Genomic DNA, 128,008 nt, shown 5'->3' on the forward strand with positions numbered 1-128,008 from the left:
TAAAAATTCTCTAGACATCATTCATACAATCATAGATACAATTAACTCACAATTAAACATGTTTGACACAACAAGGAGGTGTAATTCACAGTAGAACAAGAAATGAGTGGATTAAGATACCCCTACCTCAAAATGAGCAAAATCCCTAGAAATGGGTTCTTAAATTCGAGCTCCCAAAGAGGACCAAAAGCTAGAATTTTTGGTACTAACACGTAGAGCTCGTCGTTTTGCCTCAAACGGCACCTAAATCCGCCAAGTAACGAAGAAGAAATCTTGCCTCAAAGATTGGGTTGAAAAAGAAAAGAAAATTAAATAGAAAATTGAGAGAGAGAGATAGATATGGGGAGAGAGAAAGAATGAGAAACCAAAAATGGTCTCTAGCCACTTAAGGCTTAGTGGTGGGACCCACCAAAAATTCCTTCCTTTTCTCTTTTTCTTTTTCTTTTTAATTTACAAACATTACATTCTCCCCAACTTTAAAAGATTTCGTTCCCGAAATCAAAACATACCTGGAGAAGAAAACAACTCTGGATACTTGGAGTGAACCTCCTGCTCGAGCTCCCAAGTAGCCTCCTCGACTCCGTGGTGTCTCCAAAGGACTTTCACCATTGGTATCGTCTTGTTCCTCAACACCTTTTGTTGTGTGTCAAGAATCTGAACTGGTCCTTCCTCGTAGGAAACATCCTCATCAATGTCTACATCAACCCAACTCAAAATGTGAGATGGATCTGGCTTGTACTTCTATAACATCGATAAATGGAAAACATTGTGGACCCTATCCAACTGTGGTGGCAAAGCAAGTCTGTAGGCAACTTCTCCTACACGGTCCAAAATCTCAAACGGTCCGATAAATCGTGGCGACAACTTGCCACTTTTCCCGAATCTCATCAATCCTTTCTGTGGAGAAACCCGTAGAAAGACATGGTCTTCCACCTCAAAGGATAACGACCATCTCAGCTTATCCGCATAACTCTTCTGTCGACTCTGAGCTGTAAGTAACCTCTGTCTTATCAACTTAATCTTCTCAGTAGTCTCGAGTACAATGTCAGGTCATAAGGCGGCTGTCTCGCCTACCTCAGTCCAACAAACAGGAGACCTACAAAGTCTACCATACAACGCCTCAAATGGAGTCATCTGAATGCTCGCCTGATAACTGTTGTTGTAAGCAAATTCAATAAGTGGAAGGTGATCCTCCCAACTACCACCCAAATTAAGCACACAAGCCCGAAACATATCCTCCAAAATCTGGATAGTACGCTCTGACTGACCGTCAGTCTGTGGATGGAATGCCATACTCAGATGCGACGCTGAGCCAAACGCTGCTTGAAGTCCTTCCCAGCACTACGAAGTGAACTTAGCATCCCTATCTGACACAATGGTTACAGGAACTCCATGTAACCTTACAATCTCCTTCACATAAAGAACACCAAGCTTTTCTGTATCATCTGTTGCCTTAATAGGCAAAAAGTGAGCCATCTTGGTCAATCTGTCAATGATGACCCATACGGACTCATTGCCCCTTCGTGACCTTGGAAGACCTGTCACAAAATCCATAGCAATATGTTCTCATTTCCATTGTGCTACAGGTAATGGTTGCAATAAACCGGCTGGTTTTTGATGCTCAACTTTCAACTGCTGACAGGTAAGACATCTAGCCACAAACTGTGCAACATCTTTCTTCATCCCGTTCCACCAATAATGACATCCCAAATTATGATACATCTTGGTACCACCTGGATGAACTGCAAAGCGGGAAGTGTGAAACTCCCGTAAGACATCCTCACGACAAACCATAGGAACCACCAACAAACTCGTGAACCGTAGACCCCCATCTATATACAAGGCCCAATCTTTCACTGTCTCACCACTAGAGATCAAAGCGTGAATGACATCTAAATCCGGGTCCTGTCTCTGTGACTCAATCACCCGTACAACAAGAGTAGGCTGAGCCACAAGACTAAAAAAGAATGCTGGCTCACTGTCAATATCGTCATCAAAACAATACAATCCCATCTCTGCCAAATCCTTAAGCATCTTCCACTTCTGAATAGCCAAACAGGCCAAAGTTCCACGAGATTTTCGGCTTAAGGCATCTGCTACCACATTTGCCTTGCCAGGATGATACTGCAAGTCAAAATTATAATCTTCCAAGAATTCAACCCATCTTCTCTGTCTATTGTTCAAGTCCTTTTGGGAGAAAAGGTACTTGAGACTTTTATGATCCGAGTGCACCTCGAATCTTTCACCATACAAGTAGTGTCTCCAACACTTCAAAGCAAACACAACTGCCGCCAACTCCAAATCATGTATAGGGTAGTTATACTCGTGAGTCTTCAACTGTCGAGACCCATAAGCCACTACTTTACCATCCTGCATCAACACACACCCTAAACCATCACATGAAACATCACAGTAGATCACATAACCCAAGCCACGCTCAGGTATCACCAACACTGGAACCGTAGTCAATCTTGTCTTCAATTCCTAGAAAGATGACTCACAGGCTTCATTCCATGCAAACTTAATCTCTTTCCGGGTTAAACGGGTCATAGACGCTGCTAAACGGGAGAAATCTTTCACAAATCTCCGGTAGTAACCCGCTAGACCAAGAAAACTACAGATCTCAAACACATTCTTAGGTTGCTCCCAATTCAAAACAGCTTCAATCTTTAATGGATCAACTAACACTCCGCCTTCTGAAACAACATGTCCCAAAAACTTCACCTCTTGTAGCCAAAACTCACATTTCTCATATTTAGCATACAACCGGTGCTCCCGCAAAATCTGTAAAACAATACTTAAATGGATCTCGTGCTCTTCCCGAGATCGCGAATACACAAGAATGTCATCCACGAAAACTACCACAAACTGGTCCAAGTAATCGTGAAAGACTCGGTTCATTAAGTCTATGAATGCCGCTGGAGTATTAGTCAAGCCAAAAGGCATAACAAGGAACTCATAGTGTCCATACCGTGTACGGAATGCTGTCTTCGAGATATCCTCATCCCTAACCCGCAACTGATAATAGCCAGACCTCAAGTCAATCTTGGAGAAACAACTGGCTCCCCTCAACTGATCAAATAAATCATCTATCCTTGGCAAATGATACTTGTTCTTGATGGTGGTGCGATTTAACTTCCGATAATCGATGCACAACCTCAAAGAACCATCTTTCTTCTTAGCAAACACGACCGGTGTGCCCCATGGTGACACACTCGGTCGGATGAAACCCTCCATCCTCAAATCATCAAGCTGCCTCTTTAATTCTTCCAATTCAACTGGTGCTATACGATACGGTACCATAGAAATCGGCGCGGTACCTGGCATTAACTCAATAGAGAACTTTACTTCTCGGTGTGGAGGCAACTCTGTCAAATCTTTCGAAAACGCGTCAAAAAAATCACGAACAACTACAAGATAATATTCTTCCACAACATCATCCTCTTCGGCTATAAGGCTAGCCAAAAAGTAATCACCATGACTCCGTCCACGAATTCCATAAAACGATGAAATGTGGGAATCACTCCGATCTCCCACAAAAAAGAAACAGTCTCCCTCAGGAGTATAAGCTGTAACCCTTCCTCTGTAACAGTCGATCGTGGCATGAAAGGAAGCTAACCAATCCATCTCGAGAATGACATCAAAGCTAGTCATCTCCAGGAGGATAAGGTCAAACACAAAAGTCCGCCCGGCTATCACAATGGAACAGTCCCTTACGACTCGGCTCAAAGACACTGAAACTCCAACTGGCGTATCAACACACAATGCCCGATCCATAAAACTGACCTCTAACCCCGATGCAAGTGCAAATGATGATGAAATAAAAAAATGAGATACACCAGAGTCAAACAAAACATGAGCCCAAGAACCAAAATATACCTCGGAGAACTGAAGATCCAGGAGATGCATCAGTCGGTGCAAGGGCAAAGACACGCCCCTGCGGTGCCTGTGGTTGTGAACTACTAATCTGAACACCAGACTGTTGTACCGACATAGTAAGAGTATCCCTCCTAGCTGGTCGTGAACCCTGAGAAGACAAGGTAGGCTGTGGTGGTGGCGGTGGTGGTCTGAAACCTGATTGAACCGTAGCCGACTGTAATGGCCTCTGCCGTGACCCTCTGCCACTAGTGGTGCCTGCTCCTTGACTCGGATAGTCCCGAATCAAATGGCCCTGCTGGCCACACCCATAACAAGCCTTCGGAGCTGAAGAAACTGAAGTCAATCTCATGGGACAACTGGACTTGTAATGCCCAGGCTGCTGACATTGATAACAAACAACTCTACCCTTGTCAGATCCAACTGGCATAGGAGTGGTAGGAACAGATCATGTAGATTGTTGCCCCTGAAACTGAAATGAACCACCCTTGTTCTTCTTCTAAGAAGATCTTTTTGAGGATGGCCCTGCACCCCTCTTCTGCTTCCATTGTTCTCTTCTCGCATCCTTATCTCTGTTATCCACTTCTAACATTAAAGCCCTTTCTACTGCTTCAGAATATACCTTGATGAACTGTGTCGTGATCAACGGCCTCATCCGATCATTAAGACTAGAAATAAACTTCCGAGTCTTGTTAACTTCATCTCTCACCATTTATGGAGTAAAGCGAGAAAGTGAAGTGAACCTGTTCTCATATTCTGCCACTGATATGCTCCCTTGAATAAGATTATGAAACTGGTCTTGTAACTCCCATCTTTTGGAAAGCGGAAAGTACTTTTCATAAAACAATTCCTTAAACTCGTCCCAACTCATCTCATCCACCTTGTACCGGCTTGTAATCGACTTCCACTATAATTTGGCATCCTTAGCAAACTTATAAGTAGCTAGGATGATTTTCAAATGATCCTCCGTCACATCCATTGAAATCAATTAAGTTTCAACTTGCTCCATGTAGTCATCTGCTATCATTGGATCCACACCGCCCTCAAACATAACCGGCATCAGCTGAGAAAACCCCTTAATAATCTTGAGACGCTTCTGAGCTGGCGTCTCCTCAACTTGAACTATAGGTTGTGGTGCCAACTACGACTGAGCAGCAATCGTTACCCTCACGACATTTTGCAACAAACGATTCAACTCCAATGTCACAGAACCTTCACCCACTTCGACAGGTGCTTCAACATTATCCCTCCTTGTGGGAACAACTCTCGGGGGAATCAAGTCCCTAAGAAGTGTCTCCTCATCATTTAGCTCCTCTGGATTGGAGCTGGAGCTCTCGCCAACATCACCCCTAGTTGGTCTAGGGCCAACTTCCCTGATTTCCTCACGCCATGACATCGTTCTATAAAACAAAGGAAACAATTCAATAACGATAACACTAAGGTCCAACCGTGAATAACCCAACGCAAAAAGATACTATACAAACATTTAGCATGAAATACTATGCAATGAACACATTAATATAGGCATATAAGCACATAAGCACGTAAGCAAGTAAGCAGTTAAGCATGCCTTTTCACATAGCAAAACACTTTTCCAAACAAAGAAATATCAATGCAAATGACTTCCCCCAGACAACCCTAGGTAAGCCTCTACCTGTCATCCTAATGGTATTCGAACCATCGCTCTGATACCAAATTTGTAACGACCCTAGCTGATGCCAAAATTTTAAAAAAAATTCGGCATAATATCCCCTAAAAATGGGCCTTCAACAACCTGTCACAATACACAAAACACATAATATCATCTAGCATCCCATTCATCCGTTCATTATACCTCAACATAGTTCCTCTCATGGTGGAACATCCACACACCAATTAATCTAAATTATTATAATTACAGTCCCAAAATACATAGTTAAAATTTAAAGTCCCTGTCTTACAACGTTACGTGATACAATTGCATGGAAACATATACCATAATTCCTTTAGTTTCATTTACATTAAACAAAAGATAAGTTTGTTCTTAAGTTTCAAGGCCATGAATATTAACTTAGTTACATCCCCACAACTATGAATATACATAAAATGGTAAAAACACAAAATAGCAAACAACCTTCTAACAACTTTCAAGCTTGAGGTGGATTGTCGTCCACTAGTTCATTTCCAAGACCTGAAAAAAATAATATAAATAGTAGGGTGAACATAAAGCTCAGTAGGTGACACTTAAGACACAATTCTTGTGTCCTTGTGAATCTAAACAAAGCATGGGCCAATGGGAAATAGGGATCATGCAATATAGGGAATTAAAACAATATGCACGTCAATTCCAATTATAAACCATGCAGTGCAACGAAATGCAATGCATGTTAATGTCACTCCCCATTTTCATTCACAAAACCATCACTTTCAAATGTTAATAAAGCCCTCCCTTTGGAAACCCCGCCGCGATACGAAAGGAGGATTGGCTATCGTCCTTAGACTTTTGGTAACCCCGCAGCGTCATCAAGGGACCCGAATAGCTCAACCACGCTAGGGCGACTCCCTAGTCCCCTCTAGGCTATATTAACCTCCGGCCCGTTGGTAACCCCGCAGCGACCGGGTTTATCAAAACTATTTGACAAAACTCTTCTTCCAAAATTTCCCTCATTTTCATTTCAAGACAAATTCTCCCATTTCATGCATCCCAATAACATGTGCATGGATGTATATATAATCTTAATATTATGACAATGGGAAATTTGGCACAATCTAAATAAACATGTTTTCATTAGTCATTTTCAACATGTTAACACATAGTGGGCATGATAAAACAACATCTAAACATACTTTACACATGAAACAAGTTGTGATACCCCTCGGATCCGAGACACGGGTTAATCAAGCCCAAAGCCGAGGGAAATATCAAACAATTAATATGTAATACGAACACAGATGACAAAATGAATTTGATAAATAAAGTTTAAGCTGAAAGAAAACTAAATGTAAAAAAAACCTTTAATATTAAATATACTTAAATCCCAATAATCCAAAACCTCCATAAGTTAACAACTCGGGAATCCATCTCCAGTGGACCCCTAAAACCAAACTGAAATGAAAGTAAACTGAAGATAAAATCCAAATCAAATATCTGGAAAGAAGTCCTATATCATTGGTAGAATGGAAGATCTTCTCTGCCCAGCACGAACAAGCTCAAACCTAGAACTGAAGTACACCTGGAAAATAGGAGTGGGTCAGGCCCACGAACAAGTTCTAACCTACTACAATCCAAACCAACTCAACAATAACTATATATATATATATATATATATATATATATATATATATATATATATACTAAGGGACATTCACTGGACTACAATAGGGGTCTCAACCTAAATAGAAGGCAACATGCGAAAACGCACCTAAAGGTGGGCATGAGTACCTAGACCTAACAGGGTACACCTCAATCTACTATAGCCAGCTACGCATCCACTGCATATACGCACCCTAACCAACGAGTCTGAGACTCAGGCTCCTCTCGTGGTACCATAAACATATATTTAAAATCCGTTCATAACAATCCATAATAAAATCTAGTAAGTCGTTCAACTTATTCAACTGCACAGACTTAACATAGATAAACAGTAATCCAGCTAGTCATTCAGCTTATGCAGCTTCTTTGACGTAGCCTAAATATAAGTAGGATTTATTTTTAATCCATTCCCTTATTCCGTATAGGTAGGATATAGCAATTTTGAGCCAAATCCAAATCTAGTATGTCACCGTCCCATACCGGTGCATACAATCCAATCCATCCGGCTGTTAATAGAATAAATAAAAATATAACTATCAACCAATCCATACATTCCACAATTGACTATAAAACATTAAGTACAAATATCAATTGTTCCATATTAAGCATGATAAAATAATTGTCAATTAACAAGCTTAATCCATACTACTCTGAAAGGTCCACTAATTGATATTACAGGTTATAAATATAAACCAATTAATTCTATAAATGTTCACAGGTTTATTTTTAGTAATTCTGGAACATGACTAACTGCAAATCATCACTAAGAATTTTAATAACAAAGCTTAAACATCTTGCAGTTCCTCCCATCCAAACTGTAAACCAACTTAGGGCCAAATAAGCATACTAAACCATTTAAATCCACACGCTTATTTTATAACATTGGGATAGGTTTAACTGAGAATTTTATTGCTAAGAATTGCTATTCTAAGTGTTAAGCAATTCTGCATCCTTTCATGACAAAAACACAGTAAACTGATTAATTAGGCATTGTCCACTGTCGCACTAAAACAAGGTTGTTTTATTTTGCATAAATCTTCTCTCAAGGATTTTAATCAAGCTTAGACCACCATTAAACACCTCAGTATAACCTCCAATAGAAACTGAAAATCTCAAAATCTGAGTTCCGTAGCCAAACCAATCGCAGAAAACTTAAAACTGGAAGCCGGTTGAAGAGCCTGCTCTTTCAAAAGAAAGAGCCTGCTCCCTTTTTACTTGGAGCCGGCTCTCCTTGTCTTGGAGGCAGCTCCAAGACCCCTTAGAGCCGGCTCCATGTTCCCATGGAGCCTCCTCTTTGCTCCAAAGAGCCTGCTCTTTGAAATCTTGAGCCGTCTCTTCTCTGTTCTTCATCCCTTCCACATCCGGTGTGTTTCTGTTGATCTGAATTCCATTCCTAAGGTACTTAGATGATTAAACTAGGTTCCAAGTTAATCCATAGTTCACTAAATTCTTTGTTCAATTTCCAAACTCAACTAACAAATGGATTTTGCAAAAAGAATTTAATACGAGCAGTTGAAGCATTCCAGAGCATCGACTGTTGTAGCAAATCAAACTTGCAACCTAAATTACTTCTAGTGCTTCCCAACATGTTATAGAACTAATTAAAAATCATTACTCATCAGTTTACATGAATTAAACAGAGGTTTCACAAGGAAGAATTAAAATAAACAGTACACACGTTTCAACTACAATCAGTTTTAAAACCACAGAGGTACAAGAAATCCAGTTTAATTTTAATCCTTAACAGTTCCCTGGAGTTGTGTTAGACATGCAAAGAACATGAGGCAATGGGAAGGAGTGAAGATTAGAACTTGTCTTTGAGACTTTTGTTTCAAAATCTCTTCGTCGTCTTCTACGGTTCCGGCAATTCCTACTGCAAAATTCCTCCTTTGTTCTCTCTTCGCCTCCATAGGCGTGTATAGGTTTTACTTTTCTTCAAACCCTAAGCAGACTTATCTTATATATTTATAGGCAACCAAAAACCTAAGTCCAATTATATCCAAAGTCTGAAACTCGGCCCATAAACACAACCTAGTTTATAAACCCTGTCGGCTCACTAAATTAAACCTAAACAGAACTAAAACCCTAACCACACTTTTATACCTAGTCATTAATTAAAACATTTAATTATTAATTCAATTAAAGAAACAATAAAATTCCAAGTTAACGTAAAACAGAAAATAAAATAAAATTTAATAACTAATTAATTAATTCACAAACCACCACTAAATAAATAAAAACTAATTAATTAATTCACAAACCACCACGAAATAAAGAAAAACAAATAAAGTCACACTTAATCAACAAATTCACAACTAAATAAATAAAAACACAATTTAAATAATTAAATAAATTCCAGAACTATCCTTGTTAAATTAGGGGTATTACACAAGTCATAATCAAGCTTTTGAAAATTCTCTAGACATCATTCATACAATCATAGATACAATTAACTCCCAATTAAACATGTTTGACACAATAAGGAGGTGTAATTCACAATAGAACAAGAAAAGAGTGGATTAAGATGCCTGTAACGTTTTTGATTTTCGGCATTTTTCATTTTTCCGGAGATACTGTCGCCGCAAGGGCATTTTCGTCTTTTCACGTCTTGCGTGCAGGGATTGTAGTAGAGCCCAATTGCATTTGTGCATTTTAATTTATATGGGTTAAGTGGTATTTATATGTGGTGCATTTATGTGTATGAGGTGTAAAATGAAAGTAAAAGAAAAAGGGAAAAGAAAATAAAATTGGTGGAACCCACCATTAACCACATAAGTGGTCTAGAAACCCATTTTTGGCTTTCTCACTTTCTCTCTCCCGTAACCCTCCCTTCCTCTCTTCTCTTCTTCATTTTTCTTTTTCATTTTTGTACCAAACTTTAAGTTTGGATTCCTCTCTCATTACTTAGAGATTTTGGGTGCCGTTTGAGGCAAATCGGAGAGCACGACGAGCTCTATGTGTGTGTACCAACAATTTCAGTTTTGGTGCCTCCTTGTGCATTCGAATTTGGAGACCATTTTAAGGGTTTTGTGCAATCTAGAGGTAGGGGTTCTCAATCCACGAAGTTCTTGCGCTTTAGTGAATTAATCTACTTGAATTGTGCCTTAGCATGCTTAGTTGCTTTGATTTTAGTTTAAAATGACTTAATTGAGGATATGTGAATTTGTATGAATATGTGTTAACTTGATTGTATATAGAAGCATGCTATATGTTGAGTTTTGTGTTCATTGTGTTGTTAATATACTATAAATGATGTATGAAGGACATGCCTAAGTGTTGAATTTATAATTCTATTATGCTATTTCTATTGTGTAAAAGCATATTGTAGCTTCCTTAGATATTTTTATAAATTGTGTTAGCTAATTAAATTTGAGCTAATTGTGAGATGATGAACATTGGCATGACATAAATGCATTTATGCATTTACATTGGACAAGAAATGGGAAGAATTGATTTTGAAAAGAAAATGGGAAGTTTTAGGAAAGAATGTATTGATGAAAGTGTTTTGATAAAACCCGGTCGTTGCGGAGTCACCAATGGGCCGGTAGGTTAATGTAACCTAGAGGGAAATAGGGAGATTGGCCTAGCGTGGTTGAGCTATCTGGGCCTTCTCTCGGCGCTACAGAGTCACCAAAGGTCAGGGACAGTAGCCAATCCTTCTCTCGGCGCTGCGGAGTCACCAAAGGGGGTTACATTAACAGTTTGAAAGAGATGGTTTTGAGAAAAGAAAATGGGGAGTGACATTGGCATGCATTTGCATTCCATGGCATTGCATTGTTTGTATTAGAGTTTGGTTGGAACGTTGTATTACCCCGATATTGTATGATCCCCAGTCTCATTGACCTATTCTATGTTTGGATTCACGGGGACACAAGAGACGTGTCTTGAGTGTCACCTACTGAGCAAATTGCTCACCCCACTATATTATTATATTTTTTTCAGGTCATGGCACGGAAATGGTGGATGAAAATCCACCGCAAGCTTGACAATTGTTGGAAGATGACTTTTTTTGCTATTTTGTAACTAGCCATTACATGTATAATTATAGTTTTGGGAATGTAATTAAACTTGTATTCATGGCTATTGAGAAAATGTAATTAAGTTTTACTCACTCAAAATCAGTTTAAGTATTTAAGTAACGTGTGGTAATTTATGTTATTGATGGTTGTGGTGTTTTTGTTAGATGTTAAAATGTGGGTAAAATTACACGTGAGTGTAGTGGCGTGGGTGGTTGAATTACCAATGTTGTGTATTTGGGTTATCATTGGACAGTGAAAAAAAAAAAAAAAGAAAAAAAAAAAAAGAAGTGAGAGTTTCCTAGAACCGGTCGACGTGTGGCTTCCCATACGTCGACCGTTATCTTCACAGTGTGGGTCATTGTGGCTCACGTTGCAAACCAGTCGACGTATGGCTTCCCATACGTCGACCAGTATCATGTCCCAAACCAGTCAACGTATGGCTTCCCATACGTCGACTGGTATCCATTATAACTTACGTATACGTCGACCGGTACCTCAGCAGTGGGTTTTTCCACTGTTCATAACCCAAACCAGTCGACGTATAGTGTACATACGTCGACCGATTTTCGCCTTTTAATTAAACTCTATTTTAATTTCCCAAAATTACACTTTAGCACCCATTGATGTTGTAATAAAATAACCCAATAAAATGCAATAATTATGTTTTGACCACCGAAAGGACTATATTGCCCCGAACCTTATTTTAATTGTTATGTGATGCAAATAAATGACTATTACGTCCTTTAGGTCTAAATTTATTAAAATATGACAAATTACCATCTTGCCCTTTTTGGACCTTGATATTTAAATTTATTATGAAAAGACCGTTTTACCCTCGGATGATTTTGGGTCGGGTAAGGACCCATTTAATGATCCTGATCCATGAGGATTTGGGTTGTTACAGAATGGTATCAGAGCAATGGTTCGAAAACCTTAGGACGACGGGTGGAGGCCTATGTTGGATTGCATGGGAAGTTGTTTGTAATTGCATGTGAGATTATTTGTTACATGTTTAGATATTTGAAGGAGCATGCTAAATCATTTACTTGTCTATGTGTTACATGCTAAAGTGTTTAAATTTTTGAACAGCATGTCTACTTGTTTATTTGTTTAACTGTTTAATTGCCCACGTGTAAATTTGTTTGCGTGATCACATGTTTATATGTTATATGTGTGTAGCACAGATTTAAATGATCCACGTGTATGTGTTATGTTTTTAGTAGGTAATTGTTTAGCATACGCACTTTTGTGTTGTATTAATTCTGTGGGTTATCACCTATGATTGGGGTGGGTATCAGCATTGTGAGCAAGGATGATGTGAATAGCACAATCTTCTGAGTCCGGTTTGACCTGAATACGTTGTTCCATTGGGAGTCTTCTTCAGAGAGACTAGTAACGGTGAAAAGGTTTGATCTTAGGTGTCTTCCTGGACGGAAGTCCTCATTTTCTTGCACGGGTGAGGGTTTGTGTTGTGCTTCTTCGGTGTAACGAATGGACTCTTGGGATGGATTTTTATTTAGAAGTTCATTAATGTTTAAGATTGCAAATTTGTCTCTTAGGTTACCGTTTTGGGAGTAAAAGTTGGGGTTGATCTTGAGTTGGCGACGAGATGAGTAGGTTGCACCTTTTGTTATGATTCCCAGTGAAGGAGGCAGAAACTAAGTGTGATGTTATTTGGTGACCATAGAGTATTGGTCACAGATTGTGTTAAGCCAGGATGAGGAGTGACCTCTTGGGCTTGGTGGCCTGTTCTATTTGTTTTGTGGCCTTGTGGGCGGGTGTGTGTGAGCGTGTGCAGGTGGCACCAGAAGGCTACCACACTAAGCGAGCTACGGGCACACAACTCAGATGAAATCGATGTGGACATTCCATTGTGTTGGATAGTAATTGTATCGATTGGCTGGGTAATGATAGTATCGGGGGTGTAACAGTTGTATACCCTTTTGTTTGGTTGGATGGATCAGTTGTAGGTATGACTTGAGTATCCAGTTAGATACCAACGTGAGACCATTGTTTTGTAGTCATCGTCTATTATGGTTTATGTGATTAACCAATTAGCGTAGTGTTTGTTTTCCTCTTAGGTACTGTTTCTGTAATGTGCCACGTATGATTCTTTTTCTTGTAACAGGTTGTTGACTATAGTGTCAGGTATCATGAATGATGTGTGTTTTCATGTCGAGTTAGCGCCACTTCCGAAGGAGCGGTTGGTAGTGGAAACTTGTTGTTTCCAAGGGATTAGAGTTGTACAGTTATCTTTGGAAGGATGATCATGAGGTGTTGAAACTTGAGGTTCTTGTATTGAAAAGTAAGTCAATTTAGGGGTGATCCTAATATTCAGGAAGAAAGTAGTGATTGATTGCATTTTTGATGGTTCTAAGGAGACAGTTGGCTGTTGAGCATTTTAGATTCTTATGCTCATTTTGTTTGAGGATTTGTTGGCATGGCATTGACGTGTGGATAATCCTTTCTGGTGATAAATAGTGGTTGTTATGGGGAGCAGTGAGCGTTATGCTTATTCTTTGTCTACAATGATATTATCTCGAGGATGTTTGGAAAAAATATATATATATTTTAGCAGTGACTTGATAGTTTGATGGGATAATAGGTTTGAACGGTTGTTGGAATGAGTGACAGTGGAGGTGTTATGATGTCATGGTGTGATAGTGTACATACGTCGACCGGTTTCTGCCTTTTAATTAAACTTTATTTTAATTTCCCAAAATTACACTTTGGCACCCATTGATGTTATAAGTAATTATTTTATGACCCAATAAAATGCAATAATTATGTTTTGACCACCGAAAGGACTATATTGCCCCAAACCTTATTTTAATTATTACGTGATGCAAGTAAATGACTATTACGTCCTTTAGATCTAAATTTATTGAAATATGGCAAATTACCATCTTACCTTTTTTGGACCTTGATATTTAAATTTAATGTGAAAAGACCGTTTTACCCTCGGATGATTTTGGGTCGGGTAAGGACCCGTTTAATGATCCTGATCCATGAGGATTTGGGTCATTACAATGCCTCTACCTCAAAATGAGCAAAATCCCTAAAAATGGGTTCTTAAATTCGAGCTCCCAAAAAGGACCAAAAGCTGAAATTTTTGGTACTAGCACGTAGAGCTTGTCGTGCTCGTCGTTTTGCCTCAAACGGCACCTAAATCCGCCAAATAACGAAGAAGAAATCTTGCCTCAAAGATTGGGTTGAAAAAGAAAAGAAAATTAAATAGAAAATTGAGAGAGAGAGATAGATACGGGAAGAGAGAAAGAATGAGAGACCAAAAATGGTCTCTAGCACTTAAGGCTTAGTGGTGGGACCCACCAAAAATTCTTTTCTTTTCTCTTTTTCTTTTTCTTTTTCTTTTTAATTTACAGACATTACAAAATCCATCTAATATCTAATTATTTGAAAATTCTAAAAAATTTAGACTAGCAATTAGTTTTTTTTTTTTTTTTTTCAAATAATTAATCTAATTTTCAAATGGATAAAATTTTATTCAAATTATTTCAATAAGAAATCACAATATTTTAGGAAATTTTTTAATAGAATTTAAAATTTTTGTATATTAAAAATGATTTTCCTAAATCTACAAAATATTTTTGGAATTAAGCTTTAATTAAATTAATTATCATTTAAATTTACATCATAATATTTATTAATTAAGTAAAACATAAATGAACGTGGTTTTTCTTTATTTACCGAAAAAAAATAAATGAAGGTAGGAAAAAAAAAAAAAAAAAAAAAGGATTTATATAAATTTTAGAGTAGAAACTACAACGGCAAAACTTTAATTGTATTTAGTAATAGTGTATGTGAAAAATTGGGAGGTTAAAGGATTTCAATTGTAGAATTATTGATCCTATAATAATAATAATAATAATGGACTTATTAGTCTTTTCTAAAAATAAAAAATAAATAAGACTTCGGATTAATCTTTCCTATTTTCTATTCCAAGCATAGAAATTCTCTCCTCAAATAATGTAAAACTATACATTGAACACACGTATTTGGAAAGAAATAAAAATCTAATTGATTTCATTTGTGCTGAGTGAAAACTCATTAGGAAACAACCAGTTAAAGCGCTATAACGCATATATATATATATATATATATATATATATATATACACACGCGCATATATATATTCTTGATCCTAATCATTCCAGTCAGTTTTATTAGTGTTGGATCATGGAACAGAATTAGGAAACTAAAGTTAGTATGATATTTGCGGCAATACAGACATATGTTTATTCTTCGTTCTTAAGTCTTAAGCCTAAATCTCTCACATACCGTTCTCTTTCTCTTTCATCACCCAAACCCAATTACTATTTTCCAGGTCTCTTTCTTTAATCTTGTTTCTTCTTCAAACAATGGCGAAACAGTTCTTTATGGCTCCTAGTAGTCTATTCGATTTCTCTCCGACCACAAACATAACATCATCACTAGTTGTAGGCTTCAAAGATGATGAAAGAAGTGCGAAACAATTCTTTAAAGCAGATAGTCTTTTTTCTCCGGTGAAAAACACAGCATCATCACTAGTTGCAAACTCGAAAGATCAAGAAAATAGTGCGAATCGGTTCGCTCTTAGTCTTTTCTCTCCGGCGAAAAACACAGCAGTTGGAGACTCGAAAGATGAAGAAAACAGCGGGGTTTCATTGGAAAAGACGAAAGTATTAATGGAGTCCAGTAGTACTACTAGTGGCATCCCACAACCAAGAACCATGGAAGGACGTTGCATAACAAGAAAACATGAAGAAAAGGTTTCAAAACCATCTTCCATTATTATCATCAAGAAAAGGAAGATGATGGGTGATAATAACCCATGTTGTTCTCTGGCTCCCAAACCCAAACAACAGAAGATTGTTTATACCAATGAAGGAGAAGAAGAAGAAGAAGAAGAAGATATCACAAGGTTGAGGCTGTATGAAGAACCCTGGAAAATCAAGAAGATGATGGGTGATAATAACCCATGTTGCTCTTTGGCTCCCAAACCCAAACAACAGAAGATTGTTTATACCAGTGAAGGAGAAGAAGAAGAAGAAGAAGAGACAAAATTGAGGCTGTATGAAGAACCTTGGAAAATCAAGAAGATACTAACAAAAAGTGATGTGAATACTTCATGTAGGCTCTTGTTATCTCAAGAATCAATCCACAAACATATAATCCCTCTGTTCAGCGCTAAACAAGCCACAGATTGTGGGACTGTAAATGGCACAAAGCTTAAGGTTTTTGACTTCGACACAAGGACTGAACATGAGTTGACGCTCAAGAGATGGAAGACAGACAGCTATGTGATTACCAGTAGCTGGATCAAAGAGTTCAAAAACAGGAGGAAGTTGCAGATGGGTGATGAGGTTGGCCTTTTCTGGAATCCATACCTTTCAAGACTCTATTTTTCCCTTCTCAAAAAGGCAGCTGCCTAGTCATATGTGAATGCTTCATTGTAACATGCATGACTTTAAATGTATCATGGCTTGAATGGTTTTATTATATGTTAAATGAATATGATTAATAATATATAAGTCTTGAAAAGCTAGTATTCCACATCATTTTGTATATTTTGCCTTCTACAAATAAAACCAAGCACTTAATAATAAACTAATAGAGATATGTTGTTTTAGATCATTTTAGAAGCAACAACAAAGTCCATTATTTTGCTAAACTTCTCTAAAACACACTGTTGATGTACAAATGTGGACAAAAATTCTGTTTTGGGCAATTGCCGTATCTAGAATGAATAGAAAATGGCATATTCTTGCCTTTTTCGTGCATGAAATCTATGGATTTCAAAGCCTTGAAATCTCCAATAAAGCTAGCATTCTAAGGCATATATGGAGAAATCATGATGGATCGAACCAGAGCATATGGGCTGTTTGGTGTAGAACATACCTTGTTAAGGCTAGAAGCTTATGGGACATCAAAGCTCCAAAGCAGTCATCTTGGTGTTGGAAGAAATTGCTCCAGCCACTTTGCCAGGCATCAAACAATGTCTCGGCACATTTGATCGAAAGGCTGTCTCTTACCTCCATGGCCAAATGCATTCCCATTAATATGCGTATCAGAACCAGAGAGCCACTGACACTTGCTCTTTGAGTGGCAATTCACATCCCCAAACTCGCAAAATCTCCAATCGAAATGTGGATTCTTCATTTGCCCTGCAAACTGGTCATCACTAAATCAAATGGAGCTCCCATTATTGGAAGGAAAAAGGCATCAGAAACACAGTCTGCAAACTAACCTTATCTTTATGTGTGTATCAACTATGGATGGAAAGGAATTCAAGGGTTTCCAGAGAGCTGCTTCTTCAACCCACAACTATTGGCCCTCTTATTGGCCCAATAGCACTAGATTGGGATCTTCCACCTTCAAACATTCTGTCTCCTTCTGAAAATAGCACATTGGGGTGCTGAGCTTGGGCTATATTTTTGTTTTCATTTCATTGTCACTTTGTCTACTAATCCCATCCCTTCAAATCATCTCATCAAACTAAAGAGCTCCCAATGCATCTTTTGGAAGACCATTCAATGCATATCCTGAAATTATGAAATTCCAATAAACCAAATTCCATTTAGGCATTTCATCAAAAACACAGCGGGCTGATTTCAAATACCCAACTTTGGAGTAGATGTATATCATCAGTGAATCCGCAACAATGACATTGTGATCAAACCCGGAATTTATTATCTGGGTATGGACTATTTTGCCTTAAGTGAGAGCAGCACAGGCCTTAAGCACATACGAATATTTGTGAAATGATCAGGTTTTGCGTTGGAAAGCTGAAGATCTAAGTATTTTGCGATGAAGGCCAATGCTGGACAGTTGGTTAAGCTTGTCATTTTTAGTAAATAAATATGTGTTTCAAAAATAATTGTGAATAAGGATTAAGTTAAAGAGAATTGCCCTGTATGAATGCTTGATTAGTCTGGACAGGTTGTTGTGTTTAAATATCCAAGAATACTTTGTTTGCTCTAATCAAACATTAGCTCTTTCAATGGTCAGATTAATTTTTCCTTCTAAAATTCAAGTCAGATCAACAAATTCTCAATAGAAGAAAACTCTAGTCGGATTAACAAATTCTCAACAGAAGAATTGACATGTTTGCATATCTTCCTTCTTTTTTCTTTTCTGAAAATCGAATTCAATTTTGTGAATGACTGTCCTTGCAAATTCTGAGTTTTTGCTGGGTCAATTTCTAAGTGGTTAAGACAGGGAGAAGATAAATGCACTCCCTTACTAATTAATTACATTTCTTTTCTCCTTTTTTTTTTTTTTTAACTTAGATAACAAACTTAAGATAATTAAATATATGATGTAATAGTACACAAACTCTTAAATATCTATAAATTCAAAGTTCTTTTTATTTTTATTTTTTATGACAAATTAGAGAGAAGAGGTTAAAGAACAGACTAACTATATCAATTAAACCACTTAATAATGTCCATATTGTGTATATCATTTAGTTATCTCGTACTAACATTTTGGTCACTGAGTCCAAACTTATATGTAGACAAAGTGGAATATTTTTTTTTTTTTTTTTTTTTTTTTTTTTTTATAAAAAAATTCAAGTAAAATATATATATATTTTTGATATCTCAAATCTATGAAAAAGGTTATATCTTCACTTGTATATTTCATATCACAAGTTGCCTTTTATTTGTTTGCAAGTAAAATATTTTTGCCAGAAAAAATATATAGGTTTGGTTTGTTTTGCTTATCCTTTTTCAAAAAACTCAATTGATCATTTTTTAGTTATTTAACATTTTCTTGTCAAATAATTATTAATATTCGAATATAAATAATTAGACTAAATGGATAGATAAGATAGAGATTGGATAATTAATGACAAAAGATATTTTTCAGTAAAAAATGCTGTGATCATTGATTTCTGAACTTATATATCTACAAAAAATAATAAAAAATAAAAATTGATATGTCAAATTTATGAAAAAGTTATATCACCTAGCATATTTCATTGAGTTCTAAACTTATATCTAAACAAAAAGGGCAAAAAAAAATATTCATATCTCAAATTTATGAAAAAGTTCACTGGTATTTTTCGTATCAGAAGTGTTTTTTTTTTTTCTTTTTTTGGTTAAAATCGTATCAGAAGTTACTTTTTGTACTAAATACAAATACAATGACACATTTAATTAATGGGTTGGGCTGGATTGTTTAAGGACCTTACCGGCCTGTTTTGAACCACAGAGCTAGATGGCACAAGTATTTTCTTTAAAAAAAATTTACCACAATTATTTATTATTTATTTTATTTTTACACAAAAGAATATAAGTTCTATAACTAATAAAGTCCTCCGTTTGAAAGCTTTTTTCATTTTTTTTCTAAAACATTGAACTTTCCATTTATAGTCTTAACAAATTAGATTTAAATTTTGTAATTATAATTTCTATCCAAAATTTGATATGTAAGCTAAAATTTTCTATTTGACTATTTTAACATGTCTAAATTTTATGTATCAATAATTTTTTTCGATTTACTTAGAGGCAAAAAGTAATTTTTTATTTTTTTTCAAAGGCAAGAATGTTAGTGATTAGAAAGGAGGGGAAGGATGCAAAACTCGAGCACAGACTCCCGGATCCAGGAGCAATAACCCAACCACTTGGATAATATGGTATTTGTAGAAGGAAAAAAAAAACATGTATTGGCAATTGGATTTTTTTTTAAATCAAAATTCAAATTTTTTTTTTTTTTCTCTCTTTCGAAAGGACAAAATGTTATTCAAGTTGTTTGAATAAAAAGGAATTATAATATTTTATGAATTATTTTAACAGAATTTGAAATTTTCACTATTAAAAATGATTGTCAAAAAATCTACAAAATACTTTTTGAATTGACCTTTAATTAAATTAATTACAATTATAATTTTTAATATAATATATTTTTTATCCCTGAATTACTATCTATTAATTAACTAATAAACATAAACAAAAGAGCATTCTATATCAATGTTACAATTGAAACTATAATGGCAAAACTTTACTTTTATTTGGTAAGTACAAACGAAAAATTGAGTACGTAGTTTAAAATTTAGTATTTGTTGTCCTAAGAAAAAATTATAGGACTTATTTGTCTTTTAAAAGAAAAGTAAGGCTTTGCGGTAATTTTTCTTATTTTCTAGCTATTACATGCATAGAAAATTTCTCCTCAAGTCACGTAAAACTATAACATTAATATACATAATTGGAAAGAAATAACAACTTAAACATCAAACTGAATTAGGAAACCCAAGCGAGAGGATTTCAGTGCTGGAGTACAAGACTGATTTAGGAAACAAGCAGGAAAATACATATTCTTCAGTTTGATTAGTGTTGGATCGTAGAACTGATTTAGGAATCCTAAAGAAAGTATGATCTTTGCGCTAGAGGGCGTGTGTGTATATATAACCATATGCACGTCTATGTATTCTGCGTTCCTCTGATCATTCCAAGATGGCAGTTCTAATTAATCTCTCACATAACATCCCCTATTATCTTTCATCACCCAAACCCTAGTAATATTTTTCAAGTCACTTTCGTTATTCTTGTTTCTGGTTCAAACAATTAATGGCAGAACAGTTTTTTGTTGCTCGTGGTCTTTTCTTTTCGTCCAGAAACATACCATCCTCATCACTGGCGGCAGACTTGGAAGATGAAGAAAATAGGGCAACACAGTTCTCTGTTGAACGTAGTTTTTTCTCTCGGGCCAATAGCACAGCATCAACAGAGTTCTTTAATTTTGATAATCTTTTCTCTCCTGTAAAAAATACAGAATCATCAGTAGTTGCAGAGTCGAAAAATGAAGAAAATAATGGGGTTTCATTGGAACTATCGTTGTGGCTTCATGTTGATCCTAAGATGAAAGCACTGGAATCCAGTACTAGTAGTTTCATGATCCCACAACCAAGAAACATACAAGCTAGCATAGCAAGAAAACCTGAAAAGGTTTCAACCAAATTGAAACCATCTTCTATTGTTACTTTCAAGAAAATGAAGATGATGGGTGATAAACCACCAAGTTGCTCTTTGGCTACTAAAGCCAAAGAACAGAAGATTGTTTGTACCCGTGAAGAAGAAGAAGAGACGACAAGATTGAGGTTATATAATGACAGGTGGAAAATCAAGAAGATATTGACAAAAAGTGACGTGAATGGTTTATGTAGGCTCCTGATACCAAAAGAATTAATGAACAAACAGGTAATCCCTCTTTTCAACCCTCAACAAGTTAGTGATTGTGGGAGTGGGATAGGCATAAGGGTTAAGGTTTTCGATTTTGACACAAGGACTGAGCATGAGTTGACTCTCAAGACATGGAAGACAGATAGCTATTTGCTAACCAGTAACTGGAACAAAGAGTTCACCAACAGGAGGAACTTGGAGATGGGTGATGAGATTGGCCTTTTCTGGAATTCACAAACTTCACAACTTTATTTTAGCCTTCTCAAAAAGGCTAATAGCTAGCCATATCTGAATGTTTGAATGAAACGTGACTTAGGTTGTAAGTTTGGAATTGAACATTTAGTTATTTGAATGGTTTTTATGTGGTCAATTTTATTTGCTGCTAAATGTGTAATTTGGTATGAATGATTTTATTATATATATATGTTTTATGAATATGATTGATAGCATATCAGTTTTGAAAAGTTTTTAGTGTTTTTTTTATTGGTATGTTAATGCATGGTTATTAATTATCATAGAAAATTCCTAATTATATAAAAAATAATTGAATCCGGATATATCCCTCAAATGGAGGGATCCTGTGCCTTGGTCCTGTAGTGTACAATTAGTGACTCGAGGTGTTTCCTGTCACTATCCTGACCAATTACAGAATTTAATTTCACAAGAACTGGAAAAACATCTTAAAGACTTGCAGATGAAATTTCCCAATTTTCAGAACAAGAAAAGCTTAGATCTAGTGTCAACCAAAGATATATTGACACATTTATTCCATTAAATTTTCCAGAAGAAAGTAAAGGAACGAAAAAATTATGCAAGATGTGTTGCAAGTAGGAACAAACAGATTAAGCTAAAGAGCCACTTAGTTTCACATACTTGATGAAACTTTTGAGGTCTTCCTTAATGACAACTGGGATCTGGCTTGCACCTTCTTCTGTGGGGGCTTGGGAAGTTTGGTTGGTAAATTCGTCCTGCAATCAACCAATCAAAAGAACAGACAGACTATTTGATCATAGCAGTGTATCATGCAGCAAAATTAAGTGTCAGATCCGGCCTTCCTAATCAAAAACAAGCACACACACAAATGCAAATCCACAAAACATAAGTGCGTAGTCTTCTTGTCACTGTGTCAAAACTGAGAAGCTTCGACCAAAATATCTAATACAGAAGACAACTGATTATTAAACCTAAAAAAGGAAGATTGACGAGTAGATTCCATTTAATTGTCACACTTGGAACAGAGGGCCTCTAGTCCATTCCACAAATGAGTGGGGAACACTTGAGTTCCGTAGTCCAGTCAAAGCAAATAAAACAGAGAATATATAACAGCAGCACTCTACTGTACAGAGAATTTTCAAATTTTCTATACAGTAGGTAACGTCAACTATGTGTTATCTCACCAAGGATTGTAACCTAGTGGTATCTCCTCAACCTCCCAAAATTGATGGTTCAAGTCTTCGTGTGGACAAATGGTGTATGAGTTTCTTGCCAAGAAGGAAAACAAAAACTATACGTTTTCTCATTTTGATTCAGCTATAGAATTGCTTGATTGTTTTGAATGGAGAAACTGGACTGAATCTACAGCCTAAATAGCTAATTGATGATGTGATCAGAAGTGAACCGCCATCTCTGTATGGCTTAAAATTAGCTCTCCTTTTCACCCATGGTTTCCACTGCCGGATTTTCATGCCCTTTCATAAGTTGAACATGTTCCTTTGAAAGGCAAGGGGCCACAGGCAGGCTTGCTGCTGAATTTTGATCCTATGGTCTGCTTTGAGGGTCGGCCTGAGAAAGCCGCCATTGCTTCCTCGTGTTTACATCATCCAAACAAAGATGGTATTGGTAGTTATATGTACTGAAGCTCTATATAGAAATTGTGATGGTGTAGCAGAACAGAGAAAATCATATAGGTCGTTTTGTGCCTTGACATGAAAAACAAGGAATCACTTAGAATTTTAGATTATTTCTACTCTCATTCAAGAAATCAGGTACTGTGTGTCCTGACATTCATTTTTTTGTTAAGTACAACTTACAAAGTCTAATGGCTTGATTACTGTGTGCGCGCTTGTGTTTTCCCTTCAAGTGGTTTTTAGATTACAAGGATATATTTGATGGAAAGACTTAGAAGAGGACTATAAACAATGACCAGTAATAGGTGGGAGGCATGCCAGCTAAATGGTTTGACTTGTATAGATTCCTTCAAATATCAAAGAAGTTCATATCCATTTGACCATGAAAATGCAAAGATTTAGAGTCATGGCAATAATTTGGCAAATAATTAACTACATATGCAGAATACAATTTAATATGCATGGGCAGACTTTTACTCTATAGCGTGAGAGAGAGAGAGGGCCGGAGAGGAATACCAGTGGAGGAAAAAGGTTCACAATTGGCATCAAGTCTCTCAAACCACCAATAGTCAGTAAGGCTTAAAAGCCTTAAATCAGGGGCAAGCAAAGCTAGAACAAATTTGAGTTTACAAACCAGTTGCAGCCTACATCAAAGGAGGATGAAGAATATTTTAAAGAATAGTTTGTTTTGTCATCATCTCTCTGCAACCATGTGCTGCTGCATCAGATAAGCATATTATAGGAATGGAGAAGTTTCAATTTTTCATGCTGCAGTAACAGCAGCACTAGGAGATAATAGCAATTTTTCATTTAGTTTGCAACATACTACATTTTCCACTGTTAGTTTGCAACATATTACATTTTCATCAGAACTGAGAAGGTTTAGGAAATGAGAAACTCACCTCTCTGCGCTCTCCACTGTTTGTTTTGCAGTTTCAGGGAAAAGAGTATACTCCACAATACTGTCATTGAACCATCAAATTTTATTCCCATTAAAAGACCACCATCAGATATGTGACTTAATCGCTCTTTAGAATCTGCAAGTCCAAATCCAATGAGCTCAATGCATGCCTGTCTTCAGAACCAAGTCTCCAGCTTGCTTGGCGAAGCTGAAATGGTGAATTACTTATCGGGCTTCTAATCTTGTGGACATCATCCCATCAATCCTTGCTTGCATAAGTATTTAATAGTAACCTGCTGTTTTTGGATCCAAATCAACCGCACTCTCCTCTGCTGATTTCCCTATGTCTTTCCATGTGCCTTACAAGCACCAAAGAAGGCACCCCAAATGCTGATGTTTGGTTCCATAGGCATTTCCTTGATGAACTGAAAGGCTTCATTGATGAAGCCTGCTCTTCCAATAAGATCAACCATAGTCACAAAGTGCTCCATCTTTGGTTCAATGCCAAACTGTCCAACCATATAATCAAAGAACCATTCCGGTGTGACTACAAGAAGGAAACACACACCATCAGGATCTATGCCTTTCTTCAACATCCTGAAGAAACTCATCAAAGCAGCTTCTCCATGTCGATCATGCATTCCCAAGCCATGAATGCAATCATCTGGAACCCCATTCAATGCATATTCTGAAATATTAGTGTTTTCATCAAAAACACAACTTTAGAGTCAATCATTGAATTCGGGACAACAACATTGAGTTTATCCGGAAAGTTTCAACCTAATAGCTCCCATTCATTAGATGTGCCTATGAGAATCTATATGACTCCCAGTTTCACTATCCACTGGATTGAGATTTGGCTCCTCATTCAATTGAAACTTTCGCTATGTATAAAAGACTACTAGTGTTTTCATCCCTTTTCAATATGAGTTCTTGGTATGTTTGGGTCGATTGATGTGTTTAAATTTTGAAAAATATTACAGTAGTAAACTTTTCTCTCTTTTCTATTTTTTTTTTCTTTTTAATAAAAGACTAATAAATCCTATAAATTTTTTATAGGACCAATAAGTATTAATTTTGAAATCTTCTCCATTTAAATTCTAAACCACTTAACTTTTCATTTATGCCCTTAACAAATTGGATTTATAATTTTGCAATTATAATTTCTTTTCTATTTGACTATTTAAACATGTCTAAAAATTTTCTATTGCCAATTGGATTTTTTTGTTTCATTTTATGGAAATAATTAGTCTATTTTTCAAAAGGATAAAATTTTATTTAAATTATTTCAATAAAAAGAAGTTATAATATATTATGAAATTGAATTCAAGGGGTTGACTCAAGTGAATAAAAACTTGGTCTTTCTTTTCTTCTCCTTCCATTTCTTTCCAAACAAAATGGGCCTCACGTCTGAATGCAACTTCTTCGATAAATGGGAGTAGCATGCTGGTTCTTTCCTGTATTTGTATGATATAATTGGACCCACATATATTCAGACCTCATGACCCATCTCTTATGATCCATCGAACCTCATATTTCAGGCCCAATCACCCAAACCCAACCAACTTACGAAGTATGAATTATTGCGTTCTTAAATACTGAAGGTTTCAAAATCCATCTAATTATTTGAAAATTCTAAAACATTTCTACTAGCAATTAGTTTTTTTTTTTTTTTAATCAAAATAATTAGTCTAATTTTCAAATGGATAAAATTTTATTCAAATTATTTCAATAAGAAATCATAATATTTTACGAAATTTTTAAATAGAATTTATAATTTTTGTATATAAAAAATATTGTCCTAAATCTACAAAATATATTTGGAATTGAGCTTTAATTAAATTAATTATCATTTAAATTAACATCATACTATTTATTAATTAACTAAACCATAAATGAACGTAGGAAAAATAAAAAGGATTCTATATCAATTTTAGAATGGAAACTATAATGGCAAAACTTTAATTATATTTAGCAAGAGTGTATGTGAAAAAGTAGGAGGTTAAAGGATTTCAAATGTAGAATTATTGATCCTATAATAATAATAAAAATAATAATGGCTTATTTGTCTTTTATAGAAATTTTTCCTATTTTATATTAGAAGCATGGAAATTCTCTCCTCAAATAATGTAAAACTATACATTAAACAGACGTACTTGGAAAGAAATAAAAATCTAGTTGATTTCATTTGTGCTGAGTGAAAACTGATTAGGAAACAACCAGTTAAAGCGCGTATAATATATATATATATACATATACACGCGCATATATATATTCTTGATTCTAATCATTCTAGTCAGTTTTACTAGTGTTGGATCATGGAACTGAATTAGGAAACCTAAAGTTAGTATGATATTTGTGGTAGAGGGCGTGTATATATATATACACATATAGACATAAGTTTATTCTTCGTTCTCAAGTCTTAAGCCTATATCTCTCACATACCATTCTCTTTCTCTTTCATCACCCAAACCCAATTACTATTTTCCAAGTCTCTTTCTTTAATCTTGTTTCTTCTTCAAACAATGGCGAAACTGTTCTCTATTGCTCCTAGTAGTGATTTCTCTCCTACCACAAACATAACATCATCACTAGTTGTAGGCTTCAAAGACGAAGAAAAAAGTGCGAAACAATTCTTTAAAGCAGATAGTCTTTTTGCTCCGGTGAAAAACACAGCATCGTCACTAGTAGCAAACTCGAAAGATCAAGAAAATGGTGCGAAGTGGTTAACTCTTAGTCTTTTCACTCCGGCGAAAAACACAGCAGTTGGAGACTCGAAAGATGAAGAAAACAGCGGGGTTTCACTGGAAAAGATGAAAGTATTAACGGAGTCCAGTAGAACTACTAGTTGCATCCCACAACCAAGAACCATGGAAGGACGTTGCATAACAAGAAAACCTGCAGAAAAGGTTTCAACCCAATTGATGAAACCATCTTCCATTATCATCATCAAGAAAAGGAAGATGATGGGTGATAATATCCCATGTTGCTCTCTGGCTCCCAAACCCAAACAACCGAAGATTGTTTATACCAATGAAGGAGAAGAAGAAGAAGAGATTACAAGGTTGAGGCTGTATGAAGAACCCTGGAAAATCAAGAAGATGATGGGTGAGAATAACCCATGTTGCTCTTTGGCTCCCAAACCCAAAAAACAGAAGATTGTTTATACCAGTGAAGGAGAAGAAGAAGAGATGACAAAATTGAGGCTGTATGAAGAACCTTGGAAAATCAAGAAGATACTAACAAAAAGTGATGTGAATACTTCATGTAGGCTCTTGTTATCACAAGAATCAATCCACAAACATATAATCCCTCTGTTTAGCGCAAAACAAGCCACAGATTGTGGGACTGTAGATGGCACAAAGCTTAAGGTTTTTGACTTCGACACAAGGACTGAACATGAATTGACGCTCAAGAGATGGAAGACAGACAGCTATTTGCTTACCAGTAACTGGATCAAAGAGTTCAAAAACAGGAGGAAGTTGCAGATGGGTGACGAGGTTGGCCTTTTCTGGAATCCATACCTTTCAAGACTCTATTTTTCCCTACTCAAAAAGGCTGCCTAGTCATATGTGAATGCTTCATTGTAACATGGCTCTGCTATTAAATTTGTAATGACTTGAATTGTTTTATTATATGTTTTATGAATATGATTAATAATAAATCAGTCTTGAAAAGCTTTTATTGTTTTTTTATTGGTATGTTGATGTAATTATGTTGGGACCCCGGCGCCGCGGGGGGAATTACAGAAAGCAATGTAACAGGTTTTACAAGGAAACTCTCTTAATTAGGGAAAACCTTGGGTCTTGGCTTTACCCAATGCAAACATCCACTAGTTGTAAGTAACCTGTTACACACTCAGCTGTCTCATTCTCTGCACACACCCTTGTATCAGAAGTAGACACTAGCTTTCACACACTTCACTTCACACACTAGCTCAACAAAGTGTATATACACACTCCCCCTGTCCTAGGCAACCCTGCCAGGACCAAACAAGCTATCTAAGCTCACCAAATATATTATAGCAAATGTAAAACAGTAATCACAAGTCCTTTCTTCAGTTGAAATAAGGCTGACAACTCAGAATGTCAAATTACCACTTCATAACATCAGTTTTCAGCATTTAAATCTTGAGGGGTAAAATGGAAATTTCCTCACGAGATTCATGCAATAGCATCATACACAGTCTTCATTCACTGTGGCACTCATGTTCATAACTTTTAATCACTGAAGTATAGCATGAGAAAAACAAACAGAACCAAGACAACCCTTGTTTTAGCAAAAACACTGTTTAGGACTTAGGGTTGTATACTGAAAATTGCAATAGACCACTATTCTATTACAAAACCAACTTCAACATACTAGATTCATCAAAATACACTTGCTAGCAGATTAAAATCTTATAATATAGCAAGGCATAACCAATCAGTGCTTGAATCCAAGAAGAAATCAGTAAATTAAGACAAACAGATGAGCTCACTGTCCATTTTTTATTTCAGCATGATTTCAACAATAACTCAGTACTGAGCAAGTGTATAAAGGTGATTTATACCTGTGTCAACTCTCAGAATAGACCTCAGCACCTTGTAACTAAAATCCAATTCTCAGTTCAGCCCTTGCAGCAGTGAAAAATAACAGCAGCAACATCTTCTCTGCTATAACAATCACATAGCTCGAATCAGTGGGTTTTTCTGACTTGAATCATCACCAAAAACTTTAGAAAAACTTGTTCAATCAAGGCTCTCGAGATAATTCAAGCTGCAGCTCAATGTCACTACTCATTCATAAGGCTTAAACCCTAAAAATGACTATAACAGCATATATATATGGAATCACAAAGTGCACAGAACTTCATATAACCCACAGAATACACCTGTCACCTCAAGCCAATCATTGGTAAGGCATAATGCAGATATTTTCAAGAGCAAGAACCAGTAACAGAAGGCCACCTCAGCAATTTTGTCTCTATGCACACTGAAATTGACACATACACACAACAATGCTACATACTCTATTCAGCTCAAGACTTAACCTCCAAGAAATGCAATATTCTTGCATATTCACTTACTTTAGGACCACTGAAACGTGTCACACTAATGAGCATAGTAAGAAATGACCAAAATACCCTTGCAACAGATTTTTAACTTCTCAGCTAAGAAAAATCCTGAAACTGTATAAATGACAATGCTGATTCAATCAGGTCAATCCAGTGCAATGCAGTATCCTAAACATACGTGTATATGTTGAATACAACTGAGAAATGATAATGCTACCCCTGGAATCTCTTGTGACAATTTTTATGAACTGAATCCATACACTATTTAGTAATTTCAGCAAGAACATGTAAACACACTGTGATGAAAACATTAAGGCAAATATGAAGGATAAGTCTGATGAGAAAATGACCACATTACCCTTGAGACATATTTCAAGCTTCATTGATAATGAAAAACCCCTTTGAAGCCACTGCTACTGTGATGTTTCTGATTTTTCAGCATTTTCATTTTTTCAATAATTCATGAAGACAAGGGTGTTTCTGTCTTTTCGCATGTTGTGTTCGGGATTGTGGTTGGGTCCATTTGCATTGTGCATTTTAAATTATGTGGATTAAGTAGTATTTGCATGTGGTGCACTTGTGTGTGTGGTGTAAGAATTGAAGTAAAAGAAAAAGGGAAAAGAAAAGAAAATCTGGTAGGGCCCACCACTCACACTTGAAATGGTCTTGAGACCATACTTCTTTGCTCCACACATTCTCTTTCCCGTAGCTTCTCTCCCTCTCTCATTTTCCGTTTCTTTTTCTTTCCACTTGAAAAGCAATCTTTGAGCTTTGATTATTCTCTCAATTCTTGGCGGATTAAGGTACCGTTTGAGGCAAAACGTCGAGCACATCGAGCTCTACGCATCCATACCTGAAATTCCAGATTTGGTGCCCTCTTGGAGTTCGAATTTGAGGACCCATTTCAAGGGTTTTGTCCATTTTTGAGGTAGGGGCCCTTAATCCACTTCCTTCTTGTTCCATTGTGAGTTATATCTCCTTTATGTGATAAACATGCTTAATTTGAGAGTTAATTATTTCAATGTTGTGTAATTGATGTCTAGAGAAATTCATGATTTTGATTATGATTTGTTCTATGTGAAAAGCATGTTGTGGTGATAGTTTTGTTGTGTTTAATGTGTTGATGACTCAATTGATGATGTTGAATATGATATATACTTAGTTGTGAAGTAATTATGAAATGTAAAACTTCTACATGCCATAATATTGTAAGCTTGAGACACATATACATGTACATGCCATTGGGTTGCATGAAATGGGAGAAATCAGTTTTTGAAATGAAAATGGGAATTTTGGGAGAAGAGTTTTTGTGAAATGGTTTTGATAAACCCGGTCGCTACGGGGTTACCAATGGGCCGGAGGTTAATATAGCCTAGAGGGGTTTAGGGAGTCGCCCTAGCGTGGTTGAGCTAGCTGGGCCCTATAATGACGCCGCGGGGTTACCAAGGGTCAAGGACACTAACCAATCCTCCTCTCGTGTCGCGGCGGGGTTACCAAAAGGCAGGCTGTATTAACAGTTGGAAAGTATGGTTTTGAGAAATGAAAAATGGGGAGTGACATATCATGCATTGCATTGCATTGTTTACACTTGGAATTGACATTGAAGTTGTTTTAACCCTACATTGCATGATCCCCATTTCCCATTGGCCTATGCTTTGATTGGATTCACAAGGACACATGATGTGTGTCTTAAGTGTCACCTACTGAGCATATAGCTCACCCTACTATATATTATTTTTTTCAGGTCTTGGAAAAGAACCGGCGGATGCCAATCCACCTCAAAATTGAAAGTTATGATTTTTTTTGCTATCTTGTATTTAGCTATTTCATGTGTAATTATAGTTTTGGGAATGTAATTAAGTTTGTGAATGATTCTTGAGAAAATGTAATTAAGTATTACTCACTCAAAATCAGTTTAGTGTATTTTAGTGACGTGTGGTAAATTACATTAATAACGTGGTTGTTGTACTCGAATTTATTGTTGAAATGTATTAATTTTTCACGTAAGTGTTGTGACGTGGGTGGTTGAACGATTAGAAGTGGGTGTATTGGGGTTACACAGGACAGTGGAAAGTGGGAGTGAAGATTTTCATGAACCGGTCGACGTATAACCTAAACCGGTAGACCGGTATCTTCACAGTATATGTTTGAGTTGTTGACGTCCCAAACCAGTCAACCGGTATCCTGATCCCAAACCAGTCGACCGGTATCCCAAACAGTCAACCGGTATCATGGCAGTGGGTTTTCCCACTGTTCATAACCCAAACCAATCGACGTATAAGGAGTATACGTCAACCAGTTATGCCTTTTCATGTAATTGCCAATTTAAGTTCTTAAATTACACTTGGCACCCAATTGATGTTGCAAGTAATTACATTATGACCCAATTAAATGCCATAATTATTTTTTTGCCCCAAAAAGACTATTTTGCCTCGAACCTTATTTTATTTACTATGTGATTCAAGTTAAGGACTATTATAACCTTGAGTCTCAATTTATGGATTCATGGCAAATTACCAATTTGCCCTTTTTGGACCTTGTTATTTAATTTTGAAGTGAAATGACCGTTTTACCCTTGGATGATTTTGGGTCAGGTAAGGACCCGCTTAATGATCCGGATCCATGAGGATTTGGGTCGTTACAGAATGGTATCAGAGCAAGGCTTTGAAAACCTTTGGGACGACGGGTAGAGGCCTACATAGAGTTGTGTGGGGTGTTGTTTACGTGATTCCTTGTTACGTGTTTATTTATTTGAACAAGTATGTTTAATTGTCTATGTGCTTATGTGTCTAAATGTTACGTTAAAGTGTTTCTTGTATAGTTGTGCATGCTAAGTGTTGGTACGTCATCATTTTATGTTGAGTCGTCCACGGTGGACTTTAGCGTCATGTTTTTGAACCGTTCTCTCGTTTTATAGCACGATGTCACGACGTGAAGAGTTAAGGGAAGTTAGCCCTAGGCCAACAAGGGGTGACGTTGGTGAGAGCTCTAGCTCCAATCCGGCGAAGCTAAACGATGAGGACACGCTTCTTAGGGACTTGATTCCCCCAAGAGTTGTTCCCCCGAGGAGAGATAATATTGAAGCACCCGTAGAAGTGGGTGAAGGTTCTGTGGCACTGGAGTTTAATTGTTTGTTGCAAAATGTCGTGAGGGCAACGATTGCTGCTCAGTCGCAGTCGACACCACAACCTACAATTTAAGTTGAGGAGACGCCAGCTCAGAAGCGTCTCAAGATTATTAAACATTTTTCTCAGTTGATGCCAGTTATGTTCGAGGGCGGTGCGGATCCAATGGTAGCAGATGACTACCTGGATCAGGTTGAGACTCAGTTGACCTCAATGGATGTGACGGAGGATCATTTGAAGATCATCTTAGCTACTTACAAGTTTGCTAAAGATGCCAAGGTTTGCTGGAAGTCAGTCACTAACCAATATAAGGTGGAGGAGATGAGTTGGGACAGGTTCAAAGAACTGTTTTATGAGAAGTATTTTTCACTTTCTAAAAGATGGGAGTTACAAGACCAGTTTCATAACCTTATTCAAGGGAGCATGTCAGTGGCGGAATATGAGAACAAGTTTACTTCACTCTCCCGTTTTGCTCTAGAAATGGTGAGAGATGAAGCTTACAAGACTCGGAAGTTTGTTTCTGGTCTTAATGATCGGATGAGGCCATTCATCACGACTCAGTTCATTAAAGTGTACTCGGAACCAGTAGAAAGGGCATTAATGTTGGAGGCCGATAATAAAGAGAATGATGCAAGAAGAGAGCAGTTGAAGCAAAAGAGAGGTGTAGGGCCATCATCGGAGGGATTTCCTTGGAAAAGTAGCAAGAGTGGTTCATTTCAGTTTCAAGGGCAGCGATCTGCACAATCTGCTCCTACTACTCCTATGCCAACTGGATCTGACAGGAGTGGAGTTGTTTGTTATCAATGTCAGCAACCTGGGCACTACAAGTCTAGTTGTCCCATGAGATCGTCTTCAGTTTCTTCAGTTCCAAGGACTTGTTATGGGTGTGGCCAGCAGGGTCACTTGATTCGGGCTGTCCTAGTCAAGGAGCAGGTACTGGTAGTGGCAGAGGGTCACGACAGAGGCCGTCACAGTCGGCAATAGTTCAGTCAGGTTTCAGACCACCGCCACCACTTCAGCCTGCTATGTCTTCTCAGGGTTCTCGTCCATCTAGGAGGGATACTCCTACTGTGTCGGCACAGCAGTCTGGTGTTCAGATTGGTGGTTCTCAAGCACAGGCACAGCAGGGACGTGTCTTTGCACTTACACCGACTGATCCATCTCCTGGACCGTCAGTTCTCCGAGGTATATTTCTAGTGTTTGGTTCTTAGGCCCGTATTTTGTTTGACTCTGGTGCATCTCACTCTTTCATTTCATCATCATTTGCACTTGCATCGGGGTTAGAGGTTAGTTTCTTGGATAGGGCGTTGTGTGTTGATACGCCGGTGTTGTGCGAGATTGTCCCATTATGATAGTTGGACGGACGTTTGTGTTTGACCTTATCCTCCTGGAGATGCCTAACTTTGATGTCATTCTCGGGATGGATTGGTTAGCCTTCTTTCATACTACAATTGATTGTTTTAGAGGAAGAGTTACGGTTTGCACTCCTGAGGGAGATTGTTTCTTTTTCATGGGAGATCGGAGTGATTCCCAGCCTTCATCATTGTATGGAATTCGTGGATGGAGTCGTGGTGATTACTTCTTGGCTAGTCTTTTAGCCGAAGAGGAGGATGTTGTGGGAGAAAGTTATCCGGCGGTTGTTCGTGATTTTCTGGATGTGTTTCCGGAGGATTTGACAGAGTTGCCTTTACACCGGGAAGTGGAGTTCACTATTGATTTGATGCCTGGTACCACGCCGATTTCCATGGCACTGTATCGCATGGCACCAGTTGAATTGGAAGAGTTGAAGAAGCAGCTTGATGATTTGAAGATGAAAGGTTTCATCCGACCGAGTGTGTCACCATGGGGCGCACCGGTCTTGTTCGCTAAGAAGAAAGATGGTTCTTTGAGGTTGTGCATTGATTACCGGAAGTTGAATCATGCCACCATCAAGAACAAGTATCCTTTGCCAAGGATAGACGATTTGTTTGATCAGTTGAAAGGAGCCAGTTGTTTCTCGAAGATTGATTTAAGATCTGGCTACTATCAGTTGAGGGTTAGGAATGAAGATATCCCAAAGATAACATTCCGTACACGGTATGGACACTATGAGTTCCTTGTTATGCCTTTTGGCTTGACTAATGCACCAGCGGCATTCATGGACTTGATGAACCGCGTCTTTCACGATTACTTGGACCAGTTTATGGTAGTCTTCATGGATGACATTCTTGTGTATTCACAGACTCGGGAAGAGCACGAGGTCCATTTGAGTATTGTTTTGCAGATTTTGCGGGAGCACCGATTGTATGCCAAATATGAGAAGTGTGAGTTTTGGCTACAAGAGGTGAAGTTCTTAAGGCACGTTGTTTCAGAAGGTGGAGTGTCCGTTGATCCATCGAAGATTGAAGCAGTTTTGACTTGGGAGCAACTCAAGAATGTGTTTGAGATCCGCAGTTTTCTTGGTCTAGCGGGTTACTACCGGAGATTTGTGAAAGATTTCTCCTATTTGGCAGTGTGTATAACCCGTTTAACCCGGAAAGGGATCAAGTTTACGTGGAATGAAGCTTGTGAGTCATCTTTTCAGGAATTGAAGACAAGATTGACTACAACTCCAGTGTTGGTGATACCTGAGCGTGGCTTGGGTTATGTGATTTATTGTGATGCTTCACGTGATGGCTTGGAATGTGTGTTGATGTAAGATGGTAGAGTAGTGGCTTATAGGTCTCAGCAGTTAAAGACTCATGAGTACAACTACCCTACTCATGATTTAGAGTTGGCGGCAGTGGTGTTTGCTCTGAAGTGTTGGAGACACTACTTGTATGGTGAACGATTCGAGGTGTTCTCGGATCTCAAGAGCCTCAAGTACCTTTTCTCCCAAAAGGACTTGAACAATAGACAGAGACGATGGGTCGAATACTTGGAAGATTACAACTTTGATTTGCAGTATCATCCGGGTAAGGCAAATGTTGTAGCTGATGCCTTAAGTCGGAAATCTCGAGGCACTTTAGCCGGTCTGGCTATTCGGAAGTGGAAGATGCTTGAAAGTTTGGCGGAGATGGGATTGTGTTGTTTGGATGAGGATGATTGCAATGGGTCGGCATTCTTGTTTAGTCTTGTGGCTCAGCCTACTCTTGTCGGACGAGTGATTGAGTCACAGAGACAGGATCCAAATTTGGATGTCATTCACGCTTTGATCTCTAGTGGTGAGACAGTGAAGGATTGGACCTTACATGCAGATGGGGGTCTACAGTTTAAAGATTTGTTGGTTGTCCCCACGGTTTGTCGTGAAGATGTTCTTCGGGAGTTTCACACTTCCCGCTTTGCAGTTCATCCAGGTGGTACAAAAATGTATCACAGTTTGAGACGTCGGTATTGGTGGAACGGGATGAAGAAAGATATTGCGCAGTTTGTAGCTAAGTGCCTTACCTGTGAACAGGTGAAGGCCGAGCATCAGAGACCGGCAGGGTTGTTGCAACCATTGCCTGTAGCACAATGAAAATGGGAACAGATTGCAATGGATTTTGTGACAGGTCTTCCTAGGTCACGAAGAGGCGACGAGGCCGTTTGGGTCATCATTGACAGATTAACCAAGATGGCTCACTTTTTGCCTATTAAGGTAACAGATGATGCAGAGGCACTTGGCGTTCTTTACGTGAAGGAGATTGTAAGGTTACATAGAGTTCCAGTAACCATTGTTTCAGACAGGGATACTAAGTTCACTTCGAAGTTCTGGGAAGGACTTCAAACAACGTTTGGTTCAGCATTAAATCTTAGCACGGCATTCCATCCACAGACAGACGGCCAGTCGGAGCGTACTATCCAGATCTTGGAGGATATGCTCCGGGCATGTGTGATTGACTTGGGTGGCAGTTGGGAAGATCACCTGCCGCTTATTGAGTTTGCCTACAACAACAATTATCAGGCGAGCATAGAGATGGCTCCATTTGAGGCATTGTATGGCAGACCTTGAAGGTCTCCAGTTTGTTGGACTGAGGTAGGTGAGACAGCTGCCTTAGGACCTAACATTGTACTCGAGACTACCGAGAAGATCAAATTAATCAGACAGAGGTTGCTCACAGCTCAGAGTCGACAAAAGAACTATGCAGACAAAAGAAGACGACCGCTAGCTTTTGAAGTGGGAGACCATGTTTTTCTGAGGGTTTCTCCATGGAAGGGTTTGATGAGGTTTGGGAAAAGTGGCAAGTTATTGCCACGATTCATTGGACTATTTGAGATCTTGGACCGTATAGGAGAGGTTGCTTATAGACTCGCTTTACCACCGCAGATGGACAAGGTTCATAATGTTTTTCATGTGTCGATGCTACGGAAGTATGAACCGGATCCATCTCACATTTTGGATTGGGTCGATGTGGACATTGATGAAGATATCTCCTATCAAGAGGGACCAGCGCAGATTCTTGACACACGGCAGAAGGTGTTAAGGGATAAAATGATGCAGTTAGTGAAAGTTCTTTGGAGGCACCACGAAGTCGAGGAGGCTACTTGGGAGCTTGAACAGCAGGTTCACTCCAAGTATCCAGAGTTTTCTCTTCCCCAAGTACGGCTTGATTTCGGGGACGAAATCCTTTTAAGTTGGGGAGATTGTGATGTTTCTGATTTTTCAGCATTTTCATTTTTCCAATAATTCGTGGAGACAAAGGTGTTTCTGTCTTTTCGCATGTTGTGTTCGGGATTGTGGTTGGGTCCATTTGCATTGTGCATTTTAAATTATGTGGATTAAGTAGTATTTGCATGTGGTGCACTTGTGTGTGTGGTGTAAGAATTGAAGTAAAAGAAAAAGGGAAAAGAAAAGAAAATCTGGTAGGGCCCACCACTCACACTTGAAATGGTCTTGAGACCATACTTCTTTGCTCCACACATTCTCCCTCCCGTAGCTTCTCTCCCTCTCTCATTTTCCGTTTCTTTTTCTTTCCACTTGAAAAACAATCTTTGAGCTTTGATTATTCTCTCAATTCTTGGTGGATTAAGGTACCGTTTGAGGCAAAACGTCGAGCACATCGAGCTCTACGCATCCATACCTGAAATTCCAAATTTGGTGCCCTCTTGGAGTTCGAATTTGAGGACCCATTTCAAGGGTTTTGTCCATTTTCGAGGTAGGGGCCCTTAATCCACTTCCTTCTTGTTCCATTGTGAATTATATCTCCTTTATGTGATAAACATGCTTAATTTGAGAGTTAATTGTTTCAATGTTGTGTAATTGATGTCTAGAGAAATTCATGATTTTGATTATGATTTGTTCTATGTGAAAAGCATGTTGTGGTGATAGTTTTGTTGTGTTTAATGTGTTGATGACTCAATTGATGATGTTGAATATGATATATGCTTAGTTGTGAAGTAATTATGAAATGTAAAACTTCTACATGCCATAATATTGTAAGCTTGAGACACATATACATGTACATGCCATTGGGTTGCATGAAATGGGAGAAATCAGTTTTTGAAATGAAAACGGGAATTTTGGGAGAAGAGTTTTTGTGAAATGATTTTGATAAACCCGGTAGCTGCGGGGTTACCAACGGGCCGGAGGTTAATATAGCCTAGAGGGGTTTAGGGAGTCGCCCTAGCGTGGTTGAGCTAGCTGGGCCCCATAATGACGCCGCGGGGTTACCAAGAGTCAAGGACACTAGCCAATCCTCCTCTCGTGTCGCGGCGGGGTTACCAAAAGGCAGGCTGTATTAACAGTTGGAAAGTATGGTTTTGAGAAATGAAAAATGGGGAGTGACATATCATGCATTGCATTGCATTATTTACACTTGGAATTGACATTGAAGTTGTTTTAACCCTACATTGCATGATCCCCATTTCCCATTGGCCTATGCTTTGATTGGATTCACAAGGACACAAGATGTGTGTCTTAAGTGTCACCTACTGAGCATATAGCTCACCCTACTATATATTATTTTTTTCAGGTCTTGGAAAAGAACCGGCGGATACCAATCCACCTCAAAATTGAAAGTTGTTAGAAGATGATTTTTTTTGCTATCTTGTATTTAGCTATTTCATGTGTAATTATAGTTTTGGGAATGTAATTAAGTTTGTGAATGATTCTTGAGAAAATGTAATTAAGTATTACTCACTCAAAATCAGTTTAGTGTATTTTAGTGATGTGTGGTAAATTACGTTAATAACGTGGTTGTTGTACTCGAATTTATTGTTGAAATGTATTAATTTTGCACGTAAGTGTTGGGACGTGGGTGGTTGAACGATCAGAAGTGGGTGTATTGGGGTTACACAGGACAGTGGAAAGTGGGAGTGAAGATTTTCATGAACCGGTCGACGTATAACCCAAACCGGTATCTTCACAGTATATGTTTGAGTTGTAAACGTCCCAAACCAGTCGACCGGTATCCCAAACCAGTCGACCGGTATCATGGCAGTGGGTTTTCCCACTGTTCATAACCCAAACCAGTCGACGTATAAGGAGTATACCTCGACCGGTTCTGCCTTTTCATGTAATTGCCAATTTAAGTTCTTAAATTACACTTGGCACCCAATTGATGTTGCAAGTAATTACATTATGACCCAATTAAATGCCATAATTATTTTTTTGCCCCAAAAAGACTATTTTGCCCCGAACCTTATTTTATTTACTATGTGATTCAAGTTAAGGACTATTATACCCTTGAGTCTCAATTTATGGATTCATGGCAAATTACCAATTTGCACTTTTTGGACCTTGTTATTTAATTTTGACGTGAAATGACCGTTTTACCCTTGGATGATTTTGGGTCGGGTAAGGACCCGTTTAATGATCCGGATTCATGAGGATTTGGGTCGTTACAGCTACACATGTTTTTGACATTAAAGAGGCAAGCCAATGCTTAAGGAACTTTAGGACCAACAAATTATTACAGCAACTTCCTAAAAATTGATAGTGAGTACTGATCAGAGCAGTATGGAGGCAAGAAGCAACTTCCTAAAAATTATCACACCAGCTCTGGTGATAGTCTTCCATGGAGTAATACCAAGCCATTTGCTTCTTTTAGTGATTAGGACTAATTAATAATAAGTGATACATTAATATGGCAGCTTGGATAATAATAAGTGATACATTAATTATTAAATATGGCAGCTTGGATAGGGATTATTCGCTCCAAGCAGTTCATAATTTCTTCATGTACTCCCACAATTCTAAAATAATATATAGTCCCTTCTACATAGATTTTACGAAGGGAATATATATTTAGTGACATCTCAAAAGGTTGAGATCGAGGAGCAATTGTTTTAGAATGGAGGGAGTAATTATAAAGCAAGTTTAGAACTAAAAAATCTGGAATTTGTACAATTACCATTCCAAAATCTGCCACTTATAAATTCCACATCAATTTGTATATTTTTGCCTTCTAACAATAAAACCAAGCACTCAATAATATAAAAGAAATAAATTCTTCTACATGATAGATACCTCTCAAGACTCTATTTTTCCCTTCTCAAAAAGGCTGCCTAGTCGATCATATGTGAATGCTTCATTGTAACATGACTTTAAATGTATCATGGCTTGAATGGTTTTATTATATGTTTAATGAATATGATTAATAATATATCAGTCTTGAAAAGCTTTTAGTATTCCACATCATTTTGTATATTTTGCCTTCGATCTAGCAATAAAACCAATTAAGCACTTAATAATATACTAGTAGAGAGACAAGTTCTTTTAGATAATTTTAGAAGCTACAACAAAGTCCATTCTTTTGCTAAACTTGTCTAAAACACACTGTTAGATGTACAAATGTGGAAAAAATTCTATTTTCGGCAATTGCTGTATCTAGAATGAATAGAAAATGGCATATTCTTGCCTTTTTCGTGCATGAAATCTATGGATTAATTCAAAGCCTTGAAATCTCCAATAAAGCTAGCATTCTAAGGCATATATGGAGAAATCACGATGGATCAAACCAGAGCATATGGGTTGTTTGGTGTAGAACATACCTTTAAGGCTAGAAGCTTATGGGGCATCAAAGCTCCAAAGCAGTCATCTTGGTGTTGGAAGAAATTGCTCCAGTTGAGGTGTCTTGCCAGGCCTCTCTCTGACCAGGAAAAAGATTGGCGACAGCAGAGGCACATTAATCTTCTGGACTGACATCTGGTTTGGGACTCTTTCAACAATATTCCCAAACACAAAAGTATCCTGTGCCTGGCCATCAAACAATGTCTCGGCAAAGGCTGTCTCCTACCTCCATTGGCCAAATGCATTCCCATTAATATGCGTATCAGAACCAGAGAGCCACTGACACTGGTTTTTTGAGTGGCAATTCACGTCCCCAATCTCGCAAAATCTCCAATCGAAATGTGGATTCTTCATTTGCACTGCAAACTGGTCATCACTAAATCAAATGGAGCTCCCATTATTGGAAGGAAAAAGGCATCAGAAACAGAGTCCATCTCCTTCTGAAAATAGCACATTGGGGTGCTGAATTTGGGCTACATTTTTGTTTTTTTGTCACTTCATCTAATCCCATCGCTTTAAATCTCATCAAACTACAGACCTCCAATGAATCTTTTGGAAGACCATTCAATGCATATCCTGAAACTATGCAATTCCAAGAAACCAAATTCCATTTAGGCATTTCATCAAAAACACAGCGGGCTCATTTCAAACACCCAACTTTAAAATACATGTCTATCAATGAACTGTTGGTTAATTTTCACTGCTTTCAATGAAGGAATGTTGCTTCTCACTTTCACTATGCATACACTGCTCTTATCTTTTATCTTTTTGTTTTTTTAAACTTTGAATGCTTGATTAGTCTGGACAGGTTGTTGTGTTTAAATATCCAAGAATACTTTGTTTGCTCTAATCAAACATTAGCTCTTTCAATGGCTACATCTTGCAAGTCAAGTCAGATCAACAAATTCTCAATAGAAGAAAACTCAAGTCGGATTAACAAATTCTCAACAGAAGAATTGACATGTTTTTCTTTTCTGAAAATCGAATTCAATTTTGTGAATGACTGTCCTTACAAATTCTGAGTTTTTGCTGGGTATAAATCAATTTCAAAGTGGTTGAAACAGGGAGAAGATAACTGTACTCTCCTGCTAGCTAAATACATTTCTTGCTTTTTTTCGTTTTCTTTTTCTTTTCTTTTCTTTTCTTTTTTCTTTTTTTTGTTTTTTTTTTTTTTGGTCTTTTTCTAACTTAAATAACAAATTTAAGATAATTAAATTTATGATTTCTAACTTGAATAACAAACTTAAGATAATTAAAAATATAAGGTGAATTGTAAAAAAATCTCCCTGACTTCCAACCTTTACCCAAAAAAAACACCTCTTATAAATTATTTTTTAAAAAAAACACTCCTCAAACATCATGAGGGGTATTTTAACTGGCAATTTAAAGAAATATGTTTTGGACGAAAATACCCTTAAGCAGTCAATTGGTCACCACCCCCGTAAATGTGCGTCTTTACCACGTAGTCTTCTCCAAGCTCTCTTCACCCAAACAATAATAACTAAAAATAAAACCAATCACACAGCACACCTCCTTTTGAGTCGTTCCAAAGATCAAACCATCCTCTCAGAACACCCCGATCCCCATAAACCCTTCTCTTCCCTCCTCCCATCCTCTCTCTCTCCTCAAAATTCTCTCTCTAGAAACCTTGTCTTATGGTTTTGATAGCATTTCTGGATATGGCAGTTTCAAGTGCGTTTGCAGGGGCCAAGCTCGAGACTCTCCTCCTCGGCAACACTTCCTCAACGAGGTCATCGCCGTCTCAAAATGGGGTGTTCTGCAAACCCACTCGGACCAGAAGAACCCTAATTCAAAGAGGGTGGGCTTCTTTCAACCCCACTGTCAGGTCTGAGGTTGCTTCTGATGTATCGCTTCAGACCTCTGACAAGATCGACACCAACACGGCTTCTTCTTCCAGCCTCTTTGCTCTCGAACAACTCAAAACCTCCGCTGCTGATCGTATGTCCGAATTTCTCTCTATTTTTTTTTTTTTTCTTAGTGTCTATATATTTTGTAATTCTATTCAATTGTGGTAATGGGTTTTGAATTTTTTTGGAAATGGAATGTGCATTCCCCTTCAATTTTTTTGTTTTATTTTACCTGACTGTTTGATTGATTTTTATTTCTAGTTTTTTCGTTAACTGATTTAGTTCATTGAGTTTTCATAATTTAGATCAGTGTATCAGAAAATTTGCAAGCACCAACAAAGATATGAATGAATATCATAGCTTTACATAATTTTTATGGGTTCCAGCAATTGGTTTGGGTGTGATTTTTTATTCTATGATTTGACACTAATTTCAAAGGCCACTGGTTTCAAATTATTTGGTCCAGAGTAGTTCATCAACTTAATTGGCGAGGGTCGTTTCCGGGGACTGAAGATGGTTGGAGAAGACGACGTGGTAAAGACGTGCCTTGACGGTGGTGGTGACCAATCCCCCTTATGATAGTTGAGGGGGATTGTTTGCTAAAATAATTCTTAAAGGGAGTGTTTTTTGCTAACGGGTGAAAATTAAGGGGGCTTTTTGCAATTCGCTCTTAAATATATGATGCAATAGTACAAAGTTTGCTCTAAACAGTCTACAAATTGGAATTTTTTTTTTTTTTTTAATGATAAATTAGGGAAAGTGGCCCCATGGACACATTTGTTTGGAGAATTGATCGTTGTACCAAATTGACCATTATTGTGTATGGTATTCCCTATAATTTCTTTAGACACTATAAATGATAGTAACTGCTATCAGTTACCTTGTACTAATATTGTGGTTATTGGGCTCTAAACTTATATGTAGACAAAAGGGGGATTTTTATTTTATTTTTTAATATATCTCAAATTTATGAAAAGGTTATGCAACTTGTATATTTCATATAATAAGTTGCCTTTTGTACTAAATATGAATACATGCATACATTTTTCTTTCACAAATTAAAGGGAAAGGAATTCGAACACGGGCACACCCATACAGAGAACTGAACACTCTGTTAACTACATAATGTCATAATTCCAATTTTTATATACTATCCTAAACCTCCACCCACCAAATCCAAACAAAGATTACCTAGAAGAAATAAATTAGAACACGGTTGCGTTTGACCTAGTTAATGTAAACTCAACCCTAATCTCAAATGTCCAAGATATTTCAGCCCTGGGGTGTTTCCTAAGACCAGAGCTTGCCGGCACCAATATTTTTTTTTTAGATAAAACTACCACTAAATCCTACCTTTTCTTGCAATAAGTCCTATAAATCTTTCTTATGAAAAATAAATTTCACTTTTGAAATTTTTTTTCATTTAAGTTCTAGACCATTGAACTTTCCACTTATACCCTTAACAAATTAGATTTTGAGTTCTACAATTATTTGAATGATTTTATTATATGTTTTTATGAATATGATTGATAATAGATCGGCCTTGAAAAGTTTTTAGTATTTTTATTGGTATGTTAATGGATGGTTATTAGTTATCGAAGATATTTTTTTGCATATTTTTGCCTTCTTGCCAATAAAACCAAGTACTTAACAATATAACAGAGATGGGTCATTTTAAATGCGACAACAAAGTACATTCTTTGGCTAAAACTGCTCTAAAACAACTGTTGATGTACAAACGTGGACGAAATTGTAATACCCATCATACATAAATTGCACTATGATCTAAAACACATATAAATACAGAATGATGGTTCCAAATAACTCTCCTCTGAATGGAAGGTCACATACAGGGAAAAGGCAAGGAATGCCAGAACACAAAGTTACAACAAAAGCAGCATTGTGAGTTTCACCATCCAAGTTCCCATCTAACTACTGCCGTCGTTTGACGGGCCGGATTGAAGATGAGCTGCCAGCAGTGGGTTTTTTAGAACCTGCGAATCATTCGAACAAATGAAAAGAAAAAGAAAGATTAGAGATGATTAAACTAGTAATGATGAATTGATGCATGCAACAGTAGCAAATGCCACTTCAGAAAAATAGGGATGTGTTCCATTAATGACTCGAGGAAACAGTTAAAGTCTCCTTTGGCTGTAAAAAGTAACTACACAAGTATTATTTCATGTGTTTCTGTCATTATCCTAGCCAATTACAGATTTTGATTTCACAAGAACCAGAAAACAACTTAGACTTGCAGATGAATTTCCCAATTTCAGAAAATGAAAAACTTGGATCGAGTGTCAACCAAAGATATATTGACACATTTATTCAAACGAAAAAAGTATGCAAAATGTGTTGCAAGTAGAAACAAACAGATTAACCCAAAAAGCTACTTAGTTTCACATACTTGTTGAAACTTTCGAGGTCTTGCTTGACGACAACTGGGATCTGGCTTGCACCTTCTTCTGTGCGGGCTTGGGAAGTTTGGTTCGTAAATCCGGCCTGCAATCAACCAAACAAATCAAAGAACAGACTTAGATCTATTTAATCATAGCAGTTTATCATGCAGCAAAATAAAGTGACGGATCCAACTTTCCGAATAAAAGAAAATCATACAGACACACAAATGCAAAACTACAAAACCAAGAAGCTTTGACCAAAATTTCTAATACAATAGAAAACTGATTATTAACCCAAAAAAGGAAGATTGACGAGTAGGTTCCCTTCAATTATCATACTTGAGAACAGAGGGCCTCTAGGCCATTCCCCAAATGAGTGGGAAACACTTGAGTTTCATAATCCATTCAAAGCAAATAAAACAGAGAATAAAAAACTAGTATTTTATAGGAATGGAGAATTTTCAATTTTTCATGCTGCAGTAACAGCAGCACACATACTGTATTTTGGAGAAAATAGCAAATTTTCAGTGAGTTTGCAACAGATTACATATTGCATTAAAAATGCAAAGGTTGGATATCTGAAGTGTAACTATTCTTATTTTCTCTGTACATACCCAAAACAAAAGAAAATGACTGAAAAGCTCAAGTATATGAGAAGCTCACCTCTCTGCGTTCTCCACTGTTTGTTTTGCAGTTTCAGGGAAAAGAGTATACTCCACAATACTGTTCATTGAACCGTCAGTTTCTGTTCCCATTGAAAGACCACTATCAGATATGTCACTTAATCTCTCTTCAGAATCTGCAATCCCAAATCCAAGGAGTTCAATGTCTTCAGTGCAATTTTGAGCCCCATCTACTATATTAAGCCTTGATTCGATGTCCACTGGAAAACTTTGACCTCTATCTGCTACAGCAAGCCTCGATTGTCGAAAAAATTCCTTGTGGTGTCCAATGTCATCCACTGATTGCTGAGAGCCAGATTCAGAATGCTTATCACTGTACTCCGAACCATTGTCAGAAGCTGTCTTCTCAATAAGACCTGATTTCCCTCCTGACAGTTTTCGGTTTTGCTGTAGAGCCCCTATGGAATGTCTCCTTGGAGAAGTAGACCCATATCTTGGAGAGGTCAAGCTATGTCTGACTCCATTTACTCTATTTTTAACCAGCCGCAACTGCTCAATCTCCTCATCTTTCTTAGCAATTGCATCTTTTAAGGTTGCCACCTGCAAGATTAACAGAAAATCAGAAATAGAATTTGTTAGGACATTGAAACTGTTAAGAATTGTGTCTCAAATTCTATTCTAATTAGTTATTTATTTTAGAGTATTAATGTATTAGGTAATTTCTTGTTAGGCAGGTCTTGGGCTCCAAGGAATTGTAATCCTTGTTGGACTCTATAAATAGATACCAAGGTTATTTTTGAGAGTTATGAGGAGGGATGTAGCTTCATGAGGGAGTTTATGGGTAGAGGTGAGTTATGGGTATAGTAAAGTGAAGATGAGAGGGAGTCTCGTGGAGTATACAGAGAAGAACTGCGGCAAGAGTTTGTGTACATGGTCCTGTGTCGAAAATTCTCTACTATTGTAATATCTCTACATATTCACGGTGGATCTCTTCTCATCCGTGGACGTAGCTCAGGTTTTGGGTGAACCTTGTAAATCTTGTGCTTTGTGCGTGATTGCTCTATTCCGTCTTTCGTTGTATCTCCATGTTCGTTACACTTCCACTGTTCCCACCAGAAACAAATGTTGGCATGTTTCTTTGAGAAAATGGAGTTCACTAGGACGAATTAGGTTTTTGTGTCACTTGACTGACAGCTTCATCATTATTGCAAGATGATAGAAGGTGTTGCTAAATTCACAGTTGGGAAGACAATCTAGACTGCTTTAATTACATACGTTAGGTTCAAAATTGACTTAGAGGCCACAGGATTTAGGTTGGTTAATCATTAGATTAATTGGCTCGTACTTGGCATAGGTTGACCCATTAATTAAGAAAATTAAGATAATTTCATTAAATAAATAGTTTGGAAGTACAGTCGGAAATTGAGAATCAAGCAGCATAATTCGATCTATTAAGCTTATGTCCTACTCATAGAGCATTGACCAAAAGGTATGAACCAATACAACTAAAATTGAGGAGCGATCAAGTATATCAGTCGGATAGTTTCCAAATCCCAAGTGAACTCTGAACCTTCCAAATTCATTTTATCTTTTTATGTTTTTGCAAATAAACGCTTGGTTCAGTTTGAGAGACAATTTTAAAGAACCTTTAGTTTCTTGTAGGCATAGGCTAGATTAACCCACAATCTAACCAGTGTCTACCAACTTATCTCTTTACCTGGGATTGTTGCTCTATTCCAAATTACTACGTTAAACTATTTTCTTCAACTTCCTTCTTTGCACATGCTAGTCTAGAACAGTGCAAAAATCATCTCTCACTTTTTATTGCATGAGCACCAACAAAAAAAAAAAATTCTGCATTTAAATGAAGCTATGAGCTTTTTAATCAGTCACATCAATCAAATTCCATTTCATCCAGACAGATTAAACAACTTCATAGTTATACTCAAAGTTTATTCTTAGTTCCTTAATGTTTATTTTTAGTAATGTAATCTGTGAAACTGGTTGAACAGACACCATCAAGTAGTCAACTAAAGATAAATTGCTTCCTCAACTTTAGTCTCATAAGTTTTCACATGCATATATATTGGTTCGACATTTTAAAATTTGAAGCAACAACTGAAGTTTTTTGGCATGTTTAGGGCTTTAAAACTAGGATATAAGCAAACTGTAGACGATGTAGTAGACATTATTTTATATAACATTTTATTTGCATATTAAAAATTGATTTCAAAGTTTCAAGTGGTCTACAATTCCACAGCCACAGTTTTTTTTCTTTTCTTTTTATTTTTATAGGTAATTATGCTTACACATGCCCCCACTGGGGCTTGAACACTCAACCTCCCTTTTGAGGAGGTGAAGAACATACCATTTGAGCCAAGGCTTTGATCCTCCGTAGCCACATTCAACTTCAATTATATTTCACTGATGACCAATATATGATAGATTGAAATAAGTTTCTTCTATATCAGATTATTTATCAAGTGTTTCCAACCAAATATAACTGTTATATGTATACATAAATTACATACAATTTTACAAAGAAAATAAGTATGAATGTATTACTTCTATATGATTATTATGATATGCTTCACCAATTATCTCGCACGCACAACAATTTTAATAATTTATAATTTTCTGGGATTGCTTGCAAAATCACTCATGTAATATACATACAATGCATGTAACCCCCTCCCATTTGGAGAACACCCCCAGAATAAAGAATCAGTACAATTGACAACTTCAACAGATAATTTGAATTACATAAATACCCCGAAAAGACTAAATGGACATATGCAATACACTGACTCCCCATTTTTTTCCTGTATTAGAAACTCACACACCCACTTTGCCCCTGTGTGGACTTGAACACTCGACCTTCTACTTTGGTAGTTGAGGAAGTACCACTAGGCTACATCCCTTGGTGTTGACTCCCCATTTTCACGATCTATGTGTTTTATATATCATTTTCCCTCTCTCCACCCCCCCCCCCCCCCCCCCAAACACACACACACACACTCGGTAAGCACAATCAAATGCCCTTCCCAATCATCTCATGATAGAGCCTAAATGCCTTGTGCACCTCTCCTTCCTTGCAGTATCCACTTTTAAGTGAAAGAGAGCCTCTACCATACTCAATTTACCAAACTTGCAGTGCCCACTTGTCAGAGAATTGTAGGGAAATACTGTTTCTTGGTCATTTTCTTTTACAAAGAAAAAGAAATGTGACATCCCACTTTCCCCCTTTAGCATAATGAATCAATCAAAACAGAATATGTAACATCATTGGGGAACAAACCCTGTTTCTACATGCTTGTGAAAAGTGATTCAGCTTCCTCCAATTTGCCTTCTTTGCACAAAGAATTGATAAATGAACTGTAAACAGAAATTTGGAAATGCTCCAAGCTACTCCACCTTGGTACCAAATCATAAGCATCCACTACATTAGCCTTCTTCCTTAGGCCTCAGCTACTCAAAAAGACAGGAGACAACAGGCTCACTTGGAACAAACTCCATTCTGAAATTACGGTCTATATAAATCCTAAATACCATCCCATTCATTAATTCCTTTGCATAAGTCACAACGCTCAATTCACACCCACTCGACTCCATTCAAAGTATCATTTGCCTAGCCCTATAAAAAATCCTTTAATTCAAACAAACTTATAACCGTTTCAACGACCGAACTTGAAGAGAGAGAGAGACACGGGAGGGGGGAGTGGGGCAGAGAGAGCATTGAGGGGGAGATATTGGAGAGAGAGAAAGAGAGAGCTTGGAGGGAGAGAGGGGAAAGAGAAGTTATATATACACACACTAAATGGTCGTCATGCATTTCTGGAACAGGGTATTTTTGGGGTTTTACAACAAAAGGGAATCACTTGGGTGACCCACTTATAATTGTAATGACACAATGGTAACAGCTAAAGGATGGAAGGCATCCAAATGCAAATTTTCAAAAATAAAAAGGTAGTTATATATAATAAACGTAGTTTGGGGTGTTATATGCACAATATTTATATTACGGGAGTGTTTTTTGCATTTAATCGTAATTTTCAGTAATAATAGTGAACATGATCCATGAACTTGTAATATTCATAACATACTTGTGGATTTGAACACATCTGTGAAGGAAATTTACTGAGAATAAAAGTTAGAACTTAAAATAATATAAATGCGGGTTCCAGACCATTAAATTTGAACATGGAAAAGATAATAACACATACCTCTTCAATCAGCTCTCTTACACCCCTTCCCTCTTTGTTGCTACGTGCAGCACCTAGCTCAACACCAGAGACCCTTTCAGCAAACTTCAAGGTACTTATAGTTTCGTTGTAAGAATCTACATCAGGATTGAGCTGTACGAACATAAGGGTTTTTGCTTGGCCACCTATAATGTACACACGAATACGCAGAGAGGAAAAACAAGGATCAAGCAAATCTCTAAAAGAAAATGTTATCATTTTGTGTTAAACGAAAAAAACTTAAGAAGTGTGATCACAACAGAAACAGCAAATAGAGAAAATAAAAGGTACCCAAAGAGCTTTGCAGAACTTGAGTTAGTTTGCTATTTCTGTATGGAACATGAGGACTCTTGTGTGCTAAAGCAAAGATCACATCTCCGAGAGCCGACAACGATTTGTTAATATATTGTGCTTCCCGTAGCCTATCCCCTGTTGCTTCAGATCGATCAACTCTTTCACTGCCAGCAAGATCTACCAAGTGTAGACATCCTCGCAAAACAGCATTAGTCTCTAAATCCATGCCACGAACATGAACAGTGAGAATACTGCACCATATGACTAATGGGTCATACCTCAGAAACAACATTACAACAATGATCAAAGAGTAGCAAAATAAACCAAGTTAATAATATCAAAGAGAAACCTGTGGGATCGACTGCTTCTTTCATTCAGTGCAGTAGCACCGACAGCCCTATTCATTAACCCAATATTCATTAATTCCAAGACATCTTTGGTTGATTTAACAGGGTGCATGCTAGCATCAGGAACAGCTAACCCATTTGGTTGGGCAGTATTCCAAATCCCAAGTGTGTGCAAGTCAAAGGAAACAATATCTTTCAATACCAAAAACACGGTAGAAGGAAATAATAACTTATATCTAACTAAATGCAGAAAGAATAAGCAGCTTAGCACATATCATTCAGGGAAATAAGAATATGGGAGCAAGAATACCTGTATACCTTAGGAAAAAAATACAGGTAAAAAGAAAAATGAAAAATAACACAGAAGAAAGAAAGATGAAAATTTCATCCAAAAAAGAGAGAAAGGTGAAAATGATATTGATAAATATGAATTAGCCTGCAAAAGGTATCATTTAATCAAGTCATAAAGTTAACATCCCAACTGTCATAGCAGGGAAAAGGAAAACAGCAATATCAATAAAGTCAATAACATGGCCCCTACTGGGACAAGCTAGGGATCTAAGTGGGTAAGGTGTTTGGAGAAAAGGTGAAGCACTCAACTTGGGTCTAGGACGGGGCATGGTTAAGGATTTTTCCTTGTTCCAGCCTGATTATACAGTTGATGGATAATGATTACTCCGTGTGATTGCCATTAGTCGAGGATGTTAGGAGGAGTCGACTAGATACAATCTCGGATTTACTACTAGAATGCTAGAAACAATCTCAGTTGTATTAATAGAATGCACGTCAATATACAGCTATTTTACTAAACTCTCACTGATAGCTTTTCAAATACCTCAAATACTCTATCTTATATAAAACTCATTTAGGATTCTGTACAAATCCACTCCCATCCAAACCCCCACCACTCTCCCCCTCAAAAGAGTTTCAGAGCAGTTGTCAATGCTGATAACATGACTGTCCAAGCCATGTTGTTGCTGCCCCTATAGGTTACCATATCCCATCCTTCCATCCCAATCCCCCAGGTAGTGTGGTATACTGATATAAAAAGAAGAGAAAGGAACTCCGTTCATGACTAGCGCCACCCGCTCCTACTGGTATTACCGCTGATAAAAAGAAGGCCATTTAGGTTCACTTCGTTCACCCCAGACAATAAACCCTGAAACCCCCGCTGTGGGGGAAGGGAAATGCTCTAACAGTATGAAAGCAGGCTATACAATAACCGCCGTCTGCTATGCTCGCTATCTGAACCCACTTTAGAGATTAGGTTTTTGCATTTTTTTCCCTCTTGAACTATGAAATTATCAAACAATTCTAAAGGCTTCTTCACTTGTTATGCATGTATGTACTGTACTTTTGCCTGTATATCAAATATGTTTAGGAATATGTCAGTTCTCTCGATGATTTTTTTTTTTTTTTTTTTTTTTTTTTGCACACACGCATTCTGGGTGCTGATCATTAATTATGTTTGGTGGTGGAGGAAGTTGAGGAAAACAAAAGATAAGGGAAAAAGTAATGCTTAGTGGTGAGGTAAGTGCTTGAAGGTGGGGGTGAGGCTGCCATGGATTTAAAGAGTTTATTTGTGATCAGGGGATAGGATGAACATCTGAATTCTGAAACATATCATAGCTATTGGGTGGGGTCTGGGCAAGGGCAATTCTTGCCAGGGGAGTTGGGATGAGGGTGCTCCGTTTCATAATACCCAGTTACAATCCCTTATATGAGAGAAGTCCCCAAGAATAAAACAGTAAAATGTAAAAAAATCAAAGGAATAAAATTGAAGAAAGGATATCTTCTCTGAGAACTGTCACTGGAGAGTAAATCACGCACTTGTTCATTATATATCTCAACCATTTGAACACCAACTTCATATGTAGTGGAGCTTTTCCTGATCTGAGAGCTATGGAAAAGATCATTGAGAGCTCGATAGTTCACCCCCCAATCCTTTTTCAATGATACACTAGGCCCAGTCTGGGAGAAAACATAAAAATGTAGATATAATTTTCAAAAATGCTAATATATTTATCACATAAAATTACAGAGAATGACATCTACCATTGTATAAGTTTTCCCGGAACCAGTTTGACCATAAGCAAAGATGCAAACATTGTATCCATCAAGAACAGACCGGATTAATGGTTGAGTGTCTACAAATACATCCTCTGCCACCATATGATATAAACGAAATAAAAGTATTCAGAATTGTATTCCAAATAGAAGCAACTTCTCAAGCAGCAATCAAAAGTAAACTCATAGCATCAAAAAACAAATATCAAGTCAAAAATATTAAAACCTTGAGAGGCTGCTGGACCAAACACCTTGTTAAATTTGAATAGCCTATGGCTGTCTTTTCCTTGTTTTGAAAGATTTGCAACAATCAAGTCCCCATTCTCACCAATATATTCAATGGTTGTTGGCTTTCCACTTTGTCCCGGAAGGAATGGCCTTATTCGGCAGTAAACTCTAATATTTCCTACACAATAAAGAAAAAGAACAAGATGAGCTATAAGCGATATAACCTAAGCAACCAAGCAATATTGTGCTAATCATAGTACCTTTCAAATCCTGAACCTCATTGTATAATTTCCGATTTTCTGCAAGGACCTTATGGTAATTCTCAGCAGCATCTATTAGTCCCTTAAGCTTCAGCTCTGATCCCAAAAAAATGTATTCGTCATCAGAAAATGCCAAACCCATCAAAAGTAAACAAATTTCAACATTATTATTTATAAATAAAAATAAAAGAAGAAGAAGCCTGTTGTAAGCCAAAATTCCTACCCAAGTGATTAAATTCTTCGGAGTATATCCTCTGTGTCCTCAAAACCTCTTGCTTTATGGATTCAGAAGCCACCCTTAAATCCTAAGCAGTTTCATAAGTTCATGTCATAGACCAAGCATAAAAGAACACTGAAGTTAAAACATGAAAATTCTTCCAAACCTGTAGAGATCCAAATTGAAAATCTATAAAGCTCTTGTAGCTGAGCTCTTTATTTTTCCATCTCAGAGATTTAGATTCTGAAAATGCCTCAATTTCTTTCACCTCCTTCCTTGAATCAGTCAGAAGGCACTCAAATTCCGTTAACTTCTTCTCTAACTCAACTTTGGTTTCCGTAGCCTCTTTATCCAGTTGTATGCAATGGTTTTCGTATGTCCTTCTGGCTGATTCCAGCTCTTGCTTTAAAGCCAAAATCTGAGTCTCATACTGATCCTTCTCTTTCATTAACCTAAAAGCATCTTGCTCTTCAAGTTTCTTTTTCTCCTCAATTTTGGTCTTCTCAATCTGAAACAACGTTAACAACAAATAATAGCTGCAATAGCCCCGGGCACCCCGGTTATCGAAAAAAAAAAGAATTAGCTGCAACATAAGAAGTAGTATCTCATAAGCAACCAGTAGGTTATCTTTTTACTGCTATTATGTGGTAACAGTTACACCTATTAGAATAAGCAATTAATTAGCATAAAGCTAATAGCCCAATAACTAAAGGTATCGTCTAGGTTACATCATGAATCGATAGGATAGAGTTCATATGATGTCTTCTAAGTCCCCCACTGTATGTCCACTAGTTGTTAAGCAATTCTTTATAACAAGAATAGATGTTACCAAACAACAAGCGAGGAGACAAATGACTGCAGGACCGACTGATAATCAGCATAAAGACGCATAAAATAAGATTAATGTAGCAAAACCAAGACGTTTTGTTACAACTTGCAAGACACCAAAACAATGCACAATTTAAAGAAACACGGAGGACTAGCATTATTTGTTTATGGTGTGTCCTTTATGGTGATAAAACACGCATTCCACGATTTAAAACAATCAAATTTGGACAGTAAAATTGAATATATTATATAATGTGGAAAGTTCTCCCCTGAAGGCATTTGGAGAGTAGAGTTACTCCATGGTCCTCTACGGGCTTTTTAACTTTGGGGTTTGCCCCCTTTTGTGAGTCTTTGTACATTTGTGTGTACCTCATGTGTACATGACATGGGCTTTCTTCATTTGATTTAATAAAGTTAGCATTACTCGTCATATTTTTTACACAACATTAAATTAAGATGTTGTAAATACTACAAATGAATCCAAAACAATTCAAGTTCATTAAAGATCAAATGTGGCAAAACTAGATATTATCGTATGATAGAACATGATACAATAGAAGCCAGAAGCCAGTTCCTTGTTTTTTTTTTTTTTTTTTTTTTTTTTTTTTGGTGGGTGAGGTAAGGAATTTAGTTCATTTTGCTAAACCTTGATAAAGAAATTTATAAATGGACTTTGTTTTATATATGGGCCAGCACCATTGTTGACAGAATAGGCTAGCCCAGGTCCTTCTGGGGCCCAAATTGATTTTGCTAGCCCATGGTAGGCTCATTGTTAGCGCCAAGAGTCGGTCAAATATATATATATATTGGTCACGGTATAGGGCCTGTAGACCAGTCTAAGTTTACTATGAACAATGGTCATCCAACAATGAATATAATGAACTAATTCAAATTCTAAAGATAAATAATAAAAAAAAAAAAAGGAGAAAGAAAAGAAAAGAGAGGGAGAGAGAGAGGAGAAAAAGAAGAAGAAGAAAGAAAGATTATGTGTGATAATAGTTACTGAGCAGTGCACAGAGGATTATTAGAACATGGAACAAGAACATGCTATTCAAAATTGAGGATCAATAGCAAGAAACATGTTGCAATAATTCCGGAATTAGAAATCAGGCTCAAACATAAGAATTGCACCTTTATCTGCTGGAGCTGGTTCATAGATACCTGGAAAAAGTAAGACCAAATTTCATATCAAACGATTGAATAAGAAACTCCAGCAGAAGACTAGGTGAGGATCCATATCTATTAGTCAGAGTACCTCAATCTCTTCAGTAGCCCCAGCTGCAAGGGTTTCGAGTGCTCTTATTCTTGATTCATATTTCTCTTCACGAGCCTTACCAAGATTGTTTTGCTACAGAAATGTAAAGACATTCAGAAACTGTAAACAAGAGTTTGCTCCAGGAAATTAATTTAAAGTCATTTTACATTTTTAAAATTTGCTGCTTGAGCTGAAATCCGCTGCTCCATCTCTTGTACAACTTTTTTCAACAGGGATGCCACATGCTAAGCAAGAATTAATACATCAAATATAGTGCACACAATATCAGTAAAAAGAAGAAAAGAAAACAATGTATCAATGCATGTGTGCTTCAGTGATTTAGCATCCATGCTCTCTAAAAATGCATACACTAGATAAGTCCCCATTATTTCGTTCAATGCTGTCATCCAGGATCCTATTCACAATGCTGAAAAGTGACCGAGTCGAGGCATTCTGCGTAGAGTTTCTTAAAAGCATAAGAGCAAATCAAACCAAATGGCATAACATATCTAACTTAAAATTAATGAGCAAAGAGAACAAGCAGTACCTCTAAACTGTTTAGTTTCATCAATTCAGATATCTTAAAAGCAGGAAGATCAGCACAAAATCCTTGCTTCAATTGGAATATGTCATTGAACTTAAGAATTGAGGCAGCCAATGGTTCTGCAACAGGGTTTACAAAAAGATAAATTTAAAAGGAAAAAGAAATTTACTGGAAATATAAATATATGTGTGTAGATATGTAAAATTTGGGCAACTTAAGGGAACCTCACTTCCTCCTATTTGTATCTACTCTTAATTCATCAGAGATAGATACCCTAAAACAAAGACAAAGTAAAGGCATCTTATACTGACATAACCAGATAGCCACATATGCAACACTTAGTTCCAACCACTGGGAATTCGTTGTCTCACATCAGCATAAGTCATATATATGCAAAGCATTTGAAATTTTAAAGATCACAGGCCTGTTTACCAGAATCACCACAAGACAAGTATTATGAGCACTAATATAAAAGACTTAAAGAAGTGAATGTAGCATAATCATATCATATTGCACTTTTACTATTAATAAGCAAGGTTTTAAGATTTAATGTCAAACTTCAAAAAAAAAAAAGATGTCACTCAAAACGTGTGGTCACTCCAAAGTCCAAAGAGTTTGTGAAACTTACAATGTGATACAACTAAACGATTTCTAATCAGGTGAATCACGGATAACATGTAGCTTGTTTAAGCTAAGTACTTTATGAGAAACATCTCAAGCATAAACTTCTCTGAGCACCATTGATGTGAGAAAAACTCAAACAATTGCCCCATTTTGTATGTGTTGTGAATAGAGGAATGCAATTCATGATATTCTATTCTATGAATTGTCAATGAGATGATATATGGTCTACAAATTACACCTTTCTTTTACATGTCTTACAAATATACACTTAGGAACTCCTCGTGAAATAGCACTTCGCCAGTAATGGCTTAAAGTCGTCAATCGACCAGTTTGACTTCTTCTATCCGAACGATCTTTACTCCAGAGTCCAGACAACCATTTCTCAGTACCACTTATGGACCCCTTCATAGAATTTGGGATGAAATCCATCCAAGTTTAAGGTTGACACATGTTCAAGTTCTACCTCAACCAAGAATCAAGTTTTATACCTTCGATTGAGCCTTTAAAACTCTCTGTTTCTTCAGCAAAAACGCCATTTGAGACTCCATTAAAGCTGTTAGGTTCCCCATTTTCACTTGCATGCACTTCTGAGTGCAGATTCATAATGAGAACCTGCTAGACACTCCATTTCATTAGAACAAGTTCAGAAACAGTGATACGAGAAAACAATTCCCTGCCAGTTCTTTATTCCAGAGTTCAACTCAAAGGAAAAAGAGAGAAAAAAAATTACTAATTGCAGATATTGCCCCAGATATGCATAAATTTTGACAAGGATAAATGTTTCAGTAATAAAGCATAGTTAATCTCACAAGTCATAAGCATAAACATTATAGAACATGAAAAGCATCAAGTAATTCCTAGAAGTTAACTAGTTTCCTTATATAACATGAGTGTTGTGTGGGTGTTGGGTTGGTACATATCGGATTCCTAGCATTGATTCCATTGAATGCTCCCCCGCATTGTATCTGCAAAGCTAACGCCTTACTGAACAATGTTGAGAAGGCAAATATCAGGGTTCTTAATTTCAAATTTGATTGCTGAAGGCCTTCAAAAAAGGATCAATTTATGACACTCGTGTAGAAGAAACATGAAAATGCAAAAAAAAACCGGAAAATGCAAAAGTCTAAATCAAATTGATGATGTTACCAAGGCAAAAAAATTCGTAAAGAGAAAATTGATCAAAGCAAAAAAAAGGGAAAAATATTAGAGAGAGATTGTCAGACCAAAAAAGATATGGCCACACAGGGTGCTAGATAGCCAGAAGAATCCATTTACTTTGCAGCAATTAGTTAATATTTACAGCTTTGACTAGTTGAATAATATGCATGTCCTGCTGCTCATTTTGGAATCTCATACTCAAAAGAGCTTCACCTTGCTATTACATTCATGGCTTATATAGAAAAGTTCAAGGCACAAGATATCATATCATCTACATTTGGTATATCTTCCAACAGAAAATTAAAAAAAAAAAAAAATTAAAACTTCCACTCTTTTGAAGTATATATAAAATACTATTCAAGCATATTGTCCTAGAGCTGTAGTAGTTAAAAATAAATAAATATATAAGAGAAAAAAAAAAAAAAAATCTTTAATCGAACATAAAGATAGAAACTAAACTAATGAGTAAATTGAAAGGCAACAACCCAAACAACAAATTATTATAAGGCCTGAAATTTTGGCACTGCCAGACCAGTAAGAAAACACAACTATTCATCAAGCTTTGATTTTTTTTTTTTCCCCCGGAAATTCAACAAACTTTTATTTTTTATTTTTTATTTTTTTGAACATAAAGTATCAACAACTTAAGTAAAAAAAGGTATGTAAATTGTAATCTACAACTGAGAAGTAGCTGCATATACACTTGATAAAACTACGGAAGCAACAAGAACCAAAAGTTAGGTAAATTGGGAGTGCTCTCACCTCCAAAGCAAAATCGAAATATTGATAATTTGGAACTCAAGCCCCCTGACCATTGCAAATGAGCAACAACAATGGAAACGTTCAAAAAAAATCCAAAGGAAACAAAACCCTAGATTTACATATATGTGTGTATAATATTGGATAAGGTATAAGAAAGCAATGTAGGTAAAAGTACGAACCTTTGAACAACTCCAGAGGCTTGAGATCTCGATACAACAAAACTACGGAGATTGCAGATCTAGAAATGTGAAGAAATTCGAGGGTTTATGGGGGACTCAGATCGATCTATCAGAAACTTTTCAGACGCGAAAGTGGTGATGGTGATGAAATGCTTGTTTCTCGGGAAAGATTGGGAAAATGGAAAGGAAATAAAGGTAAATAAGGGTGTTTGGGTTCGTTGTTTCAAAACTAACCGTAACCGATTATGATTTTGCTTAATTTTGAGTTAATCTCTTCCTATTTTTGGATTCGTATTCCCGCGTCCCGCCTGCTGTTGTTTGTCTTATTATGATAATAGGGTGAAAGCATACATTTATGAATTCTTACCATTCAATATATATATATATATATATATATATATATATTCATTTATGAATTCTTCTTATTTTTTTCTTTTTTTGTGTTTGTTTTTTCTTTTTGTCTTGGAGGTGGTTTGTGGCTACAAATCAAATTGGAACAACGGAAATGTTATATAATGTAATTTGTATTTATTTTCTTTATTATTTAGCTTTTTAGGTGAATGGTTACGTATTATATTTTATACAATTTTAATAATATATATAACTGGCAGAAATGATTGTATCATTCTAGAAGTCAATGAAATTTACTTTGTTGGCTGAGAAGAGGAAAAGATTTAAACAGACATACACATCAATTAGGAATTCGTACATTTACTATTAATTTTGTTTTCTCCACTGTTTTTAATCATAAGAGAGGTATGGGATGGAGTATTGGGGATGGCTCTACTATGAATTGTTAGAAGGACAATTCACATCAGAGCCATAATCAATCGGTCCTTTCCAAATAAAATGGTGCCCCTTTTTCATCAATGGCTGGTTTAATTCTCCATGATGTACACAAATGAAATCTAGAGTTGGTTTGCCGAACCTTTAATCGACGTGACTGTTATTTCATTTTATAAATCCCTCGCAGTACAGCGGGAAGATTAGATTGCAAGATTTTGGGTGCATCAAATAATGGTCGTTTCTCAACGAAGAGTGCATATTACGTGGCAATTTCTCTTATGAACCAAAAATCTTTTACCTACCCCGAGGAAGGGAGTAGTTTTGATGCGGGGAAAGGTCTCATGTGGCGTAAGGTTTGGACAATCCGAGCTCTTAGGAAAACTCAATTATTTTTTATGCCAGAGCCTTCATGAGAGAATCTCAGCGAATGAGCTGCTAGATATCCGTGGGATGCCCGAGGTCTCATTCTGTCTATTTGTGCAGTTGAGGTGGAAACGGTTGACCACCTTCTGTGTACTTGTCCTTTCACATGCTTGGAAACGATGTCCTTTTCGACTGGATTTTTATGCGGAAACACTCATTTTGGCCTCCAAGGTCGGTTTCTTTATGTGATGGGCGAAAACTGAGGTTCGGTAAAGTGCATGGGTTCAGCAACGTTCATTTGTTGGACTATTTGGAAGTGTCGTAATGACTTGGTTTTTAATCGAAAGAGATGGGATTCGCATTAGGCTAGCCTGAAAGAGTTCCACGATTTTCAAGATTTACAGGCAGTTGATAATTATCCCAAGTTCTTGGCATCTCCATTGGTGTCTATTTTGCCATCTCCGTCGAGGTGGAAGGGCAGCCATCGGTTGTTTTAAACTTAATTTTGATGCTTCTTTTAACCTTTCCATAAGGTCTTGTGGAGGTGGCATGGTCCTACGTAATCATTTAGGCTTCCCCATTAAGATTGCTACAATGTTCTTTGAAAATGTTTGTAGCCCGTCTATGGCGGAGAGCTTGGTGTTGTGAGAGTCTTTGGTTTTGCTCAATCAATGAGGTTACCACAATGTGGCTATGGAAGGACATTGTCTTCTGGTTATGGAGTTGCATGTTTCGACGGATGCTTTGAAAGTGGTGTTCAATGACATTTGTGTTATACTTAAGTTGTGTTTGGGTTCCTCGTGAAGGAAATTCTATTGCTCATCCGTTGAGTAAAAATGCTTCTAAAATCAAATGTGGTGATTTAAAGTGGAGCATATAATCCTCAGTTATTAAAGGCTCTTCTCTCTCACTTTGTTTTGTCTCCTTTGGAATGTTAGTGTTTTATTTTCGAAAAAAAAAAAAAACATGATTCAATTCCCTCTTTCGTATTACTAAGTCGGAATTAGAAAGCACTCAGTCATTTTATTTTGTTTTCAAAATATTTGTTTTTGTGAATACTCGAGTATAACTAACAGCAATATTCACTATTTATTTATTTATTTATTTTTGGTTCAAATGGATCAATTTTCATCATGTCCTATTGAAGGAACTCTGCCCTTAATTTTCATCATATCCAATTGAAGGGCCTGTGCCCGAAATCCCAATCACATTATCTATTATCTTTAAAGAGGAAGGTTGATGATACTTCAAAGGTCCTACCAACAACATGTTGTGTTCAAAGGTCCTGCCACTAATAGGTTGCGGATAAATGAGTCAGTATTTTTGCACGTGTAACTTCAAATATATAAAAAGTAATAATAAGAAGGGTAAAGTGTAATAAATCTCCTAATTTTTACTCTATCTGTCTCTCAATCAATTTTTATAGTGTCCCTTTTGTTTAGAACTAAAATATATTTTTTTAGATTAAATATTATTTTATTTTTACTTTGTCGGTGTTTGACAAATGTTTACGTCAAAATTGAGGTAGAGTCCATCGGGTGGGACATATAAAATAACTTGTCAAAAATTGATGGATAAATTATTTTTGTTAAATTTTAATATTTTTTTTCTTCGTAAATATTTTATGACAACCGAACACCCGAAAATAAAAAAATATTTTCTGAAAAATATTTTACGTCTAAACAAACGGAGCCTCAATCCTCTAAATTATTTGATTTTTTGCAAAAAAACACCCGGTGTCACTATTCCGTTTGTTTTTTCAGATTAGACCCTGTAATTTGAAAATGACAATTGTATCCTTGTTACCATTAAAATATATAAGGGTAAAGTGCAAATAACTCCTAAACTATGTCCAAATTTACAAATAATCTCCCTGAACTATATTTTGTCATAACGTCCCATGAATTATCACATTTTTTGTTAAATGGTCATAATGTCATTTCTTATTGAATTACACTTGATACATTTTTTTCATAAAATATATACGAATTTTTTTTTAACAATAAGATAATCATTGTAGAAAATGGCTAAATTTGATAGAAGTTACAACACTGTATTTTTATTTTTTTCCTATTGTTATGATAAATTGATATAAATAATAAAATTAAGGTAAATTTAAAAAAGAAAATTTTAAGATAAATGGTCTAATTAATATTTTAGATAAGGAAAAGGATAATAAAGATAATTTAATAAGAAATGACTAATTTAATAATAGTGGATAAAATTATTTTTTGTGATGGGCATATCCTTAGTTACAATAAATCAGTAGTTTAAAGGAGTTGTTTGTAGTCTAGGATTTTGTTTTGGCAAAAGACAATAGTTAAGAGGTTTTTTGCAATCAAACAAGGGTCATGGGTAATTTGATGATCTAATATCTCTGGTGACGAGAAATTTTGATTTTGTTCTTAAATTACACTTTTTAAATAATTCAAGGGGCACTACTTTAGGTAGGTTGAGAGAGAGAGAGAGAGAGAAATCACCTAATAATAATAATCAATGTCCTCAGTAGTATATATATTTTTTGTAAATTTTTCATCACCTGTATCCAATTATTGCTTTTAAAAAAAATAAATAACTTCTATTTCAGTATTCGGGCCAATAATTGAACCCGGTTAAGGGCTCGGACTGTTTTCAAACATAAATCGGTCATAGAGTCACGATCAAATTCGCAGCCAACTGGTGTGACCTTAGAAGCACCACCTGAAAATGGAAGCACAAGAAGGAGGCGCACACAAAGCTCAAACAACAACAACGATCTCCTCAGACACCCTAATTTCAGATACTGAAACAAATCAGCAATCAACAACGCGTGACCAGAATTCTCAGGAAGATCAAGAAGAAGATAATGGAGCTGGTGAATCGAAACCCTCGAAATTTGGTCAGAAAGAGATTCTGGGAGCGCTCAAAGTGGTCGAGAGGGACTCCGTGGCGATTGCCGAGAGCTTCACCACTCTCTTCGCTTCTCTCCGTTTGGCCCTCTCTGAGGTCTCTCACTCTTCACTTCGATTTTTCTACTTCATATCTTCTTCAATTTAGTTGATTTGGTGTAATCATTTAATTTGTATTGTGGGTCTGTGTTTTTCTGAAAGAGAACATACAATCCCACATCAATGTTTTTTCTGGTATAAAAATGACCTTTGTTTGTTTCGTAGGAAAGTATTTTCTAGGGAAAAGGAGTATTTATTTTTGCTTTCATTTTATTTGACTACTATCTCTATTTGCAAATACCAGGGGATACACCTAAAATTTATGTTTTATTTTTTTGGAGAATTCTGTTGTCTGAATGTTTGACATTGTTGAAGTGACGATGGTGACGAATTAGATTATAGAGTAAAAAAATTAAAGCAACTGCTAGTGAGTAGTGAATTAACAAATTATATATACACACACACACACAGAGAGTAGTGGAGAACCTTGTTATCTTGGGGGAAGTGAATGTGGCAACATACCCATTTTGTTAAACATTATTAGGGGTTGTAGCCCGATCAAATTTAAGAAGATTTATCTCATTTCGAGAAACTATGAATCATATGACTTGGTCCTAATAGGATGTTTTTCTAAGATGAAGATGGGAATTTAATTTGTTATGATCGAGTTCTTTTACTTATTGATTTCTCTGGCTGATGAACATTGTAGGTTACTAGCAGTTCGGTTGATCATATGCATTGCTTCAGTGATGCAGCGGGGCGCCTTCAAGAATGTGGTAAGTGAAAGATTCCTGTGGACCATATCATGCTTTTTTTTTTTTCCCCCAGTAGACACAAACATGTTAAGGTAGTCATGATATGAATGTTAAATAAGGATGATTGGCTGAGAGCCATCTGTGTCTCATTTCCATCAATGATATTGGTCACCAATTTGGCAGTCCTTTTCAAGGCAAACAATATGAAACAAGATGTATTCCTTCTCAAGTTAGGAATAAGTGAAGAGCTACACCACATGGACTCAAGCATGGGTGCATTGCTAATTGTGACTCTGTGAGATTTGTTTTATCCTTGAATCATCGGGACATAGTGACACAACCACATTCTTTGAGCGTTTAATTTATTTACATCTTAGAGTAAATGAAAGAACCATGTAATAAAGCATGTCCAACATAGGTTAGTCATTCATGATATAATAGTAATGTGATTAATGTGTGTGTTGCAATATTGGATGTCATTTCAAAGTACTTATTCTTATTTTGGGAGCAAAACTGCCTTTTACTTTTGCTATCAAAATCAAGTAGTTTTTTCAAGATGCCAATCAAACAATATTCTACCTACTATGTCTTCTTCTCTTCTGTTGGGTGAAAGATTTGTTTTAGTTAAAGAGTCTGATAGTAGGTGTAGGACAAGTATCCTGTATCGACTCTATGCTTCTAATCAAAGTTTTCCAATTTGGTCAACTAGACTAAGGCCTTAATTAGAATGGCTTTACAAAAAAGCTCTGTAGAATAGACATGTTGTGTTACTTAAAACTCAAGATTAGGGGTGATATGACTTGTTAGGGGTGCTTCATCCAACTTTTATTTGAAGGGATTTAACACCGTTACTTATGATGTAGTTTCATACTTTCGTCCGACTTCTTTAATCTTAATCGATATTCTTAGATGTTCCAGTTTTTATATTATCTCCTTTGCCTTTTAGCACTAAATGATTATCCTTGTATATATATATAAATAAATAAATAAAACAACATATCAAATATATATATATAAAATAAAAAATAAATTAAAAAAAAAAAAACTAAATGATTGTTATTGACTTGAAGAGATGGAATATCCCTCAATCTTCACTTATCTGTGGTGTATTGCTTTCTTACCCAAAAATTAAAGAAATAAATAAATAATCCATTTATCTAAATTTTGAAAAATAGGTATCAGGCCTTAGCCTTTTACCTTTGGCCTCTTCTTTCAGCTTCAGAGGTTCCAAGGCCTTGTCTAATGTTTTCACCTTTTACTTATTGGTCTGTACTTAGCAAAAAAGAAAAACTTATGATAGTTACAATTTGCAATGCTGGAAGGGTAGTTTGTTTTATTTTTTTATATTAACAATAATTTATTTTCTTGATTTTTTTCCCTCTCTCATCGGACTGTACCCCCACACTCCCTCCAAAGAAACCCTTTTGATAATTTCTTCCTATAAATATCACATTACCAAATACTTATGGAGTTATTCCATGGATTTCTAAGTTGATTATAAAATTGATGTTCTGAAATTGTGTCCTTTTTTTCTTCTCACATTACAGCACTTGATGCAACGACAAAGGGAAATCGTTATATAAATTCGTGTCTCAGGTATATATTTTAATTTTAAACTTTGCTGTTATGAGAAACGCTTATTCATCTGACCTTTAAGTATTTCCATGTGTTTTTAAAGTTTATTTCAAAATAAAATGTGGTGCTCTGTTATAGTTGCATTTATGGGGAAATTACAGAAATAGAAGATAGAACTAAGGGGGCATTCTTATTTTTGTTAGTGTCTGCTAATTGTTTAATTTTGTGTATTTTATTTATCAATCTTTCCTGTTTTTATATAATTATTAATTTTGGCACGAAAATTTAATGGAAAGAAATTGATTTTTTAAATATAAATTTACTAAGATGATTGGATGAAAGAATCTTTAATAGTTATATATACTGTCCACAGCTATAGCTCAGAGGTGGACGAAGAAAATTTATAAAGGAGGTCAATTTGATACGAGAGAGAATGGGAAAAATCGACTAAGATGGTCTGGCCATTTGCAGTGAAGACTGATCACTCACTAGGGGCAACACATTGAGGGCCTAAATTAATATGGACTGAGATCAACAGGGGGAGATATGATGGCATGTGGGTTGGTTGAAGTTATGGCCTTACATAGAGCTGAATAGAGGAACTGGTTGAGGTTAATTTGAAATTAGAAAATTAGAAAAGGATGCTTTATGCATAGTAAAAACCTTTTTTTTTTTTTAACCCTGGACGGAGGAATAATCTGTTTCTGCTGTAGCTGGCCGTAGCAGATTCAGGGTTTCGGCTGTCCCAAATCATTCCAAATCATTTTGTTTGGCAGAGTTTGTATGCTAGAATGAGAGAATCCTTGAGATGATATTTATTATGTGTCATCATTTTTACCCATTTTCCCCAACAAGGCATCTTTTTTCTACTTTTATCTTCCAGTGCTCATTCTTATTTCTTGAATATATTTGCTTCAGATTGAACGAGGAAATGAAAGGCGTTGACAGTCTAGCCATGCAGCTGTATCCTTTTTATTATTCATGTTACACACACACACTCGCTTTTTGGGTATGTGTCTACTGTTTACAATCCTTATCATTTGAACAGCTAATATCATAAACTTAAATCTTAGAACCCTCCATACAGCTATTTTGATGAATTGGGCCTTTGTTTTGCTTCCTTGACGATTGTGAAGAAAGGTCTTGAGGAGGAATGTTGATACTCTGGATTCAGCTGTAAACAGACTCCTCCGTCTGCCATGATGATCTACTCGATATACTGTGGGTCGATAATGATGTTTAATAATTCAATGTTCTTCTGTACATGTTTTATGCTGATTTAACTTGGATATTCATTTAACGTTTGTTATGGGTGATACCATTACCTGTTGAACTGTCTGGCTTGGAACTAACAAGGGGATGTTTGACCTTTCTAGTTCAATGGTTATTTTGAGTTCTTTCTTACACTTGCTTGCTTCTTGTTCCACTTTAGCTGTGCTTGTGAATCATTTGCAGTATGGGTAAGGTGTTCTAAATATTCATCCATAATTTATTTATTTATTTATTTATTTTTCTTCTCAAAAGTAATACATAATCTTGGCCAAGAGATTCAAATATAGAAAAGAGTTGTGACTTATTGAAATGTGTCTTCAGGTAAAGGAACTAAGGAAGGCATAAGGAACCACAATATAGATAGATGATTTATTAATTTGGTAATTAATGTGAAAAGCACTGGTGTGAAGCCCGTGTGATTATATTTAGATTTCTGCACGTTTGTTTGAACTTTGGAACAAACACATGTATTTGCTATTTTTGCAGTAAAACATGTTTTTGTCCCTATTGATTACTGCATACGGTTGTTCTACCTATTCTCAGAGCCTTTAAACACATTAAATTTGAGAAAAACAATAGGTTTATGTTGTGAAAGCTACTACGTGTGATATATAAAGTAGATAAGTTGGTTGGCGAGGTTAATTATAGAAGAAGTAGGTAGATGATGAGCTTTAAAAATGAATCGCAACCCAAGTAATAATATTCTTAAGGTGCCAATTGCGTCTGTCTCACACACACAATCAAGCAGCTTGTCTGGATTCTAATACTCCAACAATAATAATAATAATAATAATAGATGTGGCTCAACGAATCCGACAGGTACATACCAACTATTAAACAAATACACACCCCTTCATTCCTAGGTCAGTCAATACCTTTAAGGAGACGCCAAAAATGATTTACGACAGCATCTAGAATTCTGTATCGAAAAACAAAAAAACATTATGTAGTATTTATTTAGCAAATAAGAATAAAAATATCATGGGGAGGGACCCACGTGACGGAATAGATTGAGTAGGAGTTCCATGAAACACATGATATAAAAATCATATAGGATGTTTGTGTGGCAAAGGCAATTTAAGTAAATTATTATTATACTACATGATTGCGCAATGGACCACGAAATTCAAATTAAAGTTTCTTTCGAGCAATGGACTACAAGTTACATACATTATGGTATTTTATCAAATCGTCTAAGTGGCGATAGTGATGGTGCCATCTGAACTAATGATCCTTCTTAGTTTCACTATTATATATAGTGTATATGTATATATATATAATTATAGAATAATTAATTAATTAAAAGTAATACTATTGTGAGTCTTCTCATAACAAGACATAATTTTTTTTATTTAATCACTAAATTAAGACCGTAGTAATGTTTCAAAATGTGTGAAAAGTCAAATAAATTATTTAATAAATTTTAAAATTCGTTAATCAAATTATGAAAGTTCACCCCGGTGGAATTAAAACGGAATTGTCGTGTAAAAAAATCCTAAGAAAAAAAAGTTAAATTAATGAGTTGGTATAGCAGACTACTTGAGAATATTTAAATTTACTGTCCACGTGGCAATTAAAGTAGAAGCCAGTGTTATATCAAAATCACCCAATTACATTAATAGTCAAATGAAACAGTGGGGATGAGTATGTTATATACGTAGTATAAGGTTAGTGTTAATTAGTAGAATTTAATTGTGACATTGAAATGACAGACTAAAAAACTAACTAGGGCTGTCTTTGTACCGTACTTAATCGGATGCAATCATGGAGATGGAAATTCAAATCCACTCAATCAAGCCTGTTCAAAAATATCAATGACAGTGATAAGATGTGAAACGTCATACATTTGGTCCCACTTGATCTCGTGCCTTCCAAGTGCTCCATCTTTTTCACGTAATCTAACCCCGTTAAATGGATTTCACGACTTCATGCACATTCATGCATTGTTTGTTTCGTATTTAATGTAACTACTCATTTTGACTTTAAGTAACCACACTTGTATTTTATTTTGTTTCATTAATTTTTCATATTAGCACAAGCTACAATCAACATATCAATCAATTCCAAGTCAGGCTTGCTCCATTATTAATGTTTAGAAAACGTGCTACCAAAATGACTAAAAATTCAATCGAGAGCTCAATGAATTTTTTTATAATTAATTTAGCTAGAAAAATACCAAATTTTGTAGAAAAGAGTTCAACTTAATGAAAATTAGTCAAATACTAACTTTCTAGCAAAAAAAAAAAAAAAAAAAAAAAAAGAGGTCCTAATTGATTAAAATAAAAGAAAAAAGGATTGACATTAAGTACAACACATTGGTTGAAAAAAACAAAATGAGTGATGAGATAAGTGGAGCCCACGAGCGACGTGTTTTGAAGATGACCTGTGATCCTCCATCAGCCGCCTTACATGTGTCATAGAGTGGCTTGACTGTTAAGTAGCCCCGAATATACCAAATGTTTAGGAATGAAAACAATAATTATTAATTATTAATTATATATACTAATGTAGTCCCCACCCTTAATTTTTTTTTTAAAAATATTTAAACATTCTCAGCTCAGTCGGCTACTTATTAGGACGGGTTCTCAGCCGTTAGCTGATAAAATACCAAACTAACCTTGTTCGGCGCCTATACTTCCGGGACATAATTAATCCCACTAAAGTAATAATTCTAGTCATGGGTACCCGTCCTTAATAGCATGCGTAGACTTTTTTGTTTTTTTTGTTTTGTTTTGTTTTTTTTTTTTTTTTTTTTTTTTTTTTTTTGGAGTATGCGTAGACTAGATGTTTTGATATCTGAATCAACGAAATAATTAGTCCCTTCACGAGGTTCTATTAAAAGATGTGAAAGTTGAAAAAAAAACCAAAAAAAAAAACAAAAACATGTGATTTGATTCTTTCTTTGTTTACATGTTATTAGGTAACTTTCAGCCACATTTTAGAACATTATACTCTCAACTTAAAAAAAATATTCATTTTAAAAAGTTGAAAACTTCAAGGGACATGTGGGTCATATATTGTCCTTCGAAAAATTATTAACTTGCCTTTTAAATTTTGAATATTTAAATTTTAAATTCTAATAATATATATGAAAAATGTAAAATATATTGTTTGTTGTGGAATAATTTACAAAACAAATACGAACATTTTCTTTTTGGGACAAAAAAAAATATATCATAAATATATATATATATATATATATATATATATATATATATATATTTTGAATGGTTATATCATAAATATATTGTAGGAGGAATTTTTTTACAATTTTGGAACAGCAACTAATTCTTCTTTGTAACTGTAATTACGAATCAATATTTAATGATTTTAATCTATGAGCTATCCGTAACGCTGTTACAATATTTTAAATTTTTTTCAAACTACAAATCTTATCTCTATATCTAAATTATTGTAAAAATAGAATTAGTCGGTGAGTCGTACGGTTGATGTGAATGGTGTCGTAGTGGCCACTAAGGCCTATAGTTTGGCTAGGATGTGCACCTGGACGGTTCACTAGCCTTTTGAAGATCCATCAATTCAAAAGGCAGAGTCCACAAACGAAAATTAATATATTCTAAAGGAGGGTCGAGCAAAATATTTGTACTATTTATTATTGTAATGTTTTGGTAGCAAGTTCATTACTTCGAAAGTGACTCTTTTTGGAGTTAGTCCATCACCCACTGGTATGATTTGATTAACGTTTGAATTATATAGAGTTTTTTTCTACATTGTAGGTTAGCATGATAGATAATATCAAAAAGTATTGTTTTATGAGAAAAATTAAAACTTTTACTGTTATATATATATATATATTTATCTATTTTAAACGCATGACGAATTGCACTTAGTTGTTTCACATCTTTGAGGCATTTATGGCGAGTTTTTTCACTTCTCCATACACACATATGAAATTAAAACAACAACAATAATAATGATGATATAAATACACACATATTTAACAAGAAAAGCCTTATTCATCATTTTTCCCTTTTGTAAATGACTTCTCGTTTAAATTGTATTGATATATGTTAGGGTTTCTAAAAAATCAAATATTTAAAATATTTTTTGACATTTACAATATTAAAAAGAAACACGAAAATAAGAGTGTTTTTAATTATAAAAAGAAGAGTGTGTAACAATAAATATATTGAATACGTAGTATAATCTAAGCGCAGCCTAGCTAGGGTTCAAGGCTGCGCTTAGATTATACTACGTATTCAATATATTTATTGTTGAAATTTGAGGGTGTTTGTTGGGTGTCTTTGCCTTTTGGTGCAATTACTAAAGTAACAACTTTTCTTCTTGAAACAATATATATATATATATATATAAAGGGTTTTGACAAGGTCAAAACGATGTTTGATTTATTGTTCTCCAAAAGTATTTTGAAAGTAAATGTTATGTGTTTTTCTTCTTTCTTGTTAATAGTATTAAAAATTGTGTTTATAGAATTTTTCTTTATTTTTAGAAAAATACATTTTGAGTAGGACAATACTTAAACTCTTATTGGTCAGAATGTCTACCATTATAACCGTGTGTACCAATAATTACCAAATCAGAGAAAATAATTAACCTACCATTTCTGATTTGATTAGTGAATATGTATCTAACATATTTGATTTGGTAATTAAAGAGTATGTGTTCATATATTATTGGTCCACGTCAATAATCAAGATGTAATATACTCTTCTTGGTGAACAACTAAATATTCACTTCACGATACATGTTTGGCTTTTAATAAATTGCGTCACTAATATAACAAAGAAGTCAAATTTAAATTAATTATTCCATCATTAAAGTTGGAAGAAATCTTAGTAGCTGGAGATGAAAGTGTGAATTTTCTCACCCACTCCTCCTAAATTCTTTTGCGTGCCATGAATTCAATGTTTAGTGCATACTCAAAAACTTAAATCCATTCTTACAATGTCTCTATCATAATTACTATCATAAGTTTTGCAGATAAAATTCTTTTGCGTGCCATGAATCCAATGTTTAGTTCATACTCAAAAACTTAAATCCATTCTTACAATGTCTCTATCATAATTATTATCATAAGTTTTGCAGTTAAAAGATAAATAAAAAAAACAAAAAAAAAACTATAATCTCACATTTTCATTCATTGAATCCACTACGTCTCTCAATTAGGTAATTTTTGGTGACACCAAATTACGAATTAAGTTTGACACTAATATTAACCGTGTGAATGATTGCAGACTGAGTCCTCATCGGCTGGCTTGACCGCCATTTCAAATCTCAAAGTTTCGATCAATCAAAATTCGTAACGGGTTAAATGTCTCGTAATCCGACCTAAAATTTAAATTATTAAATAAAGTTAACACTCAATTCATATGAGTCATGACACCCTTTATAAACAATTACTTTAATTTATTAATTTTAGTTATCTTTTTTTAAAAAAAGGGCAAAAAAAGAAAAAGACATTTCAGCCGAGTTGGATGGAAGCTAGTCGAGCCAAGAAGTCAGTGTTGATTCAGACACGAAAAGATGACGGTGACGCAGGTTCTTGGCAGTTATAATAGTTTTGGTGAAAAATTCCTTACACCGTCACAGGGCTTTACCTTGCGAAGGGACAAACATGGAAAGGGATATTCTGTAACCCTGTCGTATTATGATATTATTCACAACTTTTTTGGCAAACCCTTTCTGCAGTCCAATTATTTTACATCTTCCATTCCACACTTTCATCATGATATCATGCAATGTGATTATCGTGCTATATAGTACTATGATAGGAATAAAAGTGAGAAAAGAAAAAGAGAATCAAACACCTTCAGTGACACAGTGGTGTTATATTTATAAGGGAACAAATTTTAAAATTTGGAGAAAATGCATTAATTAAAAATAAAAGATTTATAAATTACTAAAATGAGATGCAAAATTTTTATAAAGATTTGGAATGTAATAATATTATAATAGCAATGACAATCATTTTTTATACTTAGAATCATGAATAATACAATAGATTATTATATTAATTAATGGACAAAATGAAGAAATACTAGTTATATTTTATGTGATACCAAAAAATAGTGTTGGGTATTAAAAAGAAACAAGAACACGAACACATATTGATGTAACTAGAATGAAAATATCGAGCCGGTTGATAACTCTAGAAAAGAGTAGTTCACATACAAGGTAAAAGACAATGAAATTGTTCAAAATTAACAAAATTATCGTAGAATGAAGTAATTTAAAATAATTTAAAAAAATTAGATGTAAGAAGAGACAAGACAAGTCATTTAATAAAGTATAATAGAAAAAAGAGAATTCTTGTTGTACATGAACAGCAATACACTTAAATCTGAAAAAAAAAAAAAAAAAAAAAAAAAAAAAAATCCACACACACACACAGCTAGTTGTGTTATCTCATGCATCTCTCTACAATCCCTTCCTTCTATTTGTTCCTTTCATCCAGTACCCTTTCCTTCCTATTTGCTGCATTATAAATATTATATATATATATATATATATATATATATATATATATTTCAATAGATATAATAACTAGTCTTGGATTCTTTGTTATTGGAGTATTTTCCAACAAACCACACCAATAAAGAACATTGGACGGCATTTAATGTCCACTACCCCTTGCTCTCTTTCTAAAACTCTGTGTCTATAAAACTCTCCTCTTCTTCACAGACAATTACCCTTTGGAGCTTCACTTATAACAACTCCTCGTTTTTGTTACTTTTTACTTTTCATTTCTTCTTTTATCGTGCAATAACAAATATATATATATTTTTTATTTTTCATTTCTTCTTTTCTCTTGCAATAACAATTACACACTTAAATACTTGCATGTATATAAATATATTATATAATAGTTCGTTAATTACTTGGATCCGGTGACTCATGAAGCATTAAGTTTAAAATTGGATTCCTAATTCTTTGAGACTACGCTCTCACAAGTATAAATAATTCTTTGGGAGCTCCTAGAATTAGTGAGATAAAACCCTCTATATCTCGGTTCCGAGAAAAATATATAATGCAGTTAAAAGAGCATAGGCAGATTTAATAAAGCAATCCCCACAAAAATCTATAAACTCTACCATGTTTGAAGGCTTTTCTCTTAAAAGAGACTTTAGTAGTACTGCACTTATCTGTTTCCCATTCAAAACTTTAAATCACCAATTAGCTGTTATTGTTTTTATTTTGATTTTGATTCCTTTCCTGGTGCAAAGAGATGTAGTATCAGTATTCACCTTCACGTAAAGGTGGTGTCTTTGATTTGATTGTAGGGCCAGAGTTTTGGACCAAAAAAAACCAAATGCACCTCAAAGAGAGAGAGAGAGCTCTATCATGTGGCCTTTTCAAAACAGAGCAAAATACAAAGAAATATTGTCAGTGTTCCCAACCTCCTCACTCCTCATTTATGAAACATGTCTTTCTTTATTTATTTGACATCAAAGCTCTGTCAAGTGAAATTCTCAACTCAACTCACAATATTATATATATATATATATTATATATAATATATATATGTTTTCGGGGGTGAGTTTGTGATTCTGTACACAACAGGAAATTGTTTATTACTTACTGGTCTACCAACAGTGCACTGATGGCCTTTAAACTTCGCAAGTATCATTATCAGTGTGCTTCTATTTCTCCTTTTCTTGCATTTGTAGCTACAGAAACTAGCTACCCAGGAACACCCTCTTGAATTGGTCACTTTGCTGAAGCTTTTAACTATATAAAATTTAAAAGGCAAGACCTCTGATTGGTTTAGAGCTGTGTTTGGTTGGTTCAAAGAACAAAAAAAAAAAAAAAGTTTTAGCAAAATAAACAGTGCTGCTGTCCTTAGAATCAATAATTCAAGTCAAAACACATGTTTTATTGGTTGTACCTTGGTTGTAATTTTAGCAAAATTGTGTACCTCAGGGTGGGTTCTGTGATCTGATTAAGTGGTGGAGTTTTCACATGCTTGGATATATATAGAGAGAGAGAAAGAGAGCTGAGGGAGAAATTGGTGGAATATGGCCACTGGGCACCAAAACCTAAAGGGAGTGCCAGAAAACCTAAGGAAGCAGCTAGCTATTGCTGTTAGAAGCATTCAGTGGAGCTATGCAATCTTCTGGTCTATTTCATCAAGACAACCAGGGTATTAAACATTCCATCTCTGCTCTTTTCGATTGTCTTTCTTCTCTTCTTCCATCAGGAGTTCTCTTTAGAATTTTGAAATACCATATATTTTCTTTTTTTGTCCTTGGTGAGAAGGGGGTATGGGTTGTTGCTAAATCCTTGTAATATAGGTTTGAATTCAAGAAAATAAGCCTGTTTTTTTCAAGGAAAATTATTTTGAAATGGAATTATTATTATTGTTTTTTCAATTTTTTAGGGGGTGAGGTTTAAGGGATTTCTGCTCATCTATGGAATCTAGTATAATGTGGTGACTGCACAATTGAAACTCGTATAATCCAGATCCAATTTTGATGTGTTGTTTGTTTAATCTGCTAAAGGGAATGCAATTGAGCTTCATGGGACTTTTTTTTTTTTTTTTTTTCTTTCTTTCTTTGAACTGTTCTTTGTTTTTGCATATTTTAGTTTTTTAATTGGTCTACTCGCCTACTATGCAAAGGAAAATTCTTTCAACTTAACAACTACCACTTTCTTGTTTTATAAACACATTTTTACCGATTGTGAATGGTTAATTACTTGTTAGGGTATTGGAATGGGGTGATGGGTACTACAACGGGGACATCAAGACAAGGAAAACAGTTCAAGCTATGGAATTCAATGCTGACCAACTGGGGTTGCAGAGGAGTGAGCAATTGAGAGAACTTTACGAATCTCTCGCCGCCGGTGAAACCAACACACAAGTTAGACGCCCTTCGGCTGCATTGTCCCCTGAAGATCTCACCGATACAGAGTGGTATTACCTGGTTTGCATGTCCTTCATGTTCAATATTGGCCAAGGGTAATTTTCCTCCTCATGCTTGCTTCCTCTTATTTCGTTCTTTTCAACTTCTTTCCTACTTACTCACCGTCCAAAGTAGAAGGTGTGAAGTTCCAAGTCCCCGGGGACATGGTTGTGTGAGTTTCTTGTTCGGATGATATATATAATAATAATAATAATAATAATAATAATAATTTTTTTTTTTTTTTTTTAAAGTTTTGGACATGGCCCAGATCTATGCTTTTATGGTCTTTCTGGTTTTCAGTAATCAAAGTGCGCATATGATGTGCAGAGCAGCACTGTCATGATTTTGCCATAACACTGAGGAATAAAAAATGTGAACTTTCTGGGAAAAAAAAAAGGTTATCTGCACTGTGATGGGTGTGCACTGTAAAAGGCCATTGCATGAAAATGATTGGAGCAAAAAACTTACCCCACTTTTTAAGTAGATCTGCATTCAAATTAACCATTTTGTTACCACCATATGGTGTAAGTTTTTTGCTCCTATCATTTTCATTGGTGATATTGCTGTGATGGTCAACGCTAATGTGTTACTTCTTGATATCTATAGTATATATTATCATCAATATTATATCTTATCATGATTTTTAGTTGAAAACTTAATGTTGAATTTTCTTTTACATTGTTCTTCAGGTTGCCAGGAAGGACATTGGCAAATGGAAAACCCATCTGGCTATGCAATGCTCAGTATGCAGATAGCAAAGTTTTCAGTCGCTCTCTGCTGGCAAAAGTAGGTTTTTCTCTTTCTTTCTTTCTTTCGTTTTTATTTTTTTTAAAAAAAATTCAAGTTTGAATCATTTTGAACTCGATTCAAGTTTATTGTCTTCATAATCTTCTACTCATAAAGACAATAAGAAAATGACTGCAAAAACTGAGTATTTCTTTCTGTTTTATTTCTGTTATAAAAAAAAACTGGGCGTCGCACCAACCATCTTCCTCAGAGTGCATCTATCCAGGTACTTCTTCTCATCTTTGACCCAAAATAAATTGCTCTAAAATGTCAGAATTAATATTGTTTTTGAAACAAATTTTCACAAAAATGTGCAAAGGAAGTAAACGTAATATTATTCCGATGTCAATTATACACTAAAATTCCAAGGTTAGGCTTTAAACATCAGCAAAACTATTACCTTAAGTTCACAGTATGTGATAAACAACGCCTAAGAAATCAGATTCACTGACACCCAACAACAAATTTACAATGAAATAAAGTAGAAAGAGTAATAATTTGGTTTTCAAATTACTAAATTATACCATTATGTATGTGTTTGTTTGTTTTTTCAAGAATTGTGTCGTATAAGACATGTCCTGTTTGGCCTTGCAGACTGTGGTATGCTTTCCATTTTTAGGGGGTGTGGTTGAGCTGGGGGTAACTGACCTGGTAAGTTTGTGTTCCGACTCAAGTTCAATCTTTTTAGAGTTTGATCCGGTTCATTTTATTCTTGACTGCGAGTCATATTTCTCTGTTTTAATTGTCTTTTGAAGGTTTTAGAGGACCCTAACCTTATTCAGTACATAAAAACTTCGTTCTTGGAGATTCCACACCCAATTGTTTCCAAAATACCTGATTACAATCCCAGAAATGACAGGGAACTTGTTTGTGCAAATCTTGATTATGATATCCTTGACACCAATCTTGATCCGGTTGACTGCGAAGAAGTAAAAGTTTGTTCTCCCAGTAACAATTCGAATGGGTTTTTGCTGAATCAACCGGCAGAAGAAGAATCACTTATGGTTGAAGGTTTAAGTGGGGGCGGCGCTTCTCAGGCAAAAAGCTGCCGATTGATGGATGAAGAAATTAGTAATTGTGTGTACAATTCTATGGATTCCAGTGACTGCATATCTCAAACCATTGCAAGTCCTTATAAGATTGTCTCAATTTCGAAAGGAGAGACAGTAAATGGTGGTGGCTCTTTGCCTAACCTTCAAGAGTATAACAAGGTGAGACTGACCTCATTAGATTTTCTAAATGAAAACATCCACTACCAAAGTGTTCTTTCAACCCTTCTGAAGAGCTCCCAACAATTGATTTTGGGACCATGTTTTCAAAATCGTAATAAAGAATCCAGCTTTATTAGTTGGAAGAAAGGATTGGTGGGTGGTCAGAAGCGTTCGTGTGGAACTCCACAAGGAATATTGAAGAAGGTACTCTTTGAAGTTGCTCGATTGCACGGTGGTTGCTTGGTTGAGTCTAGAGAAGGTAATGGCAGGAGAGATGAAGCACAGAGACCAGAGGTTGGTGAAACTGACAAAACCCATGTATTGTCAGAGAGGCGGCGAAGGGAAAAAATAAACGAAAGATTTTTGGTTCTTGGGTCATTGGTTCCTTCTGCTAGCAAGGTAGTTAAATCTATGTCTGCAATAGTTAAAAACTATTTGGCTGCTTCTTTTTCATTTTTTTTTCCCCATTGTGCAGGTTGATAAAGTTTCTGTACTTGACAACACAATAGAATATCTCAAGGAGCTCGAGAGAAGGGTGGAAGAGTTGGAATCTTGTAAAGAGGACGCGGAGTTAGAAGCAATAACAAGAAGGAAACCCCAAGACACTGCAGAGAGGACATGTGATAGCCATGGCAACAACAAAACTGATAACGGCAAAAAGCCCTTGATAAACAAGAGAAAAGCTTGTGACATTGACGAAGCTGGGCCTGAGATCAATCGTGTTCTCCTAAATGATAGTTCGACTGATAATGTAGCTGTCAGTATGGTTGAGGAGGATGTTCTGACTGAGATCAAGTGTCCCTGGAGGGAGTGTTTGTTGATCAAACTCGTGGATGCAATAAGCAACCTTCACCTAGATTCTCACTCGGTTCAATCTTCCAACATTGATGGTATTCTCACCATGACCATTAAATCTAAGGTACTTATTCAATCATCTACCTTTTAGCAATGCTATACAGAGTATTTCATATGAAACACTCCGATCAATGTGCATTTCAATTCAAAACTCTCATTTACATGTCATTGCAAGAAGCAAGATTACTATAGTTAATCTATGTTCAAGAATCGTTGACATCTAAAATTTGAGTACGGTTTCTGTTCCCGACTATCTTTAAGTCCTACCAACTCTTTTTAACTGTGATTCGTGTGCTTAAACTGCAGCAGTTCAAGAGACCAACGGCTGCATCAGCAGGGATGATCAGCCAGGCACTTCAAAGAGTTATTGACCAGTGTTAGAGATTATTCCTACACCGATAACGGCAGGTTGTTTGAGCTCTTTTAGATTTGATGTAATGTAAAATAGTGTAGTATTATGTTACACTGTTTAGATCTCTAATTTGTTGACACAAGTTCTTGGGGATTTCTCTCCCTATTAGAGCAGCCCAATAAACAAAATTTCTATAATATATATTTATATGTATGTATTAATTTACTTCCATGATTAGCATATGTTTTTATTGATGCATTTTAAAGCACTCGACGAAGATAATAACTTGTAAATGTCTGCAAACTAAAATGATTTTAAATATGAAAAAGACAGTGGTGGGTGAAATATGTGTCGGCTGTGTACAAAACATCTCTTCACAAAACTAGTTTATTTAAAATCAAGATAAGATTGGTAACATGTAAAGCCAATTTCTCTTTAGACAAAGTGAGGTTATTTCACTTTAGACAAAGTAAGAACATGTTTTTGGATTAGTCAAAAAGGGACAGAGAAAAACGTAATTTATTATTGTATAAACAAATATAGGCTGAAAACCTACCATAATCACCCAGTATTTGATTAATAATAAGGCCATTTTTCTTTTTTTCAGTTTGGCTAGTGATAAACTTAATAGATTAGGTTTGTCTCCCGACAATTCATGCATCCTTTTTTGGTGCAAATTATAGCTCGAATTGATAGAGTAACCACTTCTCTAGATTCAATTATTGATTGACAGTATGAGTTTTTCAGTAAAGGCTTTAATTCCGTCGAACTAAATCTACTCTAATTTCAATATTATAGTTCAATTCGATGCTCCTAAACACAAGATAAGAGAAGTTAATACAGACTCAAGTCAGTATATAAGACCTTCTACTCTGCTCAAATAATTTGATTTACGAACTTAATGTCTCCAATCTTAGTAGCCAAAAATCAACTTCAGGCATGTAGTTCCAGAAATGATAATAGTAAGAAAATGACTTTTCAAAGGGACTACTAACTAGTGACCAATAGATATTGATAAAATGGTTTCTTGTGAAATTCATGAACGTCTTTTGTTTTTTATTTTTTGGCACAAAGGCCTAAAGCAAGATGGCAGTACAGGGGCATAAAGTCAAGCCAAAAAGACATACAAATCTTGAAGCAAAGCAAATAAATGAAGAACAGGTTCCAGATTTGTGGAGAAAACAAAGCTCAACACTCTGCAAACGGAACCACCATGGGAGAACGCAGCAAACAGGAAAGACCGAAAGGTCTAGCCATTATCACGGCAACCGTTCCAAAGTTACAATTACAAGACGCTCCAACACCCAAGAAATCCCGCACAAGATCAAATTAAGGAGAAAAAGATTAAATTGAGACGGGAAAAACCAAAACCAACCTAGACCAGAAATCTAGTCGGAGAAAACAATAGATTTGCCCATATAATCCGAAAACGAACCGAACATAAATAGATCTAGTCGAAGAAAACAAAAAAGTGGTGTAAAAAAAACATCCATGGAGCACACTTATTGAAACACGCCGAGTTTATTATTACAATCACACTTATTGAAACACGCTGAATTTATTATTACAGTCGTGGGAAGCGGCCTTCATCTCTTCACTCTTGTGGAAGGGAGCACAGAGGCCGAGTGAAGAAGACGAAGCGATTAGAGAGAGAAAGTTAGAGAGGTGGGCGAGAAAGTTGGGGCAGCTCGGAAGGAAAATAAATTAATGAATGTCTATTGATCACTTTTCTTGCTTTACTAAAAACAATTTGAATGTCTATTGTTGACTTTTCTCTTGCATTCTAGTAGCATCGCTCTTATTAAAAACAAGACATTTGTTGTCTTAATAATCCAAGTCATCGTTATTGCTTCATGTTTTCTTTCACATATGCACAAGACTATGAATATGTTAGCTTATTGCCAAATTCATCTTCTCCCATTGTTCTTTGAATTTGTGCAGATTTGAAATTCTCTTTCCTTGATATGATTTTCCTTGCATGTCTTTTCCCGTGTGTTCAGTGTCATGCTTTCGGCGCAAGTTGTTTTAGGAAGAGAGTGTATTAGTGTAGAGAGAGAGAGAGAGAGAGAGAGAGAGAGAGAGAGAGAGGGGGTATGACAAGTGGAGTGGTTTTTTTGTGGGCCCTACAATGACTCTCTATGGGATGGTGTCTACTGATGGAGCGAGCTTGGAGAATAATCTACAAGTTTTTTTTCTTTGTTTAATTGCTTGCGACTATGTGTCTTGTATCTGTTGGGTTGTTTTCAAATTTTTTATTTTATTTTAATTTTAAATTAAATTAATAAAATAATAAATAAAGAATGAGATAGTTGAGTAGATAAAAAAAATAAAGTACCACATCGTTATTTGTTATTTTTTAACTTAAATGATACTCTACTTTTAAAAAATAGTAGATAAATAAATTTGTATGCTCACACCACTTATCCTTAATAAACTAAATCTTCTTCATTGTGGGACCCAGTTAAAAACAAAATCCTACCATAAATAAAGTATAATGATTATAATCTCCTTGACAGAAAAAAGACGGAAGGTTTTTATTCAAATAACCTTAACTTTTAAATGATTCTACTTTCTAAGGTGGGTATGGAAAAAATGTGGAACATATATCATCTTCAACGTATTCATGTCCATACAAACAACAATAATAATAGCACATAGAGACAAACAACAATTATAATAAAAAACACACAGAGAGTGACAGAAGTGGTGGTGGTGGAATTAAACCTAAAACAAGATCTATTTCCGAATCTCACCCACCCCAACTTTCTATCCAATAGGCTACGCTACTCTTGTCATTGTGCTCATCTGGAAATCAGAAACACACAACCACATAAATCGTATCTCTAAGAAAGTTAGAATAGACAAATACTTTTAATGATTTCTAAGATAATTGTTTGTTCCTTGGCAGCCAAACACAGCACAAATTTCTAATAAAATGTTAACCACAGTCAATTTTAAAAGCTTAAATAACACACTGCTCACCTAGGCCAATTCAGCACGTGGATCACTTTACCTACTGTAAAAGGTTAAGATGCTAGAGAAAGTGTAAGAGTAATTTAAGTCCTCTAACACATAATACCATTGATATATAAATAAACAGCAACAAAAAGAAAAAGAAAATAAATAACAACCAACAATTATACCCAAGTCCAACAGGTTGTGAAATTTTCAATGCTAGTCACCCATTTGAGGTTTTGTTCCTGCAAAATCATTCACAGTATAGCCGACTTTCTCGAATTTGCCTTCCTCATTATTCTCTCTGAACCTTAAATAATCTAAACAAACAAATGGCTTATAGGTCCTTGAATTTCCTTCTCCCACAACTTCATCCGGAGCTACAATCACCTTCTCATCCTCGAAGCACCAAAAGAAAGCCAACGAGAGCCGGTCTACAAATCGCTTCAGGACCACCCTGTGTTCGGAAGATCTTAATCGCCCATTGCTCCAAGCCTGCATCAAATCTCCGATATTAACTACTAGAGAACTCTCACACGGGTTTATGTCTATCCACTGCCCTCCCTTTGATCTCATTTGGAGTCCACCAACCTCGTCTTGATAGACAATGGTTATGCAACTCATATCAGTGTGCTTTCCAAGTCCTTCAACCTCTTCATGTTCAACAGTCTCTGGGGGGGAGTAGTTAACTATCCTCAAATACCCATGACAGTCGCTGAATTCAGATGCATAAACCTTCTCATAACCATCTCCCATACTCATTAAGATGAGCTCTATAATTCTCTTTGACAACTCCACCATCTTGTTTCCATATTCTTGCAATATCTCACTATGATAGTATAAAAAACGGAATACATGAACAAAAGAAACATCAAACTAATTATAAGAAGAGTGAAATATGTGCATGTGCATGTGCGAGCAGGCGTGTCAGAGAGAGAGGAACTAAAACAGTATTACCTAAATTCAGAATTCTGATGATCATAAAGTACCTCAGCAGAACTTCTAGCAGAGGCAAAAAAATCTGGTCCGGTCACTCGCAAGCTCTCAAAGAATGGAGAGGCTATAAAATGGGGAGTGTACGTTTTTAAGGATGACGAAGGACCAAGCTTGAGTTTAGAAGCTTGAGGAAATCTAAAAACACACTTTGAGAGTATGCAGACTTTGCTGAGAAGATCCTTCGAGACACCATGATTGATAATGTGGAAGAAGCCCCATTCTCGGCAGGCTTGAGAGAGGGACAATAGGAAAGATGGTTGAATTGGTTGAGATAAATCTAATATTGGCAGTTGAACAGAAATTTGGCGTTCGGACATTATTATATTGATGACTGTGATAGTTCCGGTTAAGTTGGAGTCTAGGTATAGGGGATTGTTCGGATATAGGTAGGGGTAAAGAGGAGGATGCTGTTTGGAGTTATAATCTGATATTTTTAACTTAGGTTCCTTGGTTCTACACTGGTCAGCAATTAGAATAGGTGCTTTCAACTCTTTAATTATTGATTGTCATTAAACATTAGAATAATAAGCACTATAAAAAGGAAGGAGATCCTAGCACCACCATAAATCTCACAGGATCGTAACATGGATACATAAAGAGAGTAATGGTGGAGACCACATACCACAAGTGAACTGTGCTATAAGAACCCATATGGTTTATAAGAGTTAAAGCGTGAAATGATCAAGGAATCCCGAAGTCACATTTACCCCTACATTTGGTCTCAGTTTTGAAAGATGAGAATCTGTCTTTTGATGGTGATGCTTCTAAAGCCCCTTGAAAATGGACTAGGACCATATTAAATATGGCAGAAAGTGTTCCCTAGTATACGAGATCGGATAAGAACTTCATTTGGAGTCCACTAGTGAAGGGAAGAGGAGCTCATGCTGTCCAGTAAGATACAACCATGTCATTGGGGCATATTTTTTCTGAAGTCACGCACTCTCTCTCTCTCTTTAACACTTGTTGAGGTGTAACTCGCAATGGGACTTGATGAACTCTAGGCTATAGCCACCAAGTCAAGTTCTTAAGTTCCTTAATTGGTCATAGCATAAACATATTTTTTTTTTGGTTTGGGTTTGGAGGATGGAAGATGTCATTCCATAACCAGAGACTGAGCTCGAGGAGCTCCCCAACTCCAAATCATGCTCCCTGCCTAGGCAACAGAGAAGTTCTTGGCTAGAGAAGTGCACAGCCTAATCTTGTGGAATAGGATCATCTAGCGGCCTAAAGAGTTGCAAAATTGAGGTTTTTGGGGTGAATCAATAATTGAGGTGTTACATTCAAGATAAAGCAAATCCCAATGGGCTACACATCCAAGGTGGTCTAAAAAGAGAATATGGCAGTAGTAAAATGTCTAAGATGCCCTCTTGTAAACAAGTTTGGATCGTACTAAATCTGTCGGGAAGTTTCCAACCGGAGGTCTTAATGGGGCAAGCATATATTGTAAATGCAGTTCAATAAGATGTTTCCCTCTCTTTTTAGTTTTTAAGATAAGTGAGGTATAGACGAGACACCTTGACAATCATTGCACTTAAGATAACCCTTCCCCTGGCGCCAAGTAATCTTCGAATCCCAAGTGGATCATGGAATAATTGTGCAGGAGTCACTCATAACAAATTCGGGAGCACAATGAGTTTCCTAAGTCCTGCTCCTAGCCTAGACAATGCATGATCCAAAGAGCACTCAGGTGATTTTGTTGGATGGAGTAGCCAAGGTAGAGATTATTGGAAGAAGCTTACTCTGTGGCAGGAAAAATGTGCAGTCTAACCTTGTAGAGGTATGACCACTGTGCAACCTGACGAGTGTTGGTTCGACTGAAGAGTGCATGGTGCGAGTCAATTGAGAGAGATACCAGCACAACCAGTAAGATGTTAGCTTGACCAAAGCAATGCATGATAGCATAGCAAACCCTTGCTCTGGTGCCCATTCTGCAAAATCCAAGATGTTAGCAGTGTGTGTGCTGATTGTGGGTTCATTAGTTTGGAGCTTTATATATATTCGACACGTATCATGTTATCATGAGGATAGAAATAAATGTCATCTCGGCATTAGCAGATGGCGAGAAACATCTATTACTTATACCAACTACTATAGTAAGTGTTCATATCATTGTTATCGAGTATCATTACTACGTTATTTTAATTATTGGTTGCACGGTTGCACTCTTTGAATCTAAGCTACAAGAATGGAGCAAGCAGACTCCATAACACAACTGCTGAAGCTGTTTAAGAAAATAGAGTTACAAAAAATTCAACATTGTTCAATTCTCCTGAACATAGGTTAAAATTTTCTACTACACCAATAGATAAATCTCTATTTGATAATGCACCCATTACTCCTGATTTTTACACTGGAAGCTGAAGAATAGTAATGTAAATAAAGCATTACAAAAAAATAATAAAATAAAATAAAAAATTCCTGACTCATTGCAACTCTTGAAACAACCAGTGCCTCGGAAGTAGAATGATATTTCATCATTAAAAATTCAGAAACAGTTTAAAACATTTTCCATACAAAGAATCATTAAGTAAGAAGTACGTAAAATCGGTTGCTACGAGAACAGACTGCAATACATTGTAAATTCCTAGCATTCATTTCACTTTGAAGTGGGAAGATGAAATTGACCATATAAAGCCATAGAAATCCTTACTCATTTTCCACTAAGCCAGAGGCATTAACATGGTATCATTCCCACTCAATTGTTGATGGAGGCTTTGATGTAATGTCTTGAACAACTCGGTTTACACCTCGAACACTATTGCAAATCTTTCTAACCACATCAACGAGGAACTTGTGATCAAAATAATACCTGGAGGTTTGCAATTTCCAAAGTCAAATCAAAAGGTTAAATATGACGGCAGTACGTACCTAATAGAAAGAGCCACTACAGTAAATTCATACTAAATTATGGAGCACTTTAATAGTCAATCAATCATTTTAACAGCATCTCCTTATAACCAAGAGTGGAAGCAAGGGAAAAAAATGATGGATAATTGTCGACAAGCCAATTTTTGTAACAGTAACCTTCATTTTACATCAACAGTTTGTCGCTCATCATTCATCAGTACATGCCTCAATGGAATTTTTTATCTCATTAGGCATCTATCCATGTGTTCACAGAAAACCAGCATTCTTCCATAATAAAACAACATGCCCATTCCCTTGAAAATATAAATTAAATATAAAGGAGGACAACAGAATAATAAAAAGGAAGAAGGAACTACTTCAACCTTCTAGCAACACGTTAATCACACCAAAAAAAGGACCAAGCGAACTACTACATACTTTCAATAAATAAGAAGAAAAAAGAAAAAGCAACAAAAGAATTTCTGAATTTCAAATCATGGTTTACAGAGGAATGAAGGTGGCACAAAATCTTTACACACATATACAATGGTCATAGCAAAACCAAAATTGAATAGCATTAATATATATATATATATATATATATATATATATATATATAAAGGAAAAAGCAGCACATTCTTACCAGTCTGCAGTCATTCCATCTTGACTTGTAACAGCTCTAAGTGCAACAACATTAGAATGTGTTCTCTGATCTCCTTGAACCCCAACTGATTTAACAGGCAAAAACACTGCCAAAGCTTGCCATATAGAATCATAAAGTCCAGCATCTTTGATTGACTGAATGAAAATCTCATCCACCTGAAAGAAAAAAAAAACAACAACAACACTTGTTAGGAAAAAAGACAATAGATTGAACCAAGATAGCGAAATTTTATATTCCGTGCATGAACACTCCATTTACCTGGCGAATGGTATCCAAGGCATTTCCTTGAGTGACATCACCCAAAATACGTACTGCAAGGCCAGGCCCAGGAAATGGATGGCGCTTCAAAAACGCCTCAGGAACATCCAAGATCCTACCTAATTCACGAACCTTCCAGAAAAGGGGGGGAAAAAGTTAAACAAAAGCAATTAAAACAAACCGCATTGTGTCATATCAAATAAGCAAAATACAGAAATACATCCAAAATTGCCATGAAATATAATAAAAAACCTCATCCTTAAATAAAAGTTTGAGTGGTTCAATGAGCTTCAATTTCATGTCCTTGGGAAGTCCTCCAACATTGTGATGGCTCTTAATAGTGTGGGAGTGGGATCTTCCACTTCCAGGTGGTGGACAAGATTCAATCACATCTGGATATAAGGTTCCTTGGACCAAGTAAACAGGTCTCTTTCCTACTTTATGCTCCAGATCTTGAGCAAAAGCCTCAAAGATGCAAATAAATTCCTTTCCAATTATTTTCCTCTTCATCTCAGCATCTTCCACACCTCTCAACTTGCTAAGAAATTGCTCTGTTGCATCAACACAAGTAACAGGTAAATGAAGATCCCTTTCAAAGGTTTCCATCACACGCTCTCTTTCCTTGTACCTAAATGAAGGAAAGACTACAATGAGAACTCAAATGACATAATTTATATCATGGAAGTCTTAGACATGCATGAATATTTGATAAAGCATCATTCTAATCAAGTGATATAGGTCTGGCAAAAAGAAAGAGGCTCCACTCGTACCTCAATAAACCATTATCAACAAAAACACAATGAAGCCTGTCTCCAATCGCTTTATGAACAAGAGTGGCTGCAACTGTAGAATCCACACCCCCAGATAATGCACAAATCACATGATCTTCAGGCCCCAACATACCTTTGATAACTCTTATTTCTTCATCCATTACGTCTTCCATCTTCCAGTCTGCAGTAACTCCACAAACATCAAATAGGAAATACCGCAGCATTTCCATCCCCTCTGGGGAATGTGTAACCTGGACAATATTCAAAACTCGTGTAAAGGATCAAAGTAGAAATGCAATACAAATTTGAAATATTTCAACAAACAACCACACTACCAATTTGGGTGAGAAACGATTCTCTAAAATACATTCATTTTGCATGAATATAACAATCTGGCACCATAAATACAAAAGTAAAAAATATAAAAATCGAATAATCTAGTCCACAAATATAAAGGAGGGTTACATTACTCCAATTTTCCCTTGCAAGAAATTATATGATGGAGAAATGGACAAATTGTTTCTAAAACTAAAAAAGCATTTACAGAAAGAACATACTTAGAGAAATAACATACACTCAGTGCCACTGTCATCCATATTTTTTTGAATTCAAAAACGCAATGACCACTTTCAGAAAAGTCATTGTGTTGTAAAAGAATTTAAGGCCATTCACTGATTGAAAAAAATATTGGTTCTTCTTGTGCCCTTTCCATATAGTAAGGACGCAAAATTGAAAATCCCACCCTAATTGAAACAATCATCATTTCTTACTCTCGTTTTCAACAAATATTTTGGAAAAAAAAAAAAAAAAAATTTTGCTTTCAAAATTGTAAGTTTCCTTCTAGGGAAAGAAGTTGATAGTCTAGACTATGTCTATACTAGTGGAGAGGGTATCTTGCCTAATGCATTTTGATGAAAGATGATGTTTCCATGTCGCTGGAGGTTTCAACTCTGTATTATATGATGGTATTTGTGACAAATTTTTATCATTTTGAAATGAAATATACATTAAAGTCCTTGCAACATAAATCATTAAAGGATTTTTAGTTCAACCTAATACTGAACAGTCCATTTTTCTATGTAATGCACTATTTAACTCATAATACAATTCAAAGAACCCAACTTTAGCAGCAATCAATTCACTAGGAATCAAAAATCAAAACAAATCAAACCCAATTACCTCGGGGTGATACTGAAGCCCGTAAAACCGCTTGGATGGATTTTCCAACGCTGCCACCGCCCCCTGCTGGCTCCGCGCCAGGACTTCAAACCCGTATGGCAATTTCACCACCTCATCGCCGTGACTCATCCACACAACCTGTCTATCGCCAACATTTTTCGACCCAAACAACCCACAAGCCTTCTCAACCTCAATCTCCATACTCCCATACTCCTGCTTCTCCCCGACCCTAACTTCCCCACCGAGCCTCTCCACAATCAGCTGCAACCCGTAGCAAATGCCCAGCACAAACACACCATGGGACACAACGTATTCGATGAACCCATCGGGGAAGACCGGCGCGTTAGGCGCGTGGACCGAGTGAGGGCCACCGGAGAGGATGATGACACGTGGGTGCAGCTCCACGATGGATTTTAGCGAGGACGTGCCGGAAATGCAGAGAGAGAAAACCGAGAGGCTCCGAATTCGGCGAGTGATGAGGTGGGTGTACTGTGAACCGTAGTCCAATATGAGAACTAGGTTTGATTTCACCGCCTGAGCTTCCATGGTTAGGGTTATTTCAGGGTTTTGGCAGAAGGGTTTAGGAGTTGGAGAGAGGCAAGGTTTTGGCAGTGATGCAGCGGAGACACGAAGGCGCTATAAGTATCCGCTATAAAAGGAATCCGAGTGTTTGTTTGCCGAGAAAGTCGTCGATTCCAATAATTTCTCATTTTCAAAATTTTATTACACAAATTTTTGGTTAAATTTTTATTGCCTGTCTGATAGACTTGTTAAATGTAAAATAATATAGCTATTATTTTTAATTTCACTTTGTTATAATCATGATATTATTTCAATTTTAATACTTTCCTTTTCAAATTCCAGTTCAAAAAATTTTTATGATTAAAGCGATAAACCATAGTTTTGGAGCTAAAACGGTAAGTCAATATGTTGCCACTATTATATTAAGACAAAATTGTTTTGTTTTCCGGAAAAACAAAAAAGGATTCCAACTCTTTTTTTTTTTTGGTTTTGGCCAAAAAAAAAATAAAAAAATTGTAAAAAAAAATTCCAACTTGCAAATGCAAAAATTAAAGTGACAATGACCTTTCCAACTTTAGGATATTCAACTTTTCCATTACAATGTTTTCATTCCACTCCCATGGACCATGGTACCAGATACCTTTGGAACTATGTCTAGCAAAAGCCCAAAAATGAGGTTTAAAAATTAGCAATGGTTCACGAGACAAGGTTTCTGCATGACCAACTCTATTCTACCCTGTGTTACCATTTCTTATCATTTTCCATTGTTGTTTAATTTGCCTGGAACAGTAAGTACACTAAAGTCAGCATGACAATCGGGGTAGCATGGCAATGGTGTATTGAAATTTAAAAGAAAAATTAATTCAAAGTTTAAATTAATTTTTTTGTAACTTCCTAATTTGTTTTTTTTTCACTGAAAACACATAATATCTATATAGAGAGAGAGAATTTTTTGATAAAGTTGTATGAATTTACAATAATATCATTTATTTTCTTATAAGTTTTGTACCTTCTAAATTATAAGATGATATTTTTTTAAAAAAAATTAATTATATTAATCAAATGCATATTGAAAATTTTATTTTACTTTTAACTCACTTATTTTTTGCAGTTATCAGTTTTTCTTATCTTATCAAAAGAGCCCTTAAAAATAAAGCGTTATTTAAATATTTAAAACGACATCGTTTATGATGTTAAACTCTTTCTCTGTTCAAACCCCCTATCCCCCATTCACCTCAGACGCTAAACCCTCCAAAAGCGCACCCTCCTCGCTCTTTTTCTGTGTCTTTACAATGGCACTCAGCTCCCTCTCCCTCCCTTTCTTATCCCCATCCCCACTTTCTCTTTCTACCCCCTCTCTCTCTCTAAAACCCCAATTTCCCCAATTCAGGCCCCTCCCATTTCTCTCTCTCCTCCGTCGAACTATTCCAACCCCTTTCGCCATCGGTCCGGACGGCAAGTTCTATCCAAACCCAAACGATGACGACCCACCTGAAGCCGCCGAAGACTCTATGCACGGAGTCTCCAAATTCCAGCAAATTCACCGCCAAGCATCTCGTGCCCGAAAACTCCAAGAAGAGGAGTTCAAGAAGGACCAATCGATCTTCGCCAACGCAATTGCCGATGTCGAAGACGCACCCGACAATGCCGATTCCACTTATTCGGAAGATTCTGGGGACGATTTGTTCGGAGAAATCGATAAGGCCATTGCGCTGAAGCGAAAGGAGTTCGTGAAACAGGGGCTGTTGAAGCCGAATCCGAAGAAGAAAGAGAAGGTGGTTTCGCCGGAAGTAGTCGAAGAACTGGAGCCTGAAGAAGTTGTTGATTTGGAGGAAATTAAGGAGCTTCAGGGGCTTACGGTGATTTCGGAGGATTCCGATGAAGAAGAATCAGAAAAGTTTGATGATGAGGTGAGTGATGATTTGGGTAATCGTGAATTATCAAATTTATCGTCGTTTGATATTGATTTTGATAGTTTTGGTAAAACTAAGGCTAGAATTGTTGAACCCAAATTTAAAATGACCCTAGCTGAGCTTTTAGATGAGAGTAAGGTAGTACCTGTGTCTGTTTATGGGAATTTAGAGATTGAAATCACGGGAATAAAACATGATTCCAGGGTGGTTGAGTTGGGGGATTTGTTCATTTGTTGTGTTGGAAGGAGAACTGATGGGCATTTGTATTTAACTGAGGCTGACAAGAGAGGGGCCGTTGCAGTAGTGGCCAGTAAGGAGATAGACATAGAAGAGACTTTAGGGTGTAAGGCATTGGTCATAGTGGAAGACACTAACTCGGTGCTTCCGGCATTGGCAGCATCCTTTTATCGATACCCAACTAGGAACATGTCAGTGATTGGGATTACTGGGACGAATGGGAAGACAACTACCTCGTATTTGATAAAAAGCATGTATGAAGCAATGGGATTGAGGACTGGGATGTTGAGCACCGTGGCATACTATGTTCACGGCGATAACAAGCTTGAGTCACCAAATACGACCCCTGATGCTGTTTTGGTTCAGAAGCTAATGGCAAAGATGGTACATAATGGGACTGAGGCGGTTGTGATGGAGGCCTCTTCTCATGGACTAGCTCTAGGGAGGTGCAATGAGGTTGATTTTGATATTGCTGTTTTCACAAACTTGACAAGGGATCATCTGGATTTTCATGTATCTGAAGAGGATTATAGAGATGCCAAGGCCAAGTTATTTTCAAGAATGGTGGACCCAGAACGGCATCGAAAAATTGTCAACATTGATGATCCAAATGCAGCTTTCTTTATCGCACAAGGAAACCCAGATGTGCCTGTTGTGACCTTTGGGATGGAGAATAAGAACGCTGATGTTCATCAATTGAATTTTGAACTCTCTCTTTTTGAGACCCAGGTTTTAGTCAATACACCCCAGGGTATATTGGAGATCTCATCAGGGTTGCTTGGGAGGCATAATATCTACAATATTCTTGCAGCTGTTGCAGTTGGAATTGCAGTTGGGGCACCATTGGAAGACATTGTTAGAGGGATAGAAGAGGTTGATACAGTTCCTGGGAGATGTGAGTTGATAGACGAGGAACAGGCATTTGGGGTGATTGTGGACTATGCTCACACTCCTGATGCCTTGTCCAGACTACTTGATTCTGTAAGAGAGCTTGGACCAAGGAGGATTATCACTGGTTTGCTTCTCACTTACTTTCTATTCTTTTTATGTTTATGTGGTCTGCTTTGGAGATAACATCATCTGCTGATACCATATCTTATTGTTTGGATTAGAGGTTTGTGCTATATTTAACTTCCTATTTATGGAAATTTGTAGTAGATGATAGAAAGTGATGATGTCTAGGTTGAGTCTAACTTGCAGTTTTAAATATCCACTTTCTTAATTTGCTGCATTTGTTGGTGGAGACCATCTTCTGGTTTCTTTGTGATGACTAAATCTGTGCAACAACTTAGCATTTATAGAACAATCTTGGTCAGGGTTGAAATTTTGATGGTTCAATAGAAATCTATAATTTCTTCAAGTGCCACATATTATTATTAACTAAAGATATTAGAAGTGTTGAGACAGTGATATATTAAGAATCTTTTTTTTTTCCTAGTTGATACTCACACACCCCCCCTCGAGGAATTTGTTTGCTTGCACTAAAAATAAATATTGACCTTTGGTTAAATAAATTTTTAATAACTGCACTGAATCTACTGGTATGTGAATGCCTGTTGTGCTTACCTTTTTGGCAATGAAGCAAGAAAAGAAAGCAAGAACGGGTATATTGCCTTGCAAAGGTGAGAGTTTATACATATATATATAAACAAAATATACTGTAACTAAAATTTTACTGCTGTAGTTATTGCTAAGGTTGATAAACAACATAACTGGTTTCCTTGTCTGACCGAATTATCATGCTTCTACTTGCAGTGTTTGGTTGTGCTGGTGAGAGTGATAGAGGGAAGAGACCCATGATGGCAAAGATTGCAACGGATAAAAGCGACGTGACTCTTCTGACATCAGACAATCCAAAGAATGAAGATCCATGTATGTAGTATGAACTATACAGCATAAAAAGGAAATATGCCACCTTCATTGTTGAACCTTACCTAGTTCACATCATGGTTATCCATGGTTGATCATCTTTTCTCAAGATGCATGACAAAGTCTGAATTTTCCATATTGAAAACCATCAACATGATTGAGAAATATGAAAAGTGGTTGTGGCACCAATAAATACTTGGCATCCAGTTAATTTGCCTAAACTGGCTATCTTGGATGAATTTCTTGTTGCTTATCCTAGAATGAAACAGGTTGTAGCTTAATTGGCAAAAATCACGGGACTTAGTCGAGGCAAACTGAATCCACTATGAGAAAGAGATCTATAAACTAGGTTACCAATTTCCCAAACCCTAGAAAATCTTTAGTTATCTCTTGACATTGATTAAGCCACCAAACTCTCCACGAGCCTGCAGGCACACGATCTACTCATCAACAGACTTTGCTCCATGAATCTGCTTCTCCAGCTAGTAATTCTGTCTCAAATGCTAGTCATCCAGAACAATTTCCGATGAATAGATTGATCTCGTTGTTGAACTAGCTTGTTATAGCTCTGCAATGATTGATGTCAACACATTTGAATAACACTAGCCAACTAATGCAGGTGATTAATGTTAAAAGAAAAATATTTACTCTCACGAAAAAATATTCTCTCTCTAGAAGTCTCTGTGTATTCTAGTTGTGTGTAATCTGTCTAAGAGTGGTGTATTTATAGTCAAAGTGGTGGTGTAGACCGTAGAGAGAATAGGGTTTTCAGTGTTTTAAATTGAAAAGAAAACTGAATTTCTGAACAGCTTGATCGATCAAAAAGCTATCAAATTATCGATTGATTGACACAACTCCAGAGAGTTTCAATTGATAGCTTGATTGATCGAACTTCTCTGTAGCATTATATTTAGAAATATTTAGATTAGGTAGTTTCCAAAACACTTTGCATGCATATGTAGCTCGACTTCCATCTTTGACCATGAGCTAGAGGTAACTACCATGACACTAACGAAGTTCGAATTTGTAACTAAACTTGAAATCAAATTAAAAAGTACAGACCTTAGTTTTGATCTATGAAATTTGCCAACCCAAGTCCTATTGACCTAATAGAAAATTTTCAAAATTGGTGATATTTTTAAGAATGTTTAGATTTTTACATCAATATTTCAAAAGGAACACTTAATGTCATACAACCCAAAAGCAAAGAGGGACACTTATTTTGGGATAGAGGGAGTGTTATTTTTTTGAACTGATTGTTCAATCTCTCTCTTTCTCTCTCCTGTGTTTATGGAAAATCTAAATTATAAGACAATGCTTAGCTGTGGGGTCAGATGCATGGAAGCCTTATACTAATATCTGGTTGATTTCATGTTCACCAGTGGACATCTTGGATGACATGTTGGCTGGCATAGGATGGACTATGCAGGATTACTTGAAACATGGGGAAAATGATTACTACCCACCACTTCCTAATGGTCATAGGCTTTTCCTGCATGACATTAGACGGGTAGCTGTGCGTGCTGCTGTTGCCATGGGTGAGGAAGGTGATATGGTTGTAAGTTTTTGAAGCCCCATCCTGCTTTTCTTCTCTATTCATGGTTAATGAACAAACATTACAAAAGGATATGGAATCAAGTCACAATAAAAATCTAATTGGGCAGGTTGGAGATTGCCGGAAAAAAGTAAATTTGCTTCAACTTTTTTTACAGCATTTAAATATACATATACATATATGTATATATATATCATCTAAAATGGATCATCATCACCATCCTTACCTTAATTACATATGAATGGGGTTGGCCACGTGAATATATATGTATACATATATGTATATATATATATCATCTAAAATGGATCATCATCACCATCCTTACCTTAATTACATATGAATGGGGTTGGCCACGTGAATTCTCTTTTTCCATTCTTCTCTATTACAAGCCATCTAAAATGGATAAATGACCTAAATCACTGAAATATTAATATATATAAAAAAAAAAAAATTAAGATTATTTCATGAAGTCTTCATCCGTCTTTTGATGAGCCTAAAGAGTTTGGGACATTAACTAAGTGGAAGGGCTTCAGTTCCTTCCCCTCTCCATGTCTGATGGATATGTGTAAACATTATTTTTTCCGTCCATTCTCTCTTAAAGAAAACCTCCATAATTTGTGTTCGTTTTCACTGTTTATGCGCTGCAGGTTGTTGCTGGCAAAGGCCATGAAACATACCAGATAGAAGGTGACAAGGAGGAGTTCTTCGATGACCGGGAGGAGTGCAGGGAAGCATTGCAGTACGTTGATGAGCTTCACCAAGCTGGGATAGACACGAGTGAATTCCCATGGCGGTAAGTTTATTTGCAGCTACTGCTTACCAATTTATCCTTTTGTCATGATTGTTGAAATCTTGAAGAGAACCTCTTTTTCCTTTTTGGAACTCTGTTACCAGTATTTTCTATATTTCTGACTGATGCACTTGAATAGAATGGATGAAGTAAACGTGCAGGATTGTGAGTCCTCAGTAATTGAAAAACTAAAATATGTCTTTGCGGCAATCTTATTAGCCATTGCGGTTCTATGAACATCACTCTCAAGTATATTTTCATAATCGTTGCAAGTTGCAACACATGTCAAGGTAGTTTCAGTAGCATATGATTCCTGTTCCTTATCTGATAAAATGATTTTAAGGTGTCTTTACAGCTTGTGAATGGACCTTCCAACAAGAGCAGTGTTGCCTAGTATAAACTTGTAGGATGCTACATGTTTGTACATCCATTATTTTTTGGGTACTGATAGGTAAGAGAAATTAATGGATTAATGATAAAAAGATAGTATGAAAAGAGATTGCCCTTACAGAATGGGAATTCCGAGGCAGTGTATTCCTCTATGCAAATGAATATAAATAACTGATATAGAAAATGTCAGTTTCACATGACTAACCAACTTGATAGGAGAGATTCGGTTCTCCTTGCAATCATTGAAATTATTTCCATTGCATCATAAAAATCTATATAACTATTAGTGCAGTGCCAGCAGAGTCTCTTTCACGTCCCTAATATCTTGTAGTAAACTGTCCTTGTTCCTTTTGCACCATATATGGTATGAACCAATGCAACAAAAAGAACCCCATAAACCATCTTGGTATGGGATTTACTTCTGGAGTTAATACTTGCCCATTGCATCATTTGATCCCGAGATCTGGGATCTTGATCAGATTACAGTGGTCATTATTCAGTTACATAAATCTTTAGTGAATTCACAATTAAAAAATAGTTGGAAGTGAGACTTGACTTGCCTTCTACAGAAGACACGAGAGCCAAGTGAAGTGATGTAATTCCTTTAGCAAGTAATGAATCGTGTCTCAAACTATAAAAGATTCCAGAGAATAGATTTAGTTGAACAGGAAAGCTGAGCCTTCAACAATATGCAACTTGTTATTGAGAAATTTCTTAATACAATCACCGCAACATTCAAACTAAGGTCCTAATGAGTGTTAGTTGTTAAATAGGATAGTAGGATGGCCATTTTCAATCTGATGCTTAGTAAGGGTATGCGTTTTATCTCGAAGCTTCAATATCTTCCACCATGACCATGCACAACTATCTTGAACGAATATATATAAAAAACTAAAGTTTCTGATCCAATATTTGTAGATCCAATCCAACCATATAGATTACAAACAACATCCCAAGCGACCTTAGACTAAGACCTCTTACGTTCAATTCTTTACCATAGAAAAGCTTGAATGATACTCTCTACACGTGCTGTTACTTTTTGGGTGAGATAAACACATTGCTTCAGTAGGTCTGGATACCAAATAGCATTGCTTTGTGGGTTGTGAACATCCTGTTAACGTAAAAGTCTAACTAGTCTATGACTTATCAAAAAAAAAAAAAAAAAGTCTAACTAGTCTATGACTGAATTTTAGCTATAATACGATCAATTTGCACTGATATGCTCCCGTAAGTTTGGTCATAACCAAGGGAATTTTGAAGCACCAGATAGGAAATTCTTTCTCTAACTCCAAAAATATTAAAGACTTGAGATTTGGCAGCCTCGTCAGTTCCAGGCTGACTTTTATCACTGTAATGTCTCAAACCTGCATTGTTTCTGCAATACAGCAGCTATATAACTGCATAGTGAGAATCACCATTACAAAGGACAAAAAGGTCATCAGTAAAGCAAGGATGGCTTATATTAGAAGCTGCACATTGCGAATGAATTTTAGAATTATCCCCTTTAAGTTGATGGTGGCCATTTCTTGGTGCAATGGTAAAAGCTTGGCTTGCAAAGTGTAGGAAACTAAGAACACATTCCGAGCTATCAAGTATCCACTTTGTCGCAAAATAACATCAATGGGTCTGTTTAAAGTCTTCTCTTTCAGCACCCTGCATAGGCAGGACCAAATTGATTAAGCGCCTTTTCTTCCTGTTTAGCTGGACTGCATATAAACCAATGAAAATAGTAATCATTACAGAAAGATGAGGTGAAATTGGATCACCTCAACAGAGTCCCCATGTACCCTGAAAATACCAATGTAATTCAGCATTACCACCAATGAAATTTAGGGCTAATAACACTCATCTTGATCCAATTGACCATATGAGAAGGAAATTTTCACTGTTCCAATGCTTGTAAGTACACTGCTACTTCTGTATCATATGCTTTTCCTAAGGTCTATCTTAAAGGCACATGGTAGGCTGACGATTCCAGTGATAGTTTCTATCTTCCGTGTGAGCAAAATTTCATGTGCAATATATCAGCCTGACATGTACTCCTTTAATTTCATTAGCAGGGAATTTCCAAAATGCATTTCTATAGGCATGAAATTGGAGGAAACTACATCATTGGATTAGGATATTTTACTGTGTGGGAGTGATAGCCATATTATTTGACTCACCTAACATTTTGTTCTGATAGTAGAATATCTACTGAACCAAATTTACTTAAATTACTTTTTTTTCCATTTGCTGTTGGTTAATAGAGAGTCGCTGATGTTGTGTCAAAAAGAAGAGTTAATACCGACATGCTCAGATAATTGTGCCTTCTCTTGTTTATGCTGCTGCAGGTTACCGGAGAGTCATTAATATAGTGCCAAAAGGCATATAAGATCTCAAGTCTAGCCTAAAGTAGTGAGCTCTCACAGGAGCACTTTGTCAATTTGTACTTGGATGAGGAGCAGGCCCCTTTTTATTTCTCCAGAAAAGCTGAAATCAAAGAAGCATATTGTGTTTTATGTTCTGATGAATGCAATAAAGTAACTTATATTTGGAGGCAATTGCAGGAGTATTCTTGCGTGATAGAGTGACCATTGGCTAGCGCAGATGGTTCAGGTATAATCTTTTTCTTTTTAATATTACTTCCCTCTTTTCCCCAAGTGTATGCATCATTTGCGGAAGTCACAAGTTTCTTACAATTTTTTTTTTTTTTTTTTTTTTTTTCCCTGCAGGTTGCTGGACGTTTCTGCCATACAACACTAGTGTAGTTCCAGGTAACTGTGAATAAATTTGGCCCAAACTAAAACTGAAGGTACAATTTTGTGAAAAATTAAATCTGTAACTTTTTATTGTTGTGTAAAATGGTTCTGTCAAGTGCAAATTTGGAACCATTACATGATTCATCTTATTGATAATGTTACTTGTGTCCAGTTCTCTCACTTTTGTGTCAATAGATTAATATTTTTGAAGAAGGCAGTGTTAAGATCAAAGGATTGCATCGAGTTGATCTTTTTGAAGAAGGCACTGTTATGATCACCACAGAATTGCATCGCATTGAGATTCTTGATCCAAATTAAATTGGGGAACTTTTAAATTGCTTACATGCACCAGCATTAACATTTTTATGCATGCTTGCTTTTCCAAACTTCCTGGAGTTTCAAAAACCGTGGTACTGCATGTTCTCTGTCTCAAACAATCATCTTGATGAACTGAAAACAAGTGTTTGACCTCACCACCCTAGAAAAAAAAAATGACTATTGGGCTGATAGTTATTAGTGTATTAGATTTCATTTCATAGTATATGTTTGAACATTTGTATGTTTTATTTAATAAAGAGAATAAGCCTGATACTTCTAGGTGATATAATTTAATCTTATTTACTCAATATCATGCTCTGGATTACAAATATTATCCATGATCTTATAGTCTGAAATTTGAGTTGCTTCATTAACCTTATATATAGAAGGTATAGTGTTAAATTTGGTCTCTCTCACCCCATGGTCAGTTTGTGCTGTCAACTATTACGATCGAAATCACTTCCTCAAGCAAAAGGTCAATCGAAGATGGTTCACGAAATTAAATTCCCAGGTAAAGATCAAATAATCGGGTCATGAGAAGAGGAAAAGAGAAGGAGACTCAAATTTATTTTCAGTTATAATCTGTTTTGCTGGGCATTCTTTTGTGTGACATGGTATGTTTTTACTTTCAACATTATGGGCAAGAGAAACAGACACAAGGAACGTTTTTGCATAGTTAACTGTATGGTTTAACATTGATGGAAGGCTTTTGTAGTTTCAAATTTACTCCACCTTGAATATCATGTCTAAATTATGATTGGTTTAACATCACCAATGGTTTTTATATGCAGGGTTATACTATACCACATTATTATTATCATCATCATTCTTACCTTAATCTCACTTATAAAAAAATAAAAAAAAAAAATCATTTTTTTACCTTAATCCCAAAGGGTTGGCCATTTGAAGCTTTTTCATTATATTATCAATATTTAATTCTTATTTATTTATTTATTATTTATTAAATTTACATTCCATATTTCAATTTTAGTTTTACTAATTTTCAATCCTTTTGATTCTAACGATTTCCTCCACGTTCTAATTTTGTTGCTTTTTCTTTAGAGGTATCCACTGGCATTGTATTATCGGCAAATAATATACACCATGGAATGTCTACTTGGAAGTTTCTAGTTATGATTATCCTACACCACACTTGGATTGAATTATTGGCGCAATTGTTTCTGAGATATTATTATTGTTTTTTTTAAGTATTCGGTCACTAAAAAAAAAATTATGGTCTGTGTTGTAACGACCCTCACCCTGGCAAGACACAATATTATCTTTTTAGTATTCGGTCACTAAAAAAAAAAAATTATGGTCTGTGTTGTAACGACCCTCACCCTGGCCAGACACAATATTGTCTGCTTTTGGCTCACCCAGACCAAAAAAGAGACTTCCCCGGGGGTCACCCATTCTGGTACTACTCCAAGTTAAGCACGCTTAATTACAGAGTTCTGATGGATTCACGGCCATCACGGCTTTAAAACGCGTTGTGTCATAGAAGGGTATTGAATGTACATATAACACTTGCCCCATCCACACCCAGACGTTGTGGGATTGTGCACCTGTAACTCGCCCAGTGTGGTAGCCTACTGGTGCCCCCTGCACACGCTCACACACACCCGCCCACAAGGTCGCCACATGTGTAGTTTGTAATTATGAAAATAATTTTTGTTTTCAATTTTTGGAGAATAAAAAATTGTACAAAAAATTCTTCTTGGTTCAGTTTTTAAAAAACTCAATTATAAAAATGCCGAGCTTGCTTGATTTGTAATTATGGAAACAGATTTTTTGTTCTCGGAAAATTGAAAATAAAAACCTATACAAAAAATTTCTGTTTGGTTCAGTTTTCTGAAAATTCAGTTATAAAAATGTTTGCTTTCAGAGAACTATAAAAGATTGTTTTCTGAGAATAATTTTCTATTTTTTGAATTATTGATAACTGTTTTCTGAGTTACAAACCAAACAAGCCGGTCTATTTCAGAGAATTGAAAGATTTTTCTCTAGAACAATTTTTTGTTTTCTAAATTGTTAAAAGCTTTTTTCAGAGTTACAAACTAAATAGATCCTTAATTTCCTTATTTATTTTATTTTATGGTTTGCTGCTGTTGTTGTTGTTTTTTAAAAAAAAAAAAAAAAAAATCGAGGCGTCCATTCATTGTATATTGGCAATAAACTAAAAAATTCGTAGACTAATTATGAAAAAAATGTATGAATGGATTTCTAATAAATTACTAAATTGTTGCCAAAATTGCAATCAAGAAGATGTATTTTTTATGTGTTTTAATACACAATCCACACCATATTATTCTGCCCTTGTATTTTGTTACCAAAACAACAAAATAAGCAATGTGAGAAAAGGAAAATGGCACTCAGCACAAAATATTTTCATGACACACGTTACAAAATGTGTTAATAGCCCCATTTCGTCTCAATTTATTACAATAGGCATGTGGACTCAAAGGAGGCTCATAGAATTAGTGTCCTGGCAAATTTTCTCCTGATAATCTTACGGTATTCGACCATTTAATTTATACAGTTGAATTTTAAAAGTAGCATAGTCTAAAACTGAAATACATTGATGGAGGACGTTATTTTGTAAATGCGTATAAAACTCGTGGAGACCCTAATTTCTAAATAACTTTCTATCTACAAAACTTATATGGCATGATAGAAGTGAAAAAGACTGGTAATAAATTTTGTGATGAATATGGTAAAAATTAATGTTGCATCACTCGAGCTGCAAACGAATCTAGCTGAGCCGAGTTTGAATCTATTCGGACTTAATTCGATTGTTTATAAGTTTAATTAGAGATCGTGACGAGCTTGAAAAGCTTAGTTCAGACTCAGCTCATTATTATTTTGAAAAGTTTGGGCTCGACTTGATTAACAACAAAATTATTTCGACTCGGGTTGAATTGATATTCAAGATCGTTTTGACTTATTTAACAATTTATATAAGCTTAGACAAGCCTATTTTCATGCACTTTTATAAATTTATATTTATAAATGTGTTTTATACGAGTTCATGATTATAAGTTTAGATGACGAGTCAGACCTAATATTTTAAAAAATGAGCTTATTTTGTAAAGGAGTTTAGAATCAAGTTCGAATCAACTCGTTTTCTACTACAAATTTGACCAAATCTCAGACGAGACGAGCCAAGCCGAATAAGAACTTGGATCATTTGTAGCACTAATCATATTCCAGCTAGTCCAGACTTTAAAAAGAGAAATTTAAATAGAAGGAAGAAATGGAATGTCAACAAAGAAAAGGCAAAAGGAGAGATTTTTGGCAGGACAATCTATTATTTCCTATCCCTGCCTGAAAAAGGTGGGTTTGGTGGATAACACCATAAAGTGGGATTTCTGAGATTGTGAGTAAAAAAATCACAAAAATAAATAAATAAATAGTATATAAAACCATTAAATATGCTATCAGATATCTTACCAGACCACCTCATTGAAAAGAGGGTCATTACACCATGACTCTCTCAACTGGCTCTCTGCCAACACCACACCTCACCACCCCACCCCACTCACTCACTACCCACACCACATACAGAAAAAAACACTGCAAAAATAGAAACTACACACAAACATAAAAATCGTATCTTTTTCTTCCTCTTAGAGATAGAAAGTGGAGGAATAAATGCACAGTGAAAGGTTGTTCTTCAAAGAGAGAGAGGAGAGAGAGTAGGGGATGAGGAGAGGAATCTCTTGACTCTTGTTGAATCACATCCCATCAACTGTTATACGGTAAGAACATATCTATCAGAAGGAATTTTGGTTAGATTATTTTCTTCTATTATTTTTTCTCTGTCCCTACTTTGCTGATTTTGTGATTCAGTTTCTGGGCTTTGTAGGATTTGACATTATATATCTCTTTTTGCTTGTCATGTACTGTATTTTTCATATATATATATATATATATTTTTTTTTTGATAAGTATTTTTCATATTTATATTATTGATTTGTTTTACAAGTTTATGCCTTTCTTTTTTAAAAATTTAAGATTCATGATATGGATAATTGGTTTGGCGATTGGCATTGTGGGCATGTTCAATATTGTTTTTCTAGAGTTGTAATGGCATTATTTTAATTTTAATTGGGCTAGTTTTTTCTCTTGATTTTGCATCAGGGTTTCTTTCTTGCTTGTTGCTATCAATTTCTTTGTTTTGCTATTTGTTTTATACAATACTTGCTTTGATAGTATCGATTAGGTCACAGAAAATAAATTTGTTTAATTCTGATTCTGGGTTTTTCAAGCTTGTGGTGGATTATATTGAAAATTAATTCTGTTCTTGCTGTAATCGGTTTTAGAGTCTGATTGTGTTCATCTTTATGTTAATTGTTTGCATGAAGACTGGATTGAACTTGTGAGACATTAGATTAACTGTTTTCCTTAATGATTTCTGATCAATCTTTGGTTGTTAATGTCTAATTGTGTCCATCTTTATGTTAAATGCTTGCACGAAGACTGTATTAAACTTGTAATAACATTAGATTAACTGTTTTCCTTTATAATTTCTGATCAATCTATGGTTGTTAAATACTGTGGAAGATTGAAAGAACAAAGGGAGAGGATAAAGATGCTGGAATGGTCTTTGTTGTAATGTCACACGGAAAATTTAGTATGTGAGGAGGGATTTTGCTGAAATTACATCTCCGAAACGAGTTCAAGTTTCAGTCGGAGTGGGAATCTTTCTGCTAAAAATGTTTCTTGCTTGAAGCCAACCTTGGAAGCATTAAGGAGAAGTGGGTCTAGTTATCTGCATTCATATTCTTCAGGCGGTAAAGTACAGTTTGGTTGTAGTTTGGTGTTCTCGTACGACACAAGTTGGTGAAGCTCTTGAATTGGTAATTCCATCAGCTTGAAAATGAACCAGGACCACAAGTTCCAGCAGCGGTGGGAGTTCCGAAGGAGAGATGACGAGTTTGATTCTTCAAGTGATGATGCCAAATCTAATTCTAGCGGTGAGCCTGCTTACAAGAGGCATAAGCTTGTTTCCAATTTTATTTTGCCCGAATTTGATGAGAATGGTGACGAACCTGGATCTCAGCAGAATGATCAATTTGAGCCTAATACCCAGGGTCATTTTGAATTTGGGAAGGCTAACAAAATGCAGATTGGGTCGAGTAAGAAAAGAAACTCAACTAAGAAGAAGAGTTCTTCCAAAGATAAGACCAAGAGGAAGAATAAGAGAATAGCCCATAAGACTACTGTTTCACTAGACGATTTTAATATCTTCATGAAGTCTATATTGGAGGAGCTTAAAGTTGCAAGAGAGAACATGTTTACATGTATGAGAGAGGAAATGAAAAAATTGGGGACAATTGAGACTGCTCCAAGGCCTACAAGGAAAAAGGGCAGTTGTCGTGCACCGAAGGTTGCCCAAGACCATCATAATGGTATTGAAATGGGCACGGAAACTCAAAATCGCCACACTGGATCTTTAAAGAGATCTTTGAAAAGCAATGGGATTGCTGATTCTAATAACCGCTATGACGTTCATGAGGAGCTAGCGCAGAAGGTTGTCCATGAGAATCACAACGGCATTGAAAAGGGCATGGAAACTCAAATTTGCGATAGCGATTCCTTAAAGAGATCTTTGAAAAGCAATAGGGCTGCTGATACGAATAATTGCTATGAAGTTCTTGATGAGCAAGTTAATAATGAACAAGACATTGGATCCAATGCATCCAATGAGAAGGACAAAGGAGAAAGGTTGAGATTTTCTGTTAGAAAACTGAAGTATTCATCTAATCCTCCTGATCAGGTGGTTTCCTCTGCATATTTGACTTTACCCACTGTCCTATCTAAGGCGCAGGTTGACAACCATAGGCTTGATTCTTCTTCATGCAACTATATTCAGCGAGGAGCAACTGGGAATAATACAAACGTGAATTTAGAAGGAGCAAATTTGATGATTGATTCGAGTAGTCATCATGGATACTTTTCGAGCATCCAGCAAGAGGAACAGTTTGGAAGTTCTGCTCAACTGGGTTCTCACAGTATGGGATGTATTAACCAACACAGCACTCAAACTTCAAGTATGGCAACTGCATTCCCGGTTCCGCTCCATAAGGATTTACATAATGGTTTTAAATTTTCAAGCCAAGTCCTGCTGGAGAATTCATCTCGAGACAATAACATTTTGGGTACGAGGATGAATAGAGGAGCAATAAGATTCTCTGGGGGAAGCTATGTTTTATCAGAGCATTTCATTCCGAACAACTTCCACAGCCACACAAATAATAAGAACTGATTGCAGGTTTACGGCATTTGGAACCCAAGATCTCAAAGAAAGACATCTATAGCTGAATTGGTGTCAGGGATGAATGTTAGTTAGGAATCAAACCTTTTAACCAATCCCTTCACCTACAAAGCCCTTTACTGGAACTTTTCATTGTTCTGTCTTTGTTCCAATGAAAAAACCCAAAATTTTGCTTCCCCGATTGCTTGTGTTTCAATATTTACTAGTCGAAAGGTTGGGGGTTTTTCACCCACTATTGGGTTAAGAGGTAATGTTAAAGACAATATCCAAGTTTTAGCTAGGGTTGGTTGTCTATTGAGTGTGATTTGCATTCACACTTTCTGAAATGAGTTCCAGTTTATGCATGAATTTTCCATTCAGAGAGGTGGTACAAGGTGGGTGTGTTCAATCAATTATTTTTGGGTATCTATATATATCAAATTTCAGCTGGCTATCAGAACCACTTTTCATGCAAGTAGATCTTCCGCTGTTATACAGAGATGGATTTGCAGGACTGGTTGATATTAACAGTTAGCAGCAAACTTCAGTGTGTCTGTGTTTGTTTTCATGTTAAATCCAATGTTTGTATGGCTAATGTTTGCTTCAAAGTTTCATTGTCTTTTATGATCATTGTTAACTTTTGTTTCTTCTACTAACAATGTATCAATGGGGTGGGGCATCCATTTTCTTGCAAAGGATGTTTTTTTTAACTCAATGAGGAAATGAATATTTGTAGTTTGAGATCTCCACTCTATCCTCAACATGATCAAATAGCTTTCACGAGTCTACCAAATTGATGGAATCTTGTGAATATCTTGATTCAGCATGTAGTCAATGAATTATTTAATTAACATTCATTTGCAATGAATTATTTTAATTCACAATCTTTTACAATGTTAATTTTTTTGATTTAACTGTTTTGAATTTGATTAGCTTGCTTTATGCAGTGCCCTGCACTAAATTGTGTAAAAGGTTGGACTATTCTTTTCACACTTGCACTCTGTTCTTAGCTCTATACAAACTTTAATTAGTAGCTCTTGTCGACTACAAATGAATAAGACTCTTACAAAGTCTGTACACGTCAATCAGACAAAGTCTGTACACATGTAGCTCTTGTTGGCTACAAATGAATCTCTCTCTCAACGTAGTGTCCTCTTCAGCTCTCGTTTGTCGCCTGCGTGGCACAACTTGTTTTTTGGCGTGAGAGACAAACGGGTCACTACCACCAACCATCGTTGGATTCCTTACAAATCAAATATGAACAAATCAAGAAATAGTGTAGTTCAAATTATAAAAAAAATGACATAATAGTTTTAAGAAAGTATTATTATTATTTTTCTTAATTAATACTCACAGATGCTTTTACTGGGATTCGAACCCCTGACCTTTTTTAAGAAAGTATTGAATTCTCAACATTTTTTTCTTTCAAATTGCATCCAGTGTTGCAAACTAGTAATAGTATTATGTTTTATGGATAGTTGGGATTCGTTCAAGTGGGGTTTTTCAGTGTAAGTTGTCTTTTTAGTTTGCGAATTTAGAAAGGGAAAAAAAAAAATGGAAAAGGGGGAAAAACACAAATTGAAAAAAAAAAAAAAAATTGCAAAATGATTTTCATGTTATTTTATGCTTTGCCCCGTTCGATTAAACATAAAACTATATATATAAACACACACACACACACACATATATGTATGTATACAAAATTAAATTAAAGTCAATATTTGTCCTTTATTTTTCTTCATATTTTTCTTTACCTCCCTGTATTCCTTGATAACAAGTAGGAAAAAAGTGATGCATGCTCGCTTATACTTACACACACACAAGCAAAAAAGTGAGTACCATTATTAGTTGTTTAAAAAGCAGTAAGTGTCATTTTCCCAATCTTCAAATACGTATGCAGAGAATATCTTATTACGGGCAAAAATTAGTAGTTGTTGTTGGTCAACCATTAAATAATAAATCTGTATTTTTTTTATATAAAGGGGAACCTGTTGTTGTCATGAATTTATTTTTCTCATTTTTCCTTTTCTAAAACAAACTATAAACATATTAAAATTTTCCTTACCATTGGAGAAATGAGAAGTATAGCCCCTTTAAGAAATCTCAAAAAGTAGAAAGTAAGAAAAGTGTTATTGGATATATATATATATGTAGATATATATTTTCAAATACCTTTTTTTATATATAAAAGGAGCTTTTTTGAACGTAAAAACATCCCTCCCTCCTTTCTTTTTCTAATAAAGTGGAATGCCATTAGCTAGTTAACTACCGATAGAGTTTTCTTCTCTCTTATTTTTATTATTATTATTATTATTATTTTTTCACTTCTTCCACCCACAAATCTCTCTCCTTCTCTCTTTTTCTCAATCCAAGCATTTACTTTTTTTTTTTTTTTCATAATTCTATTATTTTACATACACAAGAAAAGTAAAAGAACTTAACTTAATAAAATCAGACGTCTTTGGATTTTGATTCGTTTGACTTGGTAGTCAAACCGTCCAAAGGTAATTTTGATAACCACAAGAAAACTAACCATCGACACGATGTCGTTTTCGGCATTCTTCAAAAGCCAAAACCGAAACGGTTTCAAAACGACGTCATGTTATCTTCACTCTGTATTCGGTAAATGTCATCTCTCATCTCTGCAACACTACCTCCCCCAATCAAACCCATAGTAGATCCATTCTTCATTTTTTTTTCTTTATCTATTAAAAATCAGTTTTGAGCACAGAGAAACCCCTTTTTGCGGAACTGTTTTTGGTTCTCTCTTTCTCTCTCTAGAAGTTTCTCTCTCTCTAAACATCAGAGGTTCGGATGCAGTGAAGAAGAAGCATCAGACTTCAGAAACCTCATGGAATTACAGAGAGTTCGCTGCGCTTTGTGTATCTGTGCAGTGGTTGTACTCATCCTCAACTATCCTGCTACTGTGACAGCTGGAGATATCGTTCATGACGACGATTCGGCTCCAAAGAAGCCTGGTTGCGAGAACAATTTCGTGCTGGTACATCTAATGCTCATTTCATCTTCGTCCCAGTTGTTTTTTCTGCGATTTTCCAACTGGGTCTTCTTTGTTTTGTTATACGGTTGTGTATATCTATACATGTACACACCCTCATACTCAGGGTTCTATGTTTTTGGCATTTTGGCTGTGAAAGAAAAATAATCACGGGAGTTTTATCTTATTTCCTTGATGTTAATGTGTACTAGGAGTTGATTAATCCTCTTTTCTTTTTCTTTTTTTTTTTTCTTTTTTTTTTTTCTTTCTTTTTTTAGTTGGGTTTGGGTTGTTTCACGTTTGTTTTCCTATTTACTCAAAACTGTATATCAAATATAGTGTAATATTTTGTAAAGCTCCTCACGCTGTATGCCTGTACTACCTTCCTTCCCAATCTTGGACAACCTAATCGAATTTTTTAGTTTTGCAATTGGTTTGTGTTTTTCTTTTTAATTTCTTAGCTGGCAATTACGTTTCCTTTACTTTTCTGCACTTTACATTTTATTCTACTTTTACGCATATATAGATGAACTGTGAATTTGTAGTGATCTTTCAGGAAATTTCATTTGAGAACGATCTAAAGTTGGTATAGTGGATAGTGATGAAAGTTGCCTACTTTTTTCAACATAATTGCGTTCCTGTCCCTGTTATTCTATTTTTGTTTTAACTTTTAGTGATGTTTTGGAGTAACTCCTTTTATTTATTATTTATTTTAATTTAAAAAATAATAATTTGTGTGCTGGTTATTGATTGCTATGGTGTTATCTGGTTTCTACCGAAGTTGGAAGTATGGATTTGCTTACTTCTGCAGCTTATTTCTTAGGTTTTTATTGTATAGCTTTTCATTGGCTCGAGTATCAATATACCACTGTCTTGTTAGGTAAAAGTTCAAACTTGGATTGATGGAATAGAGGATGCTGAATTTGTTGGTGTTGGGGCTAGATTTGGAACTACCATTGTATCGAAGGAGAAAAATGCAAACCAAACTCACTTGGCACTTTCAGACCCTCGTGATTGTTGCAGTCCACTAAAGAGAAAGGTTTTCTATCCCGTACATATATGCTACAGATGTTAGTACATTTTATAGATTGGAGAATTGCGAATTATGATGAATTAATTGATGACAATGGGTTCATAATTTCGAATTTGTTAGCTAGCTGGAGATATCATCATGGTGGACCGAGGTAACTGCAAATTCACAACCAAGACAAATATTGCACAAGCTGCTGGTGCTTCAGCAGTCCTCATTATAAATAATCAGAAAGGTAATTGCATATTTGTTTTTGATATTTGATTCATTTGATAATTTAGAAGGCTTTGTTTCTACAACCACTTTCTCATTGTATTGCTGCTTCACATTTTCTTTATATTTTAAAAAAAGAATTGGAGGGGAGGTGCTCCCGCTCCATTTTACAAGTGAGCTTTCAGCATAGATCTACAAATTGAATTTTTTGAAACAGATACATACCACTTGACTGTCCAATATGCCATATGTTCCACATAATTGAGTGACTTTTATGAATTATTGAATCAAATGAAATGCGAGGGAAAATTATCACCATTTGGAGGATGATAGAAGATGTGAGACACTATGCGGTAACCAATTTCTTGTGGTATAATGCTGCTTCACATTGTTATCTGTAATTACGAAAAAAAAAAATGTGGGGATGTAATCTTAGCTAAATTATGGAACCCATATGGTGATGTAATAAAAATTAAGGGTCAAGACTTGCAAGAGATACTGAAAGACAATCATTCTGGTTACCTAGGCCTGATTATTCACAAAGAAGCAGAAATTGGAGATAATGTTGCTCATGGTATTAACTAAGGCGAATTAGGTGGAGGAGTGCTGCTGGAATATTGTAATTAAATGTATACTTTTACTTTGATAAATTCTATAAAATAAATTATTATATTTTGGCTGGTCAAGAAACGTGTTCAAGAAATGAGTGTGGTTGAAATGTAGATGTTGAGAGAGATGCAAGGTAATACAAGGAAGAACAGTATTAGAATGAATATTCATGAGGTGGTGAAACTAGCAACTATTGAAGGTAAAATGGGAGAAACTTAGGTCGGTCTTGTGCAACAAAGATGAATCATCTTTGAGGAAGATTGTTGAAGTTGTGATCTGAAATAATGCTGAATAGCAAAATAGGATTAATGTAACTGTTTTTAGATATATCTACAATTACAATATAAAAACTCGACCAAAGTTCCAGACAAGTACTACAAGTATTCAACGAGTATCGGTAGTTGATACGAATATGATACATGTATGGTTCTTCTTTGCAGAAGTATTTGTGCTTTACAAAATGAGACATTAGTTCAATGTGGATTCTTTAGACAATTCTACGGGAATAGTTAACTATTAGTGTTGGCTAGAGTTTGTTGCTAAATTACTACTCAAGATTGGTGGGCTCAAAACATGCATTTCTTAAAATATTATTCCTCCACAGTTTTTTTAGAGTTGCTGAAACTGGAGAAGTAATTTTTTCTTTTTTGTGTATCGATTCCTTGAATAGGGGATTATTTTGCTTGTTAGGAAATTAACACTTTGACTCCTAGCATGTGATGTGGTTGTCATATTATTAAATTCGGAAACAGAATTCCAATCAGAGGGGTGTTGAGAAAGCATAATTTAATTGTGTTTTATTATTTCACAAGAATTTCTGACAACTGATGGACGTTATTCCTCTCTTTTGTTCGATGATGCTTTTCATTTTCTTTGTGTTGTGGTTCAGTACTTGTATATATATTTGACATGATTGTGCTATTACACTAAAAATTCATATTTATTATGAGTTGTTTTGTTAAATGTCATTTCTCATTGACACAAATGGAAGACCTGTTTTCAGATATTCATTCACTTGTAATCATGTGGCTAAAAGTGTTTCAGTTACAAGTTTCTGTGACAGTAGGAACCATAAAGGTTTGATACATTGCTGATGGTTGAGATGCGACACTATTAATTTATTCTATATCAAACTTGTTTGTTTCCCCTGCAGAACTTTACAAGATGGTTTGTGAGCCTGATGAAACTGATCTAGATATAGATATACCCGCTGTCATGCTTCCACAAGATGCTGGTGCTAGCTTGGAAAAAATGCTGACGAATAGTTCATCAGGTAAGTCAATATCCTGCATAATTACAAAGGAAAATAAAATTTTGGTCCCAAGAGTAATGTCGTGTTTGTCTTCACGGCTCACCTCCTTACTGCATGAAAAAATATTAGCAGCTAGTGAATTTCTGTTGGAACAAGTTGACATAATTGTCCATTCTGCCATTGCTGTTATGGTTTAACCACGGAAGACTCATCTTGGGTTCATCATAATGAGGACATAACTATTCCTTGTATTCAGTATGTGAATGGCAACCAAATGACTATATCTGAAAGAGCGGAAGGACAAATATGTTCATTTTCCACATCTGAAAAAAGAAGACGTGTGTGAATGCTAATGACAATTCAAATGAGATTCTTTGTTTTTTTCTTTGGTAGGTAAGACACCAGACATCACAGACTCACCCACCATTACCCCAATGTAGGCTCAAAGCCTCAACTGCTTTTTTGAGAGGAGATGCCATTCAAGCTAAATGCTTAGTGGTACAACAGGTCAAATGAGATTGTGGCTACAAAATCCACGAATAGTTGCAATTTGAAGTTATGAGCAGTACAAATGTCTGGAAATAACAGAGTTTGTGCAAATTTTGAGCGAAGGAGATAACGATTCCTTTAGAGCAAAGAGACAGTGTCAAACTGTCAATGTGATTAGATGCCTGAAATGAACTCTGCAAAATACAGTTTGTCCAAGTCATTTGCATTTTGCTCATTCTAAAAATTGCATAGAGTTTAAGTGCTCAAGAGAGAGAAAGCGAGTTCTAGTTATTAGTGTTGTCTTTGTGTTCTAAGTAATTTCAAGAAGAAAATGACATCACGTTCTTTTTGCTTGATTTGATCAAGTTTAAATTGGTGTTTTTTTTATTCTACCATTCTTAAAAACCAACAATTTCCCCAATTTGATTCTCATCCTCTGTTGCATTTTTTTATTTTTCACTATTTCTTTTATCGTTACAAGTTCTGATGGTTCTAGACCTTTCCACAGTGTCGGTGCAGTTATACTCTCCACGGCGACCAGTAGTTGACATAGCCGAAGTTTTTCTATGGCTGATGGCAGCTGGTACCATATTGTGTGCATCTTACTGGTCAGCCTGGTCTGCCAGAGAAGCAGCTAGTGAACAGGACAAGCTATTGAAGGTCATCTTTTGCTAATCTCAGCTGATTAATACGTTTTTTTCCTAAAGTAATTTTTGTTTTTCGTTACAGGTTATGAATGTTTGCTAATCTATGAATTGAGGTTGCTATTGTAGGATGGTTCAGATGAACTTTTGAACAGCGAAAGCTTGGGCTCTAGTGGTGTAGTCGACATCAACACAACATCAGCAGTCTTTTTTGTTGTTATTGCTTCATGCTTCTTGGTTATACTTTACAAACTAATGTCATTCTGGTTCGTTGAACTTTTGGTGGTGCTATTTTGCGTTGGTGGTGTCGAGGTGTGAGTCATTCCTTTCCATTATGGTTGATGTATGCAAAGAGTGCATATGTACTTATGTAAATACGTATGAACTTGCATATTATACTTTGTATACACTAAATTCTTTAATTTTAGTTTAACATGTCTTCGTTTAAACTCACTTTTTATGGAAAATGAAGCCATTGTATTTGAATTTGAACATATTGGGTGCTGTTTCTTGAAACAAATTCTGATTTTTGGTATCTTGTACTTGCAGGGTTTGCAAACTTGCTTGGTTGCCTTATTATCAAGGTATAATGACTTTCTCTTGTTGTTTTTTGCCATGGTGTGAAAAGTATGCATATGTACACCAAAACAGCTTCAAATGTACAACACCTCTCCATTATCTAAGGATTGTTTATCACTTGATTGCTGCAAGCTATAGATTTATCAACAATTTTATGACTGCTTTTTGCTGTGACTGTAAGCTTCATTTGCAAATGCTATGCTTCTAAGATATTTGCAGAAACATTGCGTAAGCTTCCAGAATTTCGGTGACAACTTGAATGTTACTACATTTATTGCTGCTAGCCTGCTACACATGCTATACAACTGTGTAATATCACTCTCATGCGGGTGTGGTTGAAAGGTTCAAATAAATAGTTCATGAAAAAAGAGCATACACGTAATTATATTACATAAATATGGCAAGCAGAATTATGTAATATGGACATGGTAATGCAGGGGAATATGTATAATAAAATATATATATATATATATATATATATTCAGAATCCTGTCAGTCTTTGTTACATTCCTTAATTTCAATCTCTTCATAAGCTTTTCTTTCTCTGTGAGAAAGCAAACTGAAAATTCTTTTTCATATACCTACTACAACCAAGTTTTGAGCTTGGGTTTGTTTAGGTTCTTGATTTTCTTTTAAAGATAATCATCTTTAAATGCGTATTTTTTATTGAATTATGCACTCTATAAAGTGGAAATCCTTTATATGATTCATTTAGTCAGCCCCAAATCCTTTATAAGATAATCATCTTCCAATGCATATGTTTTATTGAATTCTGCACTCTATAAAGTGGAAATCCTTTATATGATTCATTTAGTCAACCCCAAATAGATGGGATGAGGTTAATTGAGTGGAGAGTTGTGCTTTTAACACTAGTGCTATGATTGCTATCTATAGCAAGGAAAAAGAACAAGTCTAATTTTCATACAGAAGGACACTGTATCGTCATCATTTTCCTTGCCTTGAACCAGTTCAATAGAAAAACACTATATTAGCATCATCATCATCATCTTCTTCTTCTTTGCCTCATTCCACTTGCACACAAAAACACTATATATTGCTAATATTCACTGATAAGGTAATAATAAATATGTTAACAAGTAATACAGATGATAATTTGTTACAATATAATCTTATAATTGTAAATAATAAAAGTCAAAATTTTGAAACTAATAATAGTAGGTATTATATTTCTTTCTAAGGCTATTACTGGCAATTTGTAGTGCAATCTGTAGTTTTACCAATGCTAAATGATTTGAGTTGAAGATAGTTGTTTCATTTTACTCTTATACCTTTGTCCTAGTGGCTTTGGGTCTTAAATCCCAAGCCCTAGGTCAAGGTTTCAAGTCTAAACCCTAAACCTCCAACACTTTTAAGTGTTTGTTGTTCTAACTTCTAGTATGACATCTGAGAAACTTTATTGAGTTATTATGTAATTGTAGGCTTGTAGCTGATGAATGCTTCTAGACCTTGATGAACAGGTTCTGTTTGATGCTACTTTCTGGCAAGCTTTCTGTGGAACATTCTGCTGTACTTTACATATCTTTCAATCCATAATTTCTATTGTTATGAATGGTGCAATGGTTGGAAACTTTCACCCTTATGTTAAAGACTAGTGATATGAGAATGTCATGTTTCATTCACAGTAACAAAAAAATGGAAATTGGTGCAAGTTTGTGTCCATGCATGTCTTTGTGTATACTTGCTGCTAAAATTCCTTTCAAACTGTTTGTCAATTTAAAGTCTTCGTATGGCTAAAATATTTGTTTCCTGCATGTTGAAGTTCTAGAACTAACTGACCACATACTCGTTCAGGTGGTTCAAACATGCTGGAGAATCATTCATCAAAGTACATTTTTTTGGAGCCGTCTCGTATCTTACTTTGGCTGTTTCTCCATTCTGCATAACTTTCGCAGTTGTTTGGGCAGTTTATCGAAATGCTTCCTTTGCTTGGATTGGTCAAGATGTACTTGTAAGGATAAACATTTTTATTTATTTCCATAGCAATATTTTTTTTTTTTTTTTTGGTTGTTTTCTAATTATTTTATTAACAAATTATTTACATCTCCTCACTTTTCTTCCCCATTTAATGGATGTAGTTGCTTTTTTAGTAACGACCAACAGTCATATGTTGAGCTCATGCAAGAAGTCAATAAGGGTTAAAAGGCAGTGGAGCCAAAAGTTTTTCTGTGCAGTGTTGCAATTCTAGTTTTAGAATGTGGGTAGTGTTTTAATGTAAAAAATAATATAAATGACAATTTTGGACAAATATCATCATTTGAGACCAAAATCTGTCATTATTCTAAATTCGAACTTTTTTATATGATGTACCATATCTTTTGGCCCCGCTTGAGTTAAATACTCTGATGCGATGTTCGGAAGCATGGAATTGGTGATTTGGAATTGGAATTAGAGAAAATTCAATTCAAAAATCAGTTTAAAGAAACAACTTGCCCATTTTCTGGTGACTCTCACCTTTGTTTCGAGTAGTAGTATTGGGGCAGATATTCTGTGTGTATTCAATTTATTTTGGGAAGAATATGGTAGATCATATGTTTGGGAATTTTCCTAATTGAATTCCTTTTTTCTTATTTGTTTCTTTCTGTAAACTAAAATGTTAAGGCAGATACCTAAAGCAACAACTTGCCCATTGTCTCATGACTCTCACCTTTGTTTGTAAATGTTGCATGTGCTATCTTTTCATTTCCTTGTATCATTATATGTTTAAGGGAATTCCCCATGTGAGGGGCTCCCTGATCAGTTGTACATCCTTTTTCTGCATGTTGCTACCTATCTTATATTAAATGGATGTTTAATATGCGGCTTAGCAAGAAAAAGGCATTACGTAGTATTGGTTCTTGCTATCAAGGGTGTGGGAGGGGTGGAGTGGGTACAGACCTGTCCTTTGGCATTAATTGCACAAAATGACTGCCTTCCCTGAGATCGGAACCTCTCATGCTTGGCAATATGAATTTTTATCACTTCACCAAGTAATGACTGGGACTTGAGCACATGTCACAGCCTTGTTCTAAATTATGGAAAAGTTCAACTATTGATGTTATCTTCTACTTATTCTTGAATCAGGGAATTGCACTGATAATTACAGTTCTTCAAATTGTACGTGTACCTAATCTAAAGGTAATGATTCAAACTCATTTTGCTATCTTTTGGAAATGTCTCTACGTTAGGCTTGCCTTAGCCATTTCTTGGATCCGTTGGGTTTTAAATTATGGTCGTGATATAAAGTTGTTCGGGAAGATATTGAAAATCCCACGTTTGTGTTCCATTATACTCACATGTTCCTTCGATGGACTTCAGTGGAGGACATTATCTACAAAATTGAGTGGGTGTTCTTCCATGCACGCTTATGCTTAATGCTTTATACATCAATATATATAGGAATGCAAGGCTTTGGCCTCAAGGTTACATGTGCTCATTTCTAATTTGCAGCTAATCTCAAACTTCCATGGATATCTCATTTTAAAGTATGTTCAATGCAATCTATGACGGAGTGTAAGGGTTAAACCTCACACATCTCGAGTTCATTACGCATTACCTTGAGAAAATGCTATCGTGGTTTGTAATTTTGAGGGCTATTTGTTTGGTAAGCCACTAGAAATAATAATGTCAATGATAATGCTACTGTGTTTACTAATGTCCTCCTAGAGTCTGGACATAAGCTCCTACATGTCGCAAGTATTATGAAGATATAATAAAAAATAACTACAAATTGGAATGAATGCTATTATGATGGAATGGATTTGGCCGGGGTTTTTAAAGTTGGGTAAATTGCATTGATCAATTAGATGTCTGACAATTACAATGCTCTCCCTCCTTGTCTGGAAAATTGTTATTGTCCTCCCTTTAGGGTCGTCGGATGGGTGGTTTAATGCCATTTAGTCTCTTACCATTTTATCCACCTATTTAGATGTTGATTTTAAACACCAAAGTCAACTAAGAAAATGACGTAGGTCCATAACTGAATTATGTTGGACCACACCAGTTTCTTGTGAAACCAGATGGGAAAAGGAAGCACAAAAGTCGTCCAATGTTGCAAAAGTTCTTGTTTGTTTCCTTCAAGAATTGGTTTGTGAACAAGCTTAGTTGATTAACAAGCTTGGTTATTCGAGAAGAAACGCAAGGCATTCATTATTCTTAATTTCATGGAAATCCTATGAACATGCCTAATTTATTAATGCTTTAATTGGTATGAATTGTTGAACAGAACAACTTAGTGTCAAGACTGCAAAATTATAAATGGAATGCATTTCAAAACAATAGCATCCTTTAATATTTAGTATATATTTTCTGACATGATGTCGAGTGCTTTTGTAAATCAGGTGGGGACAGTTCTTCTCAGTTGTGCTTTTCTGTATGATATATTTTGGGTGTTTGTTTCAACGAAGTTGTTCCATGAAAGTGTGATGATTGTGGTAAGTAATCTTTCACACATTACTTTATCATCATATTTGATTATAACTTAATGTTTCAGGATATTTACGCTTTGATTGCTAAAATATTAATTTGGATTGCTTATATCATTATAGGTAGCTCGTGGTGATAAAAGTGGAGAGGATGGTATTCCAATGCTTTTGAAGATTCCACGGATGTATGATCCATGGGGTGGTTACAGCATCATAGGATTTGGTGACATTATCTTGCCAGGATTATTAATAGCATTTTCACTTAGGTTAGACATCTGCAGACTTGTCTTTGTTTGAGAGTTTCCTTTCTATTGGTGCTTTATTTTACCCGTGCTTGAGCTCAGATAATATACTTTGGTGTTTCTTGTAGCAATAGTTGTGGTTTGCCAAATTCGGCTGATTTAAAATTAAAAAAAATTGTTTGCTTTTCAGGGAAAGATGTTACTAACAAATTGAGAGTTCTCTAACTATTCAGTCTTTCAGGATAATGTTACTCATAAAATATTTAACTTGAAAAGTTAATAATACCATTATGATTTCAGTAACAAACCTAGATCTCCAAAAACGTGACAACCAATATTCCTGGACTTGAAATTATAACAACTTTTTACCTTTTGTACTAGATCAGCTGTTAGTAAGAATTATTTTCTCTCATTTAGCAACAGAACAGCTAATTGTAATTTGGCACGCACCAAATGAGTTGAAAATCAATATCTGATCTATTCCGACTAATAAGTTCAATTTAGTTAATAACATAAATTGTCTTTGCAGGTACGATTGGCTGGCAAAGAAGAATCTTCGTGCTGGATACTTTTTGTGGGCAATGCTTGCTTATGGATTAGGTAAAATAATAATACCGATCTCCTTTCTCTTTCTAGTTAACAATGAAAGAAGGTTAAGAAGTAAAAAGAACTTAATACTATTGGTCATATTTGCATTACCATGGTTTTTCTTTTCTTAGTATATTTAAAATTTTGCAATGTCAAAATACTCTATGATTTTTCAAATCCATGGCAGGTCTTCTTATAACATACGTTGCATTGAACCTGATGGACGGTCATGGCCAACCGGCACTTCTTTACATCGTCCCATTCACACTCGGTAATTTTCACTGCAATAAGCAAATGAAATATTTTTGGATACAAAATGGCGTTATATGTTGCAATTATCTTGTCATTGATTTTTCACGCATAAATGCAGGAACCTTTTTGGCATTGGGAAGTAAGAGAGGCGATCTTAAAATTCTCTGGACAAGAGGAGAACCAGAAAGAGTGTGCCCTCATATCCATCTCCAATCATCTGAAGAATCAAATGAAGAAAAATAATGCAGCTTCTTGTAATTTTGTGGTATTTGTTAATACACGGTAGATCATCATCAATGGTCCTGGTAAAGCACCAGTCTATCAATGCCTAGCAGAAATTGGAAATGTTACATTAGCCCTTAATGGGCTTAGATTAACCCAGTGTTGATTATTTATTAAGAGCAATGTGTATTTATATGTGTGCATGTGTAGGTATATGTATAGGTGTTTCATGTTTGGCCCTTGTACATTTCTCAGTGTATACTGTTACCTTGCCCTTTACGTTTGCCCCCTAGAAAATACTTTCAGATGTCTGATGTTTTAGAATGCCTAAGGTAGTATTTTATTGCTATTTGGTAGCAAATGTGCTATATACTGTTTGATAACTCAATTATATATATATATATATAATTGAGTTATCAAACGGTATATAGATATTTTACTCAGTTCATTTCATTGTAAAATAAACAAAGGGAACATTAGTTTAATAATTTGCAATAGAATATTACTTCCAAAGAAAATTTTTCTTTCAGAGAATCAGTGTTTCAAGTCATGAATGAAGACTTGACTTTTTACTAAATGGTGAATGCTCTTTTAAAAAGGTCTGAATTTACAAGTGCCGTGTTGAAACTTTAGCTGCTCAAAATGCTCAGCACTCATTTTCTCATTTTTAAATTTCAATCAAAGTCATCATGCGTTCTTTACAATTTGGGATGTTCTTATCTTTTCAATGACAAGGACAATGTTGGTTGTTACAGATCTGGATATAACATTGCCACCAAGCATCACCAACTTGTGTTTCTGTACGCATCCAGGTATCTTTGTAACCAAACAGTTCCAAGAGAATTGAAGAATTGTAATTTCCACACTCATGAGTCATGATATAATATAGAACTAACAAGTGAGCTGTTCTTAGTTACTTAAATTTATATCAAATTCAACTATGCCATGATTAAGCCATCACTTGATACACACAATCTACATATATATATATATATATATATATATATATATATAATAAAAAAAATAAAAAAGGGCCAGAACACAAAATCTTCATTATGGATTATACAGCTACATTTCATTTTTTTTTCAGACAGAATATGAAATTGCACAATTGTGGTGTTAAATCTCATAATTATTTCAATACTGATCTTACACTTCTTAATTTTACCTTTTAAATAAAAAAATTTAAAGAAAATGAAAGCATAAAAAAAGTAGGTAGATGTCATGTATCTCATTGATAATGCAATTTTGCTTTCAATGGAACTTTGGTTTGAAGTAAAATGCATCTCTCTTATGGGTTGGTGCCACGTGTTAGAAAAATCAAAATTGGTCCGTTGGTCAGCTTCACTGCTGAGGGTGGGGAGCACGGTAGAAAATAGAAGTTGTGACATCAGATTGATGCCACATGGACCGAGGGATGAGGATTGGGCGGTTGATGGTGAGGTGTTTGGGAGTGGAACGGAACCTCCGATGGTTTGGAATTTTTGTTGTATTCCATTGTCAAGATGGGTTGGCATTGTGGGCCCCGGGTGCAGGTGGAGTGGGACCTAATGGGTGCATGTGATTAAAGGCACAAAGCCAAATGGGCATCCGATGAGAATGAGTTGTCAAGCATGATTGGTTACCCCTTTTTAATATAAACATAAAACAACAAGATTACTATGAAGGGGACAAATCATATGAATCCCACTTCTATATATTGTTATTGATCATGCAATCTAATGGCATATTGGAAAGGAAATTTTTTTTTTTTTTTTTTTTTTTTAAATGAAGCTAATATATATATATATATATATACACACATAAAGGGAACTGTACAGGAGTGGCCTTTGGCCCAAACAAACCACACAGGACGGGAGGAAATGATTTTAGTTTTTTTTTTTTTGAAAAATAAAGCTAATATATATATATATAAAGGGAACTGTACAGGAGTGACCTTTGACCCAAACAAACCATACAGGATGGGAGACAGGAGCCCAAAGACTCAAACAGTTACACGGAAATGATTTTAGTTGTTATAGTTAAATCATAGTACCATTTGATTATAATGCAAAGTTTGGACCCTAACTAGTAGAAATAGGATTCGAACTTCCAAGAGTCTTTTTTCATAATTAAAAAAAAAAATTAAACTTGGTCTTTTTTCAATTTATAGGTTTCTTTTACAATTGAAAAATCACTACTCGGTATTGCTTTAAGAAAGTATATTTACTGTGAATTGAAGAATAATTTAAGATTTTATCTAGTGATATCTTCTTTTATATGTTTTATAGTAAAAAGTTTGGTTGAATGATATATAATGTGTATTTCTTGATAGGATTTAAAAAAAAAATTAAATTTATCTTACAAAAGAAATTTGAGGTATCAACCTTATCTAAAAATAAAAATAAATAAATAAAGTAGTTTGATGTACAGTATTAAGTTTAATTATAATATTTTCTGCTCAATAATAATAAAAAAAAAAATGGTTATATCTAAAAAGTCTGAAATTTCTGAATTATTTGTTGAGAGGGGACACGAGAGTTTGCCAGTCACTTTCCCAACGGTCAGAAAAACGGCTATAACCTTTTCTCAGCCACTCGATTTGCTTTGCAATGGTATTTCATTTCCGTGGCTATGATTTACCCAACGATTTAAATATTTTTTTTTCAACGTTCTTATTTCATGATTAGTTGAATCAGATGGCCCAGAACATCTAATCAAATGCAAAAGTGCTTCTAAATTAAGCTATAAATAATTGTGGTCACTCAGTAGAATTAGAAGATAAGAACAAACAACTAGAGCCATTCAAAAACATCTCACGGTCACGTCAAGTCTGCATTTTCCAGAACTCTCTCTTTCTCTCTCTAACACAAATAATGACATTCCACCTATAAAGTACCCCAACCACATCCGTTCTTTATAATTTACAACTTCGCTTCTAGGTTTTAGAGCTGAAAGGAAAGGGCTTCTAGTTCTAGAGAGAGAGAGAGATCTAGAGAGAGCTTATTGAGTGAAAATGGAGGGTAAGGAAGAAGATGTTAAGCTTGGAGCTAACAAGTACCCAGAGAGGCAACCATTGGGTACTTCTGCACAGACAGACAAGGACTACAAGGAGCCTCCACCAGCACCTCTGTTTGAGCCTGGAGAGCTAAAGTCATGGTCTTTTTACAGAGCTGGTATTGCAGAGTTCATGGCCACTTTCTTGTTCTTATACATAACCGTTTTGACTGTCATGGGTGTGTCTAGAGCACCCAACAAATGTGCCTCAGTGGGTATCCAAGGAATTGCTTGGGCCTTTGGTGGTATGATCTTTGCCCTTGTCTACTGCACCGCTGGTATCTCAGGTTAGCAGCAAATCCCTCTCTTTCTGTGTGTGTGTGTTTATTTTTTTGTTTTTTTGTTTTTTTTAGGTAATTGGAATTTTGGGACATGACCCATAGCATAAAATGCTTAATTGGATCACCTGACCTTGTTCTATTAGACGGATAGTGTGTATTAGAAGAGTTGTACAACTTTATTTACTGTTACAAATTAGAATTGAAGTTCTCTAAAAGTACTCTTTAAATTCTACATGTACCCTTAGAATTTAGGAGAGATTAGATATTTTCCGATTTGAACACCCTACTGGATTGTCTAACGCTTGTGGGGGCACACTCCCCATTTCTTAACGGGGATTGACAAACTATGTAGATGCGTTTTGAGAACCTTGAACAGGGGAGTGTGCAGAGCGGACAGTGAAAAAGATATAATCTTGGTACTTTTTCCTTGCATCTTGTCCTTGATTCAGTTATCCAAGGTTTTAGAGTTCTAATTTCTCTCTACTCTCTAGACATGATGACCCTTTGCTTCTTATGGTCTAAAACTCAATTATATTGATCTACTATGTGCTTTTTGCAACAGGAGGGCATATCAACCCAGCTGTGACCTTTGGTCTGTTCTTGGCAAGGAAGCTGTCCCTAACCAGGTCTATCTTCTACATAGTGATGCAGTGCCTTGGCGCCATCTGTGGTGCTGGTGTTGTTAAGGGCCTCCAGGGGAACACCCTATATGAGACGAAAGGTGGTGGGGCCAATGTTGTGGCCCATGGCTACACCAAGGGTGATGGTCTTGGTGCTGAGATTGTTGGCACCTTTGTCCTTGTCTATACTGTCTTTTCTGCCACTGATGCCAAGAGAAATGCCAGAGACTCACATGTTCCTGTATGTATTCTTTGTTCTTCTCTATTTGATTCAGATTCATAAATCGTTGTCTTACAAATTTGCTTAATATGGGTCCATTATGATGCTTTGACTAATGTTTTGTGTCTGGCTTGAACAATATAATTGATTTTTCATGACACTTGGTAATGGATTTTTCTGGTTTATGGTAGAAATTGTTGTTTCTTAATGGGTTTTGTTTAATAGCTTATTAAGCTTTAGTTCTTATGATCTGCAAATTTCATTTTAGTGGATTATTAATTATGTTTTCTAGGCTTTCTCTGGAGCCAGAAATTTGTTTCGGTGGGGCGACCTCTTGAGTTTTGCCAATAGTAATAAGAGATAATTTTAAATCAAAATAATAAATCCAGAAACTTAATTATTGATTAATATATATATTTTCATTTAGTACATTTATAATTATTCTTGACAAATTTCTGCTATAGAAGGTAGATGTGATACCATTAGGCTACAATTATTGGTGGTTGTTAGTGTTAGAAATAGACTGAACTTTTCTATTGGTACTTCTTTTAAAATAGAGAGTTATCACGTAACTTAGTGTTTGGCTCAAGTTACCGCCTTCTTAATATTGACAGGGAAAGAGGCCAATAAACATTCTCACCTAAGTTACATTACTTTATGTTCATAGGTGGTAAGAGAATGCGATGAGTTAATGTGGAGGGCTGATATACTTTGATAGCTAGAGGGTGTAACACCCTCTTTCTTTCATCTCTAATGTCACATTCCCCTCTCTCTTCTCTTTCATGGAAAAGAAGGGTCGTTACATCTTCATACGAAACTTGTGATCTACGTGACATAGACATATAGTTTTGTCTTCTAAATTCAAGGGTGATTGATGTTTATTACTTTGTTATAATGTTATATTCAAGTGATATATGCTTATTATTACTTTGATATCATCTTCAAAAATGCTAGTGTTACATCAGTTTGTACATGTTAAGATAATGGATTTTTACAGTGGGTAGAAATGTGTGAGTTCTCTTAAAATCCATTTGTTTGTATTACACGAATCTGATGGTGGTAGTGATATTTTTGAAAATGATAAAATTACGCAATGCTCATTTTAACAATTTTATTTATTTTTTTTTTTTTCCAGTAACTCTCATTTTAACAAATTCCTTTTATCTTATATAGAAAATTTTATAGTGTCTTTCTACTCTAGTAGTATGTGGCAGCAGAAGAGTACCACCAAATATTTTTCCTGTGTTGTCCCTATTAGATTGTTTTTTTAGTCATTGTTTTTTATTATTTTATTATTTTATAGTTTTTTATGTCAAAAACAATGATCATTGCAACAGGTAAATTATTGATATATAATTTGAACATAATTGGACAATTTGAATAATCATGGGAACAGTTGATTTGTTATGATTTCTTTGTACTTAACAATGTTATTAACTAAAAACCTCAAGTTTTCAATATTGATACTTGGTTGTGCAAAACATTGAAGGTTGTGGCTGCTTGTGATGAAAAACTTTATGATTTTAATCTTGAGTTGCTCAAACTTGTCTTGTTTTGCAGATTTTGGCTCCTCTTCCAATTGGGTTTGCAGTGTTCTTGGTTCATTTGGCCACCATCCCCATTACAGGAACTGGCATCAACCCAGCTAGGAGTCTTGGTGCTGCCATCATCTACAACAAAGACCAAGCATGGGATGACCATGTAAGTCTTCTGATTAATAATCGCAACAAAAGTTTTATGTTTTGTTTTTCTTTGATGGTGAATGAGTGTTGATTGTAATTCTTATGGTTTCAGTGGATCTTCTGGGTTGGACCGTTCATCGGAGCTGCTCTTGCTGCCCTCTACCACCAGATAGTTATTAGAGCCATTCCCTTCAAGTCCAGGAGCTGAGTTTTTCTTCTTTGATGATGCTTGCCCACATGCCTACCTCTCCCGTGTTTCTATCACTCAGTTTCCTTCTATTAGCCGTGTCTTTCCCTTTTTTTTTTTTTTTAAATCTTAATGTGATGTGGATCGTGGATTTGGTACCTGAATGTTAATTATGTGTGTAAATTATTGAGCAAGTAGTGTTTGTGTATCTAAATCTTTTGTTGAGTTCATTGAATGAATTTTACCTTTGGGATCAGTGGCCATCAGGTTTCACTATCGTCGGCTTATGGCTAAGGTAGTCATAATTTCTAAAGTTTACTGCAACTGTTTGTGTGTGTTAGTCCTATTTTTTATACCATTATAGAGTTCAAATTCCATAATGCAGCAAAAAGCTCTTCACAGCGTCACTAGTTCGGATGGTATGATTTCTATAATCTCTCCTTTCGAGAAGGTTTGGGGCTTGAATTTTGCAAGCGGCATATTTGCTATATGAACACCTTTGCTATATGAACACCTCTCTGCTCCCCCCATCACAAACATACAGGTCAATTACCCCACAACTTATGTCAAGGACGAGCTCCCCATCACAAACATACAGGTCAATTACCCCACAACTTATGTCGAGGACGAGCTCCATCAGTCTACAATGGTTGTTTTAGCTTACTCTCATAGAAGGTGTGTTTGAAAATAATAAGGGACAGGAATGCATAGTTCTTTGGACTACCAATCTGATTGGTAAGGTAATTCAAGCAAGCTCGTACTCTGTTTGGTCCATTGATCAAAGGGTTCTTTGTCACAAAATAATTCCAGAGGGTAATTTGGGGAAAAAAATTAATTCAAGGGTTCTTTTTTAACATTTTACCTTGCATCAATAATCTATCTCATCTGAGATGGTTGGTTCTAAAAACCCCTTTGAAACTCTGAATTCACACGTGAGAGATGAAAATAATTGGGAAAATTACATATAAATAGAGTCAAAGTTCCATATTTACTTAGAGACTGAGTCAAAGTTTCATATTTCTCTAAAATGGATTGCTGAGGTGGCACATGGTTTTTTACTGTTTAGAAAATTGTGGTGCCTAAAATGCCCTTCCCTAACAAAAAAGTAGTACCTTCAGTTCAAAAAAGTAGTACCTTCAGAGAAAAAGTAGTACCTTCGCGGGTGTTTAAAAAACATGGTACCTGGACACCAAAAAGTAGTACCTTCAGTTCAAAAAAATAGTACCTTCGAAGAAAAAATAGTACCTTCGCGGAAGGGTATTTTAGGCACCACAATTTCTAAACAGTAAAAAACCATGTGCCACCTCAGCAATCCATTTTAGAGAAATATGAAACTTTGACTCAGCCTCTAAGTAAATATAGAACTTTGACTCCATTTATATGTAATTTTCCCAAAATAATTAGTGCGCAAAAAGGATATACATTTTTATGCATCCATAGAATCACTTGAAAAGAGTTCAGATGTTACTAGTTATAGCATAAATGTGGGTCGGTTTGTGGTACATCACCTCCTATCTTCCGTGCGCCAATTTTGACTTTATTTGCCGGTGAACTCTACCTTGACTAATTTATAAACATATTCTAAGGTATCATTTGGATTGAAGTACTTAAAGTTATTTGTATTTAGGCTCAATGGCCTAAGAAATATAGTTTGATGAATTTGGGAGAATTTTAAATGAATGCAATTTTTTTTTTTTTTTTACCTACAATTTAGCGTATTACAACTAATCCCTCCCATGATGCATAATTTCTTCGGTTTAACCCTTGTATGGGGTAGATTAGTATCATGGATTAACTAATGATAAAAACCGAAGTCAATAAATGAGCTATGTTTGGTGTAGCAAGAGGACAAAAAAGAAAAAGCATAACAAATTTATTATTTTAAGAAAATATATATATATATATATATATATATATATATATATATATATATAGTGTTAATGATGTTTGGTGGATTAGTGAGAGAAAACAAAACATAAAAAAAATAAAAATAAAAATCATAGTGTTAAGAATACTTAATACCTAATCATGTTATGTTTGAGATGGAAGGAAATAAACTATTTTATTAAATTTTTCACTATGCCTTTTTATATTTAAAGAATTGAGTTGAACTTAGTGATCCAAAGTTTCTCTTTTAAAAAGAGAGATTGTATCATCTAATGCTAATTGATGGATTCAAAAAGACATTCTCAAGTCACTCAAAAAGCCCAACTTTAGTTTTTTTTTTTTTTTTTTTTTTTTACGTGGTCATTTAATTAGTATTGTTTTTCAAAAAAATTATAAAAAAGTCCTATTTTAAAACGTTTAGGTTTTATTAATGATTAGTTTTCAATTTTTTTTTTCTCCTCTTTCTTATTTTCATTTTTAAAAAATATTATTAATATTTATGAGATTCGATCTTCCGATCAATTGACGCACTTTCATTTTTCACGAACGAAATCGACGGCTTTGCGTAGATCAAGCGGAAGTAAAAATCATCGTTGATTTGCCCTTACACGTGTGGAGCTCCTTCAATTTTCAACGAAGAAACCGATAATCGACTATGCCCACGTAAAAATATATGGCAGCATATGTATATGTATAACATTGGTAGAGTAGAACACTGACTGACCAAGAAGAAGACCCTGGTTGGGTTTTGTGATCAATATCAGAGAAAAATGTGGATTTTTGGATGGAAAGGGCCATCTGGGTTCTCAGCTTCCTCTACTGCTGAGGAGGTCACACAAGGAATTGATGGAACTGGCCTCACAGCCATTGTTACAGGTTTTGTTCTCATCTGGGTTCTTCTTTTATTTTCTCTATCCTTTTCTATTTAATTATTTTATGCATATTCTTCATTATTATTTGATGGGATTGTTCGAATATCAATCTACAAGTGTTCTGTTAATTTTGTGATGGTTCATATATTTTCTGATTCAAAAATTTGAGGAAGATATAAAAAAAAAGAATGATAGACCTCTCATTGTTACGGGTATTGATTTTAGGTTATTAGCTTCAGTTTCAGATTACTATCTCATGGAATAATATATCATGCTATAGTGGGGGAACAGTTTCAAATGAGACTGTGTGCAGTTTTGCAACTGGGTTGTTATGGTAGAAGGAAGCAATCTATGGATTTTCCATATTTATTTTTTTCCTCCTGGGGAGACTTGAATTCTCAACTACCACTAGGTCACATGCCTTGTATATCTCCTTATTTAAATTCCACAGTTTTTTTTTTTTTTTTTTTTCCGTAGTTGTTACTCACACATGCCTCTCCACTTATGCTCGAACCCTTGACCTCCCTTTGGGAAGTAGGGTTTCTTTTTATTAGTTTGATATTTTTGGTGACTAATTTGTAGTTATGGACAAAGTTGTTGTGGTTTAGTGGGTGATAATGATAGATGATTGTTGGGTGCATCTGGGTTTAGTATGGTCGTATCCATTGCAGCATCAGAGCATATGCTGTACTGTTCAATTCTGAAAAAGCAAATTCATGAAAATACTTTGTTGAGTGAATTGTGCCCTCTAAAAATTTCCGACCCTTAACTTCTACAACAATTTGGTGTGTTATATAAATGGTTTCGTTTGGGTTTGTTTCTTCTAGCTGCCAGGTTGTTGAATTTACTGAATCAGAAAAGAAAAGAAAAAAGGTGTCTTTTGGAATGATTGGAATTTAATCTCCTTCTGTCTAAAATTTTAAAACAGACTTAAAACTGTTTGAGGATTCTGATATACGTTGGACAGCGTTTCTAATGGTAACCTTTCCCACTGCTACATCCTTTGTTGTTCTTATCCAATGGAAGGCTTACAGGACTGGAATATTCGGAAAGGTAGCTAATGTCAAGTCCTGTCTTTCTATGCTCCCTTATCTAAGTAATTATGTTTTCTTCAATATCTCTTAAAACTTAAACTTCCAAAACAAATTTTGCCATTTTAAAGGTATTCTAATTTAATTTTGGTTATATCAATTAGGTTTTTTCTTTCTATTTACCCAGAATGATATTGCAATTCTGACTTTTCTATGATTTGCATGCCTCTCTCTCTTCTTCTTTTTTTTTTTTTTTTGTGGCATTTTTGGTGTTCACGTTCTGGCAGGATAATGATTATTTCAACTGCTGTGACTTGAGAAAAAGGTTAAAATTAATATATTGGTTATCTCACTGCTAGTATTCTTTCAATTTCAGGAGCATCAAGTGGTATTGGCACTGAGACTGCACGTGTCTTTGCCTTGCATGGTGTACATGTTGTCATGGCTGTAAGAAATATGGATACTGGCAGAAAAGTTAAAGAAGCTATACATA

At 35.6% G+C, this 128,008-nt stretch overlaps 12 protein-coding genes across 15 annotated transcripts in view; 9 read left to right on the plus strand and 3 right to left on the minus strand.

The window, feature by feature from the left end:
• The first annotated feature begins 20,756 nt into the window (after window positions 1-20,756).
• Window positions 20,757-21,650, plus strand: LOC132281559 (uncharacterized). Its single transcript, XM_059783253.1, has one exon. The coding sequence runs from the start codon at window positions 20,757-20,759 to the stop codon at window positions 21,648-21,650; it is 894 nt and encodes a 297-aa protein (XP_059639236.1).
• A 20,060-nt stretch (window positions 21,651-41,710) lies between these two features.
• On the plus strand, window positions 41,711-43,084 carry LOC132283740 (glutamyl-tRNA reductase 1, chloroplastic-like). 2 transcript variants are annotated; one of them, XM_059785752.1, is made up of 2 exons: window positions 41,711-42,204; window positions 42,580-43,084. In XM_059785752.1, the coding sequence occupies exons 1-2, from the start codon at window positions 41,901-41,903 to the stop codon at window positions 42,582-42,584; spliced, it is 309 nt and encodes a 102-aa protein (XP_059641735.1). In that variant the 5' UTR covers window positions 41,711-41,900; the 3' UTR covers window positions 42,585-43,084. The 2 variants fall into 2 exon arrangements, with proteins under 2 accessions (XP_059641735.1, XP_059641734.1); XM_059785751.1 differs by having other exon boundaries at window positions 42,585-43,084.
• A 701-nt stretch (window positions 43,085-43,785) lies between these two features.
• LOC132284548 (kinesin-like protein KIN-14J) lies at window positions 43,786-58,494 on the minus strand. Its single transcript, XM_059786659.1, has 20 exons — window positions 58,140-58,494; window positions 57,961-58,005; window positions 56,529-56,652; window positions 55,420-55,535; window positions 55,242-55,325; window positions 55,040-55,117; window positions 54,873-54,965; window positions 54,749-54,778; window positions 52,956-53,297; window positions 52,796-52,877; window positions 52,573-52,668; window positions 52,311-52,490; window positions 52,073-52,179; window positions 51,810-51,988; window positions 50,020-50,184; window positions 49,668-49,921; window positions 49,359-49,522; window positions 45,176-45,735; window positions 44,521-44,615; window positions 43,786-44,107 (listed from the first exon to the last, which is right to left on the minus strand). The coding sequence occupies exons 3-20, from the start codon at window positions 56,641-56,643 to the stop codon at window positions 44,046-44,048; spliced, it is 2,802 nt and encodes a 933-aa protein (XP_059642642.1). The 5' UTR covers window positions 56,644-56,652; window positions 57,961-58,005; window positions 58,140-58,494; the 3' UTR covers window positions 43,786-44,045.
• A 3,412-nt stretch (window positions 58,495-61,906) lies between these two features.
• On the plus strand, window positions 61,907-65,951 carry LOC132285144 (uncharacterized). 2 transcript variants are annotated; one of them, XM_059787315.1, is made up of 5 exons: window positions 61,907-62,273; window positions 62,925-62,991; window positions 64,518-64,566; window positions 65,464-65,508; window positions 65,686-65,951. In XM_059787315.1, the coding sequence occupies exons 1-5, from the start codon at window positions 61,995-61,997 to the stop codon at window positions 65,690-65,692; spliced, it is 447 nt and encodes a 148-aa protein (XP_059643298.1). In that variant the 5' UTR covers window positions 61,907-61,994; the 3' UTR covers window positions 65,693-65,951. The 2 variants fall into 2 exon arrangements, with proteins under 2 accessions (XP_059643298.1, XP_059643296.1); XM_059787313.1 differs by having other exon boundaries at window positions 61,908-62,273; window positions 65,682-65,951.
• Window positions 65,952-73,155: 7,204 nt separating this feature from the next.
• Window positions 73,156-78,128, plus strand: LOC132284835 (transcription factor EGL1-like). Of its 2 annotated transcripts, none has more exons than XM_059786970.1 (8): window positions 73,156-73,939; window positions 74,501-74,755; window positions 75,389-75,485; window positions 75,697-75,711; window positions 76,080-76,136; window positions 76,241-77,095; window positions 77,172-77,615; window positions 77,861-78,128. In XM_059786970.1, exons 1-8 carry the CDS (start codon window positions 73,815-73,817, stop codon window positions 77,930-77,932), a joined length of 1,920 nt encoding a protein of 639 aa, XP_059642953.1. In that variant the 5' UTR covers window positions 73,156-73,814; the 3' UTR covers window positions 77,933-78,128. The 2 variants fall into 2 exon arrangements, with proteins under 2 accessions (XP_059642953.1, XP_059642952.1); XM_059786969.1 differs by having other exon boundaries at window positions 73,157-73,939; window positions 77,858-78,128.
• A 2,810-nt stretch (window positions 78,129-80,938) lies between these two features.
• LOC132283373 (gibberellin 20-oxidase-like protein) lies at window positions 80,939-84,075 on the minus strand. The gene is made up of 2 exons (XM_059785312.1): window positions 81,816-84,075; window positions 80,939-81,687 (listed from the first exon to the last, which is right to left on the minus strand). Exons 1-2 carry the CDS (start codon window positions 82,169-82,171, stop codon window positions 81,078-81,080), a joined length of 966 nt encoding a protein of 321 aa, XP_059641295.1. The 5' UTR covers window positions 82,172-84,075; the 3' UTR covers window positions 80,939-81,077.
• Window positions 84,076-84,302: 227 nt separating this feature from the next.
• LOC132283372 (uncharacterized) lies at window positions 84,303-88,242 on the minus strand. Its single transcript, XM_059785311.1, has 6 exons — window positions 87,573-88,242; window positions 86,394-86,644; window positions 85,876-86,251; window positions 85,624-85,755; window positions 85,345-85,520; window positions 84,303-84,663 (listed from the first exon to the last, which is right to left on the minus strand). The coding sequence occupies exons 1-6, from the start codon at window positions 88,116-88,118 to the stop codon at window positions 84,540-84,542; spliced, it is 1,605 nt and encodes a 534-aa protein (XP_059641294.1). The 5' UTR covers window positions 88,119-88,242; the 3' UTR covers window positions 84,303-84,539.
• Window positions 88,243-89,325: 1,083 nt separating this feature from the next.
• On the plus strand, window positions 89,326-98,606 carry LOC132282337 (UDP-N-acetylmuramoyl-L-alanyl-D-glutamate--2,6-diaminopimelate ligase MurE homolog, chloroplastic). Its single transcript, XM_059783981.1, has 6 exons — window positions 89,326-91,259; window positions 92,000-92,116; window positions 93,496-93,671; window positions 94,316-94,461; window positions 97,182-97,446; window positions 97,563-98,606. The coding sequence occupies exons 1-5, from the start codon at window positions 89,387-89,389 to the stop codon at window positions 97,198-97,200; spliced, it is 2,331 nt and encodes a 776-aa protein (XP_059639964.1). The 5' UTR covers window positions 89,326-89,386; the 3' UTR covers window positions 97,201-97,446; window positions 97,563-98,606.
• A 2,740-nt stretch (window positions 98,607-101,346) lies between these two features.
• LOC132283817 (uncharacterized) lies at window positions 101,347-104,912 on the plus strand. The gene is made up of 2 exons (XM_059785843.1): window positions 101,347-101,665; window positions 102,471-104,912. Exon 2 carries the CDS (start codon window positions 102,787-102,789, stop codon window positions 104,173-104,175), a length of 1,389 nt encoding a protein of 462 aa, XP_059641826.1. The 5' UTR covers window positions 101,347-101,665; window positions 102,471-102,786; the 3' UTR covers window positions 104,176-104,912.
• A 1,868-nt stretch (window positions 104,913-106,780) lies between these two features.
• On the plus strand, window positions 106,781-118,006 carry LOC132283816 (signal peptide peptidase-like 2). The gene is made up of 14 exons (XM_059785842.1): window positions 106,781-107,164; window positions 108,039-108,197; window positions 108,312-108,423; window positions 110,164-110,283; window positions 111,260-111,411; window positions 111,525-111,707; window positions 111,945-111,979; window positions 113,787-113,943; window positions 115,056-115,109; window positions 116,312-116,404; window positions 116,519-116,661; window positions 117,167-117,237; window positions 117,413-117,496; window positions 117,596-118,006. Exons 1-14 carry the CDS (start codon window positions 107,015-107,017, stop codon window positions 117,718-117,720), a joined length of 1,638 nt encoding a protein of 545 aa, XP_059641825.1. The 5' UTR covers window positions 106,781-107,014; the 3' UTR covers window positions 117,721-118,006.
• Window positions 118,007-120,497: 2,491 nt separating this feature from the next.
• On the plus strand, window positions 120,498-123,981 carry LOC132282283 (aquaporin PIP1-3). Its single transcript, XM_059783896.1, has 4 exons — window positions 120,498-121,022; window positions 121,579-121,877; window positions 123,417-123,557; window positions 123,651-123,981. The coding sequence occupies exons 1-4, from the start codon at window positions 120,695-120,697 to the stop codon at window positions 123,744-123,746; spliced, it is 864 nt and encodes a 287-aa protein (XP_059639879.1). The 5' UTR covers window positions 120,498-120,694; the 3' UTR covers window positions 123,747-123,981.
• A 2,294-nt stretch (window positions 123,982-126,275) lies between these two features.
• LOC132282393 (short-chain dehydrogenase TIC 32, chloroplastic-like) overlaps window positions 126,276-128,008 on the plus strand; it is a 9,083-nt gene continuing 7,350 nt past the window's right edge. Inside the window, exons 1-2 of the mRNA XM_059784062.1 lie at window positions 126,276-126,488; window positions 127,892-128,008. The exon at window positions 127,892-128,008 is cut by the window's right edge and continues 115 nt beyond it. Of these exons, the coding sequence (XP_059640045.1) occupies window positions 126,383-126,488; window positions 127,892-128,008 (223 nt within the window). The 5' untranslated portion in view covers window positions 126,276-126,382. The remainder of the gene's footprint in view (window positions 126,489-127,891) is intronic.

The sequence above is a fragment of the Cornus florida genome, unplaced genomic scaffold, assembly GCF_030987335.1.
Source record: "Cornus florida cultivar Cherokee Brave unplaced genomic scaffold, ASM3098733v1 CherokeeBrave_3.0.0_Hap2_Chr11, whole genome shotgun sequence".
Classification (NCBI taxonomy): Eukaryota; Viridiplantae; Streptophyta; class Magnoliopsida; order Cornales; family Cornaceae; genus Cornus; species Cornus florida.

Bases quoted from the DNA above. Each gene is read 5' to 3' on its own strand.
- LOC132281559 (XM_059783253.1), top strand. From the start codon at position 20,757: ATGGCAGAACAGTTTTTTGTTGCTCGTGGTCTTTTCTTTTCGTCCAGA.
- LOC132283740 (XM_059785751.1), top strand. From the start codon at position 41,901: ATGGTTTTGATAGCATTTCTGGATATGGCAGTTTCAAGTGCGTTTGCA. The intron at 42,205-42,584 runs GTATGTCCGAAT...GGTCCAGAGTAG, and splicing joins CAAAACCTCCGCTGCTGATC to TTCATCAACTTAATTGGCGA.
- LOC132284548 (XM_059786659.1), bottom strand. From the start codon at position 56,643: ATGAATCTGCACTCAGAAGTGCATGCAAGTGAAAATGGGGAACCTAAC. The intron at 55,118-55,241 runs GTATGCATTTTT...ATTCTTGCTTAG, and splicing joins ATAATGGGGACTTATCTAGT to CATGTGGCATCCCTGTTGAA. The intron at 49,922-50,019 runs GTTTCTCTTTGA...CATATGGTGCAG, and splicing joins AGAAGCAGTCGATCCCACAG to TATTCTCACTGTTCATGTTC.
- LOC132285144 (XM_059787313.1), top strand. From the start codon at position 61,995: ATGGAAGCACAAGAAGGAGGCGCACACAAAGCTCAAACAACAACAACG. The intron at 62,992-64,517 runs GTAAGTGAAAGA...CTCACATTACAG, and splicing joins GGGGCGCCTTCAAGAATGTG to CACTTGATGCAACGACAAAG. The intron at 65,509-65,681 runs GTATCCTTTTTA...ACGATTGTGAAG, and splicing joins GACAGTCTAGCCATGCAGCT to AAAGGTCTTGAGGAGGAATG.
- LOC132284835 (XM_059786969.1), top strand. From the start codon at position 73,815: ATGGCCACTGGGCACCAAAACCTAAAGGGAGTGCCAGAAAACCTAAGG. The intron at 77,096-77,171 runs GTAGTTAAATCT...CCCATTGTGCAG, and splicing joins TGGTTCCTTCTGCTAGCAAG to GTTGATAAAGTTTCTGTACT. The intron at 77,616-77,857 runs GTACTTATTCAA...CTTAAACTGCAG, and splicing joins CCATGACCATTAAATCTAAG to CAGTTCAAGAGACCAACGGC.
- LOC132283373 (XM_059785312.1), bottom strand. From the start codon at position 82,171: ATGTCCGAACGCCAAATTTCTGTTCAACTGCCAATATTAGATTTATCT. The intron at 81,688-81,815 runs GTAATACTGTTT...ATACTATCATAG, and splicing joins CATCAGAATTCTGAATTTAG to TGAGATATTGCAAGAATATG.
- LOC132283372 (XM_059785311.1), bottom strand. From the start codon at position 88,118: ATGGAAGCTCAGGCGGTGAAATCAAACCTAGTTCTCATATTGGACTAC. The intron at 86,645-87,572 runs GTAATTGGGTTT...AATATTGTCCAG, and splicing joins GGCTTCAGTATCACCCCGAG to GTTACACATTCCCCAGAGGG. The intron at 85,521-85,623 runs GTAAATGGAGTG...TTTTTCTTTCAG, and splicing joins CCTTGGATACCATTCGCCAG to GTGGATGAGATTTTCATTCA.
- LOC132282337 (XM_059783981.1), top strand. From the start codon at position 89,387: ATGGCACTCAGCTCCCTCTCCCTCCCTTTCTTATCCCCATCCCCACTT. The intron at 91,260-91,999 runs GTTTGCTTCTCA...TTCTACTTGCAG, and splicing joins ACCAAGGAGGATTATCACTG to TGTTTGGTTGTGCTGGTGAG. The intron at 93,672-94,315 runs GTAAGTTTTTGA...TATGCGCTGCAG, and splicing joins GTGAGGAAGGTGATATGGTT to GTTGTTGCTGGCAAAGGCCA.
- LOC132283817 (XM_059785843.1), top strand. From the start codon at position 102,787: ATGAACCAGGACCACAAGTTCCAGCAGCGGTGGGAGTTCCGAAGGAGA.
- LOC132283816 (XM_059785842.1), top strand. From the start codon at position 107,015: ATGGAATTACAGAGAGTTCGCTGCGCTTTGTGTATCTGTGCAGTGGTT. The intron at 111,980-113,786 runs GTATAATGACTT...ATACTCGTTCAG, and splicing joins TTGGTTGCCTTATTATCAAG to GTGGTTCAAACATGCTGGAG. The intron at 113,944-115,055 runs GTAAGGATAAAC...TTCTTGAATCAG, and splicing joins GGATTGGTCAAGATGTACTT to GGAATTGCACTGATAATTAC.
- LOC132282283 (XM_059783896.1), top strand. From the start codon at position 120,695: ATGGAGGGTAAGGAAGAAGATGTTAAGCTTGGAGCTAACAAGTACCCA. The intron at 121,878-123,416 runs GTATGTATTCTT...CTTGTTTTGCAG, and splicing joins CCAGAGACTCACATGTTCCT to ATTTTGGCTCCTCTTCCAAT. The intron at 123,558-123,650 runs GTAAGTCTTCTG...TTATGGTTTCAG, and splicing joins ACCAAGCATGGGATGACCAT to TGGATCTTCTGGGTTGGACC.